Here is a 144179-nt window from a genome sequence, read left to right as displayed (position 1 = left end):
CTTGCTGCTCCACTTGACACTGTAGAGAAACACAACTCACTCTTACTGCCCTTCTGATTTTCCATGTTGAAATATGTCATGGCCACAGCTCAGTTAAGACTTCTGTCTCTAGGCCTGCAGGTGTCCTAAGCAGATTCCTCAGACCCAGTTCTTTAAATTTTTTAACATTAAAAATTATTTATTTTTATTTTATTTGGAAGGCATACACATATATATATACACACACAGAGAGAATGAGAGAAACAGAAAAATTTTCCATCTGCTCATTTACTTTTTTATTTCAAAATTATTTATTTGAAAAGCAGAGTTACAGATAGAGAGACAGAGAGACGGAGAGACAGAGAGAGAGAGAAAGAGAGAGAGATATCGATCCTCCACCCACTGTTCACTCTCCAAATGGCCACAATGTCTAGGGCTGGGCCATGCCAAAGCCAGGAGCCAGGAGCTTCTTCCAGGTCTCCCACATGGTTACATGGGTACAAGGACTTGGGCCATCTTCTACTGCTTTCCCAAGCATATTAGCAGAGAACTGGATCAGAACTGGAACAACTGGGACTCGAACTGGTGCCTATATGGGATGCTGAAGCTGCAAATAGCGGCTTAACCTGCTGCACCACAGCATCGACCCCCCTGGTTCACGTCTAAAGTGCCTGCAACAGCTGGGTGTGGCTGGGTCAGGCCAAAGCCAGAAGCCAGAAACTGAATCTGGGTCTCTCATGTGTGTGGCAGGGATCACCTGGTCCCTCCCAGAATACATCTTTGCAGGAAGTTGGATTGAAGTGGAGCCAAGACTTGAAAAAAGTAGTCTGAAATGGGATGTGGACATCCCAGCATTCCTTAACCACAGTGACACATGTCAATCCTTCTCAACCTGTTTCAGTGCACTAATTTCTTATGCCTTCATTGAGGCTTATAAGACTAGCATTAATAATATTGATGATCATAATTAAAATCACTACCACTTCCACTACCAGAACCTTGTAATGAGGACTGATTCTTTACCAGGCTCAGTATTAATGTATCATCTCACTTAATCCTCTCACCACTAAGATGGGTAGTATTATTATCGACCCCTTTACAGATGAGAAAATTAAGGCTTAGAGAGGTTCCATAGTTTCCCAAGACTGTTCAGCTGGCAGGTGACACAACCAGAATGCTATTTTAGATACTCAGATGTCAAAGCCCTCTCTTTGTCCCCCACTGTTCTAAAGTGGAGCTTCACAAAGTGTGATTCCAAGAACTGCAGCAACAGTATCACCTGAGAACTTATTATTAATGCAGACTCTTGGGCCTAACCTCATATCCACTAAGTCAATCTGTTTATCTACATCTTCCCAACTGATTATAGTGTATGGTAGGATTTTAACCATCATAGTTCCAAAGCTTTCTCCTCTCCATAAAAATATCTAATGTCAACTCCATGAATATTGATAATAAAAAGTAATTCATTATATACTATTTAATTATAACTTGCATTGTTAAATATGAATTTGTTCAAGTGCAGATTGCCATGCATAGCACCATCTGTGAAATGTCCTTGGCAAAGAAAATCAAAAAAGCAAAGTCTGATTTGCATGAAACCTCTGCCTCCATTGCCAGTTTACAGGAAGTACAGGGGACAGAGGAGCAGGTTAAATGACTCCAGGAGAATGCAATCAGAAAAACCCAAATGCAAAGAATTCTATGACATTGCAATCAAAAACGATATGGAGGAGAACCGTTTCGGTTAAATGAGACATCAACCTGAGACGGGCATTTGGCACTGTAGTTTATGTCACTCGTGATGTCTGCATCCCGTCAGAATGCTTAGGTTCTAGGGCTGGCTTTGCTGCTGATTCCAGCTCCCTCCCTAGCTGGGAGGTGTCAGGTGATGGATCAAGAATTAGGATCCCAGCTGACCAGGTGGGAGGCCCAGATTGAATTCCAGGCTCCTGGCTTCTGCCTGGCCCAGCCCTGGCTGTTGAGGGCATTTGGGGAATAAACCAGTGGATAGATCTCTCTCGGTCTATCTCTGTTTCTCTGCCTTTTAAATAAATAAATAAATAAATAGAGAGACCAAACAGATGCAGTGTTTGAACTTTGTTTGGATCCTGATTAAAATAAAATAAAATAAAAACATTGCAGGACAATACAATATTTAGGGGAATTTAAATGATCATTGGACATAATATTAATTTTTAAAGCTATGATAATGGCATTGTGGTGTTATATATATATATTTTAAAGATTTGTTTATTTGAGAGACGGAGCTATAGATCTAGAAAGAGAAATAGAGATTGAGAGTCCATTTCTATCACCTCCTCATTATTCCCAACAGCTAGGGCTGGACCAGGCCAAGGCCAGGAGGCAGAAACTCCAAGTTTCCCACATGTGTGGTAGGGGCCTAAGCACTTGGGCCACCTTCCACTGCCTTCCCAGGCACATTAGCAGGGCAGCTGGATTAGAAGAGTAGGAGTCAAGACTTGAACCAGTGCTCAGACATGAGATGCCAGCATCACAGGCAGCATCTTAACCCCGGGCCAGTGCCAGCCCCTGTGATTATGTCTTTAGGAAGTCTGATTTCTTTAGGTAAACATACAGGAGTATTTACTGAACTAGAATTCCTGGGATCCAGCTACTGGAAATAATGAACCTGTTGTTACGGTTACCTCACCAGCATGTTCTCCTTTCTCCTGGTGTCTGCCCAGGTTTTCTTCTCAGTGTTTCTTCTCGTACCCCTCTACCCTGCATAGCCAGTGATGGGCTGTGTAGTTCATACTGGATTTATTGAAATCCTAAGCTCTGGCTACAATTTTTAGTTTGAGGTTGATCAATTAGCCAGGAAGGAAGTTTTCTGGAGACTTCTGGGCAAGAGGTTTCCTTGTTCTTGTGAGAAAGCTCTAGGCAGCCATCCAAACTCACTTCTCTAGTTTGATGGGGTAGCCAGTCCTTAAGGTGGTTTCTTGGTATCCAGCACCTTGAGCAGTCTCTTCCTACCTGAATCAGGGCTGCACTTTGTGAAAAATAGAACCCTGTGGCAGTGGTGGTGTGTGGTTTCAGGCTAAAAGGTGTCGTGGGTTCTTTTCTGTTCTCTTGTATTTTTTCCTTGGGGAAAGCCATCAGTCATGTCTTGAAGACCCTTGAGGCCCTGGACAGAAGCCCAGGTGGACAGGAAGCATCAGCCTATGGGCCACAGGAGTGAATCAGCTTGAAAGTTCCTCCAGCTCTAGAAGGGTCTTCAGTGTCTGCACCCTCAATTCACATCTGGTTGCAACCTCAGGGGAGATGCACCTAACCAGAATCCCACAACCAAACCAGCTGAGTCCCACACCCACAAGAACTGCCAGAGGCAATGGTGATTATTGTTCTAGGATACTAGGTTTGGCATAATTTTTTGCACGGAAATAAATGATGACTAACATAGGTGAAACAATTGTTACCCAGAGAGATATGAATAGGCATCTTGTGGCCATGGGAGAGAGCCAATCTGGAAGGAAGCTGACATTTTGGAAGGCTAAGAGAAATGAGAGAAATCGATTTCTCATTGTCGTCAGTGAAACCCATGCCACTTCTGTACTTTCCAGTCACAAGCAATAAATCTCTTTAGGTGTTAAAGCCAGTTTAGTTTTCTGCTATTTTAGCTGCTTGATTGGGGTAGGAAGCATGAGAGTGTGAGATAAACAAAACAGGTAGTAAGTGAGGGGGAAGGTGGTCTTGGTTAGGTAGGCTGTTGTGTTAGTTTCCTAGAGCTGCTGTGACAAATCACCACAAACTGGGGGGCTTAATGGAGCAGAAGTTTGTACTCTCACAGTTCTGGAATCCAGAAGTCCAAGATCAAGATGTCAGCAGGGTCCGTTCCTTGTGGGTACTCAGAGAGAGAATCGTTCCTACCCTCTTTCCTAGCGTCCTATGATTACCAAAAATCCCTCAAGTTCTTTAACTTAAACTTACATCACTTTGTCCTTTTCACAGCCTTAGTCGCCGTGTGTCTTCACATGGCTTTCTTATTAAGAACACCAGTCATTGGATGTAGGACTCGCCCTATTCTAGTATGACTTCATCTTAATTAATGACCCTTACAAAGACTGTATTTAAAGATAAAGTCACATTCTGATGTTTTGGGTGGACATGAATTTTGGGAGGACACTATTCAACCTAGCACAGCCGTGTGTTATACGGTTCTTTCAACAGATATGTATTGAGTGCCTACTGTGCGCCAGGTCTTGTGTTAGTAATTAAGGATGGCATGTTGACTAGGACAGAAATGATTTCAGGTCTGAGACGGAGCTGACAGTCTTTATAGTTCAATATAGCAGACAGACATTAAACCAACTGTGGCAAATATAATACAAATTACGCAGGAGGAAACACAGGAAGTGATGGTCACAGGAGAAGAGACCTAGGCCATCTGAGCTGGTCAAAAGTTCTCGCTAACAAAGGGACATCTATGTTAAAGCCAAGCAATGAGTAGGTATTAAGATGATTACCAACCTGTGCTGTGCATGATCATTTGCATTTTTAGCAAGCACTTCAGTAATGCTTCTATATTCTGGGCTTTGCGGTCCCTGCTCTGGGACCTCAGCTGATGAAAAGTGTACCCCAAACTCCCCATCAACCATGCATGGGGAAGACTGCTCCCCTCTGCAGTCTCACTCAGCCCTGTGATCTGGGCCAGGGTAGGGAGGCCTCATGGGCCTGAGCCGCCTTACCCATGTGGTCACGTGGGCCCCCTTGCCACTGCTGTGCTCAATCAACTAAATACAACACATGGCTTCTATCTGCTTGAGCTTTTTCTCCTCCTACAGTGAGTGCTCTCCAACTTTTCCCTGCCTCCAACTCTGTTCTATTTTCTGCCACTTACCAAGCCTGTGGCTTTGCGTTTCAGCTGATAATTTATTTGCCATTGAATTGTAGAAGGCCACCTTCCTCTGGAAAACATCTAAAGTGCATGTTGCATTCATTCAATGTTTCATACCAGGAAAAGATGTTGAGATTTTAAACATTTCTCATCTTCCTAAACAGAGAAAGTATCTTTAAAAAAAAAAAAAAACCAGTATGTTTCCTTTAGAATAAAAGATTAAGACTGTCCACAACAGTATTTCCCAAATATCACAGCTGAAAAAATATTGTAAAAGGTTCTGGGCTATTTCTCAGGAAAACTCCAGTAGATTCTTAACCATTTGGCTGCTTTGCAAGGTAGGTGGGACCAATATTTAAAGTCATATGATCAGAGATTTTTAAAGTTTTAAACAGAGTTGGAGATGATCAAGATCCTGAAAGACCATCCTCCCCATTGTTTTACAGATGAGGAGAGTTCACAGCTGAAGGAGTTAAGCTGAGCCACTTAGTCACTTACCAGATAATTCAAACCTGTCATTGCTCAAAATCCTGTCTGTTTCTGATGCCTTGGATTCTCTCCCTTACTGTGCACGTATGGCTACCCTGCTTATGCCTGTCTGATCTCTCCAGGTCTCTCTTATTTGTTGCCATTGAACTCACAAGAAACTCAGCCCTCACTCTGGAGTTCAGGTATCTGAGAAAACGATGGTCTCCTTCTATCAGGGCTAGGGAACCAGCCCCTATACCATAGCTCTGGCTTATGAGCCTTTTTCAAAAGGTTATGCATGTCTTAAACACACAGAAAAGAAAAAAAATATTTTAAAGCCGTTTTCATTCGTTGTCTCCAGTCTAAAAATAGGGTGACAGAGGGATCGTGGGATAAGCAGCCGGAGCAGGGAAGAGTCGGTTGCCACAGTAACCAATGAGCCATTTCGCTGCATTTGCCTTGACTGTGATTTCTGGGAGGTTTTTTTTCCCCTTTCCTTCTCTTGTGCATGGGGGTGGGGGTAGGTGGTGGGGGCATTTTTAGATTATGTAATGTGGAGTCAGATTCTTTACTTCCGGAGCCAACAGTCTTCATGAAATTACTATTCCCCTTTGCTTTCTCCTACCGTCAACAGCCTGGTGGCCAAGAAAAAAAGATTATGGTCACACCCGTCTCTACCTACAGTGGTACTTTTCTTGAATGGTTCTTCAGTATTTAAAAAAAAAATTGCTGAGACACACACACACACACAGGGGGTGGGGGTCAGATTGCTTGAGTGCACTCTCATTCACTAGTTCACTCCCAAAATGCCCACAATGGTCCCAGCAGGGCCAGGCTGAAGTTGGGAGCCAAGAGTTCAATCTGGGTCTTCTACATGGGCGGCAGGGACCCAGCTACTCAAACTATCGTCTGCTGCCTCTTAGGGTGTGCATTAGTAGGAAGATGAAGTTGGGAGTGGAGCTGGGGCTTGAACTCTTATGTCATGTATTCTGATAGGGCATGCGAGTGTCCCAAATGACAGTTGCTACACCAGGCACTTGACTTAATGACTGGGCCAAATGCCTGCACCTCATGTCCCAGTTTTGATGATCTAACTCTGTAGGATCATATCCTCCCTCTCTGATCAGTTTCCCAATGTCCTTGGCTCCAGTAACCCATCAGGAGACTACTGAGACTGTCTACATTCCAGAGAAGGTGTAGGTTGAGTTAGAAAAGTCTCTTTGATATGGGCTACTCCTGCTGCCCTCACTTGAAGTTCCATCGTCTTCCAACCTGAGCTCTGAAACCTGCATGCAGACTCATATCCTAGGGTCAGGAGCTCTGCCTCTGGAGGCAAACACACTTGTGTTTGAATTTGGAACCCACCGCCACGTTGGGCTAATAATTATTTAGTACTTCAGAGCCTGCAGTTTGGTTATGGAAGAGAACACACACGAAGCTGCCAGCACAGTGTCTGGCACATATTAGGCCCTGAATAAATGTTAATCTCACCCAGTTCTCCAGATTTCCCTGTCTGTCACCTCCCTGCTGTTACAGGCCTTGGGTTGACCATGGCAGAATTCCTCCTTAGATAGTGTTGAAGGAGTTAATGTATATTTTAGTGATCACCATTTCTTCTCTCTCTTTTGATCTCTTTATCTCTCCACGGTCTTCATGTTCCTCACTGGTTGCCTCCTGTCCTCACATGACATCTTTTCAGACTTTTCCAGACTGCTTTTCATCAAGGCACATCTATTCTCTACCCCATTCATGAAGAGCCCAGGAGGTGCCTGGAGAGCTAATCAGGTTTAAATCAAAATGTGAAAATGTGTTCAATGGATCCAAATGGATCCAAATGATACATGCAGGCTCCAATCTTTTCTGCTTATTAGGGTGATGATGGATGAATGAGAAGCTGCATGGGAATATGTGAGCTAGACATCATTTTTCAGTGGCAGTGATGGAAATCCCACTTGAATTCAAGCAACAAATTGGGAAGTCAAGTAGTAGAGCCACCCAGAGGGATATCACAGATCCAACAGTTAGCACCAGAAGTTTCCATTCCTGAACTCTGGTGGTCATCCTGTGGCTTTGCTATTACTGCAGGCAGGTTTTCTTAAAATTGCTCACATGGCCTCAGATGTGCGTTGTTCCTGCTTCTGTGGTATAGGAAGCAAAGCTCCTTCTCTTCCAACTCCAAACCTGGCATAAGGCATTGATTGACCTGGTTTGGGTCTTATGTTGATCTTGGGGCCCTATCTTTGACTTCATTGGGCCTCCTTTTAGGGACGTGACAGCCACCAGAATGACATGATTCAAAAACTCCCCCAGAAGACTGAACGACAGTGGGAGGGAGAATGAACAGAGGTTCACTTCAGAAGAGCACTCGGCCAGACATTCAGAAGAATGCCTGGGGAGACCGGAGGAGAGCACAAATTTGGCTGACTCAGGGAGGAGCCAGGCCACTTGCCCTCAGGGAACTCTGAATTTAGTGCAGGAGAAAGCACTATGAATACACAGTGAAGGCCAGTGTTGTGGTGTAGCAGGTAAAGCTGCTGCCTGCAATACCAGCATCCAATATGGGTGCTGGTTCATATCACAGTTGCTCCACTTCTGATTTAGCTCCTTGCAAATGACCTGGAAAAACAACAGAAGATGGGCCAAGTGCTTAGACTCCTGCCACCCACCATGGGAGGCCCAAATGAAGCTCCTGGCTTTGCCCTGGCCCAGCCTTGGCCATTGCAACCATCTGGGGAGTGAACCAGCAGGTAGAAGATCTCTCTCTAACTCTGGCTTCCAAATAAAAAATCTTTAGAAAAATAATAATACACAAGGAAAGATGGACAGAATTACAGAGAACCAGGGTACAACCACAGAACTGAGAGAGGACTAGAAATGAAAGCCTGCAGTTGTATCCTGTACCTAAGGAGCTCACTGTTGATCATAGCCTCCTGTCTCAGGTTGGAAGCTGTGAAGCACAGTACTCCATTCGATGCTATTCATGTGCTGAAAACTTGTGTTTCCCCAGATTACTGGGTTGAAATCCTCGTCCCCGAGGCGAACATAGTAGGAAGTGGGCCTGTAGGGAATGATTAGGTCATGAGGGAGGAGCCCTCAGAAATGAGATTAGTGCCTTTTATTTGAAAAGGGGGCCCCAGTGAGAACCCTCACTCCTCTGACATGTGAGGACATAGTAAGAAGGTACCATCTTTAGGGCAATAAATGGACCCATGGTAGACATTGAATTTGCTGGTGCTTTGATCTTGGGCTTCTCAGAACAATGAGAAATAAATTCCTGCTGTTTATATGCATCTGGTTTATGGCATTCAGTATAGCAGCCTGAATGGTCTAGGAACACCTAATGCTACTAGGTGTTCTTAAGAAGAAAAGAAAAGGAAAGAAGACAGGAAGAGAGAAAGAAGGAAGACTCTGTGGCATGTTTTAGAAATGATGGGTTCAAGTTCATGAGACTTAAAACTTTATTGTTTTCTTATGTTAATGCTTACTCCACAATTATTTGACCATTGGACAATTCTCTCACTTTTTAAAATAAGGAAACTTTAAAAAAAAGAGTCAGAGAGGGAAAGGGACACACACACACACAGAGAGAGAGAGGGAGAGAGAAAGATCTTCATCTACTGGCTCACTCCCCAGATGGCTGCAATGGCCAGGGCTGAACTAGGGCAAAACCAGAAGCCAGGAGTTTCATCCAGGTACCCTATGTGGGTGGCAGAGGCCCACATACTTGGGCCATCTTATTTCCTAGGCATATTAGTAGGGAGCTGGATCAGAAGCAGAGCAGCCAGGACATGAACTGGTGTCCATATGGGATGCTGGCGTTGCCTGCTATGCCACAATGCTGGCCCCTGAGCAAACTCTTAAACATAGATCACTTCCTAGTATCTTGACTTGGACCCATGTTCTGTAGATCATATTCTGGAAAGTACTAATAAGGGCATACCTATGAATCATGATAACAATTGATATGTTAGATTCAGAAGAATATTTAGAGATCAAATGTCTGGATGCCATAAGAGGAAGTGTCCTAAACACATGCCTGTTGGAGAGAGTACCCCTTCCCCACCCTGCTCACAGTAGTGCCAATCAACTCAGACCCTCCCTGCCAATGGTGCAGCAAGAAACACTTGTCAGTGGCTTGACACCGTGATGGTTTTATTGTGTTCACACAAATAAGCTGGTGAGCTTGCCCTCCTCCATGGAAGGGGGGTGTAGGGATGGAAGAGGTACACAGTTTCTTAGCTGTCTTGACTGAGAAGTGACATGGCACTCCACTGAGCTCATTGGCCAGCACGAGTCATATGGGGCAAACTAATTGCCAGGAAAACTGGAAATGAAAGGGAAGGAGTGTGGGGAATGCTAGATGAACACATCTTTGGCCTCACCATCCTGCAGCCCCTTGTCTACCACTCCTCACTCTTTAACATGAACAGGGGACCCATATTTCACCTGTATACAACAGTTAGCTCCACTGTTTGCTATGTATATTTGAAGTATAAAATTCTGACAATGATACAGGACTAGTTTTTTTTTTTTTAACTTTATTGCATGCTTCTTATGCATGAGGGCCTTTACCCATTTTATTTTAATTTTATATCTGGGAAATAAGCACTATTAGAGTTCTCGTTTTATAAACAAGCCCAAAAAACACAGAAAAATGAAGTTGGGTAAGAGTGTAGAGGTGGTACAATCAAATATCTGTTTGTCAGTTAGAATAGGAGCTTTGTGGATGAAGGGATTGTTTAGTATCCATGTTAGTACCTGTGGCATCATGCCCAGGGCTTAGCACAAAACAAGTTGGTGATAAATGGTAGGAATAGTCATTTGAATTGCTGAAATGGGGATACAGTGTGACTTCAAGTGACTTAGGGACTGATGAAACTTTAATTATTCAAGATGAGATTGGGAAATCTTCCCCAGGGAGCAGAAGGCTCTAGGTCCCACTAATATGACCAGAGTGTTAGCTAGTGCACCCATGCAGGCGACACTCATTTGGGGGTTCGTTATGTAGGATTCAACTGGAATGGTGCCTGCTCATAGGCTAGATGTTCTGTATACTCTCCTGAGCACTGGAGCTCAAGCCCCCACTTTTAGCTTCAGGCCCAGCTCTTTGTTAGGTCTCCTTTATATCCATTACCACAAGTTGGAATTTTTATTTTCTTAAAAACAAAAACAAAAAAGATTTAAAAAATAAACCCCACCACTTCTTCCTAACTGGAGAGTGGGCTCCACAATGCAGGAACCATGTCTGCTTCATTTACTGTTCTTTCCCCAGTGACTGGAGGAAGGAACATACATTACATGTTCAGGAATATTTGTTTGATAGGGAGTGGGTGTTTGGTCTTGTGATTAAGATGTCTGAATCCCATCCCAGAATGTCTGGGTTCAATTCTGGGCTCAGACTCCTGATCCCAGCTTCCTGCTAATGCAGACCCTGGGAGGAAATCATGATGGCTCAATTGGGTTTCTGCTGCCTGCAAGGGAGACCTGGGTTAAGTTCTAGCCTTTGGCCTCTTGTTGTGGGCATTTGGGTAGTGAAACAATGGATGGAAATTCTCTGTCTCTCTCTCTCCTTCTCAAATAAGTAAGTTAAACTAAAAATTGTATTTGTTTGCTGAATGAATGAACAACTGAATAAGGCTCAGCCCTCGCACCTACACGCTGGGGCTGATTAAGAGTGGCCTGCAGTTAGTAACATCCTGCATTTATACTGCACAGTAGTGGAACTGGGGAAGGGAAAGAGGAAGGAAGGCATCTGACCCAAATGCCAGCAAAGAGATGTTGATACTCAGGTGGCTATATCTCACTGTGCTGTTTGTCCAGTGCGAGGTTACACTCCCTCTACATGAACAGTTCTCTTTTGGGGGTGGGGTAGGGAGTCTAACCTAACAATAAGTCTAACCTATTATCAGTTATAGTAATGACCCTGTGGGAAAATGGATTGTGAGTTTTAAACCACAGACTTTAGCAGGACCTTCGTTTTATTATTTTTTTGAGATACTTTTAATTTACATTAGAGTTGAAGGCATAGTGCTCCTCTAAATCAAGATTTCAACAAATAAAAAGACCATAGTTCAGCAGGAATATAGGCAAGGGCTATAAGCAGTAATCAAATGAAAAGATGTCCATTTCACTCACATACGGTAAATCAGTCACAGATCATTAAAGCTATAGTAGTATATCATTCTTAACAATTTGTTGGACAAAGATTTAAAACAATGCTTGACAAAACACTACAAACTAGTTAATTTATAAGCAAGGACCTGTTACTATATAATATTATTCATTCATTAAGAACTCAAATATTTTCACATATTAGGCACTGTTGAAGATTAGAAATACAGACATGCATAATTTAGGGGAAGGGGGTAGAGATGGCCCACCCCTCTCTTGAAGGCTTCAAAATATGGGGCGCCGGATTCTGTCCCAGTTGCTTCTCTTCCAATCCAGCTCTCTGCTGTGGCCCGGGAGTGCAATGGAGGATGGCCCAGGTCCTTGGGCCCTGTACTTGCATGGGAGACCAGGAGAAGCACCTGGCTCCTGGCTTCGGATTGGCGCAGTGCACCGGCCACAATGTGCCAGCTGTAGCAGCCACTTCAGGGGTGAACCAACAGAAAAAGGAAGACCTTTCTCTCTGTCTCTCTCTCTCTCACTGTCTAACTCTGCTGTCAAAAAAAAAATTATTTCTCACCCATAACTTTATGTAATTCAATAGTGGGAAGACCTATACATGAAGATAATGATACTTTAGGGTTATTCTTTAGAAAAGTTTTAAATTTATATTTTTATTTACTTGAATAGCAGAGAGAGGGATGGAGGAAAGGAAGGAGAGAAAAAGGTAGAGGGAGAGGAAGACAGGAGAGATCTCCAACCCTCTGGTTTATTCCCCAAATGTCCACAACAGTCAGAGCTGCAGCAGGCTGAAGCTAGGAACTGGGAACTCAATCCAGGTCTCTCATGTGTTTGGCAGGACCCAACTGCTTGGGCCATCACATGCTGCTTCCCTGGGAAGACATTAGCAGGAAGGTGAAATACAGAGCAGACCTGGGACTTGAACACAAGCACTCTGATGTGGGATATGAGCATTTCAAGTGACATCTTAACATTAACCAAATTTCTGCCCCTGGAATTATTCTTAATGCTCTATGTCTTATTTTTATTCAGAGCAAGATATACACAATGCAATGAAGAGCCAGGTTGTTGTTGAAATGAAATTTGACTTTTTTATTTAAAAATTTAAAAATAATTTCCCTCCTCTCCCTTTGCCTTCTGATATCTGTGTAATTTGGCTAGGTGTTCTGTATACTCTACAGCATGTAACTTGATGACATATTTGCTGTCTTTGACCTTGTACTGCAGTTGACAGTTTACATGTCTGTCTTCCCCCTACAGACTATATTCTTGTGTTCTAAGATAATAGCTCTCTGATCTTCATACACCTCCACCCACACACTGTCTGCTTCGGGACTGAGCCATGGCAGGCTTTCGATCACCATTAACTAAAACATGAACACTATGGTTTCTTTTCCCAAGACACCTTTTCCACACTCTGTGATTTCTGTTCATATTATTGTGAAAGAAGAAAAGTATGTCCTGTGTACACTCTGGCTGTCATCAAACGTAGCAGTTGTCACCAAAACAGAGGGTGTTCCTGCCTCTTTTCTTTGAGAATTTACTGATAATTGCACCTGTAATTAAAGTAAAAAGGGAATTACATAACATTTTAGGCAATAAAGAATTCCTTTTCAATTTTGTAGGATAGAGTAAGAATCAAGGTTATAATTTTTAGTGACGAGTAGATACCAGGCCTTATACCACTTTTGTTACTCAAGGAAGTATTAGGGAATGGGAAAGTAGAGGGTTTTTGTACACATTTTCATGGCATGTTTGCAATGCTGATATAATTTGACTAGGGGTGGACATTTTCTGATTGTTTCCACATTTGGTTGGGGACCTACTTTTTGTTCTTAAGGCCTCTGTGATGGGCTGAATGTTTGTGACTATTTCCTCCAAAACTCATATTATGAAGCCCTAACCTCCAATACTACGACATCTGGAGGGGGAGTCTTGGGGAGGTAATTAGGTTTAGAGCAGACTGTGAGAGTGGAATCCTCCTGATGGGATTAGTGCCCCTATTAACAGATACCAGAGAGCTGACCTCTCTCTGCCATGTGAAGTTATCACAAGATGGCAGCTGTCTGCAAATCAGGAGGGTCTCACCAGCATCTGACCATGTTTCCTCTTTGATCTTAATACAGATCAGAGAAGAAACAAAGTCTGTTGTTTACCCTATCTATGGTACTTTTTATTTATAAATATTTAAATTAATTCATTTATTTCCTAAATTTACTTGGACATTTTTATGGGATACAGGGTGATAATTTGTCCCCCTTTGCAGACCGAGCTGGGTATTGTCTAACTGGTCACCAACTCAGAGTTTGTGTTTGTTACTTCCTTTCATTGTGAGAATCTATATTAATTATATACTGCCACAGTGAAAAACTACCACAGAACTCAGTGCTTTGAAACAGCATCCATTCATTTAACCCATGATTGTGCAGGTCAGAGACTGCTGGTCTGGGCAGTTCCGCTGATCCCAGGTGCTTTGATTCCCATGCTAGGTGGTCAGCTGGCTGTTGACTGAGGTAACAGGCCCACCAGACTCTCGTGCTCCCACAGGCCGGCTTGGTCATGTTACTGTGGCAGAGGCAGAAGTGCAAGACCAAGAGCTCTTTTTCAAGTTTCTGCACACATCACCTCTGCTAACATCCCATTAGCTAATGCAAGTCACATAACTAAACCTTGACATATGCAAAGTCACCTGGCAGTGTGGCATCAACACAGTGGAGGGAAAGACCTGGGACCATCATGCGATGATTCTACTGAACTCCTCTCACTGTCATATCCTCATATTGATGAAAGAAACAAGATGGTCAGGGTCTTGTGTGGACTCTATTGTGGAGAAATGGGGATCCTTCTCTGTGATTCTCTCAGATCTGTGTGATGTGCTAGGAAGAACAGGGGGTTGAAAGTGGACAGTATGGGTTAAAATCCAGATTTCCCCATGTATTTGTGACTGGTCAACTCAATTTACCTCTGTAAATCCTTCTGTAAAGTGGGCTTAATAAAACTTATGATGGTTGATATTATCTGTTGGCTTGACAGTACTAGAAGGTATCCATATTTTTAAAGATTTATTTTATTTATTTAAAAGACAAATTTACAGAGAGAGGAGAGCCAGAGAGAGACAAAGGTCTTCCATCCGCTGGTTCATTCCTCAGATGACCACAATGGCTGGAACTGTGCTGATTCGAGGCCAGGAGCTTCTTCCAGGTTTCCCATGTGGATACAGGAGCCCAAGGACTTGGGCCATCATGTGCCGAAGCCATAACAGAAAGCTGGATCAGAAGTGGGGCAGCCAGGACTTGAACAGATACCCAAATGGGATACCAGTGCTGCAGGCTGGGGCTTTAACCTGCAGCGCCACAGAGCCAGTCCCAGGTATCCATATTAAACATTATTTGTGGTGTGCCTATGAGGATGATTCCAGATGAGATTAGCATTTGAATCAGAAGACTAAGTAAAGCAGATTTGCATCTCCAACATGGGGAAACACTGGCATCGTCCAGTCTGTTCAGGGTCTGAATAGGAATAACAACAACAAAACAAGTGGAGGAAGGAGTAATTCATCCCTTTTGCTCTCTACTTACCTGATTGAGCTGGGACATTGATCTTCCGTCATTAGTCTGGAATATGTACTATCAGCTTCTTTGGTTCTCAGGCCTTTAGACCCAGACTAGAATGACAGCTTCTCTGGGTTTCCAGCTTGCAGACAGAAAACAGAAGGACTTCTCAGTCTTCATAATCATGTACACCAATTCCTCACAGTAAACATATTCATATACATCTCTCTGTATGCACATGCACGTATGTACTTACATATGTGATGTGTGTGTGTGTGTGTGTGTGTGTGTTCTCTTCTCTGGAGAATTCAGTTACAGATTCTAGAGGAACAGAGCTCTAAGGATGTGTTGGCTAAATTGGTTTTGGGGTTTCTGGAATTGGCCTTCTACTCTGATCTGAGTTAGAAACACTACACATTTTATCTCCAATATAAAGAGAACACTGATATTCCTTGATGTGTGCTGTTTATAGAGATATACAGAATATCTGCACTGGATACTCCTAGTAAGCCACTTGTAAGGAGCTGGGTGACCCTGTGTATGCTACTTTCAAATATTTTTGGAAATCCAAGGGATAAAATGATGTTGATTGGTTGCGCCTAATGTTCATGGACAAACTAGTGAAAGAAAAGGATGAACTTGGGGATTTGAATTCCCTCACTAATATATTACCTGTCCCATAGCATTTTGAGCATCAAATTTGATGACTCAAATATGAAGCCTACATAGTATTGGAGATTGGAGCAGTATCAGCTCAAAAATTGTTTTCCTTGTGCCAAAAGTTGGCTGTTGTTTTATGTAAATAGTTTGTAGACCTTCTCTTTTGCTTTTTACTTATAAAAGGGAAATATTCCTCATTTTGGTAAAACAAATGGCATGGCCATGTGTACCATGGAGGCATTTACTGTATTCCTGTCATGTATAAGGGGTGGCTCGATGACAGAAAATAAAGTCATAACATAGAACATCCAAAGTTATTATAATTATCCCAACCCCCAGAGAAACAAAACCTTTATGAATAAAATTGTTTCCAACTTAATAGAATTAAAATTATTTTCCTTATTTATATACTATCTCAACTGCATTTACTTCAGCTAAGTTGATATGTGGTCATTATTATTTGTATTTTAAGGTCCCTATTAAGGGCATGGGTATCAAAGTCTTTTCACTTCATAAATATGGCCTGACTACTCATTAGACAAATTTAAACTTCATTAATTGCCAAAATACATAAGAGACTGCATTAAGAACAAATGTGTTGCATAATAAGTAAATACATTCTTCCCAATACTTTGCTTCCAGTCCGTTTAGGGAAACATAATCAGGGATAGCTTTTTTGAAGATTTTATTTTTACATTAGTGCAAGTGTGGTAGGACCATTAAAAACATTAGTTACAGAGCCTAGAGATGAACATATTTTATCAGCCTCTTATAACAGGTTCTTTAATGTAGTCCTGTCTGTGTAATTTTGAAGCTAAAAGCAATGTCTAAATTTAAATTGGTACTTACTAGCATTGCAAACCCCTCTCTGAGTAGTCTCCACTGCTGCCCTTCCTGTTCTGTCACTGATGTACCCATGAGGTCTATTAATCGTGTGTGTGTGTGTGTGTGTGTGTGTGTGTGTTAGGGGGGACTTGGGGAGGGTTGTGTATTACTATTGTCCATTGCATTTATTTTGTGGTGAAGTAGGAATTTAATGTCATAGAGAAAGAATTTTTTAAATCAAATGTTTCACATTAAAAAGCTTGAGAAATAAGAAATGAGTTCCTTCTGTTCTCTTAATCTCATTCAAAGATTTTTTGGCCCCCCAATCCCCTTCAATTTCTCAGAGATGTTCAATTGAAATTTTGGTTGCATTGTTGTCTGATTTCATATTTATTTAAAATGAAAAATTTTTTCATTATGAGTTTTTCATACTAATTTTGATGTTTGAGAAATATCTCATTAAAATATTACTTATCTTGATTATGAAGTTTTCAGGTATTTCTTTAAATTTTGTACCTGATGCAGATGTTTTACTTACTAGTCTTCATCCTTGACAGTTTTACAAATTAGAACAATATGTTGTTGAATTCTGTACTCACTCTCATTAGAGGTTTTCAGAAAGACTTGGGATTCAGAAAATGGTATTGAGAAAGGCAATTGTAATAGTAGCTATTGTTTCATTAAAAAATACTCTAAAACTCATTAGCTTGTAAATTTTTTACTTTGGTGCAGGCAGTTTGTCTAGCAGTTGAGATGCCAGTTAGATGCTCATGTCCCACGTCAGAGTACCTGGGTTCTATACCCAGCTCAAGCACCTGACTCCAGCTCCCTGATAATGCATATCCTTGGTGGCAGTAGTAATGACTCAAGTTATTGGGCTACTATCACCCATATGGGAGACCTGGTTTGAGTTCCTAGCTCCTGACTTTAGCTCCCTGATCATTTGGGGCATTTAGGGAATGAACAGGTAGATGCTAGCTCTTTCTCTTTTTGTGTGTTTCTCTTTCAAATAAATAAATGAATAGAAATATAACAAAACAGTTTTTTTTAGCTTGTAATTGTTTAGTTGGCAAATTAGGCTATGTTCAGCTGGGTGGTTATCCTATTCTTGGTAGGGCTCCTGCATTTGTGGTTAACTGTGTGTCAGGTAGGCAGGTCTGTTGACCTTGGCTAGCAGGGTTGGGACTAGGGTGAATAGAGTCAGTAATTAGATTTTATCTTACAGGAGGTAGAACTCAGAAATACTTTGTATGGGCAATAAAAACAGTGTTATGACTAGGTCTACACTAATAAATCAGCTTACTCTGAGTGTAAGGATGAAATGAGATGGTGGGAAGAGCTAAAAAGCTACTCTGCTAGTCCATGTGAAATATCTTGACATCTTGACAGTTTGAACTGAGTCAGTGGAAGCTGAAAAGCGAAGGAAGGAAACATGACTCTATCATGTGCAGGTCTGTTTTTGGAGCGTCTATAAGTTTATAACATTTGGCCTTTATGCATAATGCTTCTAATTAACCTTTAAGTTCATGTCGTTTGCATATATGCATTCCTTTTGTCTGTACAGCTGAGAATGGAGCTGCTAGGTCAAAGCACATACTATGCTGAATTTCATAGGTAATGCCAAACTTTTCTATAGCAGCTGTACCCGTTCACAGTGACCCTAGCACATGTGAGTTCTGGTTGCTCCGTATCCATGCTAACATTTTGAATTAATAGACTTTTAAATTTTTGCCATTCTGGTGGAGGAGTACCTTGTGGATTCTGTTTACATTTTCCTGATGACTCAAGATTTGAACATATTTTAAATAATTATTGACTGTTTAGATATCTTTTTCTATGAAGTACATCTCCAAGTCTCCTCAATTGGCAGTCTTTTCTTAAATGTGTGGGAATTCCTTATAAGATCTCTGACACTTATATATGAAGTACTTTTTTCCACACTGTGGCTCTGTTTTTCACCCTTAGTGGTTCATTTGATAAATAGAAATCCTTAATTTTTATATCACACAACATAATAAATATCTTCTCTTTTAACATGATTTTTTTTGATAAGAGCACTTGACATTTGCCCTATTAACAGATTTTAAATATACAATACAGTGTTGTTATCTATAGACACAATGTTGTATATCAATCTCAAGAATTTATTCATGTTGCTGAAAATTTTATTCATAGTGAACAATCACTCCCCACTTTTTATTCTCCCTTCACAGCCCCAAGTGACCATCATCCTATTCTTTGCTTCTTTGAGTTTGAATATTTTACATATTTCATTCAAGTGGAATCATGCAATATTTGACTTTCTGTGATTGACTTATTTTACTCAACATGATGTCATCATGGCTCATTCATGTTACATGTAATCAGGCTTTCCATATTTTTAAAGGCTGAATACTGTTCCTTTGTATATGTGAACACATATATACATACATATGTATCATATTTTCTTTATCCATTGATCTGCTGATAGACGTCTGGGTGGTCTCTACATCTTGGTTATTATGAATAGCACCACAATGAACATGGGAGTGACAATATCTCTTCAAGATCCTGATTTCAATTCTTTTAGATAAATATGCAGAAGTGGGATTGCTGAACCATATGGTGATTTTATTTTTACTGTTTTGAGGAGCGTCCTTTACATTTTCCATGGTGTCTGCATGGTTTTTCATTCCCACCAACAGTGCGCAAAGTTCCAATTTTTCTGTATCCTCACCAATAACTTTGTTGTATTTTGTGGATTTTTTTTTGACAGGCAGAGTTAGACAGTGAGAGAGAGAGAAAGGTCTTCCTTTTTCCATTGGTTCACCCCCCAAGTGGCCGCTACGGCTGTCGCATTGCGGCCGGCGTGCTGCGTGGGTCCGAAGCCAGGAGCCAGGTGCTTCCTCCTGGTCTCCCATGTGGGTGCAGGGCCCAAGCACTTGGGCCGTCCTCCACTGCCTTCCTGGGTCACAGCAGGGAGCTGGACTGGAAGAGGAGCAATCAGGACAGAATCTGGCACCCGAGCTGGGACTAGAACCTGGGGTGCCGGCGCCGCAGGCGGAGGAATAGCCTAGTGAGCCACGGCGCCGGCCTGTATTTTGTGGATTTTTAAAAATACTAGCTATCCTACAGTTTGAAATGATATCTTACTGAGGTTTTGATTTGTCTTTTCCTGATAATTAGTGATGTTGAGCATCTTTTTCTATCCCTACCTGTTGTCTATTTCTATGTATTCTTTGGAGAAAGGTCTGTTCAAGTCTTTAGCCCATTTTTAAATAGAATTACAGGTAGAGCATCCCTAATCTGAAAATTTGAAATCCAAAATCCTTAGAAATTCAAAAGATTCTTTTTTAAAAAAAGATTTATTTATTTGAAAGTCAGAGTAACAGAAATAGAGGAATAGACAGAGAGAGAGAAAATCTTCCAACCATTGGTTCACTCCTCAGATGACTGCAACTGCTTGGGCTGGACCAGGTTGAAGCCAGGAGCCAGAAACTTCATTCAGGTCTCCCACATGGGTGGCAGGGGCCCAAGTATTTGGATCATCTTCCACTGCTTTTCCCAGGCCATGAGCAGGGAGCTGGATTGCTAGTGGAGGAGCTGGGACACGAACTGGAGAGTATATGGAATGCTGACATTTCAAACGGTGACTTTACCTGTTACACACAATGCTGGTCCCAGAAACTCAAAACTTTCTGATTACTGATGTGACACTAAAAAATTTTGATTGCAGAGCATTTCAAATTTCAGATTTTTGGATTAAGGATGCTTAACTGGTAAAATCCATACAAATATTCCAAACCTTGAAAAAACTGAAGTTTTTTTTTTAAAAGATTTTATTTATTTGAGAGGTAGAATTACAGACAGAAAGGTCTTCCATCAGCTGGTTCACTCTCCAAATGCCTGCAACGATGGGAGCTGGGCTGATCTGAAGCCAGGAGCAAGGAGCTTCTTTCAGGTACCCCATGCTTCCCCAGGCGATATCAGAGAGCTAGATTGACAAGGAGCAGCCAGGACTCAAACCAGTGCCCATATGGATGTGAGCACTGCAGGTTGAGACTTTACTCGCTATGTCACAGTACCAGCCCTTCATTAGTCTTAAGATGTTTCCTAACTTTTCTTTTTATTCATTCTTTGATCTATTCGTTTTTCCAAATTTTCAAGTTTCCTTTTGTTTTCAATTTCTAGTGTCATCCCATTGTGGTAAAAAAAGGATATTCAGTGTGATTGCGATCTTCTTAAATGTGTTGACTTATTTGGTGACCTAATTTACACGCACTTTGGAGAATCTTCCATGTGCACTTGTGAAGAATATATACTCTGATGTTGTTGTTGGTTTATAGAATATATCTGTTTGAGCCATCAGGTTGATTAAATTACTGATTTCTCTTTCTATTGATTTCCGATGTGGTTGACTTATCCATTACTGAATACCCATGAGCTTTTAGACACATCCTTGTAATTATTTAACCTTCTTTGTTGATTGACACTTTTATCATTATGTAATATCTTTAGATGTCTCTTATGATAGTTTTTGACCTATAGAGCCTTTTTTTGTACAAGTAACAAGGGTTGTCTTTTTTACATCCTTTTATTTTCAGCATATATGTATCTTTAGAGTGAGTTTTCTTTAGACAGTATATAATTGGATGCTAAAAAATCCATTGAACTACTCTGCCTTTTGATTGGGGAGTTTAATTCAGTTACACTTAATTATTGATAGGGAAGGACTTACTCTTGCCATTTTATTAACTGTTCTATTTGTCTTTTAGTCCTTTAGTCCTTCCTTGTCCCCCTTACGGTCTCCATTTGTGTTTAATTGGTTTCCTTTATTTCCTCTCTCTCCCTCCCTCCCTCCCTCCCTCCCTCCCTCCCTTCCTTCCTTTCTTTCTCTCTCTCTCTCTCTCTCTCTCTCCCCTCACCTTCCCTCCATCCCTCCCTCTTTTCTCCTTCTCTCTTTCTTTTTTTTTCTGATATTGATATGTGTTCATTCTCTTTTGTATAAATTCTACAGTGATTTTCTTTGTGGTTATTATGGGGTTTTCATTAAATCCTATTTAGTTATAATGGTCTGTTTTAAGCTGATAATGACTTCACTTCATTTTCATACAAAATCCTACACTTTTGCCACTTCCCGTGACATTTACATTATTTATGTCACAATTTAAATAATTTATTTTGTAATCCATTAATGTATCTTCAGTTACAGTTATTTTTGGTGCTTTTGCTGTTTAACTTTTACACTAGGATTAAAAATGATTTATTCACCACCATGACAGTAATATTCTATTTGTTTTTATGTTTACTTCTACCAGTGAGTTTCATATTGTGTTGCTGTTTAACATCCTTTTATTTCACCTTGAAGAAATCCCTAGCATTTCTTTTAAGATGAGTTCAGTGGCGATGAAGTCTGTCAGGTTTTTGTGTTCTGAATCCAAGTCTGAAGGCAGGAGAAGACCAATGTACCAGGTCAATGACAATAAGTCAGAGAAAAATTATCTCTCAAGATAATTTTTTGCTTTGAAATTTAGAAAGATTTTATTTGAGATCTGAAATAAAATCCCTAAAAATATGAACTTCTCCAGAAAACTGTGGCTATGCAAGAATGTGTATCATATTAGAACATGCTTTAGACTCAAATACAAAACCATGAAACAAATCACTATCCTTCAACAATTTGTTTTAAAGTTTTTTTTTTTTTTTTAATTTTAGAGTTACAGAGAGAGGTAGAGACAGGGAAAGAGAGGTCTTCCATCCACTGGTTCACTCCCCAAATGGCCACAATAGCCAGACCTGAGCTCATTGAAGCCAGGAGCCAGGAGGTTCTTCCAGGTCTCCCATGCGTGTGCAGGGGCCCAAGGACTTGGGGGTCATCTACTGATACTTTTCAGGTACATTAGCAGGGAGCTGGATTGGAAGTAGAGCAGCTGGGACTTGAACTGGCACCCATATGGTATGCTGGTACTGCAGGCCAGGACTTTAACCTATCCTTCAACAATTTGAGTAAAGATTGAATGTCTAAGGAACAACATAGATGGACTTGTAGAGGATGGGCAGTTTTTACTTCAAGCACCATAAAGTAAAAAACAAAATCACAGATGTCTGGATTTTTGGGCATATATATTGAGATGAACTTTTGGCATAGGAATCAGATGATTTTTTTTGATCATTATGCATTACCACATATTGAAAAATTGTGTAGTGTCAAAGGGATAGAACAACCTGCATTCAAGCAATGTTGTTAACCTAGCCAATAAAATGTCCTACTGATTTTTTTCTTCTTCATCTCATCACTGTAAACAATGGTAGCAACTTTGAAATGACAGATCTTACACTCCTTTTATTTTCTGTTTAATACAGAACAGAAAACAAATGGAAGCATAAGCCCTGTTATACATGAACAAATTTAAATTGCTAAACATCAATTATATAAGAAAAAGACTGACAAGAAGTGTTCTGCAGATACCAGACTTTAGCAGTGAGTGGTCAGTAGACTTTTTGGACTTTGCAATGATATTTCGCAGCAGCCACTTTGTAATAACTGGAAGTAAACAGAGATGCAGAATTCTTCACTGGAACACTGTACGATTCAGTGAGGCACTATGCATAACTATATACCACATGATATGATGCCCACACCATTTTTATACTCTTTCTGATTAATGACCACAAATGAAGAGAAAACTTGATATTTGTCTGGCTTGTTTGACTTGGTATAATAATCTCCAGTTACATCCATTATGTTGCAAATATCAGGATTTCATTCTTTTTATGGGTGAATACTCTCCCATCGTGTGTGTGTGTGTGTGTGTGTGTGTGTGTGTATTACAATGCTTTAGGGTTCAGTTTATTCTTGTTTTTCTAGGTCCTTTATTTGCATTGCTAGAACATTTATTTGATACCTTTCAAATTTTTGAGGTAGGTGCTTACTGCTACAAACTTCCCTTTTTTTGCCCCAAGGATTTATTTATTTATTTGAAAGGCAATTAGAGAGAGAGTGAGATAGAGAAATTCTCCAACTGCTGTTTCACACCCCTTCTCCCCCCCCCCCCCCCCCCAATTGACTGCAGCAGCCAGGCTGAAGCTAAGAGCCAGGAGCTTCATCCAGGTCCAGCAGAGAGCTGGACTGGAGCAGCCAGGACTCGAACTGGCGCCCATATATGAAGGCGGCAGTGCAGGCAGTGACCCTACCCACTACACCACAACACTGGCCCCACTTGTAGGATTTTATAAAACATTCTTTTAGGCCTCTGGGCCTTTTTCATTAAGATAATTATCATGTGTGATAACAACACAACAAGATCATTAGACTTTTGTAACTTTTGGACATTGGTACCAGTAGCATTTTACATTATCACAACTTAAAATTTAGCACCACTTCACACCTTGACAGCACCTTTAATATAATCCAAATAGCCTTATTATTTGGTGTCTCTACAAGATGAGAGACATATATCCTTTGATATTTCCACAGGCTCAACTGGAAATATCAAAATCCAAAGAATTGGGAACTTTGATTTTTTGAATGCCTGTCAAGGATACCAAGAAGGCTTAAAATACCTGGTTGAAATAGGATCCCTTAACATCAATACCTAATGTAGAACATATTTGATCATTTTTACAAACTGATTACTCAAATGCTTTAGAATGAGTAAGTATTTAAACAAACCATGATTCTTAATGAAAAAAAAAACTCAGCTGTTTTTAAACAATTAGAACTTAACAGAGACATTAAGAGAACACAATAGATCATTTCAAGAGAACAAAATCTGTCTCTTTGGTAATCCCAAGAATTGCAAATAAAAATATAATTAGCACATGGAATCATCCCATAAACTTGGCAACAATTTTAACAGAGTCAGAACTAGGGAAGAGAAAATATCTTACTGGAGCTGGCTAGAAAACTGACAAAGTCACAGTTAAACAAAAACTATTAAACAGAGATGCTGCAGTTTTTAAATAAATCTTTTAAGACAATTTCAAGATATTTACTAACATATATGCATTGCAAAAGCCTCATTGGTTTAACAGATGATCAAATTCTAGTTCTATGTTAAAGAAAAATGGACTAATAGAACACAACATTTTCTAAATAAGATAAAACATCAAACTTCAACCTTAGTTACTTTCAAGCAGTGTGAATTATTTTCATATGGACAATTTATGAAAACATGTTAGCAAACCCAAATAGTTTTTCCACAGAATATAAGGTGCTAAGAGTTCCAAAGTTTACATTTAGGCACTTTCTCTCTCTCTCTCTCTCTCTCTCTCTCTCTCTCTCTCTCTCTCTCTTTTTGACAGGCAGCGTGGATAGTGAGAGAGAGAGAGAGCCAGAGAGAAAGGTCTTCCTTTTTGCCGTTGGTTCACCCTCCAATGGTTACCGCTGCTGGTGTGTTGCGCCGATCCGAAGCCAGGAGCCAGGTGCTTCTCCTGGTCTCCCATGTGGGTGCAGGACCCAAGCACTTGGGCCATCCTCCACTGCCTTCCCGGGCCTCAGCAGAGAGCTGGCCTGGAAGAGGGGCAACTGGGACAGAATCCGGTGCCCTGACCGGCACTAGAACCCGGTGTGCCGGTGCCGCAAGTGGAGGATTAGCCTATTGAGCTGCAGTGCTGGCCTAGGCACTTTATCTCATTTGCTTTACCCAGTTTACATTTAGCAATTACAGCTAAATGACTGACGATACTGATATTATATCATACCTCTATCTGAGTTAGGGTTGCATTTATATGGAATTTTCCTCCTTTTTATAAAACTCTAGCTATAAATCAGTGACATTAAGCCAGAGATTGCAAAATCCACCTTAAGGGGGCCATAACAAGCACTGATTACCCATTTCTATCAGGAACCTGTTAAACCAAGTTACAAAACAAGTTTGGCAAGTTACTAAACAATATTTTTAAAGGCAATAACCTTCCTAGATTCAAAAGAGAGAAATTCCTTTAAACTCAATGTCCAGTTACAGCTGAACCAAATTCTCATGCATGAGATTGTTATTTACCAAAGACATCTTTTTAGATTTCAAGTGAATTTGAGTCTAGTTTACCCCATAAAATCTTAGGCCAGTGATACCTAGTCAACAGTCAGCCTCTGAAATGGGTCAGCAGCGGTGACGTGGGTTTTATGGGTGACTGGGCTGCGGCTGATGTTCCAGGGACAAGAAGTCCACTGGAGATTGTTCACCACTATGTTAGGTTTAATGGGAGAGGACATCCATCGGAGCGATGGGCACCCCTCTTGATCTTCCTAAGGAGAATCTGATAGGAGGCAATGACCTACAGGGATGCTCCTATAGGAGCCCACAAAGAGGCAGGGTAGAGAGAAAAACTGGAGGCCCTGCAAAGAGACAATACCTTATGCCCTAAAACCAACACCCATTATTGCAAGTGTCTAATCAAGGGGCTGTCAGTCAAAGCAGCCTCAGAAATGAGGGGTAAGGTCAGGAGGTGTCTCAAGGAGTATTCAATAGCATCTGAGATTATTGGGCCTAGATTCTTGCCTAGAAAACTCCAGGCAAAATTACAACAATGGGGGCAATGGTCACCTGATAAAAACCCTCCTCCAATGGGATTAAAAACCTCAGCAATAGTCAAACACGATAGCAGAGGGAACCTGGTAGCTCACTGAATAGACCCAAGGACCCTAGACACTCTGGAAAAGAATTTTAATGCATATTGGAGCACATGTAGGCAAATAGAGGCAGAAAACAGTTAGGAGACAGAGTTCTGAGATGGGGAGTCAGGGTAAAGGAGCTGGCACTTTTTACAACTCACTTAGACTACCTTCTCCATCCTCCAGCTTGTAACCAGGCCAGATGGTGGTGCAGAAGATGAGGCATTTTTCTTTAAGCTCAGGAGTCAAAGAAATAAGGTAGATGGTTTGCCTCCTGGCTGGAAAGAGAGCATAAAAATGGAAGCGTACTTCAGGTCTTATCTCTCTTGCTACCTGTGGTGTCCAGATGTGCACTGAAACCCACAGGGAAGGCAGGAAGGTGAGAGCAGGATTAGCATGTATCACCCACTCTTGCTAAGCCTTCCATGCCTGCAGCCTAGGGTGTATATTTGTCAGAATAGCACATTCAAGGAGTTTTCAGTTCCCTTACTGGTGGTGTGCTAGACTGGGCCTCTGCCTGGTCAAATATATACTGCCACTTTGTTCTCCTACATGAAAAAAATAGCTGTTGTGTGCCTTTTAACCTTGAGTCTTGTCAAATAGCCTGATTTTGACAATGAGACTTCAAGGCAAGAGCCTTAGCAGAAGTGTTTTTAAGCTAGAGTTTGGTGAAACAGTGCCAGACCTGGTTACTACTTAGGTTGGTGATCAGGCAGGTGAAGTCACAAAGAAGCAGAGTTGGGGGATAAAATTCTCCCCCATAAGACTGCTCTGAGGTAGGTACACATAGCAAAGATCTGACAGTGGGAACCCAAAAGAGCAGACTTGAGAAAGAAGGTAGGGGGTACCACAGACGTGCTAAGGCTTTTCTACCTGGGGACTGCATCTAATAGGAGTCTAGATCACATGCTATCTGTCTGCAAATGGGATACTTAGACTTTAACCCAGAGCTAACAAATAAAATATCTGGGAAATACCCACTAATGGGACCAGGAAATCGAGTTTATAGGAATTGAGACCTGGCAATGTATGGAAAGCATTTAGAGGAGCAGAGAGAAACAGAAATTGGGAAAACTCATTGAGGCATGGAGCCCAGAGCCCATGGCCTTTCTCCAGGTTGCTCCCAGTCTTACTGATATATTAATCTCAGAGGAATGAAGCACAGAATGAAGTTTTCAGCTGACACCCTAATGGGCTGAAAACCCAGGCCGATCCCTGTGAAAGGAAGCTGAGTTGGACCAGCCAGCATTCCCAGAGCTGAGACGAGAAGCATGAAGACTGGAGCCTCTGGCGTTACAGCTTCTGAGGGCTCCAAAAGGGCAGGAGACTTGCTCCCTGCAGGAAAGTGCATTTCTAGCCCAACACCATTTTGGCGGTTGGGGTCTGGTGCCCAGGCAAGAGACCTTCTGGAAGCACTGGAGTGTAGCCCCAGCCAGAATCCATCAGTTGTCTCAAGCCTTCCTCCAGTCCCACATGAAGGGCTGATCCACACTGGAGAAAAGAGGCATTAGGACAGAGTCTCAGCTCTATGGGTTTGCTCTGTTCTTAATCATCAAGCCTTACCCGTGAATCTTAAGACCAGCTGCTACACTAATCACTTTTAACTGGCTGACAGGGACCCCGTGTTTTTAAAAAAGAGCATTGCTATGGATAAGAGTAAGACTCTCCAGAAAAAAAGTGAAAGTGGTCCGCATGCTTACAAATCTGGTGGGATGATATGATGCTGACTGGAATCAAACTCTAGAGCAATCCATGTCACATTGGAGTTGCTAGCCAAGTCATGGCACCTAAATGTCATGGGGAAACAGAGGCAGAGAATATATTATTATCTCGGTTCTTTGTCTCACAAGCAAGAATTTCCAAGCAGACAAGCATAGAGATTCCTTTTTTTTTTTTTTTTTTTTTTTTACAGGCAGAGTGGACAGTGAGAGAGACAGAGAGAAAGGTCTTCCTTTGCCGTTGGTTCACCCCACAATGGCCACTGTGGCCGGTGCACTGCGCTGATCCGAAGGCAGGAGCTAGGTGCTTCTCCTGGTCTCCAATGGGGTGCAGGGCCCAAGCACTTGGACCATCCTCCACTGCACTCCCAGGCCATAGCAGAGACCTGGCCTGGAAGAGGGGCAACTGGGGCAGAATCCGGTGCCCCGACGGGGACTAGAACCCAGTGTGCCAGCACCGCTAGGCGGAGGATCAGCCTATTGAGCCGCGGCACCGGCCCAAGCATAGAGATTCAAAAGCAAGATTTTTTAGTGTCAAAGACCTCCAGCCACAGCGGCATGGAAGGGGGCTTCCAAGGGAGGAAAAAAACCACAGGTGCATATACATCTTATATAGTCACATTTTCTTGTTGAATTGACCTCTCAATCACTACATAATGACCTTCTTTGTCTATTTTAACAGTTTTTGTCTGATATAATTATAGCTACTTCTACTTATTTTTGATTTGCATTTTATGAAATATCTTTTTCCATTTCTTCATCTTTATTCTTTGTGTATCTTTATTGATGAATTATGTTTCTTGTAGGCAGCATGTAGATGTTTTTTTTTTTTTTTTCCCATTCAGCCAGTCTGTATTTTTATTTGGGGAATTTAGTTCATTTACTTTCAAAGTTATTAATTATAAGTAATGGTTTGGTCCTGTCATTTTCCCATAAATATTCCTATTGTTTGCTTTGAATTTACTTTGTCCTTTTACTGGAGGTTTTTTGCCTTCATATTCTTTCATGATGCTGATTATCTTTCTTTGTTTCTGTGTGCGCATCCCTAGGTACATCATTCATAAGGCTGGCCTGTTGGTCACAGATTCCTTTAATAGTTACTTGTCTTGGAAGGAATATCTTTATTTCACCTTCATTTATGAATGAGAGTTTTTCTGGGTGAAGTGTTCTGGGATGACAGTTGTTTTCTTTTAGGATTTGAACTATTTCTCTCCCGGCCTGTAGAGTTTCTGTTGAGAAGTCTGCTGTCAATCTGAAGAGGGTTCCTTTAAGGTCATGTGGCATGTATCTCTTGCAAATTTTAGGATATTTTCTCTCTCTCTGTTTTTTTAAAGATTTATTTATTTGAAAGGTAGAGTTGCAGAGAGGCAGAGGCAGAGAGGGAGAGAAAGAGAGGTCTTCCATCTGTTGGTTCACTGTCCCAAATTGCCACAACAGCTGGAGCTGGGTCAGTCCGAAGCCAGGAGCCAGGAGCTTTTTCTATGTCTCCCACATGGGTGCAGGGGCCCAAGGATTTGGGCCATCTTCCACTGCTTTCCCAGGCCATAGCAGAAAGCTGGATTGATGATAATGTGTCAAGGTGTGGGTCTTTTCTGATCATGTCTATTAGGAGTTCTGTTTTTCCTGTATTTGGAGATCAATATCTTTCTCCAAATTGGAGAAATTTTCTGCTATTATTTCATTGAGTAGGTTTTCTAAGCCATTCATTCTTCTCTTACACCTGCAGGAACTCCTAAGGCTCAGATACTTGGTTGTTTGATGGTATCCCATAGATCCTGAACACTCTTTTCAATGTTTCCAATTTTTTATTCATTTTTCTTTGTCTGAAATGTTTCAGAAGACCTCTCTTCTAGATCAGATATTCTATCTTTTGCCTCACTAAGTCTGTTGTTAAAGCTTTCCACTCTATTTTTGGACTTACTGAATACTTCATTGCTAATGTTTCTGTTTTCTAAATATCTCTTTGCAGAATTTCTCAACAATGTCATGTACTGACTTCCTTTTTCCATTTAACTGTGTTTTTGAGTAACCTTATAATCATTCTTTTGAATTTATTTTCAGGCATCCCATCAATCTCTTCTTCATGGCCCAATCTTAATATATTTTTGTGTTCTTTTGGAGGAGACATACTGCCTTTCTTGTTCCTGTTTTTTTGATATCTACATTGATTTTTGCACATCTGGGGGGATATCTTGTTAGTTTTTTGTCTGGAGGATTTTTTTTTAAGGGAAAAGGTTTATTGTCAGGTGAGGGAAACCCAACGGAAGGATTTTTTTTTTGACTGAAGGATTTATTCTTGGAAATGTGCCTCTGGCTTATACTTGCATTTCAGGGGTGTGTGGAGGCACTAGGGAGCTCTGGTCACTGTGGGTGGGGCAAGAGTCCAGAGTTTGGTGTGGTAGAGTGCCTCTGGCTACAGTCAGTGGGAGAGAGGATGTTGGAACTGCCTCCTGTGTTCTTGGTCCCAGCGCATCTCTGTGCCAGGATGAACCAACTGATTCACAGACTATAGTGAACTCATGGTGCCAGTACACCCCCCATCCAGGCACTCACCCCATACAGAGCATGGACCCACTCTGCAGTGTGTTCCTGGACTCTTGCATGAGATTCTTTCCCAGGATGCAGGGAGCTCTGAGTCTCTGCAGGAACTCAGCCACAATCCCCAACCCTCTCAGCTCTTTGTCTTATGCTGAGAACTCCCACAGTTGCAGGATGCAAGAGTCTGTTGTCCACCCTGCAAGCTGCCCTGTCCCTAGGGGCTGCTAGTAGTGGCAGAACTTCACAGAAACCTTTTATTTAAGATATATAAACTTCATGCTTTTCTAAATACAACTTTAGGAACATAGCGATTCTTCCCACCCTCCCCATGCTCCGACCTGTGCTCGCACACTTCTTAGTCCTTCTCCTATTCCCATTTTAATTTTTTTTACTAAGATCTATTTTCAATTAACTTTATGCACATAAGTTTATACTAAGTAAAGAGTCCTCAACAAATAGTATGGAAAGAAAAAAACTGTTCCTCAACAGTTGAGACAAGGACCGTTCAAAGTCATCACATCTGTGCGTTGTCTGTGAATACAAAAGCTGTTGATTTTTGTGTGTTTTGATTTTATCCTGCCATTTCACCAAACTCTTTTATGAGTTGCAGTAGTCTCCTTGTGGAGTCTTGTGGAACCCCTATATATAGAGATATGTCATCTGTAAAGAGAGATAGTTTGACTTCCTCCACAGAGACCAATGCCCGTGTGCTAGCCCCAGTGGGTGGAGTGTTCATCTGTGTTGCCATAAGAACCATACAGAGAAATCCTGCAGTCCTCAGTGTGAACAGGGCTCCCACAGTAATGACTCTCACCAGGGAATCAGGGAGCCCAGAGCCTGTGGAGCTGCCCACCATGACTGCTCAGAGACCCAGCCACACCCTGTGCCCTCCCACGCAGCCACAGTGTTTTTACTCTGTCCCAGCACACAAATCTCCCACAGTCATGAGTGCTCAGCCCCCCTGTCAATGTTCCCAGCCAGACTCAGGTGTCTCTTCTTAGCTGGTTGTTGGGACACAGGCTGGTGCAGCTGTTACGTATGTCCAAAATGGTGCCCGTGTTCTGTCAGCTACTTACAGGGTGCAGATGTCAGATGGTCATGCAGAGAGAAATGTGCCCCCCTTTTTGTTTCCTTCTAGGTTTTCAGGCACACTGTCCCCCATAGAGCTCCAAGAAGACTCACATCAGGCCCTTCCCACAGCTGTATCACCAGTGGCTTTGGCTGCTGCAGTATAGTCCACCTCAGTCTCCAAGGCTGATGCTGAGGTTCTTGGCTGCCGGGAGTTGTGCATGTCCTCACCTTCCACATAGTTCCACAGTGTCCCTCTGTTTGGCATGGAGTTTCCTCCACCATTTTCTTCCTAACTCTTCCCTGAGATTGCAGTTTTGCCACTTTTTTTTTTTTTAATTTTTAAAAACCATCTTCCCCTAGACTAGAGCAGTAAGCTCCCTCCCCGTTCCACCATCTTCAACTCTGATCTCTTTTTCTTCTAACTCTGCCTCAGGAGCTCTTTTTCCCCTATATTTCCCTCCTCTGAGAGGATCATCCAACTGCTGTTGGGTATAGGGTCAATGCCCACTCTTGCTGCTTCCTGCTGAAGAAGGATGAAGTAGGGAAGTTGGCTGGTCCCCTTGGGGAGGTCAATCAAATGGACTTTGGTAGAGTTACTGGGAAGGGAATCTGAAGTTCTATCTGAAGGACCATCTGTATCTTAAGTGTACCTATCCTATCAGAGACACATTGTACCACAAATGAAGGGAGCAAGAATAGTCCAGGCAAAACTCTTTACAGTGTTGATTAAGCAGCCCAACCATGTTTTTTTTCAAGTCTTGTTAAGCATGACACAGGTTCCACCCACCTCTAGGAATGTAGGGTGAGCACTAGTCAAGTGAGGACTAAGAGTTGTGAGCCTCAGAAGAAAGAGAAGTTCTGAATATCTCAGCTATATGAGCCTGACTGGGGCGGGGGTGGGGGGCTAGGTGTCAGGGAATTAGAGTTGAGGTCTGTTTGAAGAAGTATTTGAGGCCCTCTATAGGTTCACGTCTGTGGTCAGATTGTATGATTGAGGACTTGAAGATATCCTCAGGGTCTGAGGTCACAATCCAGGGTTTTATTCTTGAGTGATGGATCCACACATCTAAGACTGCAGCCTTAACATGGCAATGAAAGTAGAAATACAGAGAATCTGGTTCCTGGGTTTTGGCACCAATATGTTGCATCCTGGGGAGCTGCTTCCACGGTCCCTGCTTCAAATCTGATTTTCATCCAGCAACATTCTCACAGAAACATCCAGAATAATGTTTAACCAGTTATCAAGAAATTCTGTGATCAACATGAAACCAACCATCACATGTAATGTATGTATCTATGTGTGTGTGTGTGTGTGTGTATTTCTTATTGATCCTGTATTTAGTAACTTTGCTATACTCAATAATTTAGTAGTTTATAAGTTATTTGAGCTAATTTTATATATAATCGGCAAATATTAATTTTAATTTTCTTTTCCTATTTTATGTTTTATTTGCCTCATTACATTTTCTAAGATCCAAGTACAATGTTTATTAGACATGATGAGAGCAGGCATAATTTTCTTGTTTCTAATCTCAGTGGGAAACATTTGGCATTTCACCATTAAGTAAGATGTTTGCTATAACTTTTCTTGATACACTTTATCACAAGGAAATTCCCTATTCCCAGGAGCTAAGAGTTTGTTTGTTATTAATGTTGTTGTGTTAGATACACTGCTTTGTTTGCTCTATTGATTATGTAACTTTATTTTCCTTATTTTATTGCTTTTTTTCTTAAACTCTTTACTTTTAGATATGATAGAAAAATCTTAGAGGTGCACATGAGAAAGAAAGACATGATCACAGCTTAGTGAAGACAATCTAATCTTGGGGTAGGCATTTTGGCATAGCTAGTAAAGCTACCACCTGTGACATGGGCAAATGGTTTGAGTCCTGACTGCTCCACTCTTTTTTTTTTTTTTTTAAAGATTTTATTTATTTTATTTGAGAGTTAGAATTAAAGACAGTGAGAGGGAGAGACAGAAAGGTCTTCCTTCCCTTGGTTCACTTCCCAAATGGCTGCAACAGTCAGAGCTGCGTCGATCCTAAGCCAGCAGCCAGGAGCTTCTTCCAGGTCTCCCACGTGGGTGCAAGGGCCCAAGGACTTGGGCTGTCTTCTACTGATTTCCCAGGCCATAGCAGAGAGCTGGACTGGAAGTGGAGCAGCTCTGACTAGAACCAGCGCTCATACGGGATGCCGGCCCCACAGGCAGAGGATTAACCTACTGCGCCACAGCACCAGCCTCTCCACTTCCTTTTTAAATTTTATTTGAGCTTAAAAATTTCCCCACAAGAGGAATTTTATTGATGGCTCTAGCTTATCCCCTCCCAAAAGACCAAATGAGGTGAACAGTAACCTTTAGATTTTATTGTCTTTATAACAAAACAGAAGAAGACGATTAGAACTGTATCACTTGCCCCTTTCTCTTCTTATCTCCTCCCAGTTAGAATCGTTTACATCTCTTAATAGCCAACATGCTTTTGGATCTTCAGTTGGGCTCCACACACTCAAGCCTCAGCACAATCTTCTTTGTAGTTTTATCCTTTTTCTAGAAAAACCAGCTTAGTCTGTCCACCTTAGCCACTCTGCTTCCTAACAGAACACTGCTTTCTCCGGGCCTAGAGAGAGTTTTTGCCCTTCTTGTACTGTGTCACTTTGTGAGGCTGGTGCTTGCCACACCTCTTACAGAAGGTCTTGCGGGTTTTAGGAACATTCACCAAGTTTGCAGAGCACTATTGGCATGGAAAGTGGCTGTTTCACTTCGATCAAGCTCCTTGCTAATGGCTTGGGAGAAGCAGCAGAAGGTGGCCCAAGTGTTTGGGCCCTTGCCACCCATGTGGGTGACCTGGAAGAAGCTCCTGGCCTTGGTCTGTCCTAGGCCTGGTTGTTGTAGTCATCTGGGTTGTTAACTAGCAGATGGAAGATCCTCTCTCTCTCTCTCTCTCTGTGTGTGTGTGTGTGTGTCCCTCTCTTTCTGTAACTCTGACTTTCAAAAAATAAATAAATCTTTAAAAAAAACAAGCAATCTAACCAGAAAATTCTCACGCCTAATGCCTATCTGCTGATGTTGAATCTGTGGTTCTGCAGTTATAACATTCTGCAAGGCTGAGAGGAATGACTAATAACTATTTCCTTTCTCACCTTCTCCTTCCTCTTCATAATCCTTCTCTAGGATAGCCATGTCCTCATGGGCTTTATTTTTTTTTTCTGTTTGTGAATTTTATTATGGAGGAGGAAAAATGTTATCTTGTAAATCACAGTAGAAAGCCCATACAAATTATGCAGTACTTTTTAATTGCCATCAATCAATTAATATTCTATAGTTTTCCCAGTGTTTTACTCAGCCCTAATTACTTAGAAATTTATATAATTTTTATTCTCCTTCCCTGGAGTTCCTTTATTTACTTATTTTAAAGAGAGAGGGAGAGGGAGAGGGAGAGGGAGAGGGAGAGGGAGAGGGAGAGAGTTAGAAAACCCAAATGCTGATTCACTTCCTAAATGCCTGAAGCTGGAAACTTAATCCAATAAAAGTCTCCTCATGGGAGCCAAAGACCCAACCACTTAAGTCATTGTCTGTTGCCTTCCAGGATGTGCTTTAACAGTGAATTAGAATGGAAAGTATAGCAAAAACTTGAACCCAGGCATTTCAATATGGGATGAGGATGTTACAACCTGTATTCTAATCACTTGGTTAAATGCCTCATGGGCTTTAGAAAACTTTCCCTCCTCCATCCCCTTGTCCATTCACATACCAGTGAGCAAAGGCATGGTTGGTATACATCATATCAAACCTATAGTCCAACGAACCCAGGCTTCAGCGATGGCTGTGGTGTTGCTCCACACACACGCAGCTCTCTCACTTGGTACCACATTGGGAAGCTGGTAATTAATGCCAACCTTGAAGCCAGTGGAGGCACCAATCCACAAACTGGATGCTGTGCTTGGACTTGATTATGGCAATGACATTGTTGACATCTTTGGGAACCATGTCACCATGGTACAACTGTCAGAAAGCCATGTATTTACCATGGCAAAGGTTGTATTTCAGCATCTGTTTGGCTGGCTCAAAGCAAGCTTTGGTCTCCTCTGCCATAGAAAGCTGTTCATGTTGGGCTATCTCAACAGAGATGATGGAGGCTTACATTGCCAGAATGTAAGGGAAGTAGATGCAAGGATAGGTAGGGCACAAAGTTCGTATGGACTTCTATCCAACATTCAGGGTTCCATAAGATTGGAGGAAAGCAGTGTTGGAGGACATGATATGGTTAATAAGGTGATTCAGGATATTGTACCTTATTACTTGTTATCAAGATTACCACGACAGATGTCATAGATGGCCCCGTTGCCTGCTGGGAAGGCACATGAAGAGTGCTCCAATTTCAGGCATGGAAAGACAAGACATAGTGGCAAAAACGGTTCTGCATGAAGGATCTCTGTGAGTGAGACCCCAGTGGAAAGAAGAGACCATCAGAGAAGGATGCACTTTTCTCTAAAGGGAAGAGAGAACTTCCACTTTGCCCATGGTCCTGTCTTAAAACTGATGGAGTTTGTGAACTCAAAAGGCTTCCACAGCCTTGGCAGCTCATGTCAAGAGTCTTGTGTGATCACTGATGTCATAAATAAGAGTGTATTTGTTAAATCAACAACAGGAGTCACTGTGCACTTGCTCCCCATGCTGGACCTCTGTCCTTAGTGAATTGTACTATGAGAATTAATGGTAAAACTTTTCTTCAAACAGTGCTCTATACTTTGTGTATCTGTGTGGGTGCAAACAATTGAAATTTCTCCTTAGTAAAGAGTTGGTCTTCTGTATATAAAGTCAATTAAAAACAAATATTAATGGATAATGAAACAGGAGAGGGAGTGGGAGGTGGGATGGGAGTGTGGGTGGGAGGGTGGGAATAGGGTGAGGAAACACTATATCCCTAAAAGCTGTACATATGAAAATTTGTATTCATTAAGTAAAAACCATAAAAAATGAATGCTCCAGGAGAGTGTGGATGGTGAGCATGCAGTTGTAGGATTCAACCACAGCTGTGGAAACCTAGAGAGCTGGATAAAAGGAGAGCTCCAGCTTAGACTTCTTGCCATAAAAAATACAAGGATGTTTTATCTTCAGGGAGCTGACAGAGCCAGTCCCCCTACCAAAGCTGTGGAAAACCAAGAAGCCCTGAAGGTCTTTGCAATGGTCAGCCAGTTTATGAATTCAGTCCAAGATGAGGTCAATGACTTTTTTGCCAAAATGGTGTAGTGCTGACATAGTTACTGGTAGCATCTTCCAGAGCTTCTCAGGGTGGAAAAGCTGATGGTAGATGGTAGTGCTAACTTATTCATTCAGTGATTGTGAGTTCCAGGTCTACAAACAAGAAGGTGCTGAAGGAGTCATCTCCTCCCCTAATGTTCTTGTCACTTGGCATCTGGCCATCGGACTGGACATCATGTTTCAGGCAGTAGAGCTCCCAGCAGACATTGCCCATCTGGACACCAGCCTGACATAAATGGAGCTGTACTCACACGTGGTGACTCCAGGCTAGGAGTCAGAGGTGATAGGAGCGGCAATGTGCCTTCTTTGTTAATCAGTTTTAAAATATTCCTTTAGCAACATTAAACATTGTTTTGCTTTCCTGGAAAAATCCTACTTGATAATATGTTTTGTGTATTGCTTGATTTGTTATTTTCTGACTTGTACATTTATGCTTATGAATAATATTGACTTAAAATTTTTCTTTCCTACAATGTCTTTATTAAATTTTGGTATCAAAGTTATGTGAGCCTAATATAAATCAAGATGTATTTCCCTCTTTATTTTCTGGAAAAGTATGTAAATTTGAAGCACTATCCCTTTATATTTTAATTTAAATTCATCTGCAAAAGTATCTTCTCTGTATAATGGTTTTAAGTTATAGAAATACAATATTTAGAGTAGTATTTAACTATTTAGTTTTTCCCATGTATAACTTTGGGTAAGGTCTTTTTCTTTTAGGTGTTGGCTAATTTTATCAAATATTCAACTTTATTAAACTGTAATTTTTTGGATAGCATCTTATGGTATATTTTGAATATTTATAATCTATCTTATAGTGTTCCTAGTTTGATTATTAGTATTATTTATATATCACTTCTATTTTGTATTAATCAAGCTTTTATTTTTAATAACAGCTTCATTGAGATAAGATTAATATAGCATAAAATACACATACCATACAGTTGTAAAATGTATAATTTGGTTGGTATTTTTTGTATACTCTGAGTTGTGAAACCATTACCATTTTCTAATTTCAGAACATTTTTATAAACCTAAAGAAACTCTGTGCACATTAGTAACAAGGGACACTCCATTTCCCTTGACCCCCCAGCCCTAAGCAACCACTAATCTACTACTTTTGTCCTTGTGGATTTGCTTATTTGGACATTGCACATTGATGGAAGTATGTGTGGCCTCTTATGACTAGATTATTTCAGTTTACATGTTTTTAGGGTATCAGTATAGCATGTATCAATAATTCATTACTTTTTATTACCAAACAATACTCCATTGTATGAATGTTAGACATTTTGCTTTTTCATTCATCTGTTGGTTTGTATTTTGTTTTTGTTTTTGACTGTTATGCTGCTTTGAACGTTCATACGCATGTGTCTGTATTTACATTTGATTTCAGTTCTCTTGTGTATATGGCTAGGGATGGGATTTCTGGGTATAACACTAGGTTTAACATTGTGAAGAATTTTCAACCCATTTTCCAAAGAGGAAGGATCATTATTTGAGGGTCCTAGCTTCTTCATAAACTTACTTACCTTTTAGGCACCTTAATACATGTCAAGTGATGTCACATTATGTTTTTCATTTGACCATACTAATACTTAGTGATGACAGGCATATTTTCTTTTGCTTATTGGTCATTTTACTATTTGAAAAATATTCTTTTACTATTTTTAACTGGATGATTTGTCTTTTTATATTTGAGTTACAGTGTTCCTTACATATTATGAATACAAGTCCCTTATCAAATGTATAATTGGAAAATATTCTCTCCCATTCTGTTTGTTTAATTTTTTGATGGTGGCCTTTGAAACACAAACATTTTAAATTGTGACTGTGTCTATTTTCTTTTGTCACTTGTGATTTTAGGATTATATCTGAGAAACTATTGCCTAGTTCAAAGTCATGAATATTTATTCTTAAGCTTGTTCTGTAGTTTTAATGGTTAATATTTAGGTCTATGATCGATTTTATGTTCTTTGTGTATGATATGAGGGAGGGGTTCATTCAACTTCATTCTTCTGCATGTGGATATCATTTGTCCTGATAGCATTGGTTGAAAATAACATTCATTCTTTATTGAGTTTTCCTGGCATCCTTATATATCAACCCATCACAAATATAAGGGTTTATTTTTGGATTCTCAATACTATTCCATTGATCTATATGTCTCTCTTTATGCTGTTACCACACCAACCTAGTTACACTTGCTTTGTAGTAAGTTTGAAATTGAAAAAGTTTGAAATTGAGAAGTATGTGTTCTGTACTATATCCTTGTTTTTAAATAATTTTTTGTTTATTCTGGGTAACTTCATTTGAAGATGAGTTTTAGGATCAATGTATTAATTTGTACAAAAGAAGGCATCTGTGATTTTGATATAGGGATTGCACTGAAACTATGTACCACTTTATATAATACTGCCACCTTAATAATACTGTCTCCCAACCCATGGTCATGGATATCTTTCCATTTTTTTGTCTTTAATTGTTTTTCAATATTTCAAAAGTTTTAATGTACAAATTTTATATTTTTTTCAGTTTATTTATAAGTACTTAATTCTTTTTGTATTACTATAAATTTATGTTTCCTTTATTTAATTTTCAGAATGTTTATAGCTATTTACAGAAGTACAATTGATTGTCATATATTGATCTGGTACCCTGCAACCTTGCTGATCTTGCAAAGCTTTTAAGCAAATTTATTAGCCATTTCTAAAAAAGAATTCTAGCCTTGTTGATTCATTATTGTGCATTTTAAATTTATTTCTTTAATTTATTTTATGGTGTTAACTATTTCTTTCTACTTTTGCTCATGTTTAAATTTCAGTTGTTTTTCTATTTCTTGAAATAAATGCTTGGTTTTCAGCATTTTTTCTTTCTTACATACATTTAAGGCCCAGAATAAACCTTAAAGCATGATTTTGACTGAATCTTGAATGTTTCAATTCGTAATATTTTCATTGATTTTTACTTCAAATATTGCTATTATGTGTTTTTTAAACTGATGGTTTATTTGTAATGTATATCTTAATTTCCAAAATATGTTAATTTTCAGTTATTTTTCTTTTATTAATTTGTAGCTTCAATATACAATGATCTTAGACATATTTTACATGATCTCAATCTTTTGAAATTTGTTGGGATTTCTTTTGTGACCCAGCTTCCATTCAATTTTTTTGCAAATGTTTTACTAACAGTTGAAAGGAATGTGTTTCCTGTAGGTGCTGCATGTAGTGTTCTGTTTATGTCCAGTAAGTCAAACGTGTTAGTCTTATTGTTCAGATCTTACACTGTTATGATTTCTCTCCCTCTCTGCTCAATCTATCAGTTAATGAGAGAGATTGTTGTCTCTCAATGTCGTTGTGCATGTGTTTGTTGCTCCTTAAAATTTTATAAACTTAAAACTGTTAGTTTTATATGGATTTTATCAGATATATATAGGCATCTTAGGATTTAACTATGAAAGTCACATCGTGGGGCCAGTGTTGTTATGTAGCGTTAAGTCACAGTATCTGAGTGCTTGTTTAAGTTTTGGCTGCTCTGCTTCTGATCCAGCTCCCTGCTAATGTGCCTTGGAAAACAGCAGAATATGGCCCAGGTACTTGGGCCCCTGCCACCCCTGTGCGAGATCTGGATGGAGTTCCTGGGTACTGATTTTGGCCTGGCCCAGTCCCACCCATTGCAGCCATCTGGGGAGTGAACCAGCAGATGAAAGATCTTTTTCTTTCTCCCTATCACTCTGTCACTCAAAGACATAAAATACATGAGTAAATATTAAAAACAGAAAGTCTTATTGTGTCACTCTGCTATATTCTAGTTGTCCAAAGTGAGCTAGAGGATGGCTCATATTCAAGCGAAAAGGGGCTGTACAGAAGTTCCTGAATCGTGATTCATCAGAGGGATATTTTTGAAAATGGGTCATTGCTAGTTGCTTTCTGGCCTGCAATGGTTCCAGTCCCTCCTGCAAGTAAAACTCCCCAAATACCATTCCATTGAGGCATCAGATTCAGGCTGAAAGCCCTGAGGAATCTAAATTATAATTCAGGTACAGATAAAGTTCCTTGGGTACCTTTCTACCTATATTTCTGAAAGCATGGTAGTTTTATAGTATTTGGATTTATTGCATACTGACTCTCTTTTTTGAATGCTCATTTTCTCAGAAATTAAGATGGTTGATACAGGGTTTCCTTTCACCTACCCTGAGAGTCACACCTCTATTTTATTTGTTCCATGAAAATAACAAATCCAACCCATATTTAAAAGGGAGGAGGGACTACAAAAGGGCATGGATACTGGGAAGTGGGAGTCATTGAGGGATATTTTTGGTTACCACATATCACGTTGACTGTAAGTACTATACAGTTTTAAGTACAGCCTGAAAATTTATTTTTGAAAAAATTAAAACATTGTGACCATTAGACAATTATGAACATGTATTGGGTTTTATTACTGCAAATTTTTAATTTTTTTTTCCATTTAACCTTTCTTGTTTCCTTTTACTTTCTACCATATTGTTTTTAAACTTTTATTTAATGAATATAAACTTCCAAAGTACAGCATATGAATTACAATGGCTTCCTCCCCCATAACTTCCCTCCCACCCGCAACCCTCCCCTCTCCTGCTACCTCTCCTCTTCCATTCACATCAAGATTCATTTTCGATTCTCTTTATATACAGAAGATCAGTTTAGCATATATAAAGCTTTCAACAGTTTGCACCCACACAGAAACACTAAGTGTAAAATACTGTTTGAGTACTAGTTATAGCATTAAATCACAATGTACAACACATTAAGGACAGAGATCCTACATGAGGAATAAGTGCACAGTGACTCCTGTTGTTGACTTAACAAATTGACACTCTTGTTTATGGCATCAGTAATCACCCTAGGCTCTTGTCGTGAGTTGCCAAGGCTATGGAGGCCTTTTGAGTTCGCTGACTTCCTACCATATTTTGTATTGAATAGTCTTTATTATTCTGCTTCTTTTCCTCTATCACTTTAGTTGAATTTTAGTATTTTTGAGGGTTATTAGAGACTCCATTGCATTTGAATTCTTAATGGATAATTTTTCTGGCTATAGAAATCTTGATTGCTGTTTACTTCTTACAACACTTTGGAGATTTAAGTCCATTGCCTTTTGGTATGTATGATCTCTGTTGGGAAGTTAGATGTCAGTCAAGTTGTTGCACCTTTCATCGTAGTCCTACTTGTTTCTTCAAAGATTTTTCTTTGTGGGGCTTGCATTGTGATGCCTGTTTTAAGCCACATCTTGCAACATTGGTACCCCATATTGGAGTTTTTGTTCGAGTCTTAGCAATTCCACATCCAATTCAGCTTCCTTCCAGTGTTCCTGGGAAGGCAGCAGGATATAGTCCTATTACTTTGGCCTGTGTCACCTATGTGGGAGTCGCAGATGGAGTTCCTGGCTCCTGGCTTTGGCCTGGTCCAGACCTGGCTATTACATGCATCTGGGGAGTGAGCCAGCAGATTGAAGAACTCTGTCTCTCTGTCTCTCCCTCTCTCTGTGTCACTCTGCCTTTAAAAAAGATTTATTTATATATTTGAAAGTCAGAATGACACAGAGAGAGGAGAGGCAGAAAGAGAGAGAGATCTTCCATCCGATGGTTCACTCCCCAACTGGCTGCAATAGCTGGAGCTGCGCCTACCCAAAGTCAAGAGCCAGGAGCCTCTTCTGTGACTCCCATGCGGGTGCAGGGACGCAAGGACTTGGGCCATCCTCTGTTGCTTTCCCAGGCCATAGCAGAGAGCTGGATCAGAAGTGGAGCAGCTGGGTCTCAAACCGGTGCCAATAAGAGATGCTGGCGCTTCAGGCCAGGGCATTAACCTGCTGTACCACAGCGCTGGCCCCAAATAAATCTTTTTTAAGAAAACTTTTATTTAATAAATGCAAATTTCATAGGTACAGCTTTAGGAATATAGCAATTCTTCCCCTCAGACCCTTCCTCCCAACCCCACTTCTGTCCCACCTCCTACTTCCCATCCTATCCCACTCTTCATTAAGATTCATTTTTAATTATCTTTATATAAAGAAGACCAACTCTATAGAAAGTAAAATTTCAACAGTTGGCACCCACACAGACACACAAAGTATAAAGCACTGTTTGAAGACAAGTTTTACTGTTAATTCTCAAAGTACAACTCATTAAGGACAGAGGTCCTACATGGGGAGCAAGTGCACAGTGACTCCTGTTGTTGATTTAATAATTGACACTCTTATTTATGATGTCAATGATCACCCGAGGCTCTTGTCATGAGCTTCCAAGGCTATGGAAGCCTCTTGAGGTCACAAACTCCATCAGTGTTTAGATAGGGCCATAAGCAAAGTGGAAGTTCTCTCCTTCCTTCAGAGAAAAGTACCTCCTCCTTTGATGGCCCCTTCTGTCCAACTGGATATCACTCACAGAAATCCTTCATGTAGGTCATTTTTTTCCACAGTGTCTTGACTCTCCATGCCTGAAATGCTCTCATGAGCTTTTCAGCCAGATCTGAATGCATTAGGGTTGATCCTGGGGTCAGAGTGCTGTTTAGGGTGTTTGTCATTCTATGAGGCTGCTGTGTGGCCTGCTTCCCATGTTGGATCATTCTCCCCTTTTCATTTCTATCTAGTTATTACCAGGGAATTGGTCTTATATATGTGAGCTTTTTGACACTTATTCCTATCTTTATGATAAGTTACACACTTTAAATGATCACTTTAACATGTAAGATGGCATTAGTAGCACCCACTTAATGGGATTTGGAGTCCCATGGCAAGTTTTTAGCTTTACCCTTAGGGACAAGTCCAGAGGAACGTGTGTTGAACTGTACATCTCCTCCATCTCTTATTCCCACTCTTATTTTTTACTTGGATATATTTTCAATCAGATTTAAACACCTATGAATGATTATACGTTAAGTAAAGTGTTCAACCAATGGTATTAAGTAGAAAAAGTAAATAGTAAAACAAAATAATAAACTGTTTCTTGATAGTTAAGACAAGGGCTTATCAAGTCATTACTTCTCATAGTGTCAGTTCCACTTCTACAGGTTTTCTTTTAGGTGCTCTGTTAGTTGTCACAGATCAGAGAGAACATATGATACTTGTCCCTTTGGGACTGGCTTATTTCTCTAAGTATGATGTTTTCCAGATTCATCTATTTTGTTGTAAATGACCAGATTTCTTTGTGTTTTTTTTTTTTTAACCATTCTATATTATTCCATAGAGTACGTATCCCATAATTTCTTTATCCAGTCTTCCATTGAAGGGAATTTAGGTTGATTTCATGTCTTAGCAATTGTGAATTGAGCTGCAATAAACATGGAGGTGCAGATAGCTCTTTTATTTGCTGATTTCATTTCCCTTGGGTAAATTCCTAGGAGTGGGATGGCTGGGTCATATAGTATGACTATATTCAGATTTCTGAGTTATCTCCAAACTGTCTTCCATGGTGACTTTAATAGTTTGCGTTCCCACCAACAGTGGATTAGGGTACCTTTTCCCCCCCATTTTCGCCAGCATTTATTGTTTGTTGAGTTCTATATGGAAGTCATTCTAAATGGAGTGAGGTGAAAACTCATTGTGGTTTTGATTTGCATTTCCCTGATGGCTAGTGATCCTGAACATTTTTTCATGTGTCTGTTGGTTATTTGGATTTCCTCTTTTGGAAAATGTCTGTTTAAGTCCTTGGCCTGTCTCTTAACTGGGTTGTTTGGTTTGTTGTTGTGGAGTTTCTTGATCTCTTTGTAGATTCTGGTTATTAATCCTTTATCAGTTGTATAGTTTGCAAATAATTTCTCCCATTCTGTTGGTTGCCTCTTAGTTTTCTGACCATTTCTTTTGCAGTACAGAAACTTCTCAATTTGATATAAATCCCAGTTGTTAATTTTGGCTTTGGCTTCTTGGGGTCCTTTCCAAGAAGTCTTTGCCTGTGCCAATATCTTGCAGAGTTTCTCCAATGTTCTCTAATAATTTGATGATGTCGGGTCATAGATTTAGATCTTTAATCCATGTTGAGTGGATTTTTGTGTAAGGTGTAAGATGGGGGTCTTGCTTTATACTTCTGCATGTGGAAATCCAGTTTTCCCAGCATCAATTGTTGAATAGACTGTCCTTGCTCCAGGAATTGGTTTTAGATCCTTGATCAAATGTAAGTTGGTTGTAGATATTTGGATTGATTTCTGGTGTTTCTATTCTGTTCCATTTGTCTATCCATCTGTTTCTGTACCAGTACCATGCTGTTTTGATTATAACTGCCCTGTAGTGTGTCTTGAAATCTGGTATTGTGATTCCTCTGGCTTTGTTTTTTGTTGTATAAGATAGCTTTAGCTATTATTCAAGGTATCTTGTGCCTCCATATGAATTTCAGCATCATTTTTCCTAGATCTTATAAGAAAGTCTTTGGCAATTTGATTGGTATTGCGTTGAATCTGTAAATTGCTTTTGGAAAAATGCACATTTTGATGATATTGATTCTTCCAATCCATGAACATGGAAGATTTTTCCAATTTTTGTATCTTCCTCTATTTTTTTCTTAAATGTTTTGTAATTCTTATCATAGAGAACTTTGACAACCTTGGTTAAATTTATTCCAGAGTATTTTATTTTTTATTGTAGCTATTGTGAATGGGATTGATTTTAGAGTTCTTTCTCAGCCATGGTGTTGTCTGTGTATAAAAAGGCTGTTGATTTTTGTGTATTGATTTTATAACCTGATGCTTTACCAAACTCTTCTATGAATTCAATAGTCTTTTAGTGGAATTCTTTGGATCCCCTATACATAGAATTATGTCATCTGCAAAGAGGGATAGTTTGACTTCATCCTTCCAAATTTGTATCCCTTTGATATCTTTTTCTTGCCTAATGGCTCTGGGTATAACTTCCAGGACCTTTTTTAATCGCAATGGTGAGAGTGGGCATCCCTGTCTGGTACTGGATCTCAGTGGTAATGCTTCCAACTTTTCCCCATTCGATAGGATGCTGGCCATGGGTTTGTCATAAATTGCCTTGATTGTGTTGAGGAATTTTCCTTCTTTACCCAATTTGCTTAGAGTTTTCATCATGAAAGGGTGTTGTATTTTATCAAATGCTTTCTCGGTGTCTATTGAGATAATCATATGGTTTTTGTTCAGCAGTTTGTTAATGTAATGTATCACATTGATTTGTGAATGTTGAACCATCCCTGCATACCAGGGATCAATCCCATTTGGTCTGGGGGGATGATCTTTCTGATGTGTTGTTGCATTTGATTGGCTAGAATTTCGTTGAGGATTTTTGCATCTATGTTCATCAGGGAAATTGGTCTGTAATTCTCTTTTTCTGTTGCTTAGTCATTAAGGTGATGCTGGCTTTGTAAAAAGAATTTGGGAGGATTCCCTCTCTTTCAGTTGTTTTGAATAACTTGAGAAGAATTGTAGTTTGTTCTTTTTTAACTGTTTTGTATAATTCAGCAGTGAATCCATCCAGTCCTGGGTTTTTATTTATTGGGAGGGCCTTTATTTTTGATTGAGTTTCTGTCTTGGTTATGGGTCTGTTTAGGTTTTCTATGTCTTCATGGTTCAATTTAGGTAGGTTGTATGTGTCCATGAATCTATTCATTTTTCTAGGTTTCCCAGCTTGTTGGCATACAGTTCTTTTGTAGTAATTTCTCAAGATTCTTTTTAATTCTTGGTATCTATTGTTATATTTCCTTTTTCATCTCTAATTTTATTGATTTGGGTCTTCTCTCTTCCTTTTTTGGTTAGTTGGGCCAATGGTGTGTCAATTTTGTTTATTTAAAAAAAAACAGCTCTCCATTTTGCTGATTTATAAATAAATCTTTAAAAATTCTCTAGAAAAATTTTTTTTGCTTTTTGTTTTCTATTTTATTGTTCTGTGGAGTGGGTTTCTTTATATTTATTTTGCTTGACATTCATAAGCCTTCTAAATTTGTGGTTTATGTTTTTATTTGTTTTGGAGAATTGTCACTGATGTTTCTTCATAAATAACTTCTGTCTCATTGAATATGTAAAGGAAATATTTCTTTATGACCAAGTTATATTTCTTTTATACAATCTTCCTCTAGGACCACAAGTAGAGAGATGTATTAGTATACATCTCTATTTTATTATTATGATGAAGACTTTTCCTTATTAGCATTTAGACAATGTTCTTATTTTTTTAGTGATTAAATAGTATTCAGTTGCACAAGTGTTACTTTAATTTGCTTTAGCATATCTTTGTTGATGGAAGTTTATAAACATTATTACACCTCTATTTCTTTGAATACATTTCTTCAACTTTCCTTATTTATTTCTTGGTAAGACATATCCACCATTATTTTTTACAGATTTATTTATTTGAAAGGCAGAGTTACAGATTGAAAGAGAGAGAGAGAGAGAGAGAGCGAGCGAGAGAGCGATATCTTCAATCTATTGGTTCACTTTCCAAATGGTTGTAATGGCTGGGGCTGGGCCATGCCAAAACCAAGAGCCAGGAGACCCTCTTCTGCTACCTTCCCAGGCGCAATAACAGGATGCTTAATTGAGTATGTTGCAGCCAGGACTAACAGGAGCTCCTATGAGATGGCAGTGTTGCAGGTAGCAGCTTAACCCACTATGCCACAGGGCTAGCCCCACACATCCACGTTTTATGACAAGCTTAAATACAAAGCCCAGGAAACTTCCTTCAGAAAGATTTACTCTCTCCATTTTGCTTTTGCATGCCTTCATTCACTAGTTATTACAACTGATTGGTATTTTATTTGCATGTCTATCTTTTTCTTCACAGTTTGGACATCTTATGATCAAGGGTCACACCTGAGTTATTTTTGTCTGCTAATTGCCTTGTGGGGTTTTTGGAACCAGTAAACACTCAATAAAGGCTGAATAAATAAAGAAGCTCTCCCTTAGAGATCTTCTCCATGCTTTTCCAGCCTTCATGATCTATGCATTAATTATATCAATTACTTTAAGTGTTCCATTACTGATTGCTGAAACAGCTCACAGAACTCAAATCATTTATACTTATGGAATAGTTTTATTACAAGTGAAAGATGGAGGACTGCAATATCAAGAAAGGGATGTATATTAAAAGTGAAGATTTCAAATCTGGCTTTCTTTGACTTTTCATTGCTGGTTGAACAGGACACACTTTTTCTCAGGGTCTGAAACCACCACCACTGTCTTTGGAAAGCAACTCATTGCCAAGAAGCTCAGAGTCCGCTCTTGTAGAGATCTTACAATGAGCCGGTCATGTAGGCACATGACAGTTACAAGATCAGACTTAACCTGTCTAATCTATCTTGCTTCACCAAAATTTAGTACAGTTGGCTTGTATATTCACAACTAACAACAGGTTGAAAATTAAAAAAAAAAATTGTGTCTGTGCTGGCTACATTCAGACCTTTTTACTTCTGTGGCCTTATTCCCTAAAAGATACTGTTCAAGGATTATTTATATATCCATTTACATTGGATTAGGCAATATTAGTAATCTATAGGTGACTAACATGTATAGGAGGATATGTGTAGGTTGTATGCAAATACTGTATCATTTTATATAAGGGACTTGAGCACTCTTAGATTTTGGTATTGATGGAAGGTCTTGCAACCAGTCTCCTATGGATACCAAGAGATGACAGTACAAATTATAAATCCAGTTATTCTTACTATAAGCCGCTGGCAGGCTGGTACATCCTGCTCCCAAACAACTCGTAGACCCATATTAGAGCACCATTTGTGTTCAGACAAATGACGTAGTTGGAACAAAGTTCAGCACTATGTACTAAGAAGATTTGGAGATAAGCATCCTGGGGCAGCTGAGATTATGAAAAAACAAAACAATGAGAAGAATATGTCAGGACAGTTTCTCCAGTTTTCAAGCACCTAAGACTGTTTTCAGAACTCAGCATGTGAAATACCATTCTTTGCCTGGGCTAAACATAAGTTTCCTTGCAAGGGGATTAGCCGAATTTGGAAATACATGTTTGGGAAATAGCTACTTACTCTTGAAGTGACAGCTAGCACAGACCATCCTCAAACTAAGTGGTTGTTAAGTGGCTCAGAAGACATAAAGTCAGAACTAAGAGGAGGTTAACACTTAATTTGACCAAACTTCAGTTTTTATTTAGCTATGAGCTCTTTGTAGGAATTACCCTCCATAATACCATATTTCAGGCCTCATCTAATTGCAGAATCTCAGGAGTGCAGGGAATCTTAATTTATCTCAGGCTTAGCTTCCTTTTAATTGTGATATTGGTATTCATTTTAATACAAGTACTAAAAGGTAATCATATCTCTTTTCTACTGAAAAATGTCCTGAAATTTTCCTCAAAGAATTCATATTTCAGTATGCTTTTATACTCAGTTATATGCCAGAAAGCCCCTCCCCCTGCTCCATTTCATTGTACATGGTGCGTGGCATAAAGTGGTGGTTACATAAACGTTTGCTAAATGAATTAAGGAATATGCAAGGAATTGTCATGCCAGATAAAACTCAGATGTTTCCCACTGCTGAATTTCCACCTTTTCCCTCCAAACTGTTAAATAGTGCTGGAGGATGAGATCCAGCTGAGCTGAGATGGCCCTTTCCAAATTCATGCTATTAAATCCAGCTGAGTCCTCATTGCTGTTGAATGGTCTTTTTAGTCATGTCTTGTTGCCTTCCTAGAACATTCACTGTAGTAGTTTATTTCAAGCACTGTAACTCATCAAACCCTCTTTTCATTTCGACCTTCCTTCCTCTCAGCAGCAAGCCCTTTGAGAAAATTGTCACCAGCAGCATCACCAACTTTTACCTTGTTGGGAGGTTTGTGTGGTTACATGGTTATGTATGTGTCTTATCTTGACATCTGATTGTGAATTTCTTAAAGCTAGAATTTATCTTTTGTCCCTTCCTCAGTGTGCTTCCTAAGCCATTAAACACAGGACAGTGATTTCCAATAATTTGAGATAATTGATTCTGGTTATCACTAAATAACAAAGCACTCCAAAGTTAGTAGTGTAAAACCCCAGCTGTTGTTCTGTCTCTGAGTCAGGAATTCAGGAAAAACACGTAGGTACAATTTACCTGTGCTCCATGACATTTGGAGACCTTAGCTGGGAAGACTGGGAGGCTGGAATCACTTGAAGACTTCTAATAGCAATATACATTGAGAGACTAACATGGCTGACATATGGAACAGGAAGAACAAAGATGAGTATTGCTGACTGGATCACCTCTGTGGGGCTCCTCTTTGTCATAGCCTGGTAGATTTAATCTTTAGACATCTTGGATAATGGCGCAAGGTTTTGAGTGTGAGAATTCCTGGGAGCAAGGTGGAAGCTGCATTTCCTTTTCTGTAGTAGCTTCCCCCCCGCCAGAAACCTTTTATTTAAAGAATACAAACTTCATGCCATTCAACATAGGAATATAATGATTCTTCCTACTGTACCCACCCTCTCGCCCACACTCCTACCCCTCTTCCTCCTCTCTCTCCTATTTCCATTCTTATTTTTTACAAAGATATGTTTTCAATGAACTTTATACACATATGATTAACTCTATATTAAGAAAAGAGTTAAACTGTATGAAAAAAAACTATTCCTCAACAGTCAAGATGAGGGCTGTTCAAAGTCATTGCATCTTGAAGTGTTAATTTCACTTCTATCGATAACCTTTTAGGTGCTCTATTAGTTATCACAAATCAGGGAGAACATAGGGTATTTGTCCTTTTTGGACTGGCTTATTACACCAAGCATGATTTTTTTTTTTTAGTTTCATCCATTTTGTTGCAAACAACAGGATTTCATTTTTTTACTGCTGTGTAGTATTCCATGGTATACACATCTCATAATTTCTTTATTCAGTCTTTATTTGATGGATATTTAGGTTGATTCCATGTCTTAGGTATTGTGAATTGAGCTGCAATAAACTTAGGGGTACAGATAACTCTTTAACATGTTGATTTTATTTACCTTGGGTAAATTCCCAGGAGTGGGATGGCTAGGTCATATGGTAGATCTATATTTGCATTTCTGAAGTATCTCTATACTGTCTTCCACAGTGGCTGTACCAGTTTACAATCCCTCCAATAGTGGATTAGGGTACCTTTTTTGGCACAGTTGTTGTTAGTTGATCTCTGTATGAGAGCCATTCCAACAGGGGTGAGGTGAAACCTTATTGTGGTTTTGATCTGCATTTCCCTGATGGCTAGTGACCCTGAGCATTTTTTTCATGTGTTTCTCATTTGGATTTTCTCTTTTGAAAAATGTATGTTTAGGGGCTGGCACTGTGGCATAGTGGGTAAAGCTGTACCTGCAGTGCCAACATCCCATATGGGTGCTGCTCCACTTCTAATCCAGCTCTCTGCTATGGCCTGGGAAAGCAGTAGAAGATAGCCTAAGTCCTTGGGCCCCTGAATCCACGGGGGAGACCTGAAAGAAGCTCCTGGCTCCTGGCTTTGGATTAGGTGCAGCTCCTGCAGTTGCAGCCATATGGGGAGTGAACCAGCAGATGGAAGACCTCTCTCTCTCTCTGCTTCTGCCTCTCTGTAACTCTGTCATTCAAATAAATAAATGAATCTTTTTTTAAAGAAAACTTTTATTTGATAAATATAAATTTCAAAAGTACAACTTTTGGACTATATGTCCCCCCCACCCCTGTAACCACCCTCCTTCCCGCAAACAATCCATCTTCTACTCCCTCTCCCATCCCATTCTTCATTAAGATTCATTTTTAATTAGTTTATATACAGAAGATCGACTTAGTATATACTAAGTAAAGATTTCAACAGTTTACACCCACATGTACTTACAAAGTATAAAGTACTGTTTGAAGATTGGTTTTACCATTAATTCTCATAGTACAACACATTAAGGACAGAGGTCCTACATGGGGAACAAGTGCACAGTGACTCCTGTTGTTGATTTAACAATTGACACTCTTATTTATGAAGTCAGTGATCACCTGAGGTTCTTGTCATGAGCTGCCAAGGCTATGGAAGCCTCTTGAGTTCACAAACTCTGACCTTATTTAGACAAGGCCATAATCAAAGTCCTCCCTTCAGAGAAATCTCCTCCCTTCAGAGAAAGGTATCTCCTTCTTTGATGGCCTGTTCTTTCCACTGGGGTCTCACTCACAGAGATCTTTGATTTAGGTCATTTTTTTCCACAGTGTCTTGGCTTTCCATGCCTGAGAAACTCTCAAGGGCTTTTTAGCCAGATCTGAATGCCTTAAGGGCTGATTCTGAGGCCAGAGTCCTGTTTAAATCTTTTGCCCATTTCTTAACTGGGTTTTTGTTGTTGTTGTTGATTTTCCTGATCTCTTTACATATTCTGGTTATTAATCCTTTATCAGTTGCATAGTTTGCAAGTAATTTCTCCCATTTTGTTGGTTGCCTTCACACTTTGCTGAGTGTTTCTTTTACAGTACAGAAGCTTCTCAATTTGATGTAATCCAATTTGTCAATCTTAACTTTGATTACCTGTGCCTCTGGGATCTTTTCCAAGAACTCTTTGCCTATGCCAATGTCTTGCAAGGTTTCCCAAAGTTGTCTAATAATTTGATGGTTTTGGGTCATAAATTTAGGTCTTTAATCCATCTTGAGTGGATTTTTGTGTAAGGTGTAAGGTAGGCTCTTGCTTTATACTTCTACATGTGGAGATCCAGTTTTCCCAGCACCATTTCTTGAAGAGGCTGGAATCGATTTTAGCTCTGTTGACAAAGATACATTGCTTTTAGATATGTGGGTTGATTTCTGGCATTTCTGTTCTGTTCCATTGGTCTGTCTGTTTTTGTGCCAGTACCAGGATGTTTTGATTAAAACTGCCCTGTAGTATGCCTTGAAATCTGGTATTGTGATACCTCCAGGTTTGTTTTTGTTATATAAGATTGCTTTTGCTATTTGGGATTTCCTGTGTTTTCATATGAATTTCAGCATCATTTTTTCTATATCTGAGAAGAATGTCCTTGGTATGTAGATTGGTATGGCATTAAATTTGTAAATTTCTTTTGGTAGTATGGATATTTTGATGATATTGATTCTTCAATCCATGAATATGGAAGAGTTTTCCATTTTTTGTGTCTTCCTTTATTTCTTTCCTCAATGTTTTGTAATTCTCATCATAGAGATCTTTGATATCCTGGGTTAAATTTATTCCAAGGTTTTTGATTTTTCTTGTAGGTATTGTGAATCTTAGAAGTTCTTTCTCCATCATGACATTTCTGTATATACAAAGGCTTTTGGTTTTTGGTGTGTTGATTTTTTTGTGTTGATCTCACCAATTGCTATAAACTTTCCTGTTAACATTGCTTTTGCTGTATCCCATAAGTTTTTTTTTTTAATTTGACAGAGTTAGACAGTGAGAGAAAGAGACAGAGAGAAAGTCCCCCCCCCCCCCCCCCCCAACAATGGCCACTACGGCTGGCGCTGCGCTGATCCGAAGCCAGGAACCAGGTGCTTCCTCCTGGTCTCCTATGCAGGTACAGGCGCCCACGCACTTGGGCCATCCTCCACTGCCCTCCTGGGCCACAGCAGAGAGCTGGCCTGGAAGAGGAGCAGCCGGGACTAGAACCTGGTGCCCATATGGGATGCCGGTGCCGCAGGCGGAGGATTAGCCAAGTGAGCCACGGTGCTGGCCCCTCCCATAAGTTTTGATATGTTGTATTGTCAGCTTCATTTGTTTCCAGAAATTTTTTGATTTCTCTTTTGATTTCTTCAGCGACTCACTATTCATTCTGGAGCATGTTCTTCAGTCTGCATGTGTTCACATATGTTTTAGAGATTCTTAAGTTGTTGATTTCCAGGTTAATTCCATGTGGTCAGAGAAGATGCATGGTATGATTTTGATTTTTTGGAATTTGCTGAGACTTGCTTTATGGCCTAGTATGTGGTCAATCCTAGAGAAAGTTCCATGCACTGCTGAGAAGAATGTATATTCTACAACTGTAGGGTGAAAAGTTCTGTAGCTATCAGTTAGGTCCATTTGGTCTATAGTGTTAATTACCTGTGTTGTTTCTTTGCTGATTTTCTGTCTCACTGATCTGTCCATTGCTGAAAGTGGAGAACTGAAGCTCCACATTACTATTATATTGGAGTCTATGTCTTCCACTTTTTAAAACTACTTTCCTCTAGACTAGAGCAGTAAGCTCCCTCCCTATTCCACCAGCTTGACTTTCTCATGTGGTATCTTCTATTCTAGCTTTCATAGCTGCTACATTGTGTTGGTTGAAATTGTCACAGATCTCACCTGAATAAACCATAGATCCTACCATTCAAGGAGAGGAGTCAAAAGTCAAATTGCAGAAGATGTGAGATGACAGATATTTTTCTGCCACCTGCGAAAAACACCATCTACTTCATTATTGCCTCCCATTTCTCTTTGTTACTTCGAAAATCTCTTTTAGTCCATCAGGACAGTCTCAAAAGCAGAGATAATACCTCTGTCTCTACCCTCACCCTCTTACTTGCCCTTCTTTCATTCACACTCCTCTTTGGTGTTTTTTTTCTCTCCTTTCCATGTGCCTATATTTCCTTAAGTCTGAAATATGCTCATATTTCATTATTGCAAACAATACTCTTAAATTCTTTCATTAGGACTATGATCCCTTTGAACTAATCTCTTGGAGGAAGGCATTTGACATAGTGTGTTTAGGACACTGTTTGGCTCACCTGCACCTCATATCAGTATGCCTGGGTTTGAATCTCAGCTCTGCTCTCAGTTTCAGCTCTGTGCTGATGCCCACCTTGGGAGGCAACAGGTGATGGCTCAAGTAGTTGCATCCCTGCCACCTAAGTGGGAGACCCTGGTTGAGTTTCTAGCTCCCAGATCTACCTATCTTCAGCCCTTGCATATTTAGGGAATACACCAGAACATAAGAAATCTGTCTCTCTGCCCTTCAAATAAAAAAAAAAAATTACAAAAGATTACTTACTTGTAATTTTTTTCTTGTTCTAAACACATATCTGGGTCTTATTTAAACATCAATCGCTTGTTCTTTAACCCCCTGCATTCCAGCCTCTTTTCCTTCTACTTCCCCTGAAATACTTACGAAGCCCCTTAATATATTCATAATTGTCAAACTCCATAGAGTCTTCTCAAAGTCCTCATGCTCTGCAACATCTCCACATCATTTTGTATACTAATGCCAGATATAAGTAATTGATCTACTACAATTGATTTTATTAATGTATAATTCATCTTTTTAATATATAATTGATCTTATATATATCACAAAATTTATCTTACAAATTTGGGCTTTTCTGAACAGGTTTTACTTTTTTCCTGCCACTGCTCTTACACCCAAGATTTTCTCTTCACCAAAAATTAAGTTGTATCACCTCCACCTTTGAAATCTTCCCCATCCTTTAGGGCATGACTTAAAATGCCTTTCTCTACAAAGCCTTTGCCAGCAGCCCAGTCTCCCATTCCTGACTTTGTTTAGAATCCATTGCCTGTGGTTTACTGAAAACAACATTGGGCCTATATGAGTCCTTTTGATTCTGTGTCCTTGTTACTGTATGATCTTGGATAGGACCTTGTATCTAGGCCTGTTTCTCTCATCATACAAATTTTAAATTATGTCACAAATTTTTTTACAACTGTGTAGTAACAAATAAAGTTTAAAAGTTTACGAATAAAATTTTTCACTCCTTTCCAGCTCCACTTCTGTTAAGAGGTTTTTTTTTTTTTTGATACTTCAGAAAGCTACACTCAAATAAAACATATGTATGAACACATAGGCATTCATATATGTACATTGTGCTTATTTATACAAACATTTCCCTGTAATAAAAAATTTATTCTGGGGCCGGTGCCGTGGCGCACTAGGTTAATCCTCTGCCTGTGGTGCTGGCATCCCATATGGGCGCTGGTTCTAGTCCCAGTTGGTCCTCTTCCAGTCCAGCTCTCTGCTATGGCCTGAGAAAGCAGTGGAGGATGGCCCAGGTGCTTGGGCCCCTGTACCCATACGGGAGACCAGGAAAAAGCTCCTGGCTTCTGGCTTTGGATCAGCGCAGTTCCATCTGTTGTGGCCATTTGGAGAGTGAACCAACAGAAGGAAGACCTTTCTCTCTCTCTCTCTCTCTCTCTCTCTCTCACTGTCTGTAGTTCTATCTGTCAAATAAATAAAAAAATATTACTCTATAAAACTTGTTTTTTTTTTTTTTTTGAGAGGAAGGGAGATGGAGAGAGAGACACAGAGAGATGGAGGAACTCTCATTCATTAGTTCACTCCTCAAATACCTGTACTAACCAGGGCTGGGACCAAAGTCATGAACTGGAAACTCAATCCAAGATGGACTCACATGTAGGTGGCAGGAATCTAATCACTGCCTCCTGGATGCTGAATTAAGGAAGCTGGAATCAGAAGCTGGAATCAGAAGCAGAGCCCAGCAATCCAAAGTGGGGTGCTGGTGTCTTAAGAGGCAGGCCTGGGGCCAGCACTATGGCATAGTAAATTAAGCCTCTCCCTGTGGCACTGACATCCCATATGCGTGGCTGGTTTGAGTCCTGGCTGCTCCACTTCTGATTGAGCTTCCTGCTAATGGCCTGGGAAAGCAGTGTAAGATGGCCCAAGTGCTTGGGCCCTTATACCTACATGGGAGACAGGAAGAAACTCTTGATTTCTGGCTTTGGGTTGGCCCAGCTCTGGCCATTGTGACCATCAGGGAGTGAACCAGTGGATGGAAGACCTCTCTCCCTATCTGTTTAAGTACATATATAGATTGGTGTACATATGCAAATATATACATAAATATTTTATTATATGTGTTCACGACTCCAAAAATTCTCTTATGTTACCCCTTTAAACTTTCTTACTACCTCTAACTTCTGGATCTTTTTAGAATGTAAATAAGTGGAATTACACAATAAAACAGAGACTGGATTCTTTTACTCCTCATAAGTCTGTGTCTACATAGAAAACTGTAAGGAGTCTACTAGAAGTTTCTTAGAACTAATTCATGAGTTTAGCAAAGCAACAGGATACAAGGTCAGCATAACAGAATCAATCATGTTTTTATACACTATCGATAGTTACATACCAAATTGAATACTTAGGTATAAACCCCCTCATCCTTGCCAGCTCTTTCCAATTTGGGTTGTTTGTTTCTTATTAGTGTCTTTTCCCTTGCAAATAGCTGAGATTTTTTTTCTCCACTCTTCTTTTGTTAAGTAATTTGCTTTGCAGCATTGATATTTTGTTTGTGATAAGACTCTGTATCTCATTGGGATCCTGTGGAGAATGTTGCTTTGTGCTTGCATGTTTGGTAGGCATGTTAATTATCTGCTGCTGCATAACAAATTAAGCCAGACCCAGCGACTTATCCCAGCAAGTATTATCTCACCCTTTCTGAGGGTCAGGAATCGAAGGGTGACACCTTACTTGCATGGTTCTGGCTGGGATTCTCTCATGATGCTGTCCTCAAAGTGCTAGCATGGGCTGCAGTCATCTGAGGCTTGCCTGGATCTTGAGGATTCACTCCTTAGCTTTCTCACATGGATGTGGGCAGGAAACTTCAGTTCCTTGCCATGTGGGCCTTTCTGTAACATTGCTCCTGACGTGGAATCCAGTGAGTAGAGATGAGGAGAAGTTGAACTCAAGACTGGAGCCACCATCTTCCTAATCTCAAAAAGAGACAAGTGGTCAGCTCTGCCATATTATAATGCAAACCAACTTTGGTACAGCATGGGAGGAAAGGGTGTACACATTGGAACGCTGGTCTTAAGCCATTGTCTCACCTAGTTATGTATAGGCGGAAAGTTCCTACCCATTTTCTGTGGACTTTGTCTCCAATTCAGCTCCATTTTCTTTTTAAAATTTTATTAATATAAAGAGAACAGATTTCATATATTTCATAGGTACAGTTCTAAGAAGAGAATTATATTTCCCTCCTTCCCCCGTCTCCTTCCCTCAGTCTCCTTCCTTCCTTTCTTTCTTTTCTTTAATTTTTGCAAATAATCACAGGCTTAATTCAGCACTAACCATAATATACAACAAGTAAAAAGTATGAAGACCACAGTTGCACAGGTGTATAAACAAGGGCTAAAAACAATTATATCACAAGATGTCTGTTAATATAGGCTATGAAATACTACTCAGCTACAAAAAAGAATGAAATCCTGTCTTTTGCAACAAAATGGTTACAACTGGAAACCATTATTCTTAGTGAAATACACCAGTCCCAAAAGGCAAATATCATATTTTCTATGAAATATGGCAGTTAATATAGAACACAGAGATGGGCGCCATTCGCCACAAGAGCACAGCCCGACACACAGGCTGCGAGTGATTAGGGGATGCCTTTGTTAGTGCCCGTGTACCATGGGCAGCTCCTGGCTGAGGGTCTATGGCTTGCTTGGTGTTTTAAGAAACAGAAAAAGAGAAAGGAAAAGCAAGAACGAAGGAACGAAGGAAGGAGGAAACAAGAAAGAAGAAGAAAGGAAGCAAGGAAGGAAGAAGGAGGGAGCAGGAAAGCACAACAGCCTCCTGGCCCCACCTGTTCTCTCTCCCGAGCCGAGTCCCCCACCCGTTCTCTCTCCCATGCTGAGTCCCATTTCTCCCGCCTCAGACCTGATAGAGAAGGTGTGGCTTGGAGCTCTTGCTCTCTCACTCTCTATGCTGTATGCTAGTTCTAGAGTTTGTGTTGCTTTTCGGTTCAGGATTAGAGGAATGAAAAAAAAAAAAAAAACACAACTAAGGAGATTCACCACTACATTGTTCACAATTTGAGTTCTCCTTCCTCCATCTGCCTGCTACCATTTACTTCTCAATCTGAAGATAAGTTCTTGCATTTTTATCAATGTTTTTATTGCATTCAGTATAGAGTTGCCAGATAAAACACAAACACCTTGTATAACTTTTAGCATAAGTTTATTATAGATATTGTATGGGACATAATACACTGAAACGTTATTCATTGTTTGAAACTCACATTGGACTGGGCATTCTGTACTTGCATTTAATTAAACTTGTAATCCTAATCCAGGGTGAGACAGGGTGGACTGAGTTACTTTGCCTTCCCCAGAACAGGAACCTCACCCCATTATTTGCATGGCTGCCTACCATTCCCTTTCACAGAGGAACAAAACAGATTTAGCCTTTTTACTATTGATGGATATAAGCACTTTCCAATTTTCTTTTAAGTAATGCTACAGCGACTCTCATTTATATTTATCTCTGCATACTTTTAGCCTCGGTTTCTTTATCTCCACCATATAGGGAAACACAACTCCCTAGCTCAAAGGATTGTTGTGAGAATCATGCGATAGGATGCATGTGACCATGCGTGGTAAGCTGTTAAAGCTGTGGAAAGGAATTCTCAGCACTTGCCATCAGTTGTGACAGAGTTGTAAACACACATCTTTAACTTTCTTAACAGAAGAAAAAGTATTCCGTGAGTGGAGAGATTTCATTTTATTGTTTTGTACTTAATTTTATCAAGGTCTATCACAGTACTTTAAGATGACTTCAAACAAATAGTAGCAAAATAAGAGAATTAAATTTGCTTTCTTTATTTGCCCTCTTCTTCTAACACTTTCCTCTGATACAGCTCATTAATTTATCTTGATTCCCTATCTCAAATCATTGATTTTTTTAAAAAGACTCCTTTCCTTAAGTCATCGATTTTCAAGTTTCTACATGTATTTTTACCAAGTTTTCATGTGATTTAATCAGGCCCAGGAATCCCTGATCAAATACACTATCCCAGGCCTTGGCCATCCTTCTACTGAATCAGACTGGGGGTCATCTGATTTTTGCCTCAGTCTAGGCAGGATGCATATGGTTGCAAATCATAGAAAGCTCCTTAAATTAGCTATAAATTCAAGGGCAAATTGGTTATAAAAGTGGGTTCACATGGCTGAAAAAGCCAATTTGGTCTAGTGGCTCAAATGATGTCACCGAAGTGGCCGTGGTCACCTAGATCTCATTTCCAGATTGCAGAATGGCTGCAGCATTCTAGGTTTTACATCTTCAAGCCACCTCTTTTAGGGAAGGGAAGTCTCACTATGTAGCTCCTAAAGAAGAGAGAATAATTTCTCCTTCCCAGAGTTCTAGCAAATCTCTCATTGCCTCAGCCCCTAATCGCCATGGCCAGGGAAATGGAGTGTTTTTATTGACTTAAGTCCATGAAGCCACTCATTCGTGTGGATAAAGGAAGCAGAAGGGGTGCTGAGGAGTCAAGTAACGCCAAACCTGCTCTACAGAAACCTTGTGTGATTCAGTCTCATTTCAAACATCCACCGAAACACCTACATTTTTCCTTCATCCCCATGCCAATACCGAATCCACTGAAGCAGGCCTATTTAATGGTAGATTCTGCTTAATGAAAATATTTTTCTAAGGTTAACTAATTTCCTTTCAGATACATGTGAAATGTAATTAGTCATTTTTTAAAAGAGGTGAATCTCTTTCACTATCTCCTTTGAAAATCTCTTCTCTTTATACACATTTGTAATGAATACAAAGTAAAAATACCAACTTCCTCGTCCAAAGGCAGTTTTAACATATGGTTGCAGATAGGTTCTCACTTTTAAATTGAATTCAATTATAATGATTTGCCTGGGCAATCAGTATCCTACCCAAATGGGAAGAGGATAACACTTCTCATTGAAACACATAATCAGTTGGGCATCTGAAAGCAGCCACCTTGAGTGGGGACAGACAAAAAGTTACAGGCAGAAGAGAGGTCAGCGTCAGAGAAAATGAAGCAAATGTGTTTTCTGACCCCTTGGATCTCTTGCCAATATCTTTGAAAATAATTAGAAATAAACAGGCAAATAAGCAGACCATGATTTGCATACCCGAGAGAGGGTATCATATTGCACCATCCAAGTCCCTGGCTCTGTCAAAGGCAGAGGGAGCCACTGATGGGACACTTGATGCAAACTAAAGCATTGGAGTTTTAAGGCTAACTTCTGACTTTCCCATTCATCCGACTTTTGTCGTTCCTCAGCTCCATTGCATGACCCAAGATGACAGTGCAACTCCCTGTGTTTATAAATAGAAAATGTCATTTGATCTGACAAGGAGCAGGCCAGTATGAGTGAGTCTTCTTAGAGTGTATTCACAGAACCATGCTGGACAGCAGTCCTTGTTTCTAATGGAATGCAGGCTAAATGGCTTCCAGGTTATTGTTCTGGTTACTGAGCAACCATGAAGTCTTTGCCAGTCCCCTCCTCCCAAATTAATCTCCTTGCATAGTATCAAGTGATTCAACCATCTGGTCCTTCTGCTCCTCTCTAGTCCATTTACTTACCTCTCAACTGCTGTCAGGTATACCCTATGCCCGCCTCCCAGGTTTGGTCTCATTCCCCAACCTCTCATTCGTGCCTCTTTATCTCATTGCCTCTATACTGCTACAGCTTTCTCTTTCTTTTATTGCCTCAATTCTGATGTTTGCAGTCACATATGAACATTGGGAAAGGAACAAATGCTCTGATAAAAATCAATAATTCCACTGAAAACAGCTAATTCCTCTGGGTTAGGATTGGACATGGGGTGTTGAGAGTGGTACTTGTTGTGAAAGAAGCCAGTGGAAGGGAAGAGTTCAATCAGAAAAATCTTCCATCTTCCCTGACACTCCTGAATTACTCTCTCATTTCTTTGATCTCTCTTGTTTACCAAAAACGTAGCTAAGAGATTTATGATGAGGCACAAAATATCCACTGCCTCTCAAGTGGATATTTTCAATGATATTTGTCTTTTGGTTTCTACTTCTAATGTGAGGGTTTTGAGGAGATTATTAAAATGAAAATGTAAATTAATTCAAACATCTACTTTGAGTTATTTATAGCATTTTGTTGTTTACCAGATAATTAATTAGGTCTACTTCTTAATCTGTAGTACCTGGTCACCCCTTCTATTATGGTCTGTTCCCCATATCTGTCAAAATTATACAGATTATATTAATCAGGGTCCCAGTAGAAAATATATGACACCCTCAAGTTTGGAAAGCTGGAGAGGAGTTTGATAAACAGACTATTTAGAAAGGTATGGGAAGGTAAAGGGGAAGTACAAGGGATAGGATAGCCAGGGGCTGCCTCCTCCCTCTTCAGTCCCAGGACTGAAGGGGCAGAAGGAAGGAGCAGTTATGAGAACTTTCAGGGAAAGAGTCACAGGGAAAGGACATCCTTTATACACATTGTGACCTTCAGTTGAGAAATACAGCTTGCTCCTTACTCTTCTTTTCTCTCTGATTTCTCACTGGCTCTCCCCAATGACCAAAGCCAAACAGAAGCAGGAGGATAAGGAAACCAACTGGAGTAACCCGTGCAAGTCAGTCTTTCCAGGGCAGAGGCTAGGCTGGAGAAGTGGAAAGAGTGTTTTGAAGGGATTGACATTAGAGAGATGATTCAGGTACACCCTTTGTGAGAGGAAGGTGAACTGGAAATATAGAGAAATGGTATAGAAAGCTCACATGAATTTATCAAGATAAGTTAAGAGATGATATGAGTGACCATTTGACACAAGTGGTTGACATTGTGTTTGGGATATCCATGACCCATATTAGAGTGCTTGGGTTAGAGTCTCGGCTCCACTTCCAATTCTAGCTTTCTGCAAATGTGCACCCTGGGAAGCAGCTGGTGCTCAAGTGCTTGGGTTCCTGATACTTACATTGGAGACCTTAATTGAGTTCCTGACTCCTGGCATTAGCCTGGTCTAGCCTTGGTTGTTGTATGCATTTGGGGAGTGAACCAGAGGTTAGGTCTGCCTGTGTCTATCTCTCTACCTTTCAAATAAATAAATAAATAACTTTTTAAAAAATACAATCTGAGATAACAATAAAAAATTTCTTGGTTGTGGTCTTTGATTGTAATTCTATATCTGTGAAATTTTTGGAAGTATTTCTATACCAGTGGATGCCAACATTTTTAAAACATGTTCTAATATTTGGGTCCATCTGGTAATACATTATGGGGGCAGAGAGGAATTTAAAGCATACACATAGTTACATGTTTTATGTATCAGCACTGAATAATTTCAATAATGTGAATTATTGTATGTGAATGTAAGTACTTTAATTTTATAGACAGATGCTGCAGAAAACACATCACTTTTAGGCCTTCTCTCCTCCTCCTTTGGGAAATAGTCCCTTGGGTATTCACTGGGGATACTTCCTTTCTCAACTTTTGTGGCTTTGTGGGTGGTGTGGGTATGTGTTTAACTTGGCTGAAACATGTACTCAGTCACTTTTGCCATGGAGGTATGATTGAGGATGAGCACTGGAAACAAGTTAGGCCAATCAGTGTGGAGCCTGATGGAACAAGGACATAAGGTTCAGCCATTCTCCCTCATTGCCCAAAAGAGATAAACATTAGAATGTATACCTTGCCCTTGAAACTCAATTGGGTCTCACACCCTATTGCCTTCATATCCCACCCTGCATTATTTTCCAGGTTGCCAAGGCCTCGCCCAGTTCCTGGAATTCCCCTCTGCCTGCTGTCTCCTACCCCCACCCCCAGTCCTAGCTCTGGAGGTCGGAGCCTTCTGCCACATGCTCCATCCTGTACATGCAGGCAGTTGGTCACCCACCTTTATGGATTTATTTTCTCTGAATAAGTTCGGTCTAGCTGTAAATGCGTACATTTCCTCCTCTCTGTTCTGCAACTCTTTTCCCAACATTTTGGTGCCCTCTGTGAGGAGGCACCAATCTGCAACTCTTTTCCTAACAGAGCCCAGCATATTCATCCTTTAAACTCACCCAGAACTCTAGAAACTGTCTGTGGACCTGTCCTGTGAGGCCCACGCACTGTCAGGATGGTGGGGAGATGGTGTTCTTCCACAAGAAATACTGGAGACAAGTTTCGGTGAATATGTCCATTTATTAACAATCAAGCACACCTTTTAAAGGGCAGGCAGGGGGGTGTAGCTAATTCAGGGTAACACTGATTCTGTGGATAAAGCTGATATTGGTGCTGCTATGTTCTCCAATCAGCTTGAAGGTCTGGGCTACACCCAAGAACTGTTCACCTGATTGGTAATTACAAGACTCTTGGGCGGGGGAGGTGTGGGGTTGGGGGGTGGGGCAAATGTGCCTAGGGCTCCTGCCGCCTGCCAGCAGTCAGGCCATCCCAGGAGGCATGGTGTGCCACCCCCTCCTAACCTCCTGCATGGGCTGGGCAGGCAATCCCCAGCCAGGCACAGGATCACCCACAAGTGTTAGGGGTTTTGGACAGCCCTTCCTGCTACCATGTGGACACTAATGAAAACACCAGGAAGGAGGTGGAGCCCAAGTGCAGTGATCTGGATGTGCTTTGTCCCCCAGAGGTCCATGTGTCAGAGGCTTGGTCCTTAGTGTGGCCATGTGAAGGTATTAGAATCTTTAAGATGTGGGACCCAGTGAAAGGTCATGAGGTCATTGGGGGCATTGGCCTGGGAAAGGACTGATGCTGGTCTTGTGGAGTCATGCTCTTGAACCTCCAGAACTGTGAGCTATATAAACTTCTTTTCTGTGTACCCTCCCCAGCCTCAGGTATTTTGTTATATCAATGGAAGACAGACCAAAGCACCAGGTATGCAGAATGGGCTCTGTGATGGAGTTTGAGTCCTTGAATAAGTCTGTGGGAGGAGGCCAGTGCCGCGCGGCTCACTACATTAATCCTCTGCCTTGCGGCGCCGGCACACCACCGGGTTCTAGTCCTGGTTGGGGCGCTGGATTCTGTCCTGGTTGCCCCTCTTCCAGGCCAGCTCTCTGCTATGGCCCGGTAGTGCAGTGGAGGATGGCCCAAGTCCTTGGGCCCTGCACCCCATAGGAGACCAGGATAAGTACCTGGCTCCTGCCATTGGATCAGTGCAATGTGCCAGCCACAGTGCGCCGGCCGTGGCAGCTATTGGAGGGTGAACCAACAGCAAAGGAAGACTTTCTCTCTGTCTCTCTCTCTCTCCCTGTCCACTCTGCCTGTAAAAAAAAAAAAAAAAGTCTGTGGGAGGAGCAAGCACTAGGCCTCATGGACAAACTAACATGTTTCTTTTTCACTCAAGCTAGTTTGGGTTGGGTTTTCTGACACTTGGAACTGAAAATTTCTTCAATGGATACAAGTTAAATTTTCTTGGCTCAACTATAAACCATTGTCCCATTAATTTACATTATCAAGGTATGATTTTTTTCCTTTTCAAAAAAAGTATATCCACGGACTGTTGGAAATGAGATGAATAACCACACATCACAGCACGCTGTAGTCAATCCGCAAACACACTGTTTTGCAAAACCTCTTAGACGTTCCTTCCTTTCCCGGGGCAAGTCCTGTTCTTACAGTTGGATTGGGCTGTTGTCTTTCTTTAGTCTGGGTATTTATGATGATTGACAATGAGGCTCTGTCCATTGTCATGTACAGGTATACCTGGAGCATTAATACTCACCCTGTAATGTAGAGTGCATTTCTTCTTCATTTCATTGATTGTGTAAGCTCATATAAACTTTGGTAGAGTTTATATGAATGAAGGTTGTTGGTGTTCATATACAGATTTAGTGAACCTGAGTCTGGCTTCTTTGTAACTTAAAGGCAGGGGAAGGAAGGAGTGATGGTGTTTTGCAGAGCCAGGTAATGAGGCTCAGAGCTCTTCTGCCTCCTTGGATGATGGTTGGAGCACTCACTTCAGAGTTCCATGGGGGATAGGGATGAGCATAGGTGCTGTGAGCCTCTGGTCTGGACTCAGCAGGGGAGAGGAAGCCCATGTTGGGGAGCGTGCTCCAGGTGTGTTGGGAAGGCTGAACCTACCTTTCTTTTTGGCTCACTGGGACTTGTGTGCTCCCCTCAGCCATCCTGGGCCCTGCTCTCAATGACAGATGTGTAGGTCACTGCAGGAAGTAGGATATGATTACTTTTTCTTTCATGGAGAATAACGTACAGATTTGGCTGTAGATTCAGAGACTAAGTTCCAGCTCTATCTTTGCAAGTTGCATGGCTTCTGTAAGATGGAAATGGTAGTGTCTACCTCTCAAGGTTTTGATAATTAAATGAGACAGTTCTCACTAGAGCAGTTAACACAGTACCCAGAACATTGTATGTCTTCAGTAAATGTTAACTTGAAGGGAGGCTAGGGCACACCGTAGGTTTTTTTTTTTTTTAAATCTATGAGCCTCCCAGCAGCTACTCAGATGCCTCCAGGTTTGCTTGTCATGCAGTTGAAAAACGACTGCAGATCACATTGCATTTCAAATAATCCAAGAACTGTGCAGCAAGCTCCGGATCTGAAATTAACTTTGCTTTTATATTGTTCATGCTAGTTGCTCTTCAAGTACAATTATAATCAGAAAGCTAGCACTAAAAATAGTACCAATTCTCATTTTTCTCTTGGTGTTATCTGTTGCCACAGTGTTTCCCAGGCATGTTTATTTACTCGATTCACAACAGCAAATCTTTTCTCTTATTAGCTTGACAGCAATAAGTTGGATTTCACAAAAACACTCAGTTTAGGTAAAATCTTTATTAGTGAAGCACAGAAGGCTGCCCCTGTTTGCCTGCAGAGGCCAAGAGAGTGGAGGTCATGGCAAGAGTTGTGTGCACAATTTGTAAATTTTCCTTTGAAAAGAGAGAGAGAGAGAGAGAAAGTGAGAGAGAGTGAGTGAGCACGAGCACAAACTTGCATCCACTGCTGCACTCTTCCAAAGCCCACAACAGCTGGAGCCAAAGCCAAGAGCCAGGAACTCAATGTAAGTCTCTCATGTGAGTGACCCCAGTATCAAGGCTGGAAGTGGGAGTGGAGTGGGACTTGAATCCAGGCACCCCAATGTGGGACATAGGAATTAACCACTAGGTCATACACCGGCTCCATTTTGTGGAAAAAATGGAGGCCCAAAGTAGAGCCTTCAATTTGAGAATTTCTCAACTTTTCTTCCTCTGTGAAGAGTGCCAGTTTCGTTTTCAGATTTGCCCTGTTCAGTCTTCACTGCTCATATGTGCTTTGTGTGAGAGTGCGAATTTAGTGCTAGGTGGGGAGGTCGGACTGACAGCTCCCTGCATGGTTCGCCCCCATGCCAATGTCTCCCCCTCCCACTTCAGCAGTGAGCTGTGGGAGTAACTTAAGAGCTCAGTTTATAATTTTTGTGCTGATTATATGCCAAGAAGTTGACCAGTCCGGAAGAACAGAACACTGTAACACTAAGCATTTTACCCTGGGGTAAAGGTCTCAATTTGTCCATCACAAACCTAAAGGGTTAGCACAAGGTAATTTGGGGTCTTAACAGGGTGATTAGGTGAGAACCCATTGCTAATAGTTCTGGAATGGTTCAATTCTTTCCCTCTCTGTCTCCAGAACCACCTTCTGTCCATCAAACAGTAGAGAAGGCGGAAAAGCAGCAGGCAGTGTGGGGACACAGTTCTGTGATCTGTGAGCTTCCAGCGTTGGCTGTACAGCTGGGGGATTCGCAGCCAAAGCCACCAGGGAAAGAGCAGCTGACAGCTCCAGGACAGCGAGTGTGTGGGGAAGGGTGGGAGGCAGAAGAAGGTAGGAAGGAAGGGAAGGGAACTAGTTGCAACAGGAATGGAGGCAACGCAGAAAAGCTGACCAAGCAGCGATGTTAGATTTCAGTTCCTTCCATCTGGGGAGAGAGCCGTGGACTGTGACTGGAGAGCAAACACCAAGGGCTGTGAGCTTCTGGCTCTGGTCTGACCAACACTCACTTTGAGATCTCCAGCAGGGCTTGGGGCTGCCTTGACTGCATATGGAAAGAGAAGGATGCGTATTGCTGCCTGAGGCATCTCATAGGTCTATGGGGGTTGAAGTAATGTGGGAATTTATGGAAGCGCTTTGAAAACTTGAATGACTAGTACCTTGTGTACTGTATTATTAGTGCTTTCCCAGTGATGGTGTATCCAGCATGCTTCAAGCTCTTCTTGTTTTCTTCCTCAGAAAATAAGTGGAGTTCTTACCCTAAACCATTTTGGTTTCTGTCCAGGATCTTCCATTGTCAAACCATTGGTATTTCATTCTTAGTGAAGAAGCAAAGGCCTGGACCCTGCTGACCATCCATTTCCAAAGCTAAGGATGGTGTTATGGTTTGTATATGGTTTGAGTGTGTTCCCCACACATTCATGTGCTAGAAGCCTGGTAGTGATGGAGGAGCCATAAGATGTGAGGCCAAGTGGAAGATGGTTAGGTCCCAGGAGCATTGCACTGGGAAGGGATTAATGCTAGTCTCTTGGACTGGATGAGGACTTACAATAATGAGTTATTCAAATAAACTTCTGCTGTCTCATTCTCTCTTGCTTTTGTCTCTCCATGTGATATCTTGTGCATGTGCTTCCCCCACTGAGATATCATCTGCTAGGAGGCCCTCAACAGAGCCATATGGATTTCAGTGTCATGCTCTTGAACCTCCAGCCAGGACTGTCAGCTAAATACACATCTTTTCTTTGTAAAGAACCCATCCTCAGGTGTTTTGCTATAGCAATGCAAAACAGCAAAAAATAGCAATGAAATTTCATGTCATCTTGCTTCAGGCCAGACTTTTACACTAACCAGATGAGCAATTGGAGATTCCTGTCCGGTTGGCAACCACTGTCTGGACAATCTCCACGTATGACGTGTGAGTGGCTGTCCTTTGCCCAGTGTGTGGAAGGGTATCATGTAAGGCCAGCTCGCAATGCTGTGGAACTCTGTGGTATCTTGAGAACTCTAGGTGGTTCAGACTGGAGCCTTACTTAAAACCATTTCTTGCAGTTAGAGGCAAGAGTAGAAGTCTTCAGCATCTATAAACACTCTGTTCTGACCATACTGTTGCTGCAAAATGTTTGGGACATCTACTATTGTTTTATGTCTTGGAACATGCTAGGACTCTGGGGGTGAAATTCCACATAATCTTATTCAGATTGGTGACCAGAACAGGTTTTCACAACCCTTCTTGGTCTGATTACTTGAGCAAGATTTGAAGAATGCCTGTAACTGCTTGGGAATTTCTGCTCTCTGTGGCCTGCTATTTGTCAACCTTTTCCCCCAGTCATGACAAAGAAGGTTATGGACATCATAATCACCATGATAGTTAGTGATAGAGGTTGTACATTGTGTTAAACTCTCCACTTACATAAATTGGTTTATTGACTGCCTATTATGTGAGTAGCATCAAAAATCAGTAAATATTTTTAAAATATCTGTAAAGACTACTGAAGAGATGCTCTTAAGAAATGTTCATTGTTGTGTCCAAGACATAGATATTCCTATAAAAAATATGGTACAGCATACCTCAGAGGAGGTTTACTGGGGAGAATTTTATTCTTCCACTCTGCTTCTTTGTGATTTCACCTGCCTGGTTACCAGCCTAGGTAGTAACCAGGACTAGCACTGTTTCACCAAACTCTAGCTCGAAACACCTTTATTTGCTAAGACTCTTACCATGAAGTCTCATTGTCAAAATCAGGCCTGTTAGATAAGAATCAAGGTTAAGAGGCATAGAACAGCTATTTTTCTTCATGTAGGAGAACAAAGTGGAAGTATATATTTGACCAGGCAGAGGCCCAGTCTAGCACACCACCAGTAAGGGAACTGATCACTCCTGCATGTGCTATTCTGATAAATGTATATGCTAGCCTACAGGCATTGAAGGCTGAGAGAGAGTGATATATTCTAATCCTACCCTCACTCACCTTCCTCCCTTCCCTAAGGGCTTCAGTGAAGGTCTGGACACTACAGCCAGTGAGAGTTTTGAGAGTTGACTCAAACTCAGGAGAGATAAGACCTGAAATACACTTCTGTTTTTATCCTCTCATTCCAGCAAGGAGGTGAACCATCTACTTTGAGATTTCTTTGACTCCTGAGCTTAAAGAAAAATGCCTCATCATTTTTCTGCACCACCATCTGGCCTGGTTACAAACTAGAGGATGGAGAAGTTAGCCTAAGTGAGTTGTGAAAAGTGCCAGGCCCTGTACTCTGACTCCTTGTCCCAGAACTCTGCCTCCTAACTGGCCTCTTGCCTCTGTTTCTTTGCATGTGCTCCAATATTTATTAAATTCTTTTCCAGAATGCCATAGGGTCCTTGGGTCTATTTAGTGAGCCGCCAAGGATCCTTTGTTATCATGTTTGACTGTTGCTGAGCCTTTTAATCCCATTGGAGGAGAGTTTTTATCAGCTGACCATTGCCCCACTGCTGTAATTTTGCCCGGGGGGTTTCTAGGCAAGAATCTAGGCCCAATATCCTCAGCTTTGCAGAACCCCCAGTTTTTTCCCCTCTACCGTGCCTCTTCATGAGCCCTTACAGGAGCCTCCTTGTAGGTCATGGCCCTTTTTCTGCTTCCTATCAGATTCTCCTTGGGAATCTCTGGAGGGGTGCCCATCTGCTCTGATGGATGTCCTCTCCCATTAAACCTAACATAGTGGTGAGCAATCTCCAGTGCACTGCCTGTCCCTAGCACATCAGCTCCTAGCCCACAGTCACCTTTGGGACCTGTCTGGCAGCTGCCTGAACCTTTTGTTTCAGAGGCTGGCCCAAGTAGCTGACTGTTGACTAGGTATCCCTGGCCTAGACTCAAATTCAGTTAGCATCTAAAAAGATGTCTTTGGTAAATAACAATCTCATGCATGAGAATTTGGCTCAACTGTAACTGGGCATTAGGTTTATAGACATTTCTCTCTTTTGAATCTAAGAATATCACTACCTTTATAAAACACTGCTTTGTAACTTGCCAAACTTGTTTTGCAACTTGGTTTAACAGGTTTCTGATGAAATAGCTGGCTAATCAGTGCTTTTTATGCCCCTCTAAGGTGGATTTTGCAATCTCTGGTTTAATGTCACTGAATTATAGCTAGAGATTTATAAAAAGGAGTAGAATTCCATATAAATGTAATTTTGACCTTAATTTAGATAGACGTATGGTAAAATATCAGCATCTTCAGTCATCTATGTGTAATTGCTAAATGTAAATTGGGTAAAGGCAAATGAGATAAATGTGTCTAAATGTAAACTTTGGTACTCTCAGCACTTTATTTTATATGGAAAAACTATTTGGATTTACTAACATGTTTTCATAAGTTGCCGTATGAAAATAGTTTAACACTGCTTGAAAGTAGCTAAGGTTCAAAATTGATATGTTATCTTAATTTAGAAAATGTTGTCTTCATGCTCACCCAGACTTACCCCTAATGGTAGAGTTAGAAATGTGCCAGGGGATTCCAATTCAATCCCATCAAGGTGGCATGTACCAATGCTATCTCACTAGTCAAAGTGATCAGTTTTAGTACATAATTGATTGTAATGATATAATTAAGATTCAAAGGGATCACATAAACAAGCCTAGTGTCTGCTAATACTAACTAATAGAATTAAAAAGGAGAGAACAATCCAACATGGGAGGTGGGATACACAGCAGACTCATAGAATGGCAGATGTCCTAAATAGCACTCTGGCCTCAGAATCAGCCCTTAAGGCATTCAGATCCGGCTGAAAAGCCCGTGAAAGTATTTCAGGCATGGAAAGCCAAGACACTGTGGCAAAACCAAACCAAACCAAACCTAAATGAAAGATCTTTGCAAGTGAGATCCCAGTAGAAAGAACAGGCCATCAAAGAAGGAGGTACCTTTCTCTTAAGGGAGGAGAGAACTTCCACTTTGACTATGGCCTTGTCTAAATAAGATCAGAGTTGGCGAATTCAAGAGGCTTCCATAGCCTTGGCAGCTCATGACAAGAGCCTTGGGTAATTACTGATGTCAACGATAAGAGTGTCAACTGTTAAATCAACAACAGGAGTCACTGTGCATTTGCTCCCCATGTAGGACCTCTGTCCTTAATGTGTTGTACTATGAGAATTAATGGTAAAACCAATCTTCAAACAATACTTTATACTTTGTGTTTCTGTGTGGCTGCAAACTGTTGAAATCTTTACTTAGTATATACTAAGTTGATATTCTGTATGTAAAGAGAATTGAAAATGAATCTTGATGAAGAATGGGATGTGAGAGGTAGTGGGAGATGGGATGGTTGCAGGTGGGATGGAAGTTATGGGGAGAAAAAGCTGCTATAATCCAAAAGTTGTACTTTGGAAATTTATATTTATTAAATAAAAGTTAAAAAAATAAAAAAAGGAATTGTCTTAATTTGGAGATATTTTACATAGAATTAGAATCTAATATTCAGTTAAAGTAATGAGATTTTTTTGCAATACATATGTTAATAAATATTTTGAAATAGTCCTAAAAATCTGTTTAAAAGCTGCAGCATCTCCTTTTAATAGTTTTTGTTTAACTGATGATGCTGTCAGTTTTCTAGCCAGCTCCAGTAAGCTGTTTTCTCTTCTATAGTTCTGACTCTGTTGAAATTGTTCCAAGTTATGGATGATTCCATGTGCTAACTCTTATATTTGTTTTTATTTGTGATTCTTGGGATGACCAAAGAGACAGATTTTGTGTTCTGTTGAAGTTATCTATTGTGTTCTCTTAATGTCTCTGTTAAGTTCAGATTGTTTAAAAACACTTGACCTTTTTTAAAAAAAGAGTTATGTTTTTTTTTAGCAATGATCATTGTAACAGTGATCACATCTGGTCTATATTACATCATGATGTTAAGGAATCCTGTTTCAACCAGCTATTTTAAGCCTTTTTGGCATCTTTGACAGATATTCAAAGCAAAAAATCAAAGTTCCAAATTCTTTGGACTTTGTTATTTCCAGTCGGGCTCTTGGAAATATCAAAGAATCTATTTCTTATCTTGCAGAGACACCAACTAGTAAGGCTATTTGGATTATATTAAAGGTACTATCAAGATATGAAGTGGTGCTAAATTTTAAGTTATGGTTTTTTTAAATGCATTTTTTTAAATTTTTATTTATTTGAAAGGCAGAGTTACCAAGAGGCAGAGGCAGAGAGAGAGTGACAGAGAGAGAGAGAAAGAGAGAGAGAGATGTCTCCCATCCACTGGTTGACTCCTTAAATGGCCACAATGGCTGGAGCTGTGCCAATCCAAAGCCAGGAGTCAGGAGCTTCTTCATGGTCTCCCATACCAATGCAGGGGCCCAAGGACTTGGGTCACCTTCTACTGCTTTCCCAGGTCATAGCAGAGAGCTCGATCAATAGTGGAGCAGCTGGGCCTTGAACCAGTGCCCATATAGGATGCTGGCTCTGCAGGTGGTGTCTTTACCTGCTATGCCACAGTGCCAGCTCCAAGTTATGGTTATCTTAATGAAGCCTTTTGTCATCCACAGTTTTGTATTCTCCAAATACTAAAATTCAGATTTACTACTCATGAAGTAAAACATTGTTGGTTCTATGTTTAAATGTGTCTTCTTTTAGGTTCCAAGTTCAAAAGGACTTCTTTTTCCCTGACCTCTATTGTATTCAATACTTTGGGACAGCTCTGTAAGCAGATGATGCAATAATGTACTAGATGTTCCAACTGAGGAAAAGTATAGTTAATTCAGATTACTAAGAGCAAGAAGTAATTCTAATTGATTGATGGTAATTTTAAAAAAAAGCTAAAGATTTTAAGATGCTGTTACTGAAACTGCTTTGTCTTATTTAGAAAATGTCTTAATTTGGAGATTTCTAAAAGGTTATTTCAAAATGTAAACCAAGGAAAACAATGTTTTTTACAATACATATATATCAGTAAATATTTTGAAAGTCTTAAACACCTGTTTAAAAACTACAGCATTTCATTTTAATAGTTTTTGTTTAAATGGTGATTCTATCAGTTTTCTAGCCAGCTCCAGTAAGCTGTTTTCTCTTCTCTAGTTCTGACTCTGTTGAAATTTTTCCAAATTATGGATGGTTCCATGTGCTAACCCTTACATTTGAGTTTTTATTTGTGATTCTTGGGATGACTGAAGAGAGATTTTTTGTTCTGTTGAAGCAATCTATTGTGTTATCTTAATGTCTCTGTTAAGTTCTGATTGTTTAAAAACAGCTGATTTTTAAAAGAGTTCTGGTTTTTTAAAAAAATATATACTCATTCTAAAGCTTATGGGTGTTATTGCTTTGTAACAATGATCAAATCTGGTCTATATTATGTCATGATGTTAAGGGTCCTATTTCAACCAGATATTTTAAGCCTTCTTGGCATCTTTGACAGACATTCAAAAAAATCAGTTCCAAATTCTTTGGACTTTGAGATTTCCACTTAGGCCCCCTGAAATATCAAAGGATATATTGCTCATCTTGTAGAGATACCAACTAATAAAGGTATTTGGAATATATTAAAGGTATTATTAAGATGTGAAACGGGGCAAAATTTTAAGTTATGATAATGTCAAGTGCTTCTGATACAAATGTCCAAAAATTACAAAAAGTCTAGTGATCTTGTTGTGTTGTTATCAAGCATGGTGGTTATCTTAATTATAAGAAAGGCCAGAGGCCTGAAAGGGATAATTGTTTTTATAAAATCTTACAGGTGCTTTCAAAATGCTATGGGGAGTAAGTAAGTGCCTCTTCTTGTTGGTTAATGAGTTTATAATTTTAAACTTGGCTATTTAAAGTCTTCTGTTATCCACAGTTTTGAATTAAAGAATACTTGCTAAGTTTTAATTTGATATTAAGTTATTGACAATAAACAATCAGGGAAGGCTGACTTGTTCCCTCATTTCTCTATTCTCTTCAAGATGGGAAAAGGCATTTGATCTCCAGGATGTACAGTTTGATCTTTAGAACTCACAAAAGGAATGGCTAATGTTTTTCTGTAATAATAGCATAGCCAAAATGAGAGCTTAAATTATGACTTCACAGCTGGATTTACCTTGCCATGGGCATAGTAAACAGCCAAAACCTCTCTTTACAAACCAAATGAAGGGAGAGAAAGTTTTATTAATAACTTCAAAATTTATAGACAAGTTGCATAAGGTGGTCTGCATGTTTCTTGTTAAAGTGAGGACATAGCTTTCTTCATGGGCACTGTCTACCTCACAGAAAAAGCACTATCAGAACATGCCTGTGACTGTAGATTCCTAGATTAGGCAACCAAAGATTAGGAATGGGACTGAGCACCCCCTTGACTTGCATCCTCTTAAAGGCTGCCTCTACTTTACCAGAGGCTGTGGTCCACTTTACCAGAAACCAGAAGGAGAGAGGAGCAAGCTAGGCAGTGGTAGCAATATAAGATAGGTGGCAGGCCAATTGGCTGCTTTACACAGCAGTCTTCCATTAAGGAGACCCAACAGAAAAGTCTACCACAAAGAGTTGGGTCACTGGAAATAAAACTGTCCTGGAGTGGAGGGACTTCCAGGTCAGAGCCGCAAACCTTGTTGGCTCTAAGCTGAAAAGTCCCTTCACTCAACCCAGCTTCCAAAGTAACCACTACTGTTGAGGGGACAGCCAAGTAGGGTCAGTAGCAATAAAGGAAGAACTGTAAATTTCCTTTTAGAGATGCTACTTATCTTCTATTCAGGCCAGCTCTCCCCTCAGGCCAGCTAGGTAATGGAAGTCAACAGGATGCCTTCGCTAAGGAGGTTCACACCTCCCTTAAGATGTCTCTTCCAGTACCCCATGTGAAGAAGAGAGGTCTGGCCCTCATATATACTCTGGCCAGGGCTTAGCCCACCTGATTGTTATCAGGTCCCTCCTGTCAGTTTCTATTTGCCTCTCACTGGGAAAACTTGCACATGGTTTAGATGGCCCCTTTCTTAGGTCCTCTAATAATGACTCTGTCCTTTGTTTTAGAACCCAGGAGTTTAAACTGCTTGTTAGATTCATTTTCTCCAGACTTGAAACAGTGAAATTCTAGATGGCCATGCACATGGAACTTTGGATGGAAGCAGTTTCTGCAACCTGGCACTGCTGTTCTCCTTGAGAAGCAACCTCCTGCTGGAACCCTGTCTTGACTCCTGTTCGCCTTTTCAGCCTGAAGCAGCCAGAGTGGTGATTGCCCAGTTCCCCTAACAGAAGTTAGGGTCCATTCTCCTGGGAGGTGGAAATGTGAGGAGTTGGACAGGTTAGTGGACAGTCACAGTGGTCCTGGTCAAGGTTTAGTGTGCAAAATACTTGCTTTCCCCGGAGGTTGTCTTTAGCAAGATCAAAAGTGCCTGCCTGCCCACTGCTTGGCAGCTTCCAATCTTATCATGAGAATAGCAAAGGTGTGAGGATTCCTTTTGAGCTCCTTCTGATAGCTCTTTCTGTTTTATCATGAGCAAGCCAGACAGGATAAAAGATTGCAAATCATGTCTTTGATGAGTTTTGTCTCCATCTTGCAACTGAATGTCATTTTTTCTCTTTTCCGCTTCCTCAAAATTTTGTTCAAAAATCCTAGTACCATCAGTCCCTTCAGGTTTATTTTTTCCTCTCTTGGAAGCCCCCCTCCATGCCACTCTGCCTGGATGTCTCTGACTCTAATAAATCTTGCTTTTAAATATAAAAAATTATGGTGAAAGATATCTCTCAGGGCCAAATGTATGGAAGAGAAAATAAACACTACAGGAGCCCAGAAGAGGAGGAAGCTCATCTACCCTGTAGATGTTCACAGAAGAGTTCACAGAAGAGAAGGGACTTTAGTTGGGCTTTGAATGAGTATGAGTAGGATTTGGAAGGCATGGAGAGAGTGAGGGATATATGCCTGGGGTGCCCACAGGAGCAAAGATTGTACACAGTCTTAACCCTTGCACAGAGTTGAGGCTGACTTGAATACAATGCCAGTTCAGAGCAGTGGTTCAGAGCATGGCCTTTGGTGTCAGCCTGCTACCTACTATCTGTGTGATTTTGGAAAAATTATTGATTGCCTATTAACTATATTTTCCCACTTATAAAAATGAAGATTATAGTTCTTGTTTTGAAGAGTTATCATGAGGGTAAATGAGATAGTGAATAGAAAAGGCTCAGCACTGTGCCTGGCACAAAATAATCCCTCAACAAATGATAGCAATTATAAGTAATCTTGAAAATATTAGTTAAATTGTAGAATTTATCTTTTTTGTCTTGGGAAAATCGGGAGCTATTGAAGTTTTGTGAGGTGATGGAGTGATAAGACCAAAGCAGTGTTTTTGGAAAAATTCTTTTGGTGTAAAGAATTTATGGAAAAATAAAAGGCTAGATGTAGGAACTCCAATTAGAAAACAGCTCTGATCATTTGACTGTGAAGTAATGAGCTTAACCATAGTGGAGGCAAAGAAGAGATGGAAAGAAAAGACATTTCTATCAATTTTCACAATTGAACATTGAAATAAAAGTATAAAAGTTTCCAAGCTTGTGGTTCAGGCTTCTTGAAGACAGGAGCTATATTTTATTTCTCTTTCTTTCCATTGCTTAGCACATTGCTTGGTATATTGCAGCCACCAGGAAATATTTTCAAATGAATGAATGGGTAAGGAGTGAGTGAGTGAATGAATGAATGAAAGATAAATGATTCATAAGTTATGAGCATAGGGTGTAGGAAGCAAGGCAAATTCAATCCTTTCTTAGAATATTTTTGGTATATCTGTACTCTTTAGCCAACAACTTTAAGCATGGAAATGTACATACTATATGCATAGAATTCTAATACCATAATTACTCCTTTTAAAAGAAATGGTTCTAACTTTAAATAAGTGTGACTAAAGGGATAGCTTTAGACTAGGGATTTTTGTTTGTATTTAAAAAACATTTATTTACTTGAGAGGGACAGGTAGAAGGAGAGGGAAGGGGGAGGGGAGAGGGAAGGCTAAGGAAGCAGAGAAGGTGAGAGAGGGAGGGGGAGGGAGTATGCTCCAATCTGCTGCTTCACTGCCAAAATGCCTGCAATCGCCAGGGCTGGGCCAGGGCCAACACTGGGAGTTGGGAACTCAATCCAGGTCGCCTAGTTGGGTGTAGGAGTCCAATTACTTTAGCCAACTCTGCTACCTCTGAGCAGGAAGCTGGGGTCAGGAACTGGAGCTGCGAATTGAGCCCAGGTACTCCAATATGAGACACAGGTGTCTTAACTGCCTGGTAGAGCACCTACTCCCTGATTGTGTGTGTGTGTGTGTGTGTGTGTGTGTATTTTTCAAAGACTTTATTTTAAATGAAGAGTGATTAAGAGAAGAAGCAATAGAGAGAAATCCACTGGTTCACACCCCAAAATGATTGCAACGGCACAGGCTGCATTAGGTTGAAGCCGGAAGCATGGAACTTTATCCATGACAGGGGCCCAAACACTTACGCTATCTTCTGTTACCTTCCCAGGTGCATTGGCAGGGACATGGACTTTGTTGTTCCAATATGAGATTCTTGACCTGCAGAGCCACAGTGTCAACTCGTGTGTGTGTGTGTGTGTGTGTGTGTGTGTTTAACTTGAATAGGGATGTTACATTTGGAATGTGTTCTACTTAGAATTACTCAACTGAAAAACTTTGTGTGTTTTTATTCAACTTTAAGAAATTGCTTTTAAAGTTTGAGATTTATAGCATGAGATTAGAGATTTCCCCCTCTTTTACATTTTTGCAGTTTCTCCCATTTTCTTGTTATTTACATTTTACAGGAAATTAGAGTAAATAAATTGTTTCCTTAGACCAATGTCTATTGTGGAAAACTCAATGTTTTGATTTCTGAAAATGGAGGAAACAGTTCAAATACGATCTGAACCAGCAATGTTGCTCTTATCCAAAGGTGAGTATTTGCTATCAATCTGAGTTCACAGCTTGAAATTGTTTACTTAAAAGCACCAAATCCCTTCAGATTTAAAAATCGCTCAAAGGCCTTGTTGATATTTTTTAATGACCCAATAAGAAGCCCAGGCACATCAACATCTGGTAATAAGATACTTAATTTTATCCTTGATTCATCCTTCACAGAAATTACCATGGCACTGTAAAGTTTTGAAGCTCTCACTTGCAGGCCTTTTACCAAGATCATTTAATCTTTTAGTAACAAAAGCAATCTAGGCTTGTCCGAAATGAAATAGGTGGAGTTGAGCCATGTGACTGTGTGAACTCTTGCTGAAAACAAGGTGCCCTCAGGAGCTGCTCTGCAGAATGCACCTTCCCATGTGCAAATACAACAGAAAATGACTGTAACCCTCAGTCTTTTTTCTGAGTCCTGAATTGTGGCAATTATGTAAGATTTCAGCTCTCTATGTAAAGTTAGGATATTATCATTATTTGTAGAAGAATATAGATTTAAAGTTATTTAAGGGAGAGGGCATGAGAGGTTAATGCAGAAAGGGAAGAAAAGAGGTGACAGGGTGCTGGAGGGAGGAGGGACACTCCCATGTCCTGCTGATTTACTCCTCAAATGCCTGAGCTAAAGCCATCAGGAATGGAATCCAGGTCTCCCATATGGGTGGCAGGAATCCTGTTACTTGAGCCATTGCTGCTGCCTCCCATGTTCCATGTTAGCAGGAGGCTGGATTCAGAACCTGGACCTGAGTATTGTATCCAGGTACCATGATGTGGGACATGGGTATTTTAGTCAGCATTCTAAATGCTAGGCTAAATGATTTCCTCTAGGGAGTATAGATTTTTGATGTCACAGGAAACAAGATTACCTATGGCCACTCCTGCCTGATAAGCAGTAGGATTGAAAAATCTAGTACATGGTGCTACAGACCACTAAGTACTCAATCTTCTCAGAAATACACTACAGGTATCTCATCTATGCTTCCTGTTCTTCCTACTGCCCTAACTAGAGTAGTCCTGACAGCACAGTATTGATATCCATGTTATCAGAGTGTGGAGTCATAGGACCAGGAAGAGACTTCATCAGTTAAATCATCATGAATGGAGACTTATATCTGATCTGGATAGTCATTAAAATTGATACAGAAACAAAGTTGAGAAATTATAAAATGAGGTTGTCTTTCTGGACAGTTGCTTCCTTCTGACCTTTGCACAGTAGATGGCCAGGGCACACTGTCCCCAGAAGGATCTTTCTGGGTCAACTTTAGACTTCTATCAAGCCACAGGTATGGATGTGATTTGCCTGAATTTAGTTTTTTTTTTAAAGCATCCAGTAACAGCAAACAGCTCAGGGTAACTTACATGGGAAAGGAAATCTATTGGAAGAATATTAGAATATTTCACAGAGTCTAAGGAAGAGCGAAACACCCACTGTTCAGGAAGGGTAGGAAGCAGTGCACCTCCCAGTAGGGCTGGCTCTCCCTCCAGAGCACTGCCTTAAACAGACTCAGTTCTTGAGCATTTCAATCTCTGGGTCTCCCTTCAACATTTCACATTCACCAGAGAAATGCTCTAACTGCCTGACTGGTACAAGATGTTGAGCAAGTCTGTGAGAAGTTAAAAGGTAAGTTTATGCTCCTGTATTCCTATTGTTCTGTAATAAGCCTGGAGAACTGAGATAGCATTCCTCAAAGGTAGATGATGACTCATCATTCTCTGAGACATGAAAGATGGCTTCAGATCTTTTGGGAACCTCCACTACTTCCACAGAGTGATGGGCCATGAACTCCCTCACACATTAGTGTATTAGTTATGGAGTGTTGCAAAACAAAGCACCCCACAACTTAGTGGCTTGAAGAAACTCTGGTTATTTCAACCTGTGGATCAGCAATTTGGAATGACTTTAGTCAGGTAGTACTGCTGGTGTCATCAAGAGTCAGTGAATGCTCCAACATGGGAAGCAGTGCATACAGCAGACCCACAGAATGATAATCACCTTAAGTAGCACTCTGACCTCAGAATCAACACTTAATGCATTCTGATTTGGCTGAAAAGCCCAGGGGAGCATCTCAGGCATGAAAAGCCAAGACACTGTGGCAAAAAATGGATGTTCTACATGAAGGATCTCTGTGGGCAAGACCCCAGTGGAAAGAAGCAGCCACCAGAGAAGGATGTACTTTCCTCTGAAGGGAGGAGAGAGCTTCCACTTTGCCTATGGCCTTGTCAAAATACTGAAGGAATTTGTGGATCCAAGACTTTCATAGCCTAGGCAGCTCATGTTAAGAGCCTCAGGTGATCACTGACATCATACGTAAGAGTATTAATTGTTAAATTAACAACAGGACTCACTGTGCACTAACTTCCCATGCAGGACCTCTGTCCTCAAAAAGCTGTATTAGGAGAGTTAATAGTAAACTTGTTCTCAAAGAATTACTTCATTTTAGTGTATTAAGTGGAAGATATTCTTATTTCACACAAATTATGTCTAAGTGCTCACAAAAGATGTATCATTCTTGGGTTCCTCTTTAAAGATAACTAAGTTTCCAGAAAAAAAATGCAGAAATTACCATCGAGATACAATGACTTTGAATAGCCTTTGTCTGGACTGTTGAGGAACAGCTTTTGTTCTTGTTTTTTGTTTGTTTTTAAGTTTTAGGTTTTTTTTTGGTTTGATTTTTATTTTGTCAGTTGGTTTTTTCCCCTTTCTCTCTTTCTCTTTCTTTTTCTCCCTCATATGAAGTGCTGAACTCTTTACCTATAATAGTTAATTTTCTGTGTATAAAGTTAAATGAAAATAGATCTTGGTAAAAAAACAAGACTGGGAACAGGAGAGGGAAGAGGAAGTGGTGTAGGAATGTGGGTGGGAGAGTGAGTATGGTGGGAAGAATTATTATGTTCCTAAAGTTGTATTTATGAAATTCATGTAAATAAATAAATTTTAAAAATAAAAATAAAAAAAAGTCATTCAGGTGACTCAAATATCCCATGGTCTGAGTGAGGCTGAATAGTCCAAGGTGGCTGTACTTGTTGTTTTCCTGGCACTTCATGTCGGCTACTGGCTGGACCCCTTTCCAAAGGCAGGCCTCTCTCACCAGGAGAGCCCACGCTTCGTTATAAGGCATCAGTGTGCTCCAAGATGCATCTTCAGTCCCAGGATTGCAAGTTCCACCAAGTCCCATCTGTTGCTTTTCATTGTTCAAATCAAGTCACAGAGGCAGCCCAGGCTCAAGGGTGGGCAAAGTAGACCACATCTCCCTATAGTGTGTATTGGCAAGGTCTCAAGCTTATGGGGATATGAGGGATTATTGCAGCCATCTTTGCAAACAATCCTCCACCATGCTTGAGACATCCCTGTATTAAAAAGCAATGGTTAAAAAAATGTAAGCTTTTATATCAAATATCCAGTCATGGGTAAAGTCGAATGGCATGGCATTATAAAGTCCCTGTGAGAAGTTAGTAGCCAAAAGATCGCCTTTAAAATGTCTATAATTCCCAGGATAGTTATGAATAAGGCAGCTCAGAAAGCACACTGAGTTGAGATACAGGGGGAATGGATTATAGATACAACCTTGTTTCCAACTTTCCCTGTAAATTTTACAAAGCACTTAACCTCCCAGTGTTAGATTCCCTGTGGATCAAATAAGGCAATGCCTTAATCATGTGACTTTCATGACATGGAGTTGTACAAACTGTAAAAATGCCTACAAATCCAAAGTTATAAAAAAGAATTCAGATCATGAAACCTTGTTTTCCCCTGTCCTCTAGTTATGTGGTTTAAAACAAGGACTCATCTCAGTTTTATGTAGCAACAAAAGATATGTTTTTACACAAAATTTTCTTTTATCTAAAAGCTTTTTGATGATTTGCCTGCAAATGTGGTTCAATCTATGGTTTTTCTAAGCCTACAAAAATGTGTGAAATTAAAATACCCAGGAGGAAAGTAATTGCATGTATGCTTTCAGAGAAAAAGGGAAAGCATGTGGAAAAGAAAATTGGCTTAAAAGCAGAAGAGATTGGGCCGTACCGCGGCTCACTAGGCTAATCCTCCACCTAGCGGCGCCGGCACACTGGGTTCTAGTCCCGGTCAGGGCGCCAGATTCTGTCCTGGTTGCCCCTCTTCCAGTCCAGCTCTCTAGAAGGGATTGTGTCTTTCAGACTGTGTCAGAATCATTAGGTGAGAGGCCTCTGTGTGGACAGATTTGGGAGAAAATGACTTGAAATGGTAGAGCATGCACCAAACTATGGATGCAAGTTGAACACTTTGAGAAAACAAAACTTCTCTAACATGCAACAATTAACTTCATTAGGGAATGGGTGGTGGCAAATGTAAAGCCAACAGTGTTTAGTGTTTCCAGAGAAAAAGTTGAATGGGCAGAATGTGTGAGGGCTTATGACTGCCTTGTGAGCTCATCTCAGTAAATGAATGACAGTGTGAATGTCTTCTCCAGAATGTCTTATCCTCTACTGGTTCCTGGGAGCAGACATCTGTGACACACTTTGCGCCTCTCCTGGGCCACCTGGCTCCTTGCCTGCCAGCATCCTGCATCAAGCACACATTAGACATTCATTTTTGCTTTCTTTTTTAAAGACTGACTTACATACTTATTTGAGAGAGAGAAAATGAGAGCACTCCCATCTCCTGGTTCATTTCCCAAATTCCTACGTCTGAGAATGGGCCAGGCAAAGGCAAGAGCTTGGAACTCAGTCTAGCTCTCTCACAGGTGTGGGACCCAACTACCTGAGCGCCCACCTGCTGCCTCCCAGGGTGTGCATTACCCACAGCTGGAGTCAGGAGCCAGCGCCAGGAGCTGAACCAGGCGCTCCAGTGTAGGAAGCACGAATCTTAACTGCTAGACCAGGTGCTTGCCCTGTGTATTGCTTTCCCAGTGTCTATAAATATCCAGAAGTAGGAGGAGAGTCTCAGCCCCTCAGGACTATCCTCAACAAGTGGGCACAGGAACTGGTGGAAACAGAAATGCCCCAGCCTCTCTGTGCTGTAATGCAGAAGGCTGCAGACTGTGGCCTTAAGAGGCAAATGCAGCCCACTTGTTTTTGTCAATAAAGGACTTGGGCCATCTACCATTGCTTTTCCAGGCACTTTTGCAGAGAGCTGGATCAGAAACAGAACAGCCGGGATACAGACCAGCGCCGACATGGGATTTGGGGGTCACAGGTGGCGGCTTAACCAGCTGTGCCGCAACACCGGCCCCAACATCTGCTCTTTTTAGACAATGTTTGCCAACTTCTGTTCTCATGGGACAATCTGAGGCACGTCTGCATGGATCCTCAAAGAATCCTCAACAACACTGACACCCAGCTGTCCACAACAGTAAGCGGCACTTCTGTGCCCACTTTGTCGCTCCCATGCCTCCCCTCACCAGCTCTTCACTTCTGTTTCCCAGGACTACTTTCCAAACAAACCTCCTGCCCTGAGACCTTTCCTGCTTTGCAGGAGATAAAACCAAGACGGAGCTCAATCCCCTTGGTAGCTCCTTTCCACATCACACTTATGAGATCCGGCTTCATTATTTACTTTGTGACTCGGCTCACACACCACGCGTAAAACGGAAACAAATACATATGACCTCTTGTGGAAACAAATGTTTTATGAAATAATATTTGCCTTTGCTTGTATTCTCCATCCCTTTTTACCCTTTTGTAAGAGGGTTCTTCAAAAAGATTCATGAAAAGGTGGTGTTAAAAACAGGTTATTTTGATGCAAAATAATTTTATTTCATAATATGTGCAAGATGTGTGTTATGAAAAAATGACACGTGCATTTCAAAATTTCTTTGCATCAAAGTAAATTCATACTTGTAACTCCATTTTTATACAGAATTTTAAAATAGCTTTATATTTAAGAGGATAGTCTGATTATGACCCAGGAAATTGATTTCAAAACAACCCCAGAGGACTGTTTCCCAGTTTTTGAATGCACAGGCCTATGAGCTAAAGGTTTGGACTCCACTCCATAATGCTTTGATGAGATTTCCTGGCTAAAAAAATGCAGATTACATCTCTGAAAGATGCGAGCAGACACTTTTTTTAAATAAAAAATTTTATTTGAAAGGCTGAATGGCAGAGGGAGAAGGAGAGACATTTATTGGTTTACTCCACAAACCGCTTGAAAGGCCAAGGCCAGGGCTGGGCCAAGCCAGAGCCAGGAGCCTGGAACTCCATCTGGGCCCCCACATGGATCTACAGGCCCAAGTACCTGAGCATTAGCCAGAAGCTAGATTGGAAGCAGAACAACTTGGCTTGAACTGTGCTCATATGGGATGCTGGTATGGCAGGAGCCAGCTTAACCTACTGCACCACAACGCTGGCCCCAGAAACTTATTTGTAAATACAGAAATTCATGGACTCCACCCTGAGAAGAACGCAGTGAGTGAAAGGAGGGATAAAGCAGTGAAGAAATGGAAAACTGCTTTTAGGACAAAGGAGGGAGACAGGAACAGAGAGAAATCCAGCGAGAAGGTGGAATTGCAGAGGATTCCGGAGCGTCTTAACGTCCAGGCCACACATCCATTTGTACTGCTTCCCTCTTATTTTGGTTCTATTTATTTGCTTAATTGAGAGACAATGAGAAATTCCACTCTGATGGTTCACCCGTGTGTGAAAGCAAGAGACAGAACAATTCGAATGAGCACAGGTATACAGTCGGAGTCCTTCATGTACTTTACGATTGATAGCCCCCAGCAGTTCTCATTTCTGCTGCCTCAGGTGCTCTCCTCCTGCCTCACCGTGTACCATCTGCCTCTCTCTACCTTTCTGCTCACTCCTTCTGCGTCTCTGGCTGGATCCCTTGTGGTGTTTGTTCTTCATCATTGATGTTCTCCAGGGCTCATTTCTTAACTTTGGTTTTTAAAATTTTTTCAGGCTACATACCTTTCTGAATCCATTTTGCCTGCTTTCATGATTTAAGAATCATTTGCATGTTCCCATTCTTCAAAATAGATACCTTCGGCCTCAATCTCCCATCTTCTGATTTATGTAGCCAGCTGCCTGCTTAATATCTAGGCCAGAGTCTTAGCACACTCTGAACTGAAATCATCATCTGTGTCGCCTGCCAGTTCTTCACCCTCTCTCCTGTTCTGGACTCTTCTTTCTACCATTAGTGCACTCACCTTCACAGGAGCCTGAGAGACTCCTAAACTCCTGGTATGTTACCCTCCTTCCAAATGGTTGTGTATCCTTTTACTTTTTATCATTCCTCTCTATTTTCAATACCAGTGTGCTGATTCTGAGCTCCATTATCTATCCTTTGTATTACTGAAATGGTCCATTGATCTCTGTGTCCTCTCTGTATTCAATTTTTTTCTTCACAAAGCTGCCCAGGGTCAGCTGCTAAAATTCCCCAGTCAGGGTCTGGATCAAGGAAACAGAAACCATGTGAAGTATTGTAAGCTGGCATGAGTTTAATATGATAACCTGTGCTTACACAACTTTGGAAAGGCTGTAGGAATGTAGGTCAGAAAAGGCTGCTAGTGGCTCTGAAGTTTGCCAGTAGCTCCACAATATGATAGTAGCTTTCTGGGGACAAGGGAGTGGCTATTGTTGCCCATTGCACCAAGTGAGTGTGTCACACACAGCAGAATGAGAAAACCTAGTGTCAGTTGACACACATCCGCCTGCAACTGCTGGAGGGATGATGGTGGCTTTTGATTTCCTTCACCTTCTGAAACTGGCAGGAGTCCAGGCTGATGCACTTGACAGTATCCATGAACTATTGTGTCCCCATAACTTACATATGCTGCTTCCTGGATTTGGAAGTCCTCTTTCTCCCTACCCATGGCCTTCTTGACAAACTTCTGTTGATTTTTAAGACCTCAGTGAAAGACTCCCTCTTCTGTGAAGTTTCCTTGATTAACCCCAGTAGACCTGATCTGGCACTAACCACTTTATTTAGTAGGTCTATAATTTATTTATTGGGTCAGTGCTGCACATAGTGGGTGAAACTACTGCCTCCAGAACTGGCATCCTGTATGGGCACTGGTTCGAGTCCTGGCTGCTCCTCTTCCAGTCCAGAACCCTGCTAATGGCCTGGGAAAACAGTGGAAAGTGGCCTAGGTGCTTGGAGACCCAGATGAGGCTCTTGGCTCCTGCCTTTGGCTGGGCCCAGCCCTGGCCATTGTGGCCATTTTGGGAGTGAGCTAGTGGATGGAAGATCTCTCTCTTTCTGCCTCTCACTTTCCTTCTCCTTCTCCCTCTCTGTAACTCTGTCTTTGAAATAAATCTTCTTTAAAGATTTATTTATGTGCCTGCCTCCTCTGCTATGCTGTGAGGACTTAACTTTTTTCTTCTTTACCTCGATCTCCCTAATGCCCTGCCTAGTGTTTGACTTATAACAGGTGCCCAATTCATATGGATTGAGGAGGAGAGACACGAGCTTCCATAAGGCACTGTACTGTGAGGTCATGGCATTGGTGACATTACTTATAAGAGATGTGAGGAACCAGACCCTTTGTGCTTGCGATACATTTGCTAAATTCTACCTTATGAAAATCAGTGTTCTATAGGCAGATTCCAGATGTCTTCCTATCCACAGTCTGTGTTCCTTGTCATATTTAAATATTATTCAGCAGCTGCCTGTTTTTTCTATATCCCAAGTGACATGAATTTGGAAGTTGTGTTGGACCCTGGCTGGACACTATTCAGGTTAAAAAAATACTCACCTGGAATGCTTGCTTGCTTTTTAGATTGAGATTTTTGAAGAAGGAAATGGTAATGGGGTTGGGGATGGGCAAAGGGAAAGCTGGCCATCTTTCTGAGCAGAGAATGAGGAGGAGTGAATTGGTTTCCTAGGAGATAAGGCTCTTCTTTATTTAAAGTTTCCCCACAGAAAGGTTTCGGCACTGGTGTTTTCGTCTTAGTCATAGGGAGTGCACCATCAAAGATGCAGCTCCGAGTTGTCTTCTATGAGCAGTGAGCCTGATGGTCTCATCTTTGGTCCTGACTTTCTCTGCTAGAGTCTAACACAGGTAAATAATAATGCTAGTTGCAATAGACATTGCAGTTATTTAATCACCCAGGCACTAGACCGGAGCCTTTAAGCCTGTAATCACTGATTGAACATAAGCTCATCTCCCTCTCCTGCCATCCCCAGAACGTTTGCCCTGACACTGCCCTTGGGGGCACTACCTCATCCTGGCTTTCTTAGATTCCTTGAAAGGAGGGACATGCACATTCATCTCCCAGTTCAAGGATTTTAGCATCAGTAGCATCTCCCTTCTAGGGATGTCTTGGCTACAGAAGAGTAAGTAGCCTCTTGTTAGAAACAGACTGTGGGGACTGGCACTGTGGCATAGAGGGTTAAATCACTGTCTACAACATTCTGGTTCGAGTTCCAGCTGTTCCATTTCTGATCCAACTCCTTGCTAATGGCCTGGGAAGGCAGCAGAAGTGGCCCCTGCACCCACATGCAGACCCAGATGAAGCTCCTGGCTCATGGCTTCAACCTGACCCAGCCTCAGCCCTTGTGGCCATTTGGGGAGTGAAACAGCAGATGGAGGATCTCTCTGTGTCTCTCTCTCTTCCTCTCTCTCAGTAACTCTGCCTTTCGAATAAAATAAATCTTTAAAAAGGGAGAGATGAATTGTGACTGCATCTCCCTATGTGCATGTGCATGTGAGGTCAGGTGAAGCCGAATCTCTCTGTACACAGATTTTAGATGTAATGCTCACTTGGCAGTGATTGAAACAGTCAAAGGTGAACCATGAAGAAGCTAGAGGTGACCTCAGCCCCTCTGTCAGCATTTTCCTCACTTGAGTGATGTCACTCTTCCTCAAGGTCAAAGAAAGTCTGTTACACCAGCACTAAAGTATTACAGCACAGGAAACAGACTTCTGAGTGTCTGTCCAGCTGCAGTCTCTGTTCTGTGAGGACTGGCACCCTCCTTGCCCTGCCAGGTGCCACCGCCACCCCCATCACTCACATTCGTTCTGTGAGTACCTGAACTGATAGCCACTGATTCAAGGAAGGATGATTCTAACTCAAGCTGGGCCTGGTAATCTTTCCCTCCCTGAAAGTTTAAATTGTGACTAAGAAATTCTACTTTATGCCTATACTTACTTCGTGAATGGAGAGGATTTCAAATGAAGAACTGTGCAGGGGCAGGTGTTCAGTGTAGTAGTTAAGCCACTACTTTGGATACCCTTATTCCATAAAGGAATGGTTGGTTTTGAGTCTCAGCTTTGCTTCCAATTCCTGCTTCCTGCTTCCTGAAAATGGGCACCTTGGGAGGAAACCCAGTTCAAGATATTGGGTCCCTGCCACTCATACAGGAGATCTGGAATGAATGCCAGGCTCCTGGCTTCAGCCTAGTGCAGCCATGGCTGTTGTAGGCATTTGAGGGTTGAATCAATGGATGGGAGATCTCAGGCTGTTTGTCTCTCTGGCTTTCAAATAATGAGAAGACAAACAAACTTGTTCAGTAGCCGCTCAGTGGGATAAGCAAAAGGGAGGGGGGAGAGAGAGAGAGAGAGAATGAATGAATGAATGAATGAATTTGCAGACAGCTGAAGAAGCATACTATGCCCCTGCTTCTCATGGTTCTTTTTTATCTGAAGCCGAGTTAAGTTGCATTTTGTCATTTAACACCAAAGGAAGTTTGAGGAAGCCATGAACAAAGGAAAGGTGGTGAATAAGTATTTTGTAACTTCTGTGTCAAGGCATTGAGGTAGGAAGGCAACTGAGGAGAATTCCAGTAAAGGATGATATGACTCTCAGGTTGGGGATTCAAAGCAGCAGCAGGAACTGTGATGGTGCGACACACACACACACATACACATTCATGTAATCACACAGAGACAAGCATGCAGACACATACCCAGACAACCACACACACATACCCGTATTTAGACACATACAGGCTCACAGATACACATATAGACACAGACACACACATACAAATACATACATAGACGTACAGAGAGACATACATGAAGACACATATATACACACAAACACAATCACAGACACACATGTAGACGTACAGAAACACACAGACACACACGGTAGAGGAAGCACTTCATGCAGCTTATACAAATCCCTTGGAGAGTGAGGTTTGTGTGTTACTGATGTCTCATTTCGGAGCCATGCTGAAAACCATGAAGACAGAGAGCTCTTGCATGGAACAGGATCGTGGTTAGCATAAGCTCTGCCAAACTCTCTGCAGCTCCCCTTATTCTGGGGGGGGGGGGCTTGGAATAATAAATCAGAACTTCACAGTGTCTACCTTAGAGAAAACAAAACTTGAGCCAGATAATTTCTGATAATTCCTCTTGTATGGGGCATTTGGTAAGAGGCTGCATCATTTAGTTATCCTCCAAGTCCTGACCTCCTTGCCCGGAAACACACGAGTCTGTGTGCAGGGCCTGCCCAGGGTAGACCTGAGGTACGTACAGCACAGCACTTGCCATGGCAAGTCTCCTGCGAGTAGGGCAGGAGTTCTACCGCTTTCCCAGATGAGGGGGAACCATGGGCTCTGTCTTCCCCAGGATTTCCAGCCTCTCTGCTGCTTCCTGTCCTCGGTGTTTAACTTCAGGCACTCATTGCCTCTGCTCTCCTTCTAGTCTCCTGATAGATCAAAGACTGCAGTGAGGTTATTTTTGTTCTTCAGCGTGAGTGCTGTCTCAGAGCTGGAGCCACCCGAAACACACAAGCAAGAACTGTTCAGCGCAGTCCATGTGCAGAGGCTGTTGCTTCTGTCAGGTGTGGCCGCAGGACCTGGAGCCCATTCAGCAAGGCTGTGCCTCCTCCCATGCCCCAGCTACACCTCTTCTGTTGCTTCGTTCTGTCTCCCTGTCCCAAGCTGACCTCTGTCCATAGCCCACAGTCTGTCTTCAACGCATCCTCCGACTACTCCAAATGGCTACCCTTGCCTGGCGACTGACTTCTTCCCTGCCTTCCTGCTTTCTCCCTTCCCTTCCTCTTGCTTGGATATGTGATGATCAGGCAGGGCTGTGTACCCAGGGTTAGCCATGGAGTTTCTGCCTCTGGCTCCTCCTGGGAAAAGCCTTCCAAAGGGGAGCAGTGACATTGCTCTGCTCACCGACAATCTGCAGGATGGGACAGAGTGTGGCAGAGCTTAGCACTATGGCCAGGGGCCCCAAACACTCAGCCTGGGTTGTGTTGGGTGGGGTAAGAATGCTCAGCTAGAACAACACGAAGCAATGGTTTGCAGCCAGGATTCAATCCTTCAGTGCTGCTGGGGCTGGGCAGTGCCTGAACATTTACAAAGAATCCAGGCAAGCTGGGAATATTAGTATAATTTGTTAATACCAGAGAACAAACAGTATAAAAGTTATGCTAATTTTAGTGATTTATGAGAGTGACTTACCCTTTATAACTAATTACTGCATGCACCATAGCTATTATACACATCATTAATAGGTGTCAGATTAGTTTCATCCTAAGTCTTATTTGATCACAATGCTACATGCCAGAGCTGCCTGATTGGTCTCCTGTCTGCAGAGTTTTGCTCACAACTTTCCCTAATGAGGAGAAGGACTACTGGAGACTCAATGAGGACAGGGAACTCAATCTGCTCTTAATAGGATCATGTGCACATTAAAGCACTGTTGTTTATTTAACACTGATTTTGTATTTAAAGGAAGTGGAGACAATTCCTCTATGTTTTCCTGATTTCATCCACAGGCTCAGGCTTGACCTCTGCTCCATTCCTATGGAGCTGCTCTGTCCATTATCTACCTATTGCTGTTTAAATTTCATTGATTTCACTAAATAAATGCATTCTTCACATCTCAAGGGCTCAATAGCTACATGGGCTAGTGGTTACATACTAAATAGTGTGCGTATAGAACCTTGCAGCATTGCAGAAAGTTATGTGGGGCAGTGCTGCCAGAGTCTAGCTAAGAGAAAGTTGGCCTAACGTGGTCTAGATCAGCTGGCTCTGTACAGGGCCAGAGACCAGGGATCCTCAGGGTCCCAGCTGTCATGACAGTGACAAGAGGAGTAGAGACGCTGCATAGCATGTCGGGGAGATGAGATGGGGGATGGGGAGGAGCCAACACAGGCGACGTGGGTCTTATCATTGCTCATGGAGTGGTTGCTGCTCTTCCCTACTGCCTTGTTCAGTGGGGTACAGAGTGGTCATGTCCACGTCAGCTCACATGATCGGTCTTATAAGCTAGCACAGGTCTTGTTCAAAAACAATTTGCAGAGAGTGAATGAATGAGATGGACAGCTACATAGCAGAGCTTTGCAATGTAGATAGCATTCTAACAAAGAGCTTTTGAGTTTACATCCTACCCTAACAGATTCTCTCAGCTGATCCTCTTGGCTATGCAAAGTGGGTAAGAAACCCATTACCCTTCTCTTGCTACGAGAAAATCTAAGCTCAGAGTGTTTCAGATGCTTTCCTGGAGTCACTGAGCTGGCAAGTTGCACTGTTGTGACTCAAATTCAGGGCTTAGGACTCCAAATGTCGTGTTCCACGGCATTGCTCGGCCTCTTAGGTGCCTTTCCGATGGGAGTATTTCCAGCCTAGGCTGCTGAAGTGCGAAGACTCAAGGGTGCCTTTGGCACTGAAGGCTTCCCAGGGAGCAGGCGATTCAGCTGTGACACGTGTTTCCAGGTGTCGGCATGACGCGTGGCTTGTATTTCTCACATCTGCCGGAGCTCATGCTTTCAGGCTTCACCAGTAGGCTGCCTACTGCTCTGAAGCAGTGGCTTTCCGACTGTGTCCCACCAATCCCAGAGGCACCACGGAGGCGTGGCAGAAGCGGCCATGGGGGTGGGGCACAGTGGGGAAGCCACGCGTTTGAGCTCTGAGCTGCTCCGGGCTGATGGCCTTTCAACTATTTTTATGTATTGATGTTTCTCAAAAAGTTTCCCTTGAAAAAGGGTTCTTTTGCTATTACAAAAAGAAGCACTGCTCTGAAGGATTTTGTAGCAGCTTGCTTTCACTGACAAGAAAGTGGGCCAGGCTGAACTCTGCCCAGGCGCTCTCGAGGGGCAGCATTTGTCTGCAGGCCAACTCCTTTTTCCTGCGGTCAGAAACAAGCCCTGCAAGCTTGGGGTATCCTTAAGCTTCTGCAGGCAGCCCTCAGCCGGAACAGAAGGCCCCTGTGTGGGCTTGGGAGGGCCCGCGGTCGTGCGACCCTGCTGCCCGATTGTCTCACTCTGCTGTCGTGTTCCCTTCATTCTGGCTCTGTTTTCACTCCCTGAGTCCCCAGCATCTGCCACTTCTACCTCTATGACTGCACGCCTGTTCCTGGGTGTTGTTGGTTTTCGCCAGAAGGAGCTGCCGGGTTGCTTCAACACTGCGCCCGTGGCTTCCGGCTTCGTCTGGCCTGCAGGGTTCTGCTGTGGCTCACCTACTGGCAAGGCGAGGGATTTGTGAGAAGGTCAGAGAATTCCTTGAGATTGGCTTTGGCGTTCTCGCTCTGTCTTTGGAATGTCAGCACTCTCAGTTTGGTTGAATAAAGCCTTTAGTTTTATATTCTAGTTCTGCCTCGGCCTAAAGTTTATGGTGTAATTAATCTTGAAGCTCTTAATTTTTCATTGATAGGTTTGAATAAGCGTGACGCTGTTGTCAGCACAAAGAGGAGGGAAAGAAGTGTGTCATGTGGGAACTGGAAAATAAGGTTAACTTGTGACAGCAGGACCCAAAAATCCTCCTACATAATGGGTGAGATCAACCAGTCTGAGATTTTTTTTAAGATTTTTTTTTTTTTATTTGAAAGTGAGACTTACAGAGAGAAGAGGGAAAGACACAGAGAGATCTTCCATTTGCTGGTGCTCACCCCACAGCCAGGGGTGGGCCAGGCTAAAGCCAGGAGGCAGGAGCTTCTTCCATGGGTGACAGGGGCCAAAACACGTGGGCCATGCTCCGCTGCTTTTCCCAGGCCATTAGCAGAGAGCTGGATCAGAAGTGAGCACATGGGACCTGAACTGGCGCCCATTTGGGATGCTGGTGTTGCAGGTGGCAGCTTTACCCACTCTACTACAATAGCAGTCCCAATCATCCTTAAAATTTATACACTTTGAGAAATAATGGGGAAAACCCAGTACCCATAGTATATCTGTGTGGTAAGACCGTATTATATTGGTACAGAGCAAGGTAACCAGAGTATAATCTCAACAAGACAAAAATGTTTCATACCTTTCCCCAGTTCTAAACATTTTAATTATATATATGTATATAAAATGATGTATGTATTTATATTTATTCACACACACACACATACACACACTTAGGTCCCTGCCACCTATTTAGGGGACCTGGATGTAGTTCCTGGCTTCTAGCTTTGTTGTGGCCATTTGGGGAGTGAATGGTGTATGAACAATCAATCAATCTCTCCCTCCCTCCCTCCCTCCCTCCCTCTATCTCTGTTACTATGCCTTTCAAATAAATAAATCTTTAAAAATAATAAAATTTGTTTATTTTTCTGAAAGGCAGAGAGATCAAGCAAGAGAAAGAGGTGAAGCGAGATCAGCTGTCCTCTGGCTCACTCCCCAAATGTCCATAACAGCCAGGCTGTAGCCAGGAGCCCTGAACTCCTGGGTCTCCCAAGTACTTGAACCATCACTGCTACCTCCCAGGGTGCACATTAGCAAAAACTGGATGGAAAATAGAGTAGCTGTCTCTCAAACCTACGTGGGACGCAGGTGTCCCAGGTCGTGACATCACAGCTGCTGCAGTGAATGCCTGCCCCACTGCCAGCACGTGGTTGTGCAGCCAATCTCAGATCCCTCTTCATCTTACAGAATGAAAGTTCCTTGTCCCTCAAACAGTAACTTCCCATTCCCCATCCTTTGAGTCTCTGTCAGCACCTTTCTCCTTTCTGTCTCCATGAATTTAACTACTCCAAGTACCTACTATAAAAATATCTGTCTTTTTCTCTTGTTTTACTTGGCACAATGTCCTCATTCATGTTGTAGCATATTTCAGAAGAGCACATTCCATTGTGTGCATTGTATTTTGCTTATCCATTCACCCACTCTTGATGGACATTTGCCTTGCTTCTATCTTTTGACTACTGTGGATAATACTGTTGTGAACATGAGTGTATAAAAACCTCTTTGAGAGAGATCCTGCTTTCCATTATTTTGGGTATGTCTCAAAATTGCTGGATCATATAATAATTCTGTTTAATTTTTTGAGGAACCACCGTATTGTTTTCCATAACAGCTGTACTAGTTTTTATTCCCACCAACAGTGCACAAGGATTTAGATTTTCTACACTTATTCTCTTCTTCTTTTTTAGATAAAAATTAGTTTTCATCCTAATGGATGTGACGTAACATTTCATTGTGGCTTTGATTTTTATTCCCCTAATGTGATTTAGTGATGCCAATCATCTTTCAGATGCTTGTTAGCCATTTGTATATTTCCTTCAGAGAAATGTCCATTCAAGTCCTATATCAGTTTTTTAAATTAGGTTTTTGTTGTTGCTGAGTTGTGGGATTTCTTTCTGTATTGTAGACTTTAATCCTTTATGAAATATATGATTGGAAAATATTTTCTCCCATTCTGTATGTTGCCTTTTTACTGTATTGATTATGTCCCTTGATGCATAGAAGCTTTAAATTTTGATCTAGCCCATTTTGTCCATTTATACTTTTGTTGTTGTAGCATGATGTTTGAAGGTATAACCCTAACCATTCCAGGAAATAAACGAACAAGCTGAATTATATTCTGTGGTAATAACAAGATGTGAACATTGACTTGGCTGGTGGGCTGCTGCCTTGTTTGAGTGTATCTGGTTTCTTAGAATTATTATAGGAGGGGGAACAGAAAACAGAGAAGATCCTTATGTTCCTGGCATTGAGAGATTAGGATATAGACAGTGACTGTAGGGAACAGGGCCATGTTGATCACAGGGAAAAGTGCATTGTCATGTGGGATAGTATCTTTTTGTTGTTGTTCATAATTGAACAATTAATAATTTGCTGTTTCTGTTGAGGATCAATAAACAGATATTTAAATTCACCCACAATTCTTAACTTACATCCCAAAAATCTAAAAAGCCATGAATTGTTAGTATTTTTAAAAGTTATTCCAGTGACTTTCCAGCTTCAAATTTGGAAGCAACTCTTCCTTAAGACCGTATCAAGTGCAAGTGTCTTCAAAGGTTGCTGCTACATAAATCCCGCCCATTCACAATTTAGTATCACATATGTGACACACTCAACTTCTCAATCTTTCACAGCACATTAACAAATTATTAGGAGAACTGGAAGACCACAACCAAAGTTTTTACAGAGGGCATATGGTTCTGACAGAACAACAGGGAGTGGTTTTCTGTAGGAAACAATTCTACTAAACAACATGGGAGAATTGAAAATATTCAAGACAGGGGGCCGGTGCCGTGGCTCACTTGGTTAATCCTCCGCCTGTGGTGCCGGCATCCCATATGGGTGCTGGGTTCTAGTCCCGGTTGCTCCTCTTCCAGTCCAGCTCTCTGCTGTGGCCCAGGAAGGCAGTGGAGGATGGCCCAAGTGTTTGGGCCCCTGTACCCACATGGGAGACCAGGAGGAAGCACCTGGCTCCTGGCTTCAGATCTGCATAGCTCCAGCCATGGCGGCCATTTGGGGGGTGAACCAACAGAAGGAAGACCCTTCTCTCTGTCTCTCTCACTGTCTAACTCTATCTGTCAAATAAATTAAAAAAAATATTCAAGACAGATTACATGCAGACTTGTGACTCCAAATTATCATTTAGTATGCATTGTATTGTAGGATATAAAAACCACCTTCACCTATGGAATGTTAAGTTAACACCCAAGATAGTCAAAGCTTCCATAGTTCAATGTCCTACTATTAGCCGGCGCCGCGGCTCACTAGGCTAATCCTCCGCCTAGCGGCGCCGGCACACCGGGTTCTAGTCCCGGTAGGGGCTCCGGATTCTGTCCCGGTTGCCCCTCTTCCAGGCCAGCCCTCTGCTGTGGCCAGGGAGTGCAGTGGAGGATGGCCCAGGTGCTTGGGCCCTGCACCCCATGGGAGACCAGGAAAAGCACCTGGCTCCTGGCTCCTGCCATCGGATCAGCGCGGTGCGCCGGCCGCAGTGCGCCAACCGCGGCGGCCATTGGAGGGTGAACCAACGGCAAAGGAAGACCTTTCTCTCTGTCTCTCTCTCTCTCACTGTCCACTCTGCCTGTCAAAAAAAAAAAAATGTCCTACTATTTTCTGGTTGTATGAAAAGATAAATAACCAGCAAATGGTTTAACCTCTTAAAAAACAATCATTTACACTTAAAAAAATTGGATAAGGTAGGCTTAGCTCCTTCTTAAAATGTTTTTAGAGCTAGTAAAAAACTTGCATTTACAAAATAGTTGATAAAAATATTCCTCTGGAATTGTACAAGAAGGGACATGGTATATGGTATTAATCAGATTTGGCTTTTTTCTCTACTGCTTCATCAGAGGCTAGACTCTCCTTATTTTAAGTTTCTCTGTTTTCTGCAGGCAATATTTTTTTTAAAGATGTATTTATTTATTAGAAAGAGTTACACAGAGAGAGAAGGAGAGGCAGAGAGAGAGAGAGAGAAGTCTTCTATCCACTGGTTCTCTCCTCAGTTGGCCTCAGTGGCCTGAGCTGTGGTGATCTGAAGTCAGGAGCCAGGAGCTTCTTCTGGGTCTCCCACATGGGCGCAGGGGCCCAAGGACTTGGGCCATCTTCTACTGCTTTCCTAGGGCACAGCAGAGAGCCGGACCAGAAGTGGAGCAGCTGGGTCTTGAACTGGTGCCCAAATGGGATGCTGGTGTTGCAGGCAGTGGCGTTACCCGCTGCGCCACAATGCCAGCCCCTCTGCAGACAGTCTAGTTTCTCGATTAGTCACTTTTGTTGGTCTGTTTTCCCTTTGCTCCTCTCTGCTTTGTTTGCATTTTTTTTTTGTCTGATTACTTCTCTTTCCTGCCTACCTTCTTGGGCATCCTTTCTACTTTTGTAGGAGCAGGTTTAGCTGACAACCTTGCCTGACCTCCACTTGGGCTGTTCTTTTTGGGCAGCTTGGAGATGGGAACGGTGCCTGTGGGTGATGCCAAGAGCCTTCATGAAGCTGGCCTACTGGCTGCTGCCTCTTCTGCCACCATTGCTGGGACCCTCAGGATAATATCTTAAGATTCTCTAGAGAAACTGAACCAAAAAACTATAAATAGATGCATATGAGGAAATTAATCATAAGAGTTGGCTTACATGATAATGGAAGCAGAGAATCTCCATGATCTGCCAGATATGCTGTCTGCAAGCTGAACAGCCAAAGGTTGGTGGTGTAATGCAGTCCAAGTCTAAGGCCTGAGAACCAGGGAGTCAGTGGGTAACTCCCAGTTTGAACAGAAGGCCCGAGAACTGGCAAGGTTATAAATAGAAGTCATAGAGTCCAGTGGCCCAAGAACCAGGAGCTCCAATATCTAAGGCCTGGAGAAGACAGATGACCTAGCTCCAGAGGATGAAAGAGGATCTGACCCTTTCCCACTTTGCTGTTGTGTTCAGCCTTTAATGATTGAGTGCATGCCTACCCACCTTGGGGAGGGGATTCTTTTCGTTCAGATGATGAATTCAAATGCTAATGTCCTTCAGAAGAGCCCTGACAAACACACTCAGAAATACGGGTATCCCAAAGCGTGCCCATTACAACTTTATTTAGCTCTCCTAGAACCTAGGTGAATGGACTTGTATTTGAGTTTTGACTGTAACAATAGAGTAAACTTCACAATTTACCTTGAACAGAGGGAACTATTGTGATAAAATATGAAGAACTAAGGAAGGCAGGAAAACAAAAATGTACTATTAAAAATAAAATAGCTATTCCAGGAGTGGGTCTAGTGGAGAACTGGTTGGTGGTTTAACTCAGGACACCAGAATGGCTCTCACTGGATGCGCCTCTTGCTCTGGTCCCCTACCAGGCTCATGACTCAGCACTTCTGCCTTCGCTTCTCTCTCTCTACCTGCACTTATTTTACATTGAGTAACTAATCTCTATTTTTTTTTTTTCCTGGATCATTGCTGCTTCTAAAAGATCACTTCTAATGTCTTAAGGCTTTCTCTCTCTTTCTTCCTCTTCCTCCCTCCCTCGGTTTCATATCCAAAATCTCAAAGGGAAACACTCTCGCTGAACTTTAATTTGCCATCCAGTACAGGAACACTTGCTAGATTCCTGTAGAGTGGCTAGGTTTATAGGACCACATAGAACAAAGGATGAAAATATATTGATGGGGAGCATTTCTTAAGGCAAGAACTGGAAAATTTCTCTGCAGGGTGGTTTCTTAGTCTGTTTTCCATTGCTATAACAAAATGCCTGAGGCTAGGTAATGTACAAAGAAAAGAGGTTTATCTTGCTTACAGCTTGGCAGACTCAAAGTCCAAGATCACCTAGCCCTATCAGTTTGAGCCCAGTAAGAGCCTCATGGTGGATGATATCACAGTGGAAGTGCCTATGAGGGGGATTGCATGGTGAGACAGGGAGCCAGAGAGAGATCCAGAGTTAGGCTTGCTTTTGTGTAACAACTCACTGTCTTGAGAACTAACCAAGGTCCCATGAGAACCATCTTCATCCTAAAGAGAGCAGTGCCCCCAATGTCCTAATCACCTCCTGCGAGGCCACACTCCTTAAAGGTTCCAACATCTCCACACTGTCACACTCAGGTGAACACATGAACCCTTGGGGGGCAAGCCACAGCCCAACCTTGTAGTAAAATCGTCAGGCACCTAATAGAATCTGACCAATATAATGAAGGATTCCCCACAAGTATCCTGCTGCCTTTGTCCTGATTCACACTGACCAAGTAGCTATAAGCTTATTAATTCAATATATTGTGTGATATGATACTAAGAAGATTTCTTAGTTTGTAGACATAGATGCTTTAATCACTGGAAAGAAATGTTCCCAATTTAAACTAATGCATTGACATTTTGTTTTATATAAGTCTGCTATGAATTTGTTTAGGTCAGTTCTCCTGAGTTCATTCTACTTTACGGCTCCCAAAGCACAGATGTCTTAATTAGTTGGCATCTTCAGTTTTTAAATTTCCACTTTTTACTGATGACATTGATCTCTTTCTGAGACCCTGGTTTATTTAATGTTTATTGGCAGTTTTAAGATTGTTTTAGAGAGTTATCTATTTATTTGAAAGAGTTACACAGAGGAAGACACACACATACACACACACACAAGTCTTCCATGCACTGTTGTACTCCCCAAATGGCTGCAATGGCCAGGGCTGGGCCAGGCCGAAGCCAGGAGTCAGGAGCCTCCTCTTGGTCTCCCATGTATAGGTATAGGGGCCCAAGCACCACGTCATCCTCAGCTGACCTCCCAGGCACACCAGCAGGGAGCTGGATTGGAAGTGGAGCATAAAGGATACAAGCCGATGTCCATATGGGATGCTCGCATGGCAGGCAACAGCTTACCAGCTATACCACAATGCTGGCCCCTAAGATTTTTAGATTAAAATTTCTATAGCCCTGAAAAAAGTGAGATTCATATGAATCATCAAACAGATTTTGAAGGATGGAGAGAGACTGTATCTCAGAATATGTTAGGGTTGTTCCTAGAAGATCATATGTCGGACATGGGTGGCAAAAGAGCAAGAGGATAGTGGTCAGATATCTCTGAATTCTGAAGATTCCATTCATCTGTTGTTGATGTAACAAATTACTACAGAGACAAAGCAGCTTTATTGCGTTGTAGTTCTGAAGATCGGAGGTCTGTAATAGGTGTCCTGGGTCTAAATTCAAAGTATCAGCAGAGCGGGATTCCTTCCAGAGGTGCTAGGGGGGAATCTCTTCTGTTGACTTTGGTAGCTTCCTGGTGGCCACTCACGTTCCCAGGATCATGGTTCCCTTGCAGCCAGCACTTGGATCCCTCTGTCTTCTGTTCACATTGTCACGTCCCTTTGACTCTTCTGCCTAACCCTTTCACTTCCCAGATGCTGGTGATTCCTTTAACCAGATACGGCAGATAATCTTTCCATCTCAAGATCTGTAACTTAATTATATCTGCCAGATCCTGTCCCCTTCGCCACATAAGATAACAGATCCACAGACTCTAGGGATTGGGAGGTGGACATTATAGTAGGGATACTAGTTCCATTATTTTCCAGTTATATACCTTTAATACTCATTTAGGGGTTAGAGTATGGCAGGATTCTAAACTTTGGAAGTAATGAGAATAAAATACTCCAGAGTTACATTTTAAAATCAACACATAACTTATAACAAAAGTAAACAAAATCATCTACAGGGGATAAGATTACTCATGGGTAAGAAAGCCTATGCTGTGATCTTTTTAATGACTTAATCTCTCATAAAATTAAGTGAAATGAAAGAAAAAGGAGAATGACTTTTATTATTATTATCTTATTGGTAGTGTTCACCCAATCACCAGAAGGGAACAGGAGACTCAGGTACTTGACTTTGATGATTCCCGTGTTTGTGGTAAGTATGTTCCTGAAGTGAATGATGCAGGACTTAATCCTTGCATTTCAAGTATGATTGGTCCACTTAGAAGTCCATTCTTATGGTAAGATTATGTTTCAGGCTAAAGGGCTTGGTCAGTGTATCTGAAAATATGTATTATAGTTTTTATATTTTATATATCTATAATATTTTATATATAGGTCTATATTATGGAATGATATTTTATGAGATATTTGTTGTTATTTTGTAAAGATAGGAGTTAAATATATTCTGGAAAAGCTGCCCATCTGAGCCCTTGGAAATTCATAATTCACATCTGCAGGTTAAAGAAAAATATCTTTGGTAAGCCGTTTAACTCAATTCAAGCTAGTGTTCCTCAAATTCATTTGATTAGTGAATCTGTTGTTGCAGAAAGATGTATTAAAACATCTCACAGAGCATAAAATATCTTGAGAAACAATGCATTAAGAGTTGATTTATCTACATCCTGTTGTTTTGAGTCTGTGCTCACAAAGCCACCTTTTGATTTCCATGTGGTTGGACCACAAGTAAAAGGAATGTTTTGATCAAACCAGTGTGATATTTCTTGTACATATGGTGTTATATTTCTCACCATAAATCAATACAGCAATCTTTTGATCTTTCCTTTTGTCTTAGGTTCCTCTTAGTGTGAGTCAATCTCTTTGTCACCTACCTTCCATTTACTTTCAAATGCCTGTCTGCTCACCACTATCTACAAAAGGAAATGTGTTATTCAGGTTTTTTTTTTTTTTTTAAGATTTTATTTATTTATTTGAGAGGTAGTTACAGACAGTGAGAAGGAGAGACAGAGAGAAAGGTCTTCCGTCTGCTGGTTCACTCCCCAGATGTCCACAAGGGTAGGAGCTGCGCTGATCTGAAGCCAGGAGCCAGGAGCTTCTTCCTGATCTCCCATGCAGGTGCAGGGGCCCAAGCACCTGTGCCATCCTCCACTGCTTTCCCAGGCCATAGAAGAGAGCTGGATTGGAACAGGAGCAGCTGGGACTAGAACCAGTGCCCATATGGGATGCTGGCGCCACAGGCAGAGGATTAACCTACTGTGCCATGGTGCTGGCCCCTCAATTTTTCATTACTCCAGTGACATACCTGAGAGAAGCTAACTTTACAAAGATAAAAGGTTTATTTAACGCAGTTTTGGAGGTTCGAGTCCAGGAAAGGGTGACCACAACAGTTGGATGTCTGGTAAGGAAGTGGAGCCCTTGAGGAGGAAGTATCATGTGAGCCAGGAAGAGTGGCTAGGACGTGACTCCAGTGACTTAAGGACCTCTGCATTGTCCCCACCTCTAATCACCATATTTGGATTACATTTCTACATTCTTTTTTTTTTTTTTTTTTTTGGACAGGCAGAGTTAGACAGTGAGAGAGAGAGAGAGAGAGAGAGAGAGAGAAAGAAAGGTCTTCCTTCTGTTGGTTCACTCCCTAATGGCCTCCACGGCTGGTGCACTGATCCGAAGCCAGGAGCCAGGAGCTTCCTCCTGGTCTCCCATGATGGTGCAGGACCCAAGCACTTGGGCCATCCTCCACTGCCTTCCCGGGCCACAGCAGAGAGCTGGACTGGAAGAGGAGCAACCGGGACAGAATCTGGCACTCCAACCGGTACTAGAACTTGGGGTGCCGGCGCCGCAGGCAGAGGATTAGCCAAGTAAGCCGTGGCACCAGCCCCCATTTCTACATTCTTTTAAAAATTATTTATTTAGAAGGGAGGGAAAGAGGGAGGGAGGGAGGGAGGGAGAAAGAGAGACAGAGAGAGAGAGAGAGAGACAGGGAGAACTCTTTCATCTGCTGATTTACGCCCCCAATTACTGCAACAGCTTAGACTAGACCAGGCCCAGGGCTAGGAGCTGGGAATGCAATACAGGTCTTTCATATGGGTAGTAAGGACCTGATTAATTGAACCGCAACTACTGCTTCCAAGAGTCTGCATTGTCAGGAAGCTAGAGTGAGGAGCTGGAGCTGATAATGAAACCTGTTACTCCAAAGTGGGTATGAGTGTTTCAATTGTTAGGCTAAATGCCCTCATAATACTATTAACTTGTGACTTTCTGGTTTAAAGTTTTACATAAATTTGGCAGTTATATCCTTTTCAAAGCACACTGGAAGGATGATCAGAACTTTGTGTACTATCGAGTGATGGGTAGAAAATGATGAGTTCTGGATGCTGAAAACTAATTTTAGTAATATGACATCATGGGACTTGGAAGATGGCTAAATCTGGAATTTAGACATCAAAACCAATGCTTAAAATTTCTTTTCCCCAAGGAATCATGTCAACATTTTTTCTATCAACTAACTGATAGAAAATAGCATCAGTCTATGTACCATAATTCATACCTCATAAAACTGATCACAAAACAGTCCTGCAAAGTCTCAGGAGAGGACAAAGTTGAGGAGAGGCACACACAGATCAGGATAAGCATGCAGTTTTTTTTTTTTTTTTAAATCAACCTGTTTTTGTGAAGACATTGTGGCCCACCAGGTTAAGCCACTGCTTGGGACACCTGAATTTCATATCTGAGTGCCTGGGATTGAGTCCTGCCTCACCTTCTGATCCAGCATCCTGCTAATGTGAACCCTGGGAGGCAGCAGATGATGGCTCAAGTGCTTGAGGGCCTGCTACCAACGTGGGAGACCCAGATGGAATCTTGGTTCCTGGCTTCAGCCTGGATGTTGGGAGCATTTGGGGAGTAGAGCAGCAGATGGAAGGATCCCTGTCTCTGCCTTTCAAGTAAAACAAAATTAACCTGTTCTAAGAGCACATTAAAGTTTGAGTAGTTGGGTTTTCCTTTTCCTGTACTCAGTTGAAGCTAGACTCTAACATATACTATGATTTGTACTAAACCCTTCAACATTTCAGAAGAAAAAGAAACCTCAGATGAGAATAATCAAGTGTGGACCATGGGAAACATGGAGAAAGATAAAAAGATATTTAAATTTTACAAAAGAGTAAAATTGTTATAGAAATATATATGAAATTGCCAAAACTCATTAAGATTTTGGACTGTACATTTAAACCAGCTAATTGATGAGAAAGCTTTGTAATAGCCTTGTAGGTCTCATCCTTGCCCTCCTTCACCCTTTGTCTTTTGTTATATAAGCGGAGTCTCCCTCTCCAAAATGCTGCCCCTCCAGATTCTGCCTTCACCTGCCTTGTCTTCCAGTGCCTCTTAATTGCTGATACTTGGGTTGCAACTCAAATTTGTTCTCCTCTTGCTTCTTAGGATGTGACATTTAAGAATTTTTCTTCCCACCAGTCCACACTGGCCTAAACCTATACTTCCTTTTCGTTTAATGCTTTGCTAAACTTTGTCCTAGCTCTCATCCAATGAGTAAAAAATGGGATTCCCTCCTCTGGGAGATGGAAAAACTGAGCAGGAAATCATACAGGGCACACCTCTCAACAAGACCAGGACTTGAAAAGAAAATTGTAATGATACAACATCTGGATTAGATTTAAGAGGAAGCAAACCTCCCTAATAAATTTTTTCTTGACACACCATGTTTTTCATTTCTAAAAATTTTAATGTTCCTTTAAATTTTTGCATCTATTTCTATTTGAGAAAGGGTGAAATAAAATAAGAAAGTATATTGTGTCCAGCGCCGCGGCTCAATAGGCTAATCCTCCACCTAGCGGCACCGGCACACTGGGTTCTAGTCCCAGTTGGGGCGCCAGGTTCTGTCCCGGTTGCCCCTCTTCCAGGCCAGCTCTCTGCTGTGGCCTGGGAGTGCAGTGGAGGATGGCCCAAGTGCTTGGGCCCTGCACCCCATGGGAGACCAGGAGAAGCACCTGGCTCCTGCCTTTGGATCAGCACGGTGCACCGGCCGCAGTGCGCCGGCTGCGGCGGCCATTGGAGGGTGAACCAACGGCAAAAGGAAGACCTTTCTCTCTGTCTCTCTCTCTCACTGTCCACTCTGCTTGTCAAAAAAAAAAAAAAAGTATATTGTGACTTTAATCTCTTGGTCCCAAATTATAACATAATTATTAAATATGAAGATCAGGTTTTGGGCACAGGCATGTGGTCAAGTGGTTTCATGCTGCTTCAGACACCAACATCCCATATCAGTGCCTGGTTTGAAGTCCTCGTTCCATCTATGACTCCGCTTCCTGCTGGTGTGCACCCTGGAAGGTGGCGCATGATGGCTTCAAGTACATGCCACACATGTAGGAGACCCAGATTGAATTTCAAGCTCCTGGCTTTGGCCTGGCCCAGTCCTGGCTGTTGAGGGCATTTGAATCAGCAGATGGAAGATGTCTGTCTTACAAATACAGTGAAAATAATTTTCTTTTGAGAATTAAAATTTTTTACAAAATCATAGAATTGGGCTGACGCTGTGGTGTAGTAGGTTAATCCTTTGCCTGCAGTGCCAGCATCCCATATGGGCACCAGTTCTAGTCCTGGCAGCTCCTCTTCCAATCCAGCTTTCTGCTAGGGCCTGGGAAAGCAGTAGAGGATGGCCCAGGTGCTTGGGTCCCTGCACCCACGAGGGACTGGGAGGAAGCTCTGTCTTTGGCTTGGTGCAGCTCTGGCCATTGCGGCCATCTGGGGAGTGAACCAATGGAACGAAGACCTTTCTCTCTGTCTCTTTCTCTGACTGACTGTAACTCTACCTCTCGAATAAATAAATAACATCTTTAAAAAAATTATAGAATCAAATGATCCTGAATCAATAGTCATTTGGTGCGATAAATGAAAAAAAAAACTGTACTTTAAACTTTTGATAGATTTATTTAGTAAGATTTTTATGTGATATGGATATAGATTGAAAGTTACATTTTTTTCTCAATTCAGTTATTTTAGAGTTATAGCTTTGAAGATCGAACTTTTCTTACAAATCTCAAAAGTGACTTTATAAATGTTATTAAATGCCAATTCACCTTTCTCCTCTCCAATTATGAGAGAACCACAGTATCAAAGGCTACATTTAATTTCTGAGTGCTCGAGAAGATTTTACAGAGAAAATTTATTTGTAAACCTAAAATTCTAAGAATTATAAGTCTTTCTTTCCCCTCACCAGAAATTAGTACTAACCATTTTTTTGCCTTGGTTTTCAGAAATATATATTAAATTGTTTCATCCTTGCCTATAGAGCTTTTGAGGAAATTCAGGGAACATTTGTGGCTTGATATCTAATGGTTCTGAATATTGGATTGGAGTATTGTGGTTGAATAGTCCATTAATCTCAGTTCTTCAGTAAAACTTCATTTATTGACAGCTATGCTATCCAATATGGTAGTCATTAGCCAAATGTGCCTACTGAGCACTTGCAATATGTCTAGTATAAATTGAGATGTGCTGAAGTATAAAACACGTACCAGATTTTATAGACTTATTATAAATAAAATAATGTAGGAAAATCATAATTTTTAGGTTGGTCACAAGTCAAAATAATAATATTTAGACTACCTAGGGTTAATATATATTATTATAACTAATTTCTCTCAAAAACTCTTTAAAATCAAAAAGAAAAAAATCTCTGAATTTAGCTACTATAAAACTTAAGATTATACATGCCATTTCCACTTGCAGCTTGTATGTATATTTCTACTGGACAGTGGTGATTTTGACACATTGTGTTCTGAAGTAGTTCATATGTGTATATTTTTCAGACCCACTGAAACATTAAAATGTTCACTATGCAAATTGTTGTTGGGAAATTCTCCTTTAATGTACTACCTCTATATATTCTTACTAAAAAAAGAAACTCAGTATAGTGTTTTCTTAATAAGGCAGTGTCATTATTATGTGATATTTACATATTGTGTTTTGTTTTTAATCTATGAGTTACTGAGTCTGTCTTTTTAAGATTTATTTATTTGAAAGACACAGAGAGACACACAGAGAGAGAGAGAGAGACAGACAGACAGAGGTATTTTCCATTCACTGGTTCACTCCCCAATGGTTGCAGCAGCCATGGCTGGGCCAGGCTGAAGTCAGGAGCCTGAAATTCCATCTGGGTCTCTAACGGGTGGCAGGGGACTGAGCACTTTACCTGCTGCTGCTCTCCCAGGCACATTAACAGGGAGCTGGAAGTGGAACAGCCAAGTCTTGAACAAGTGCTCACAGTGGATGCTGATGTCACAGGCAGTGGCTTAACTTACTGTGCCATGATGCCATCCCTTGTTAGTGAGTCTTATAGGACTGTTGCTCTCACATAAAATGTCCCCGGTTTGATGTATGAGCATAGTTGCCAGTTTGACTGTGTTTCCCCCTATGTTTGTAATTGTTTCCTGGGCATATTCCTGTCCTTTCCAATTCAACTTGGATGTCCCTTATAAATTATGAAAATCTGATTATTGTCTAGAGAACACAAACAAGTGGCTTATGAAGTCTGTAAGCTTTTACAAAATTATAGATCTTAGGGTCTACAGCAGGCTCTACTTTCCATGTAGATAAAGCCCATGGGCTTTATTCTAGCTAGTTTCCTTGTAGAGCAGGGATCTATTTGGGTTCTGGATTAGTAGTTAAGACTGAGATAGCTGTGGCTACGAAAAATCTGTTGCCTTCAGTGTGTGGCATATTGAAATGACATTAGAATGCATGTATATAGCTGTTGAGCAAATCATGTAAACATATCAAGGATTGATAGGCTATGGCTAGAATTATTCTTTTGGCTACTGCTTTTGGAGATGATACTGTGGATCCAAACCACAACTGCTATGTTCACTGTGGCTAAGTAGGCAAATGTCTAATGAACTATGCAATATGAAATCTAATGTTGGGTTAGCTGGTATAGCATAATGTTGTTTAGCTACTCTCCTGAAGGCTTTCTTCACATCCCTCCTATGTGTAGCTAGTGTTGTCTTGTACACTGCTGCTATTTCTCAGCAGTACAAAGCTCTGTTGCATCACTGGATGCTGTGCATGGATATGTTCTTATAGTATTTATCTCGCTCTCCTTGCTTGTGATTTTTCTAACATCAGCTTTTTTATACAATAGGTCCTTGAGTGTCCTGCTGTTTTCCATTCTCTGTGTACACACATTCCAGTGGTGCATCGATATGAGGACAGTCTCAGTGCCAACATTGACAATTATTCCTTATGATGCTGGTGGCAGACCCAATTTTTAAGTTAACATGCCTAGGTTTGTGAGGTAATGTTGCTCTCTGATACCCATGCATCTAATTGAACTCATATAACATTAGATTACAAATGGCTATTTATTGGTATGTTCTGTCCTTTGATGGAAAAATTCTAGAATGCCTGTGCTTTCTTGTAATTTTGTAAGTATTCAGTTTTAGAACTGAACTGATGGAAGTACTCAAGAAGCTCAGTATATATAAAAGATATAGGGCTTGCAACAAAACATTTAGAATGTATTCATGCCTATGGACTTTTAGTTTGAAATTCCAGAGTAACAGAATAATGCTGAGTTAGATCTAAACTTGGTCTATTCACTTCACAAAGATACAATTGAAATTTTTTATGTACTGCTCTACTTCTTTTCAATAGCTCTCAGAAGCAAATGATTCTTTTAGGTATATACAATCCATTGCTCTTTCTTGACAAAGAATTTATGATAAATCCATGTGAATTGTTTGGTTGTCTCTCAATGGCATTTGAAAGTATTTGTAACCTATATGTTACCCTTCACCCTGGTTCTACTTGAAAGACTGCTGATGTGGAACAATTTTGATAGGACATTATCTATTATTTTATATGACTTAATAAGTCAACAATGATGCATTAAATAATGCAAACAGTCTCAGTTGCTTATATATGTGTGTGTGTGTGTGTATGCCTAGAGGGTTTTCCTTGGGGGTCAGCTGAATCTGGCTTAAGTAACCCAAGTTTGGCTCTGGGCTGAATATTGGGTATAGATCTGCTTCATGCTCCTTTATTTTAGTATCAGTGACTAATCTAAGGTATGTTCTTCTGATGATGGATCACAGAATTGCAAGAGCCAAGACAAGTAATGAGGTTACACTTAAAGCCTATGCTAAATTTACATCTTCTGTTAGATCATTGGATAAAATAAGTCACATGGCCATGAACAGTATCAATGGCAAAAAGAATTATATACACTCTAGAAAGAGGTATCCTAAAGCAATATAACAAAAGTACTTGAAGTTATAATTTGAAGAAGTCTGTGAACATATATAGACAAAATATATTTAAATATAAAAATAAATACATACATATTTACAGGAATGATATATATCTTGCTAAAGGACATATATTCTTTTTCCCCCAGAAACTTTTTATTTAAATAATATAAGTTTCATACATTTCATAATTACAATTTTAGGAACATGATGATTCTTCCCATCCTCCCACCCACTCTCCCACACCCCTCTACTTCCTCCCTCTCTTATTACCACTATTATTTTTTTTAACTAAGATCTATTTTCAATTAACTTTCTACACATGTGATTAACTCTATGGTAGGTAAAGAGTTCAACAAATAGTATATAAAAAAAAAAACCCTGTTCCTCAAGTGGAGACAAGGGTTGTTCAAAGTCACTGCTTCTCAAAGTGTCAATTTCATTTCTACAGATTGCCTTTTAGGTGCTCTATTAGTTATCACAGGTCAGGGAGAACATATAGTATTTGTCCCATGGGACTGACTTATTTCATTAAGTATAATGTTTTCTAGTTTCATCCATTTTGTTGCAAATGACCAGATTTTTTTTTAAAAGATTTATTTTATTTATTTGAAAGAGTTACAGAGAGAGGTAGAGACAGAGAGAGAGGTCTTCTATCCGCTGGTTCTTTCCCCAGATGGCCGCAATGGCCAGAGCTGTGCCAATCCAAAGCCAGGAGCCAGTAGCTTCTTCTGGGTCTCCCACGTGGGTTCAGGGACCCAAGCACTTGGGCCATCCTCTACTGCTTTCCCAGGCCACAGCAAAAAGTTGGATTGGAAGAGGAGCAGCTGGGACTAGAACCAGAGCCCCCATGGGATGCCAGCGCTTCAGGACAGGGCTTTAACCCACTGTGCCACAGCACTGGCCCCCTTTTTTTTCACTACTGTGTATTATTCCAAGATGTACATATCCCATAATTACTTTATCCAGTCTCGAGTTGACAGGCATTCAGATTGACTCCATATCTTAGTTATTGTGGATTGAGCTGCAATATATATGGGGGTGCAGATAATTCTTTCATATGCAAATTTCATTTCCCTTGGGTAACTTCCCAGGAATGAGATGGCTGGGTCATATGGTGGGTTTATTTTCATTTCTGAGTTATCTCCATATTGTCTGTCATAGGGGCTGTTAAATTTATATTCCCACCAAGTGGATTAGAGTACCTTTTTTCCCACCCCCCCCCCCCAACATTTGTTGATTTTTGATTTCTGTATCAGCCGTTCTAACAGGGGTGAGGTGAAACCTTATTTTTTTAAATTTTTATTTATTTATTTATTTTTTGACAGGCAGAGTGGACAGTGAGAGAGAGAGACAGAGAGAAAGGTCTTCCTTTGCCGTTGGTTCACCCTCCAATGGCCGCCGTGGCCGGTGCACTACATTGATCTGAAGGCAGGAGCCAGGTGCTTCTCCTGGTCTCCCATGAGGTGCAGGGCCCAAGCACTTGGGCCATCCTCCACTGTGCTCCTGGGCCACAGCAGAGAGCTGGCCTGGAAGAGGGGCAACTGGGACAGAATCTGGTGCCCTGACCGGGACTAGAACCCAGTGTGCTGGTGCCGCAAGGCGGAGGATTAGCCTAGTGAGCTGTGGCGCCGGCCCCATTTTGGTTTTGTTTTGCATTTCTCTGACAGCTAGTGATCCTGAACATTTTTTCATGTGTCTGTTGGCCATTTGATTTCTTCTTTTGAAAAAATGCCTGCTTAAGTCCTTCACCCATTTAAAAAATTATTTATTTGTTTTCATGAATTTCATAAATAAAACTTTAGGAACATAGTAATTCTTCCCACTGTACATGCCCTCCAACCCATACTCCTACCCCTATTCCTCTTTCCTCCCCTGTTCCCAGTCTGGTTTTTACTAAGATCTATTTTCATTTAATTTTATACAAAGAAGATTAACTATATTCTAGGTAAAGAGTTCAACACTTTGTATGAGGAAGAAAAAAAGAAAGAAAGAAAAAATTTAAAAAAAGCATAAAAAAACTGTTCCTCAACACTCCAGACAAGGGCAGTTCGTAGTCATTGCATCTTTAAGGTACCTTCATGTTTTTTTTAGAAACCTAATTATCTTTAAAGAAGTTCCCAAGAATGATACATCTACACAGCTCACTTGGCTAATCCCCTGCCTGCGGCGCTGGTACCCTGGGTTCTAGTACCGGTTGGGGTGCTGGATTCTGTCCCAGTTGCTCCTCTTCCAGTCCAGCTCTCTGCTGTGGAGGATGGCCCAAGTCCTTGGGCCCTGCACTCGCATGGGAGACCAGGAGGAAACACCTGGCTCCTGGCTTTGGATTCATGCAGCGTGCCGGCTGTAGTGGCCGTTTGGGGGGGGGGGTGAACCAATGGAAGGAAGACCTTTCTCTCTGTCTCTCTCTCTCTAACTCTGCCTGTCAAAAAAAAAAAAGTGATACATCTTTTGTGAGCACTTAGACATAGCTATAACTTATGAGACATAAGAGTATCTTCTACTTAATACTCTAAAATGAAGTATATCTTTGAGAACACATTTTACTGTCTATTTTCCTAATTCAACTCTTTGAAGACAGAGGTACTGCGTGGGATGTTAGCACACTGACTCCTGTTGTTAATTTAACAATTAACACTTATGTATGATGTCAGTGATTACCCAAGACTTTTGATAAGAGCTGTCTAGACTATGGAAACCTTTTGGACACACAGTCTCCCTGATGTTTCAACAAGGCAATAGGCAAAGTGGAAACTCTCTCCTCCCTTCAGAGAATAGTACATCCTTCTTTGATGACCACTTCTTTCCAGTGTGGTCTCACCCACAGAGATCCTTCATGTAGGACATTTTTTTTGCCACAGTGTCTTGGCTTTCCATGCCTGAAATGTTCTCAGGGGCTTTTCAGCCTGACCAGAATGCTTTAAGGGCTGATTCTGAGGTCAGAGTGCAACTTAACGTGATTGTCATTCTATGAGTCTGTTGTATAGTTTGCAAATATTTTCTCCCATTCTGTCAGTTGCCTCTTCATTTTGCAGATTGTTTCTTTTTCAGTGTAGAAGCTTCTGAATTTGATGTAATCCCATTTGTTGAGCATTTGCTCCTTTTTAATTCTATCTAGTATTACCAAATGCTTAGTCCTATTTATATGATCACTATAATACTTGATCCTATCTATGTGATCACTTTATCACTTAATCCTATCCATATGATCTCTAAAACACTTAAAACACTACTTTTATCACCCAGATTAAGGAGATTTGGGGTCCCATGGCAACTTTTTAAGCTGTACTCTTAGAAATAATTCCATAGGAATATATGCAGAGCTATACTGCTTTATATTTACAAGCTTCATACATTTCACAATTATAAATTTAGGAGCATGGTGATTCTTCCCTGCATGCATGCTTTCTCAACCCACTCCCACTATCCCCCTCCCTCTTCCCTCTCTTATTCTAACTCTTATTTTTAACTAAGATCTATTTTCAATTAACTTTATACACATATGATTAACTCTATGTTAAGTAAAGAGTTTAATGTTTAGTATGAAAGAAAAAGAGATGAGTAAAATAAGATAAAATCAAAGAAATGAAAAGAATAAAAAAAAAACAAAGCTGCTACTCAACAGTGAAGGCAATGGCTGTTCAAAATCATTGCCTTGCAAAGTACCAATTTCACTTCTATAGGTTGTCTTTTAGATGCTCTATTGGTTATCACAGGTCAGGGAAAACATTTTGTCTTTTTGGTAATGGCTTATTTCATTAAGTATGATGTTTTCCAGATTCATCCAATTTGTTGCAAATGACCAGATTTGTTTTTTTTCTTTTTCTTTACTGCTGTGTAGTATTCCATGGTGTACATATCCCATAGTTTCTTTATCCAGTCTTTAATTGATGGGCATTTTGTTGATTCCATGTCTTTGCTATTGTGAATTGAGCTGTGATAAACATGGAAGTATAGATAACTCTTCCATATGTTTATTTCATTTCCCTTGGGAAAATTCCCAGGAGTGGGTTGGCTGCTTATTATGGTAACTTTATATTCAGCTTTCTGAGGTATCTCTATACAGTCTTCCATAGTGACTGTACCAGTTTACATTCCCTCCATCAACAGTGGGTTAGGGTACCTTTTCCTCCATATCCTTGCCAGCATTTGTTGTTTGTTGATTTCTGTATGTAACCATTCTAATGCGAGTGAGGTGAAACCTCATTGTGGTTTTGATTTGCATTTCCCTGATGTATAGTGATCCTTAGCATTTTTTCTTGTGTCTGTTCAATTGGCTAGTATTTTGTTGAGGGTTTTTGTGTCTATGTTCATCAGGGAACTTTGTCTTTAGTTCTCTTTCTCTGTTGTGTCTTTTTCAAGTTTAAGAATTAAGATGATGCTGGCTTCAAAGAAAGAATTTTGAAGGATTCTCTTGTTTTCAATTATTTTAATAGCTTAAGAAGTATTGGAGTTATTTCTTCCTTAAATGTCTGGGAGAATTCAGCAGTGAAGCCATCCACTCGTGGGCTTTTCTTTGTTGGGAGAGTCATTATTACTGATTTAATTTCCATTTTGGTTATGGGTCGGTTTAGGTTTTCTGTGTCTTCATGGCTCAATTTAGGTAGGTTGTATCTATTCATTTATTCTAGGTTCCCTGATTCATTGGCATACATCTCTTTGTAATAATTTCTGATGATTCTTTTTATTTCTATGGTGTATGTTGTTACATTGCCTTTTACATCTCTAATTTTATTAATTTGGGTCTTCTCTTTTTGGTTAGATGGGTCAAATATATCAGTTTTGTTTATTTTTTTTAAACAGCTCTTGGTATTGCTGATCATTTTTATTTTTTTGTTTCAATTTTGTTCATTTCTTCTCTAATTTTAATTTTTCTTTCTCCTACTGGTTTTAGGTTTGGTTTGCTGTTGTTTTTCTAGGTCCTTGAGATACACTGATAGCTCATTTATTTGGTGACTTTCTAATTTCTTGATGTAAGCACCAATTGCTATAAACTTTGTTCTTAACACTGCTTTGCTGTATCCCATAAATTTTGATATATTGTATTGTTATCTTCAATGTTGTTTCTAGAAATTTTTTAATTTCCTTCTGATTTCTTCTATGGCTCACTTTTCATTCAGGAGCATGTTGTTCTATCTCCATGTGTTTGCATATATTCTAGAGATTCCTGAGTTGTTGTTTTCCAGGTTCATTCCATTGTGGTCAGAAAAGATGCATGGTATGATTTTGATTTTTTTTTTAATTTGCTGAGACTTGCTTTTTGGCCTGGCATGTGGTCTATCCTAGAGAAAGTTTCAGGCACTGCTGAGAAGAATGTGTATTCCACAACTGTAGGATGGAAAGTTTTGTTTATATCTGTTAGTTCCATTTGGTCTATAGTGTCAATTAACTCTGTTGTTTCCTTGCTGACTTTCTGTCTGCTTGGTTTTCCTTTGCTGAAAGTGGGGTATTGAAGTGACCCATTACTATTGTATTGGAGTCTATATCTCCCTTAAGATCTATTAACATTTTTTAAAATAGCCTGGTGCCATGTAATAAGGTGCATGTATGTTTATAATAGTCACATCTTCCTGTTGAATTAATCCCTTAATCATTAGATAGTGCCCTTCTTTGTCTCTTTTAACAGTTTTTGTGTAAAAGTCTGTTTTACATATATTAGGATGGCTACACCAGCTATTTTTTTGGTTTATGTTAGCATGGAATGACATTTTTATGCTTTCACTTTCAGTCTGCAGGCATCTTTGTTGGTGAGATGTGTTTCTTGCTGGCAGCAAATAGATGGGTTTTGTTTTTTAATCCATTCAACCAGTATGTATCTTTTAACTGGAGAGTTGAGGGCATTTACATTTAAGGTGACTATTGATAAGTAATGACTTTGCCCTGCCCTTTTTCCAAAAATATTTCTATCGTTTACTTTGGATTTCCTTTGTACTTTTACTGGGAGGTTTTCTGCCTTCACCTTCTTTTATATTGATGATCCTGTTTCTCTCTTTCTCTCTCTCTCTCTCTCTCTCTCTTTCTTTCTTTCTTTTTTTTTTTTGACAGGCAGAGTGGACATTGAGAGAGAGAGAGAGAGAAACAGAGAGAAAGGTCTTCCTTTTGCCATTGGTTCACCCTCCAATGGCCGCTGCAGCTGGCGTGCTGCAGCTGGCGCATCGCGCTGATCTGAAGCCAGGAGCCAGGTGCTTCTCCTGGTCTCCCATGGGGTACAGGGCCCAAGCACTTGGGCCATCCTCCACTGCACTCCCAGGCCACAGCAGAGAGCTGGCCTGGAAGAGGGGCAACCAGGACAGAATCTGGTGCCCCGACCGGGACTAGAACCTGGTGTGCTGGCGCCACAAGGCAGAGGATTAGCCTATTGAGCCGCAGCGCCAGCCAACTGTTTTTCTGTTTCTGTATGTAGCACATCTCTAAGCGTCTTTTGTAAGGCTGGTTGAGTGGTGGCAAATTCTTTCAATATACGTTTGTTTTGGAAGGTCTGTATTTCACCTTCACTCATAAATGAGAGCTTTGCAGGGTATAGTATTCCGAGTTGACAGTTTTTTTCTCTTAAGACTTGGAATATATCTCAGCATTCTCTCCCAGCCTGTAGAGTTTCTGATGAGAAGTTTTCTGTGAGTCTAGTTGGAGATCCTGTAAAAGTAATCTGGTGTTTCCCTCATGCACATTTTCAAATCTTTTCTTTATATTTTACTGTTGAGAATTTCACTACAATGTATTGTGGTGAAGATCTTTTCTGGTCCTTCTGGTAGGAATTCTATGTGCTTCCTATACTTGGAAGTCCCTTTCTTTCTGCAAATTAAGGAAGTTTTCTGTTATTATTTCAGTAAAATGGCCTTCTAATCCATTCTGTGTTTCCACACCATCAGTAACTCTGAAGATCTGTATGTTGGGTTGTTTGATACTATGTCATAGATCGCCTACAGTGTTTTTAGTTTTCTTTTAAAGATTTATTTATTTTTTTGAAAGAGTTACACAGGGAAGGAGAGGCAGAGAGAGAGAGAGAGAGGTCTTTCATCCACTGGTTCAATTCCCAATTGGCTGCAGTGGCTGGAGCTGCACCAATCTGAAGCCAGGAGCCAGGAATGTTTTCCAGGTCTCTCATGTGGGTGCAGGGGCCCAAGGACTTGGTCCAATTTCCACTGCTTTCGCAGGCCACAGTAGAGAGCTGGATCAGAAGTGGAGCAGCCGGGTTTCAAACCTGTACCCATATGGAATGCCAGCACTGCAGGTGTCTGCTTTACCTGCTACACCACAGCACCAGCTCTAGTGTTTTTAGTTTTCTTATTCCTTCTTCTTCTTTATTTTTTGGTGACTGTAAAATTTTCAGTTTTTTGTCTTCTAACTTGGAATTCTTTCTTCTGCTTCAAGGAATCTGTTGTTAATGCTTTCCACTGTATTTTTAATTTGTTCTATTGAATTCTTCATTTCCAAGATTTCATTTTGATTTCTCTTTAAGATCTCAATTGCAAGGGAGAAATTTTCTTTCATGTCATATACAAATTTCATTAGTTCATGGATTTGCTTCTGTTTACTTCTTTTTTTTTTTTTTTTGACAGGCAGAGTGGATAGTGAGAGAGAGAGAGAGACAGAGAGAAAGGTCTTCCTTTTTACCATTGGTTCACCCTCCAGTGGCCACCACAGCTGGCGTGCTGCGGCCGGCGCACCGCACCTATCCGAAGGCAGGAACCAGGTGCTTCTCCTGGTCTCCCATGCAGGTGCAGGGCCCAAGCACTTGGGCCATCCTCCACTGCACTCCCAGGCCACAGCAGAGAGCTGGCCTGGAAGAGGGGCAACCGGGACAGAATCCGGTGCCCCAACCAGTACTAAAACCTGGTGTGCTGGTGCAGCAAGGTGGAGGATTATCCTAGTGAGCCACGGCACCAGCCCTTCTGTATACTTCTAAGTAATCCTACAATCTATTTTTTAAAATTCCATTTGTGTCATTTCTTCAATCTCTTAACTTCACATTCTAGTATTGAAGTGTTCTGTTCTTTTGTGGGCATCATTTTGTCTTCCTTATTCCTGTTTGGTAAGTTATGGTGTTTATTATTCATCATTTGTAGAGATATTTTTATTTCTTTTTTGTTTTGTTTTGTTTTGTTTTGTTTTGTTTTTCCCCTGTTTTGGCTTTTATCTTTGGACTGTACCTCTGTGGCTTAGTGGAGTTTCCACTTCTTCAGTGAATATCTAGAGGCATGTGGTGGGTGTGGCCAGGGAGCTCTGTTCAGTGCTCCAGTTTGAAGGGAGTTTACAAGGTGACACCCATGTTGGAGTGGTAAATTTCCCATTTTTTTTGTCAGAGTGTAGTTTTGTTTTGCTCTGTTGGCCTTGCTTCACATTCACCTCCTCTCCTCAAAGGAGACCAGAGCCAGGGTGCAAGCCTCAATGGGTACAATATTTATTTGTGCTGCTGTAAGAACTACACAAAGGAGCTGTATGGCCATCAGTGTAAGTACAAATACTGTAGCAGTGACCATCACCAGGGAATGAGGGAGCTTTGAGCATGTAGAGCCTCCCACAGTGACTGGCCAAATTCTCATCCACACCCTGAGCACTGCCACATAGTTACAGTGCTTTCATAGTTTTTGTACAGAAGCCTTCCTACAATCATGAGCACCAAGCCCCCGTCAGTTCTCCCAGCCCGACTCAGGCATCTGTGCTCGGCTCATTGCTGGGCATGCAGACACGAGCTGCTGCAACTGTTATTTATGTCCAAAATGGTGCTCACCCTCTCTAGGCTTGTTACAGGATGCTAGTGCAGGATGACTGGGGGAGAGAAATGTGTCCCCTTTTTTTCTTCTCTAGTTTGGCATGTACACTCTTCTCCACAGGTCTCTAATTTGGATTCCCACCAAGATCTTCCTGCAGCTTTATTGCCAGTGGCTTGGGTTGCTTCAGACTCATCTCACTCTCCAGAGCTGGTGATGAATTTCTTGGCTACTAGGGTCCTGGGTTGTGTACTTCAACACTCTCCAGATAGGTCCACATTGTCCCTCTAATTTGTGTGAATATTCCTCTGCATTTTCTCCCTAAATCTTTCCTGAGATTACATTCTCTTTACTTTTTTGAACTATTTTCTCCTAGACTAGAGTAGTAAGCTCCCTCCCTATTCTGATATCTTCCCAACAGGCTCTCAATGGAGTCTTTTGGATCCTCATTCATATAGAATCCTGTCATCTGCAAAAAGGAATAGTTTGAATTCCTCCTTCCAAATTTGTATCCCTTTAATTTCTTTTTCTTAACTGATGGCTCTGGCTAAAACATCCAGGACTATATTGAATAGCAATGGTGAGAATGGACATCCTTATATAATTGTGAATCTCAGTGGTAATTCTTCCAAATTTTCCCCATTGAATAGGACACTGGCAATGGATTTGTCACAAATTTCCTTGATTGTGCTGAGGATAATCCTTCTCTACACAATTTGCTTAGAGTGTTCATCAAGAAAGTGTGTTATATTTTATCAAATGCTTTCTCTGCATTTATTGAGATAATCATATGGTTTTTTATGTTATAGCATAGATGCAGTTATGTACTTTTTCTTTTTTTAAAGAAAGCTTTTATTTAATAAATACAAATTTCATATGTACAGTTTTAGGAATATAGCAGTTCTTCCCCCCATACCCACCCTCCCACCATCACTCCCTACCCACCTCCTACCCCCTCTCCCATCCCACTCTTCATTAAGATTCATTTTTAATTCTCTTTAAATATGGAAGACCTACTCTCTACTAAGTAAAGATTTCAACAGTTTGCACCTACAGACACACAAAATATAACGTACTGTTTGAAGACAAGTTTTACCATTAATTCTCATAGTACAGCACATTAAGGACAGAGGTCCTACATGGGGAGTAAGTGCATAGTGACTCCTGTTGTTGATTTAACAATTTACACTCTTATTTTTCATGTCAGTGATCAGCTGAGGATTTTGTCATGAGCTGCCAAGGCAAGCCTTTTGAATCCACAAACTCTGCCTGTATTTAGACAGGGCCATAAGCAAAGTAGAAGCTTTATCCTCCCTTCAGAGAAAAGTATCACCTTCTTTGATTGCCCCTTCTTTCCACTGAAATCTCACTCACAGAAATCCTTCATGTAGATAATTTTTTGCCACAGTGTCTTGGCTTTCTATGCCTGAAATGCTCTCATGGACTTTTTAGCCAGATCCAAATGCTTAGGGGCTGATTCTGAGGCCAGAATGCTGTTTAGGGCATTTGTCATTCTTTGAGTCTGCTGTGTGGCCTGCTTTCCATGTTAGATCTTTCTCTTTTTTTATTTCTATCTAGTTATTACCCGAAAATTGGTCTTATTTATGTGATCCCTTTGACACTTATTCCTATCTTTATGATTAGTTACACACTTAAAATGATCACTTTAACTAGTAAGATGGCATTAGTACCACCCAGCTTAATGGGATTTGGAGTCCTGTGGCAAGCTTTTAGCTTTACCCTTAGGGGTAAGTACCGAACTGAAAAATCTCCTCCCTCTCTTTTCCCACTATTATTTTTTTGCTGGGATCTGTTTTCAATTGGATTTAAACACCTATGAATAATTCTGTGTTAAGAAAAGAGTTCAACCAATAGTATTAAGTAGAAAAATAAAATAGTAAAAAAACCTAAAATAATAAACTCTTCCTCAACAGTCAAGACAAGGGCTGATCAAGTCATTGCTTCTCATAGTGTTCATTTCACTTCTATAGGTTTCTTCTTACGTGCTCTGTTAGTTGTCACAAATCAGGAAGAACCTATTATATTTGTCCATTTGGAACTGGCTTATTTCACTCAGTAGGATGTTTTCCAGATTAAGCCATTTTGTTGCAAATGACCGGATTTCATTTTTTTTAACACTGTGTAGTATCCCATAGAGTACATATCCCATAATTTCTTTAACCAATCTTCTGTTGGAATGCATTTAGGTTGATTCCATGTCTTATCGATTGTGAATTGAGCTGCAATAAACATGGAGGTGCAGATAGCTCTTTTATTTGACGGTATTATTTCCCTTGGGTATATTCCAAAAAATGGTTGTATGGTAGGACTATATTCAGATTTCTGAGTTATCTCCAAACTGTCTTCCATAGTTGCTTTCCCAGTTTGCATTCCCACCATCAGTAGATTAGGGTACCTTTTTCCTCACATCCTCACTAGCATTTGTTGTTTGTTGATTTCCTTATGAAAGCCATTCTAACTGGGGTGAGGTGAAACTTCATTGCGGTTTTGATTTGCATTTCCCTGATGGTTAGTGATTCTGAACATTTTTTCATGTGTCTGTTGGCCATTGGGATTTCATCTTTTGGAAAATGTCTGTTTAAGTCCCTTGCCAATCTCTTAATGGGGTTGCTTGTTTTGTTGTTGTGGAGTTTCTTGATCTCTTTGTAGATTCTGGTTATTAATCCTTTATCAGTTGTATAGTGTGCAAATAATTTCTCCCATTCTGTCAGTTGCCTCTTCACTTTCTTGAATGTTTCTTTTGCAGTATAGAAACTTCTCATTTTGATGTAATCCCAAATGTTAATTTTGGCTTTGACTGCCTGTGCCTCTGGTGTCCTTTCTAAGAAGTCTTTGCCTGTGCTAAATCTTGCAGGGTTTCTCCAATATTCTCTAATAATTTGATGGTGTTGGGTCATAGATTTAGATCTTTAATCCATGTTGTGTGGATTTTTGTGTAAGGTGTAAGGTAGGGGTCTTGCTTCATCCTTCTGCATGTGGAAATCCAGTTTTCCTAACACCAAGTTTTGAAGAAACTGTCCTTGCTCCAGAGATTAGATTTAACTCCTTGATCAAATATAAGTTGGCTGTAGATGTTTGTATTGATTTCTGGTGTTTCTATTCTGTTCCATTTGCCTATCCATCTGCTTTTGTACAAGTTCCAGGCTGTTTTGATTATAACTGCCCTGTAGTGTGTCTTGAAATACGGTATTGTGATGCCTCCAGTTTTGTTTTTGTTGTATGATTGCTTTATAAATTTTTCTAAATCTGAGAATATTGTCTTTGGTATTTTGAGTGGAATCACATTGAATCTGTAAATTGCTTTCAAAGAATGAATATTTTGATGATATTGATTCTTCCAATCCATGAACATGGAATATTTTTCCATTTTTTGTATCTTTTTCTATTTCTTTTTTTTTTTAATTTATTTGACAGGTAGAGTTATAGACAGTGAGAGAGACAGGGAGAAAGGTCTTCCTTCCATTGGTTCACTCCCCAAATGGTCGCTATGGCCTGCACTGCACCAATCTGAAGCCGGGAACCAAGTGCTTCTTCCTGGTCTTCCATGCAGGTTCAGGGGCCCAAGCACCTGGGCCATCCTCCACTGTCCTCCCAGGCCACAGTAGAGAGCTGGACTGGAAGAGGAGCAGCCAGGACTAGAACCCAGTGCCCATATGGGATACTGGCACTGTGGGCAGAGGATTAAACAAGTGAACCACAGCACTGGCCCCTCTTCTATTTCTTTCTTAATGTTTTGTAATTCTCATCATAGAGATCTTTGACAACCTTGGTTAAATTTATTCCAAGGTATTTGAATTTTTTGTAGCTATTGTGAATGGGATTGATTATAGAAATTCTTTCTCAGCCATGGCATTGTCTGTCTATACAAAGGCTGTTGATTCTTGTGTATTTATTTTTATGCTTTACCATACTCTTCTGTGAGTTCCAATAGTCTCTTTGTGGAATTTTTGGATCTCTCTATATAGAATTATGTCATCTGCAAATTGGGATAATTTGATTTCATCCTTTCCAATTTGTATCACTTTGGTTTCTTTTTCTTGGCTAATGGCTCTGGGTAAAACTTCCATGATTATATTGAATAACAATGGTGAAAGAGAGCATCCATGTCTGGTACCAGATCTCAGTGGTAATGCTTCCAAATTTGCCCCAATCAATATGATGCTAGCCATGTGTTTGTCATAAATTGCCTTTATTGTGTTGAGGAAATTTCCTTTTATACCCAATTTTCTTAGAGTTTTCTTCATGAAAGGGTATTGTATTTTGACAAAGTCTTTCTCTGTATCTATTGAAATAATCATATGGTTTTTGTTCAGCAGTTTGTTAATGTGATGTATCACATTGATTGATTTGTGAATGTTGAACCATCTCTGCATACTAGGGATAAATCCCACTTGGTCTGGGTGGATGATCTTTCTGATGTGTTGTTGGATTTGACTGGCTAGAATTTTATTGAGAATTTTTGCGTCTATGTTCATCAAGGAAATTGGTCTGTAATTTTCTTTCTCTGTTGCATCTTTTTCAGGTTTAGGAATTAAGGTGATTCTGGCTTCATAGAAAGAATTTGGGAGGATTCCCTCTTTTTCAATTGTTCTGAATAGTTTGAGAAGAAATGGAGTTAGTTCATCTTTAAACATCTGGTCAAATGCAGCAGTGAATTCATCCAGTCCTGGGCTTTTCTTTGTTTGGAGGGTCTTTATTACTGACTCATTTTCCATCTTGGATATGGGTCTATTTAGGTTGTCCATGTCTTCAAGTCTCAGTAGGTAGGTTGTATGTGTCCAGGAATTTATCCATTGCTTCTAGGTTTCCCAGTTGGCATACACTCTTTGTAGTAATTTCTGATGATTCTTTTTATTTCTGTGGTGTCTGCTGTTACATTCCCTTTTTCATCTCTAATTTTATTGATTTGGTTCTTCTTTCTCCCTTTTTTGGTTAGTTGGGCTAATGGTGTGTCAATTTTGTTTATTTTTTCAAAAAACCAGCTCTTCATTTTGCTGATGCTTGGTATATTTTTTTTGAATTCAATTTTGTTGATTTTTTTCTCTAATTTTAATTATTTCTTTTCTGCCACTAGTTTTGGGTTTGGATTGCTGTTATTTTTCTAGATCCTTAAGATACATTGATGGCTCATTTATTTGCTGCTTTTCTAATTTGTTGGTGTAGGCACCTTGCTATAATATTTCCTCTGAATACTGCTTTTGCTGTGTCCCATTTTTGACATGTTGTGTTGTCATCTTCATTTGTTTCCAGAAATTTTTTTACTTCTATTTTGATTTCTTCTATGATCAACTGTTCATTCAGGAGCATGTTGTTCAGTCTCCATGTGTTTGCACATGCTCTAGGGATTCCAGAGTTGCTAATTTCTGGCTACTTTCCATTTGGTTTGAGAAGATGAATGGTATGATTTTGATTTTTTTTAATTTGCTGAGACTTGCTTTATGGCTTAGTATGTGGTCAATCCTAGAGAAAGTTTCATGCACTGGTGAGAAGAATGTGTATTCTGCAACTATATGATGAAACATTCTGTAGATATCTGTTAAGGCCCATTTGGTCTATAGTGTCGATTAATCTAGTGTTTCCTTTTTGATTTTTCTCTCTGGTTTATCTGTCCATTGCTGAAAGTAGAGTGTTGAAGTCCCCCAATACTGTTGTATTGGAATCTAAGTCTCCCTTTAAATCCCTTAACATTTCTTTTAAATATCCAGGTGTCCTGTAATTAGGTGCATATACATTTATATTAGTTACATCTTCCTATTGAATTTATCCCTTAATCATTATATAGTGCCCTTCTTTGTCTCTTTTAACTGTTTTTGTGTTAAAGTCTATTTTGTCTGATATTAAGATTGCTGCAATAGCTCTTTCTTTTGATATCTGTTGGCATGGAATATCTTTTTCTACCTTTTCATTTTCAGTCTGTGTGTGTCTTTGTTGATGAGATGTATTTCTTGCTGGCAGCAAATACATGTTTTGTTTTTTTTTTTTAATACATTTGGACATTCCAAGTCTTTTATCTGGGGAGTTGAGACTGTTTACATTCAAGGTGATTATTGATAGGTAACAACTTGACCCAGCATTTTTCCATAAATATTCCTATTTTTACTTTGAATGTCCTTTGATCTTTTACTGAGAGATTTTCTTCCTTTACTTTCTTTCATATTGATGACCATGTTTCTGTGTGCAACACATCCTTAAGCATCTTTTGTAGCACTGGATGGGTGGTAACAAATTCTTTCAATTTCTGTTTGTTATGGAAGGTATTTATTTCACTTTCATTCACAAATGAGAGCTTTGCAAGGTGCAATATTTTGGGATGAGTTTTTTCTTAAGACTTGGACTATATCTCACCATTCTCTCCTAGCCTGTAGGGTTTCTGATGAAAATTCTACTATGAGACTAATCGGAGATCCTGTGAAAGTAATCTTACAGTTCTCTTGTGGACATTTTAAAATCTTCTCTTTATGTTTTTCTGTACTGAGTTTGATTACCATGTGTCATGGTGAGGATCTTTTCTGGTCATGTCTACTAGGAGTTATGTGTGCTTCCTGCACTTGGTGTCCCTTTCTTTCTCCAAACTAGGGAAATTTTCTTTTATTATTTCACTAAAAAGGTCTTCTAATCCTTTCTCTCTCTCCATGCCTTCAGGAACTCCCAGAACCTGTATATATTTTTTTAATGTATCCTATAGATTCCCAACAGTGTTTTTTTAGTTTTTTAATTTCCTCTTCTTGTCTTTAGTTTGAATATATACTTTCTTGTGCTTTGTCTTCTAAGTCAAATATTCTTCTACTTCACTCATTCTGTTGTTATGACTCTCCACTGCATTTTTTATTTGTTTTATTGAATTCTTCATTTAATTTTTATTTCTATTTAAGATCATAATTTCATGGGAGAAATTTTCTTTCATGTCCTGTACAGATTTCAGTAGTTCATGCATTTGTTTTTGATTACACCTATGTAATCTTATGATCAATTTATTGAATTCCATTTCTCACATTTCTTACATCTCATCATCTTCAAAATCTAGTATTGAAGTGTCATGTTCTTTTGCAGTCATATCATGTTGTCTTCCTTATTCTTGTGTCTTTGATTTGTGCATTTGTTGTTTGGCATTTGTGGAGATATTCATTGGTTTCTTCTTCTTCTTCTTCTTCTTCTTCTGCTTCTGCTTCTGCTTCTGCTTCTGCTTCTGCTTCTTCTTCCTCTTCCTCTTCCTCTTCTTCTTCCTCTTCTTCCTCTTCTTCTTCTTTTTCCTCCTCCTCCTCCTCCACCACCTCCTCCTCCTCCCCCCTTCCCCCACTCTATTGGCTTGTTACAGGATGCCATTGTAAAGTGATGGGGGAGAGAGAAAAGTGTCCATCTCATACTTTTTTTTTCTCCTCTAGTTTTGCTGGTACTCTTTCCCTCATGGGGCTCCAAGCCAGGTTCTCCCTAGGCTCTTCCTACAGCTTGTTCACCAGTGGCTTGGGCTGTTGTAGTCTGATCTAGCCTCACTTTCCAGCACTGGTCCGTAGGCACTAAGTTGCTGGAGTTCTGAGCCATGGGCACCCATGACCTCTACATAAGTCCAATCTGTCCCTCTAATTTTGGTAGTTTCCTCTGCCATTTTCTCCCTAACTCTTCCTGGAGACTACACTCTCCACTTTTTAAAAACTGTTCTCTTGGGCTAGAGCAGTAAACTCCCTCCCTACTCTGCCATCTTTGAACCTGTGACTCAGATGTCATCATATGATTTTTGTTCTTTGGTTTTTTCAAAGTCATGTGTCATATTGATTGATTTGTGAATGTTGAACCATTCCTGCAAACCAGGGATAAATCCCACTTGGTGTGACTAAAGCATCTTTCTGGTGTGTTGTTTGATTTTTTGGCTAGTTTTGTTGAGAATTTTTGCATCTGTGTTCATCATAGAAATTGGTCTGTAGTTCTTTTTCTCTGTTTTATCTTTTTCAGGTTTACAAGTTAATGTGATACTAGCTTCATAGAAAGAATTTTGGAGGATTATCTCCCTTTCAATTGTTTTGAATAACTTGAGAAGACTTGGCATTAGTTCTTTAAATGTCTGGTAGAATTCAGCAGAGAAGCCATCCAGAAGGACATATATTCAATAAAAGTGTCATAACCAAACATTTTAGGCATGTGGAAGTTGACTAAATATAATTAATTAAGAAGTGTTTATTTTTGAAAAAACCTGCAAGAATTTTTGGTAGAATTAGAGGAATATGTAACTTTTTTTTTAAAAAAAAGATTTGTTTATTTGGAAGTCAGAGTAACACAAAGAGATAAGGAAAGGCAGAGAGAGAGAGAGAGAGAGATCATCTTCAATCTGCTGGTTCACTCCCCAATTGGCCGCAATGGCTGGAGCTGCACCAATCTGAAACCAGGAGCCAGGAGGTTCCTCTGGGTCTTCCCATGAAGGTTCAGGGGCCCAAGGACCTGGGCCATCTTCTACTGCTTTCCCAGGCCATAGCAGAAAGCTGAATTGGAACTGGCACCCATATGGGATGCTGGCACTGCAGATAGCAGCTTTACCTGCTACACCACAGTGCTGGCCCCAGAATATGTATCTATTTTGTTTTGAGTCACTTCCATGCCTCCCCTCACTTAGGATAGTTAGTGACAATTGTAGTTTCATAAGGATGGTGCTGACCATGAACACCAGAATAGGTTCTCTTCCTGAGTAGGCAAACTTACCTGGGGCATAAATCCATTTCTCTGTCACTTAAAAGTGGCAGAATAGTAGGAAACAAATGGGAAAACCTACAGATTTGCTAGCCCATGGTTATGGTTGTATTTGGAGGAAGTGGTGGCTCATTTAGTGGGGAGATCTTGTAAGTGAGAGGATCCTAGACTTTCCACACATTCCTGGTCGAATGGGAAACTGTTGAATCATGCATAGGCATAGAGGAGACCAAAGTGAATCTTGTGGAGAATAACATCCAAGATATATTTGAAAACTGGCTAAACTTACACTGTGTTTCTCAATGTACACACAAGTTGATTAGCAGAGGGTTGAGTAATACCAGTAAACTTCTGTCTAAACATTAGCTTATCAGCAGGCTATAAATGATACATGGGTACTTCCTAATAAGTCAAGTTGGAAAATAATTTAAACATAGAATTTGAAAATCTGTGTAGAAATATCACCACCTGTACCTTATCTGGGACACTGATATTTTTGTTTATGTAATTTAAGTTGCAAAAAAACTTGTTGAAAAATATCAATAAGTAAAGGAATTTCCAAATGGCTACAAAATATTACCTGAAATGTTCATATTTCAACTAAATTAATAAGACTTTGAAATAAACAATGAAATGAAATACATATTTATAAAAACAAACAGCAAATGGACACAGAATTCGAATGGACTAATATTTTGAATTTATCAAAGTAAGGTATCAAAGCAGAAAAGATATCAGAGTGTTTGCTATAAATATGTTTGAAGAATTAGAAGAAGCCACATTCAAAGACATAAAGGAAAATATAATGACAATGACTGTACAAATAGAAAATCTAAACAGAAAATAGAAATTATAAAATATGAGGCAAATAAAAATTCTAGATTTGGAAAATAGAATAAGTGGAGTAAAAAATTCAGTAGGTGAGTTCAACAGAAAATTGAAGTCAGGAGAAATATCAGTGTACTTGACATTTTCTTATCTAAAGAGCAAATAAAAATAGGATTGAAGATAAATGATGAAAATCAAAGACTTACAGAATAATGTTGAACCTATGAACATACTTGTAGTTTCAAGGAGGAGTGACAAGAAAGAAAGGGGCAAAAAGATTTTTTTGAAAAGAATTAGTAGCCAAATTGGAATTAGCTTTCCAAATTTGATGAAAAAACCTTAATCTGTGTCTGAGTTCAGTGAACATCATGTATGATAAACATGAAAATATTTACATCTGTAGAAATGAAAATACTAACTTCTAAAAGCTACACAAAGATCAAAACCCTTGAAGCTGTTAGAGAGAAATGAATCATAATGTGTGGAGAAGAACAATATTATTAAAAACTGACTTCTCATGCAAGTGTGCATCTAGAAGGCAGGATAAGAAATATTCAAAGTGTTTGTAGAAAAGAAGAAAGTGCTCATAATACAAGAATAGTCAATCCAGAAAAGCTGTCTTTTAAAAAGGAATTCTAGGATGGAACCTGGACCTCTAACACTGACAAGACAGCCAATGTAAGAACTAACAAAAATTTCTGATGTGAGAGTTTGTGTTTTAAGAAAAATGAAGTATCTAAGAAGCTATGAAGTATTTTGCATTATACCATTGTGTTTGAGTTCTGACTCAGGTCAAAAAATAACTGGTATTGCATGATAATCAAATCATGGTATGTCTTTAAAAAAAAAAAAAGAAGCAGAATGAAGTCCTTCCTGGAAAAACAAAAGCAGAGCTTCCCTATAAGAAATTGAAAGGCTGTCCTTCAGGCTGAGAGGAAATAAAGACAGATGGTGATTCACTTCCTTAGAAAGGAATGAGAGGCAATGAATCCTTTAAATATGTGGGCAAATATAAAATACTATCCATTGTTTTCTCTATTCTTCTTTTAATATCTTTAACAACAGGGGCTGTTGGAAGCAATCTTTATAATGCTATGTATAAGGGATTTTTTTGCATGATACATATGATAATAATAGCACTAAAGTGAGCTGAGAAAGTGGTAATATGTTGAAGCAAAATTTCTATATTATTTATTATCATGAAGCAGAATATATGTTAAAGATACATATACTCATTAGAAAAACTTGAAAATAATTTTAAATATATAGCTGAAACATTAATAGAAGAAAGAGAAAGATCCAGCTATATCCTATCTTTGAGAAATACACTATATATTTAAAGACACAAAAATTTTGAAAATAAAAGAATGGAAAAAGAAAATAACAATTAAAGACATGGAGTGGCTTTACTAATATATAAAAATCAACTTTAAGAAAATAAATATTACTAGAGACAAAGAAGATGTTATAATAATGAAATTTTAAGTACCTGAGAAAAAAATAGCAATTATAAATATAAAAACAACAAACACCAGAGTCCCAATACATATAGTAAAGTCTGGCAGAACTACAGAATAAATAGATGATACAGCAGTTGAAAATTTCAATATTCTCTGCAAAATTAATCTCAAAGTATGTTTTCTGAATTAAAAACCCAATCAGCAATTACAATAGAAATAATATAGATTTTCCCAAGTATTTGGGAAACAGGCTTTTGGAAAAGTATGAATTAGTGAGTCAATGGGCACAAGGTAAATTGGAAAATATGCTTAACTGAATGGAGATTGAAACCTAACATCAAAATTTGTGGGATGTAACCAAGGTAACACTTAGAGGGAGCTTATATCTATAAATGCTTACATTAGAAAGGAAAGAAATCTACAACATCTTGTAAAAATCAATGGGCTAAGTTTTCAGTTCAAGGAGCTAGATAAAGAACAGCAAATCAAACCTCAAGTAAGTTGCAGAAAGGAAATAGTAAAAAACAGAGGAGAAATCAACAAATTAGAAATAAGAATAACTATATAGAAAATACTCAAAATCCAAAACTTTGCTCATTTAAAAGTCAACAAGATTTATAAACATTTAGCTACACTGACAAATCAAACAAAATTAAAATGTGATAAATCTTTGTACTAGCAATAAACCTTTTGCAAATAAATTGAAGGAAGTAATTCCACTCAAAAAAGAATCAAAGAATCAGAAAAGGTAGAGTCGGAATTTAGCCTCATGGTTTCGAAGCCCATGTCCCATATGCATGACTTGGCTCAGGCCTGGCTCTGGCTCCTGACTCCAGCATCTCATGAATGCATACCCTTGGAGGCAGGTGTGATGGCACACGTAATAGGGCTCCTGCCCATCATGTGGGTGACCTGTATTGAATTCTCAGCTCCTGACTCTGGCCCCAACACAGCCCTGGCAGTTGTGGCATCTGGAGAATGAATCAGTGGATTAAAGCTGTTTCTTTCCAGTAAACCTTAAAAATGACGTTTTTGTAAAAAATATAAAAGCTTTTTAGGAATAGATACAAATATAACAAAAGAAGTATGGGACTTATGCATTCAAACATTAAAAAACATCACTGAAATTACAGAAGATGTAAATTAATGGAAACACATATTTGGACTGCAAGACTCAGTGTTGTAAAGATGCTAATTCTTCCCCCACATGATCTATACATGTAGCAAAATCTATTTCAAAAATCCACCAGGTTTTTCTTTGGAGAATTTAACAAGCTCTTTCTAATGTTTATTTGGAAATGTAAAAAAACAAAAAAATTTTGAAAGATAAACATTTAGTAAAATATTTACACTAGAATGTATTAAATTTTCTATAAGGCTGAAATCATTGGACAGTGTGATAGTGGTATAAGGATAAATATAATTGCTTCTTGGCTTTTTGGCTAGGATCAAGTTAAGGATAAATGTAAAGGTAGGAGGAGACAGAGAGAGAAAGAGGGTGGGATGAAGGGAGGGAGGGGGGAGATATGGAGAGGAAGAGAAAGAGAGAGACTGAGACTGAGACTATTCCATTAGCTGGTTTATTCCTCAAATGCCCACAATAAGCAGGGAATTTGGCTAAGTCAAAAGTAGAGGATTTGGCCAAGTCAAAAGTAGGAGCCATGAACTCAATCTGTTTCTCTCATGTACATAAATACACATACTGGATCCATGAACTGACTGCTGCATCCCAGGACGACATTAGCAGAAAGCTAGAATCAGAGCAGATCTGGAGACTGGCACTGTGGTGCAGCAGGCTAAAGCCCTGGCCTACAGTTTGGCATACCTTATGGGGGCTGGTTGGAGTCTCAGCTGCTCTGCTTCTAATCCATCTCTCTGCTATGGCCTGGGAAAACAGTGGAAGATTATCCAAGTCTTTGGGCCTCTACACCCACATGGGAGACCTGGAAGAAGCTTCTGACTCCTGACATTGGATTAGTTCAGCTCTGGCCATCGTGGTCATTTGGGGAGTGAACCAGCAGATGGAAAATCTCTGTCTCTCTTTGGCTCTACCTCTTTCTATAACTCTGTCTTTCAAATAAATAATAAATAAATTTTTAAAAAAGAGCAGATCTAGGGCTTAAACACATGCACTTTTATGTGGGATGCAGGTATCCAAAGTGGCATCTTAAATGCTGTGCCAAATGCCTGCTTGGTGAATTGATCTTCAAAAAATGTGCAAACAGAATTCAATTGATGAAAGAAAAAACCTTTTCAACAATTTTTACTGAAACAATTGTATATCCATATATAAATATTAATCAGATCCATTCTTTAAACTGTACACATAAAACAATTCATAATAGGTCAGAAACCTAAGTGTAAGAACATAAACTGCAAAATTTCTGTAAGAAAGCATAAGATAAAATTTTTGTTATTTTTCATGACCAAAAGAGATCCTCACCATGACACGTTGTAATGAAACTCACAACAATGAAAGATAAAGAAAAGATTCTAAAATGTGCAAGAGAGAAATGTCAGATTACTCTCAGAGGATCTCCAGTTATACTCACAGCAGACTTTTCATCAGAAACCCTACAGGCTAGGAGGGAATGGCGAGACATAGTCCAGGTACTAAGAGAAAAACTACCTGCCCAGAATATTATATTCTGCAAAGCTCTCATTTGTGAATGAAGGTGAAATAAAGACATTTCATAGCAAACAGAAATTGAACGAATTTGTCACCACTCATCCAGGCCTACAAAAGATGCTTAAAGATGTGTTACACACAGAAACACAGAAACATGGCTATCAATATGAAAGAAGGTAAAGGAAGAAAACCTCCCATAAAAGATCACAGGAAGTTCAAAGCATATATTAGAAATATCTCTGGGAAAATGGCAAGGCAAAGTTACTACTTATCAATAGTCATATTGAATATTAATGGCCTCAACTCTCCAGTTAAAAGACACAGACTGACTGAATGGACTAAGGAACAAAACCCATCTATTTACTGCTTGCAAGAAACACATCTTTCCAACAAAGATGTATGCAGACTGAAAAGTGAAAGGTTGGAAAAAGATATTCCATGCCAACAGAAACCAAAAAAGAGCTGGTATAGCCATCTTTGTCGCTCCCCGTCTTCGTGGAGGAACGACACAGGACCCTGCGTTGTTCTTTCGTCTTCTCGGCCCTCCCCAGGTTTGCTGCTGGTTCTTCCCGGGTTGGCTGCTGGTTCTTTCCGGGTTGGCTGCTGGTCCTTCCCGGGTTGGCTACCGTCCCTTCCAACTCCGTGGAAGGGCGGTTCCCCCTGCCACTTTCCCCACTTCCACGGGGGAGCGGCACACCGCCGGCCGGCTCTCTCGGGGGCTGCACAGGTGTTATTCAGATAGATGTTCTTGGTGCATGTTGTCTCTCTCCTCCTTTATAGTCCTCTTCCACCAATCCCAACTCTGCTACCCACACGCCGAGTACGCTGCTCTCCTCCAATCAGGAGCAGGTCCTACAGTTTATTGGTTGAACTGGAGGCAGCTGTGTAGAAGCTGTTTCCTCCTCTCCCAGTGCCATATTGTGGGAGAGCAGATGCATAGAATAAGTCTTAATTCCAGTAACTTAGTCTAGTCCGAGTTGCTCCCAGTTGCTCCCCACAATCTTAATATCAGAAAAAATAAACTTTACCACAAAAACTGTTAAGAAAGACAAAGAGGGACACTATATAATGATTAAGGGATCATTTCAACAGGAAGACATAACTATGATAAATGTATATACACCTAATTGCATGGCACCATTTTATTTAAAAGATATGTTAAGGGACTTAAAGGGAGACTTAGACTCCAATACAATACTCCACTTTCAGAAATAGAGAGAAGATCAACAAGGAAACAGTAGATTTAAACGACACTATAGCCCAAATGGATCTAACAGATATCTACAGAACTTTTCATCCTACACTTAAAGAATTTACATTCTTCTCAACAGTACATGGAACCTTCTCTAGGATTGACCACATACTAGGCCATAAAGCAAGTCTCAGCAAATTCAAAAGAATTAGAAACATACCACGCAGCTTCTCAGACCACAGTGGAGTGAAGCTGGAAATTAGCAACTCAGGAATCTCTAGAGCATATGCAAACACATGGAGACTGAACAACATGCTCCTGAATGAACACTGGGTCATAGAAGAAATCAAAAGAGAAATCAAAAACTTTCTGGAAATAAATGAGGATAACAACACAACATAACAAAACGTATGGGATACAGCAAAAGAGTTAAGAGTAAAGTTTATATCAATAGGGGCCTACATCAAGAAATTGGAAAGTAACCAAATAAATGAACTTTCAATGCATCACAATGATCTAGAAAAACTACAGCAAACCAGACCCAATTCTATTAGGAAAAGAGAAATAATCAAAATCAGAGAAGAAATCAACAGGATTGAATCAAAAAAAATTTACAAAAGATCAGTCAAAGGAAGAGCTAACTCCAATTCTTCTCAAACTACTCAGAACAATGCAAAAAGAGGAAATCCTACCAAATCCCTTCTACAAAGCCAGCATCACCTTAATCCCTAAGCCGGAAAAAAATGCAGCATTGAAAGAGAATTACAGACCACTATCCCTGATGAACCTAGACGCAAAAATCCTCAATAAAATTCTTGCCAATAGAATGCAACAACACATCAGAAAGATCATCCACTCAGACCAAGTGGAATTTATCCCTGGTATGCAGGGATGGTTCAATATTCAAAAATCAATCAATGTGATACACCACATTAACAAACTGCAGAAGAAAAACCCATATGATTATCTAAATAGATGCAGAGAAAGCATTCGATAAACTATAACACCCTTTCATGATGAAAACTCTAATCAAATTGGGTATAGAAGGAACATTCCTCATTTCCACTGAGATCTGGAACCAGTCAGGGATGCCCACTCTCACGACTGCTATTCAATATAGTTCTGGAAGTTCTAGCCAGAGCTATTAGGCAAGAAAAAGAAATTAAAGGGATACAAATTGGGAAGGATGAACTCAAACTATCCCTCTTTGCAGGAGATATGATTGTTTATTTAGGAAATCCAAAGGACTCTACTAAGAGACTATTGGAACTCATAGAAGAGTTTGGCAAAGTAGCAGGGTATAAAATCAATGCACAAAAATCAACAGCCTTTGTATACACAGGCAATGCCACAGCTGAGCAAGAACTTCTAAGATCAATCCCATTCACAATAGCTACAAAAACAATCAAATACCTTGGAATAAATTCACCAAGGACCTTAAAGATCTCTACGATGAGAATTACAAAACCTTAAAGAAAGAAATAGAAGAGGATACCAAGAAATGGAAAAATCTTCCATGCTCATGGATTGGAAGAATTAATATCATCAAAATGTCCATTATCCAAAAAGCAATTTAAAGATTCAAAACAATACCAATCAAAATACCAAAGACATTCTTCTCAGATCTGGAAAAATTATGCTGAAATTCATATGGAGACACAGGAGACCTCGAATAGCTAAAGCAATCTTGTACAACAAAAACAAAGCTGGAGGCATCACAATACCAGTTTTCAGGACATAATACAGGGCAGTTGTGATAAAAATAGCATGGTACTGGTACAAAAACAGATGGATAGACCAATGGAACAGAATAGAAACACCAGAAATCAATCCAAACATCTACAGCCAACTTATATTTGATCAAGGATCTAAAACCAATTCCTGGAGCAAGGACAGTCTATCCAATAAATGGTGCTGGTAAAACTGGATTTCCACATGCAGAATCATGAAGCAAGACCTCTACCTTTCACCTGACACAAAAATCCACTCAACATTGATTAAAGTTCTAAATCTATGATCCAACAGCATCAAATTATTAGAGAGCATTGGAAAAACCCTGAAAGATATAGGCACAGGCAGACTTCTTGGAAAAGACCCCAGAGGCACAGGCATTCAAAGCCAAAATTAACAATTGGGATTGAATATAATTGAGAAGTTTCTGTACTTCAAAAAAAAAAAAAAAGTCAGGAAAGTGAAGAGGTGAAAGAGTGAAAGAGGTGAGCGGAGAGAGAGAAACCCATGTCCATATTGGTCACTTTTTTTCTCTCTCTCTCTCTCCTAGTTAGCCTGGTGAACTTTTCCCCCTGGGGTCGTTCCCTCTAGTCTCCTCTTTCCGCTTGCCTACCGGTGTCTTGGGCTATTGAGGTTTAGCTCACCTTGCGTTTCAGCGCTGGTGTGTTGAGTCTGCCGCTGGTGTCCCGAACTGTGGGCTCCCATGTTCTCCACAAAGGTCCACTGTGAATCACTAGTTCCGGAAGAGTTTCTTCTGCTGATTCTTCCCCTACTCTTCCTTGAACCTGCAGTATCTCCACTTTTATTAAACTGTCTCTCCCCGGACTATCAGTTTGCTCCCTTCCTATTCCGCCATCTTGCTGCCAGCCGGAAGCATTTTGAGTTTGCCGACTTCTAGGTTGTTTAGGCAAGGTCATAGTCAAAGTGGAAGTTCTCTCCTCCCTTCAGAGAAAGGTACCTCCTTCTTTAATGGCCCGTTCTTTCCACTGGGATCTCACTCACAGAGATCTTTCATTTAGGTTTTTTTTTTTTCTGCCAGAGTGTCTTGGCTTTCCATGCCTAAAATACTCTCATGGGCTCTTCAGCCAGATCCGAATGCCTTAAGGGCTGATTCTGAGGCCAGAGTGCTGTTTAGGACATCTGCCATTCTAAGAGTCTGCTGTGTATCCTGCTTCCCATGTTCTCTCCTTTTTAATTCTATCAGTATTAGCAGACACTAGTCTTGTTTATGTGATCCCTTTGACTCTTAATCCTATATTATGGTCAATTGTGAACTGAAACTGATCACTTTGACTAGTGAGATGGCATTGGACAAGCCACCTTGATGAGATTGAATTGGAATACCCTGGCAGGTTTCTAACTCTACCATTTGGGGCAAATCCAGTTGAGCATGTCCCAATTATACATCTCCTCCCTCTCTTATTCCCACTCTTATATATAACAGGGATCACTTTTCAGTTAAATTTAAACACCTAAGAATAATTTTGTGTTAATTACAGAGTTCCACCAACAGTATTAAATAGAAACAAAAATTCGAAAAGGGATAAAGTATTAAGTTGTTCCACGAAAGTCAGGACAAGGGCTGATCAATCACTGTTTCTCATAGTGTCCATTTCACTTCAACAAGTTTCCCCTTTGGTGCTCAGATAGTTGTCACCGATCAGGCAGAACATATGATATTTGTCCCTATGGGACTGGCTTAATTCACTCAGCATGATGTTTTCCAAATTCCTCCATCTTGTTGCAAATGACCGGGTTTCGTTGTTTTTGACTGCTGTATAGTATTCAATAGAGTACATGTCCCATGATTTCTTTATCCGGTGTACTGTTGATGGGCATTTAGGTTGGTTCCAGGTCTTAGCTATTGTGAATTGAGCTGCAATAAACATTGAGGTGCAGACAGCTTGTTTGTTTGCCAATTTCATTTCCTTTGGGTAATTTCCAAGGAGTGGGATGGCTGGGTTGAATGGTAGGGTTATATTCAGGTTTCTGAGGAATCTCCAGACTGACTTCCATAATTGCTTAACCAATTTGCATTCCCACCAACAGTGGGTTAGTGTCCCTTTTTCCCCACATCCTCGCCAGCATCTGTTGTTGGTAGATTTCTGAATGTGAGCCATTCTAACCGGGGTGAGGTGAAACCTCATTGTGGTTTTGATTTGCATTTCCCTGATTGCTAGTGATCTTGAACATTTTTTCATGTGTCTGTTGGCCCTTTGGATTTCCTCTTTTGAAAAATGTCTACTGAGGTCCTTGGCCCATCTCTTAAGTGGGTTGTTTGTTTTGATGTTGTGGAGTTTCTTGATTTCTTTGTAGATTCTGGTTATCAACCCTTTAACAGTTGCATAGTTTGCAAATATGTTTTCCCATTCTGTTGGTCGCCTCTTCACTTTCCTGACTGTTTCTTTTGCAGTACAGAAACTTCTCAATTTGATGCAATCCCAAATGTTAATTTTGGCTTTGATTACCTGTACTTCTGTGGTGTTTTCCAAGAAGTCATTGCCAGTACCTGTATCTTGCAGGGTTTTTCCAATGCTCTCCAATAATTTGATGGTGTCAGGTCGTAGATTAAGTCTTTAATCCATGTTGAGTGGATTTTTGTGTCAGGTGAAAGGTAGAGGTCTTGCTTCATGATTCTGCATGTGGAAATCCAATTTTCCCAGCACCATTTATTGAATAGACTGTCCTTACTCCAGGGATTGGTTTTGGATCCTTGGTCAAATATGAGTTGGCTGTAGATGTTTGGGTTGATTTCTGGTGTTTCAATTCTGTTCCATTGGTCTATCCATCTGTTTCTGTACCAGTACCATGCTGTTTTGATTACAACTGCCCTGTATTATGTCCTGAAATCTGGTATTGTGATGCCTCCAGCTTTGTTTTTGTTGTACAAGATTGCTTTAGCTATTCGAGGTCTCCTGTGTCTCCATATGAATTTCAGCATCATTTTTTCCAGATCTGAGAAGAAAGACGGTGGATGTACAATGTAATACTTTATCCATTTTAGTATTTTTTTTTGTTCTAGTACCATTGGTTGAACTCTGTACTTAACACACAATTATTCTTAGGTGTTTAAATTTTAACTGAAAAGTGATCCCTGTTAGGAATTTGGAAAACATTATGCTGAGTGAAATAAGCCAATCCCAAAAAGACAAATACCATATGTTCCTCCTGATAGGTGACAACTAACTGAGCACCAAAAAGGAAACCTGGTAAAGTGAAATGAACACTATGAGAAACAGTGACTTGATCAGCCCTTGCCCTGACTCTTGATGAGCAACTTAATATGTTATCCCTCTTAGTATTTTTTTTTGTTTGTTCTACTTAATACCTTTGGTTGAATACTGTAATCAATACACAATTATTCTTAAGTGCTGAAACTTAACTGAAAAGTGATCCCTGTTAAATATAAGAGTGGGAATAAGAGAGGGAATAGATGTGTAATTCGGGACATGCTCAAGCTGACTTACCTCAAACAGTAGAGTTAGAAACATACCAGTGGATTCCAATTCAATCCCATCAAGGTGGCATGTACCAATGCCATCTCACTAGTCCAAGTGATCAATTTCTGTTCACAATTGATCACAATGATAGGACTAAGAACCAAAGGGATCACATAAACAAGAATAGTGTCTGCAAATACTAGCTGATAGAATAAAAAAGGGAGAGAACGATCCAACATGGGAAGTGAGATACACAGCAGACCCATAGAATGGCAGATGTCCTAAACAGCTCTCTGGCCTCAGAATCAGCCCTTAAGGCATGCGGATCTGGCTGAAAAGCCCATGAGAGTATTTCAGGCATGGAAAGCCAAGACACTCTGGGGAAAAAAAAAAAACCTAAATGAAAGTTCTCCTCGAGTGAGATCCCAGTGGAAAGAATGGGTCATCAAAGAAGGAGGTACCTTTCTCTGAAGGGAGGAGAGAACTTCCACTTTGACCATGGCCTTGTCTAAATATGATCAGAGTCGGTGAACTCAGGGGGCTTCCATAGCCTTGGCAGCTCATGACAAGAGCCTAGGGTGATGACTGATGCCATAAACAAGAGTGTCAATTTGTTAACAACAGGAGTCACTGTGCAGTTACTCCTCATGTAGGATCTTTGTCCTTAGTGTGCTGTACATTGAGATTCAATGCTATAACTAGTACTCAAACAGTATTTTCCAGTTTATGTTTCTGTGTGGGAGCAAACTGTTGAAATCTTTGCTTAATGTATGCTAAACTGATCTTCTGTATATAAAGAGACTCAAAAATTAATCTTGATGTGAATGGAAGGGGAGAGGGAGTGGGAAAGGGGAGGGTTGCGGGTGGGAGGGACGTTATGGGGGGGAAGCCATTGTAATCTATAAGCTGTACTTTGGAAATTTATATTCATTAAATAAAAGTTAAAAAAAAAGGCTTCCTTCCATATCCCTGGCAACTCATGACAAGAGCCTAGGGTGATTTCTGATGCCATAAGCAAGAGTTTCAATTTGTTAAGTCAACAACAGTAGTCACTGTGCACTTACTCCCTGTGTAGGATCTCTGTCCTTAATGTGTTGTTCAGTGTGAATTAATGCTATAACCCGTATTCAAACAGTACATTACACTTTGTGTGTCTATGTGGGTGCAAACTGTTGAAATCTTTACTTAATATACACTTAATTTATATTCTGTATATAAAGATAAATGAAAATGAATCTTGATGTGAATGGAATGGGAGAGGGAGTAGGAGATGGGAGGCTTGCAGGTGGGAGGGAGCTTATGGGGGGGGGAAGCCACTGTAATCCAAAATCTGTACTTTGGAAATTTATATTTATTAGATAAAAGTTAAAAAAATTTTGTTATTTTTTTTAAATGTGACAAAAACAAAGGACAAACTGATAAATTGGACTTCACTCAAAATGAAAATATTTTATGCTTTAAAAATCACTATTAAAATGAAAGCACAGGACATGGAGTAGGAGATAATACTTTTTTTAACTTTAAACAAATTTTTAGTATCCAAAGGTTGTCACATAATTGGATATTTCTATACTTTGTACACAAAGGAGAAAATACTTCTAAATCATGTATCTGATAAAAGGGATATTCAGAATGTATAAATAGCCCTTCCAACCTAATAATAAAACAACAAGAAAAAAACCTTTAAAAGTGGGAATAAGATTTTAACAGGCATCAAAGAAGACATGAAAATGACTAATAAAGACATCGAAAGATGACAACTTTTGGGAAAGGTAAATTACAACCACAATGACATTCCATTAGAGACCCAATAGTAATAGATATTATCTAAAAGTCTGACAACATCATGTTATATCCACTTTGGAAAAACATTATGGTAGTTTCCTGTCAAGTTACGCATGTAAATACCACAAAATACAGTATTTCCATTTCTTAGTATTTATTCAACAGGAATAAATGCATACAAGTGCTTGCACATAGCAGTGAATGTGGCATTATTTCTAACAGCTAAATTATGGAACATCTCTAATTGTTATTCAACTGGAATGTGTATGGGCAAAATGTGGTACATCCAAACAACAGAATACTATTCAGCAATAATAAGGAATGGAGCGTATTAGAAGCAACTACGTGAATGAATCTCAGAACCATAGTTAGTGGTTATGAAAGAAATAAGAACCAAAAGACCATATATGCCATATGATTCCATTTATGTAAAATGTCTAAAAAAGGGAAATTGATAGATACTGCTTTGGGCTGGCAGTAGGAGAGGGGATTGATTACATGTAATGCAAGGGAGGTGTTTGGGTATAAAGGAATGCATTGTGGTGATCATTCCATTATTGTATAAACTTACCAAAATTAAAAAAATTTCTTATTTTTTGATTTAAATTTATTGAATGTAATTTGTGATTACAATTCTAAGAACATGATGATATTCCCTTCCTCCTCTTTCCTATCTCCTTTTCTTTCTTTTTGATTTTTTAGTTTTTGAAATGACACCTTAAAAATTTACATCTCAGTAAAGAGGCTTAATATTTCACCAATTAAGAAATTTAACAAGTAAAAGCAAAAAGACGCTACTTTAGTTGAAATAGAGACAACAGCTATAAACAATATTTAAATGGAAAAATGACCATTTCACCCTATAGTAGTATAACATTCTTAACTATTGGCTTGATAAAGTTATAAAACAAAGTTTTCCATTTGCAGTTATACTGAGACACACAGACATTTATTTCTTTTTTGTTTGTTTTTAAAATTTTAACTCCCACATATAAGGGAGTACATGCGATAGTTTTCATTCTGAGTCTGGCTTATTTTACTCCAATGAATGTACTTCAGTTGTGTCCATTTTGCTTCAATTTCATTCTTTTTTATTGCTGAATAATATTCCATTGTGTGTGTGTGTGTGTATACATATCACATTTTCTATATCAATTAATCTTATGATGGACACCTCGGTTGAGTCCAAATTTTGGCTATTGTGAACAGTATAAACATGAACAGCTATAAACATGGTACAAATATCTCTTTGATACATTGTGGTCAAGTCTTTTGGTTATATACCCAGTAGTAGGATTGCTGGATCATATGGCAAGTTTATTTCTAGTTTTGAAAGAAATCACACTGTTTTCCACAGTGGATGTAGTGATTTACCTTCCTACAAACAGTGTACAATTGTTCCTGTTTCTTCACATCCTCGTCAGCATCTGTTACTTTCTGTTTTGGATTGTAGCCATTCTGACATGCGTGAAGTGATAACTCACTGTGGCTTTGATTTGCATTTCCTGATGACTAGTGATGTTGAACGTTTTTTCATGTATTTGTTGGTCATTTGTTTTTCTTCTTTTGAGAGATGTCTATTGAAGTCCTTTGCCCATTTTTAAACTAGATTTGTATTTTTCTTGTTGAGTTCTTTTTAAGTTGCTGATATATTCAGGATGTTAATCCTTTGTCAGATGGGTGTTTTGCAAAAATTTCCCATTCTGTTGGATGTCTCTTTACTCTAATGATCATTTTCTTTGCTGTGCAAAAGCTTCTGAGTTTGATATTGTCCCATTTGTTTAGTTTTGCTTTTGTTGCCTGTGCTTTGGGGGTTTTGTCCAAGAAGTCATACCCTACAGCAATGTCTTGGGGTGTTTCACCTACGTTTTCTTACAGCAACTTTATAGACTCAGGTCTTAAATTTAGGTCTTTGATCCTTCTTGAGTTGATTTTTGCATATAGTAAGAGTATAGATCTAATTTAATTCTTCTACCTGCATGTTTACATCCAGTTTTGCTAGCACCATTTCTTGAAGTGTGTATCTTTTACTCTACTGTATGTTCTGAACACTTTTGTCAAAAAAATCAGTTGGCTGTGTGTATTTGGATTAATTTCTGGGCTCTTTATTCTGTTCCATTGATCTATCTTTTGGTTTTTATGCCAGTACCAAGATGTTTTTTTAAAAACAGATATATTTTATTTATTTGACAGAGTCACAGAGATAGGTAGAGACAGAGAGGTCTTCCATTTGCTGGTTCACTCCCCAGATGGCCGCAACGGCTGGAGCTGTGCCAATCCAAAGCCAGGAACCAGTCGCTTCCTCCAGGTCTCCCACATGGGTGCAGGGGCCCAAGGACTTGGGCCATCTTTTATTGCTTTTCCAGGCCACAGCAGAGAGCTGGATCGGAATAGGAGTAGCCAGGACTAGGACTGGCACCCATATGGGATGCTGGCGCTTTAGTCCAGGGCTTTAACCCACAGCACCACAGAGCTGGCCCCAATCAAGCTTCTTTAATTACTACAGGTTTGTAGTATGCTTTGACATCAAGTATTGTCATGCCCCCAGCTTAATTTTTCTGCTCAGGATCCCTTTGCCTATTTGGGGTCTTTTGTGATTCCATATGAATTTTAGGGTTGTTTTTTTCTAACTTTTTAAGCAATACCATTGACATTTTGATAGGAATTGCATTGAATTTGTAGATTGCTTTAGATACTATGGACATTTTAATGATATTGATTATCCTGATCCATGAGTAGGGAATATCTGTCCATGTTTTGTGTCCTTGATGATTTCTTTCATCAACATTTGATAATTTTCATTGTAGAGATCTTTCACTTCTTTGAACAATTTTATTCCTAAATATTTTATATTTTGTGTGGATATTATGAAAGAGATTTCTTTCTTGATTTCTCTTTCTGTGAGTTCATCACTAGCATACAAAAAGACTACTACTTTTGCATGTTTATTTTGTAACCTGTAATTATATGGAATTGATTTATCAATTCAAACAGCTTTTTGGTGCAGTATGTAGGTTTCTCCATGAACAACATCATATGAATATTTTGACTTCCTCTTTTCTAATTTTGATTCCCTTTATTTCTTTCTCCTACCTAATTGCCCTTGCTAACACTTTCAGTACTATAATGAATAAGAATGATGAAAGTGGACATTGTTGTCTTATCCCAGATCTGAGGGGAAATGCTTGCCAATATCATTGGAATATTGGTTGTTGGTTTGCGATCTATAGTCTTTATAATTTTTTTTTGACAGGCAGAGTGGACAGTGAGAGAGAGAGACAGAGAGAAAGGTCTTCCTTTGCCGTTGGTTCACCCTCCAATGGCCGCCGTGGCCGGCGCGCTGCGGCAGGCGCACCGCGCTGATCCGATGGCAGGAGCCAGGAGCCAGGTGCTTTTCCTGGTCTCCCATGGGGTGCAGGGCCCAAGCACCTGGGCCATCCTCCACTGCACTCCCTGGCCACAGCAGAGGGCTGGCCTGGAAGAGGGGCAACCAGGACAGAATCCGGCGCCCCGACCGGGACTAGAACCCGGTGTGCCGGCGCCGCTAGGCGGAGGATTAGCCTAGTGAGCCGCGGTGCCGGCCATAGTCTTTATAATTTTGAGGAATGTTTCTTCTCTACCTAATGTATGGAGAGTTTTTTCATGAAGGGATGTTGAATCTTATCAAATTCTTTCTCTGTGTATATTGAGATGATCATATAGTTTTTGTTCCTCATCCTATTGATGTGATTTGTAACATTTATTGATTTGTGAATTTTTAAAAAAGATATATTTATGTATTTGAAATTCAGAGTTAGAGTTAGAGTTAGAGAGAGAGAGAGAGAGAGAGAGAGAGAGAGAAAATCCTCCATCCACTGGTTCATTCCCCAAATGCCCACAACAGCCAGGGCTTGGTCAGGGTAAAGCCAGGAGTCAGGAGCTTCCTCCAGGTACCCCACAGGGGTGCAAGGGCCCAAGAGCTTGGGACATCCTCCTCTGCTTTCTCAGGCACATTATCAGGGAGCCAGATCAGAAGTGGAGCGGCTGGGTCCTGAACTAGTACCCATAAGGGATGCTGGAGTCACAGGCAGTAGTCTTAGCTGCTACTCTACAATATCAGCCCCTGATAGCAATTGTTGAACCATTGTTGTATTTCTGGGATAAGTCCCACTTGATCACGGTATGTGATCTTTTGAAGTGGTTTTGCATGCTATTTGTTAGCATTTTATTGAGATTTTTCTATATATGTTCATTATGGATATAGGTCTATAGTTTTCTTTTTGGGCCATGTCTTTGATTTTGATATCAATGTAATGCTAGCCTCATAAAAAATTTTGGTGGAATTTCAACCTGAATAATATTTTGGAATAGTTTGAGGAGTATTGGAAATAATGCATACTTGAATGTTTTGTAGAATTAAGTAGTAAAAACATCAAGTCCCAGACTTTTCCTTGCTGGAAAACTTTTGATCACAGCTTCAATCTCATGGCTTGTTGTGGATCTGTAAAAATTGTCTGTATCTTTTTTATTTAATCTTGGTAGGTTGTATGAATACAGCAATTTATCTATTTCTTTGAGGTTTTTCCAGTTTATTAGCGTATAGTTCTTTTTTTCCCCAGAAACCTTTTTATTTAAGGAGTATAAATTCATGCATTTCATAAATACAACTTTAGAGACATAGTGATTCTTCCCACCCTACCCACCATCCCACCCACACTTTTATTCCTTTTTCTCTTTTACCTATTACCATTATTTTTTACTAAGATCAATTTTTAATTAACTTTATACACATATGATTAACCCTATACTAAGTGAAGTGTTCAACAAATAGTATGGAAAAAACCCCTTCTTCAACAGTCAAGATAAAGAATGATCAAAGTCACTGCATCCAAAGAGTTAATTCCACTTCTATAGATTGCTTTTTAGGTGCTCGATTAGTTACCACAGATCAGGGAGATTATATGGTATTTTCCTTTTGGAATTGGCTTATTTCACTAAGTATGATGTTTTCCAGTTGCATCCATTTTGTTACAAACAACAGTATTTCATTTTTTAACACTGTATAGTATTCCATGGTGTATATATCCTATAATTTCTTTATCCAGTCTTCAATTGGTGGGCATTTGGATTGACTCCATATCTTAGCTATTGTGAATTGAGCAGCAATAGACATTGGGGCATAGA

At 40.3% G+C, this 144179-nt stretch overlaps 1 pseudogene; it reads right to left on the bottom strand.

Annotated features, from left to right (window-relative positions):
* Window positions 1-33784: 33784 nt before the first annotated feature.
* Window positions 33785-134708, bottom strand: LOC100347980 (large ribosomal subunit protein eL42-like; annotated as a pseudogene).
* Between the last annotated feature and the right edge of the window lie 9471 nt (window positions 134709-144179).

Source organism: Oryctolagus cuniculus, chromosome 9 (assembly GCF_964237555.1).
Source record: "Oryctolagus cuniculus chromosome 9, mOryCun1.1, whole genome shotgun sequence".
Taxonomy (NCBI): domain Eukaryota; kingdom Metazoa; phylum Chordata; class Mammalia; order Lagomorpha; family Leporidae; genus Oryctolagus; species Oryctolagus cuniculus.
The sequence above is the reverse complement of the archived record's forward strand: the minus strand, read 5'-3'. Positions and strand labels throughout refer to the sequence as shown.